Raw genomic sequence first — 142,434 nt, 5'->3', positions numbered from 1 at the left:
TCTAGCAAGGAACAACAACACATTTGACAGAGGTTGAAGAATTTTGAAGAGAGTAATGTGAAAATATTGTACAATCCAGATGTGCAAAGCTCTTAGAGACTTACCCAGTAAGACTTACAACTGTAACCGCTGCCAAAGGTGATTCTAACATGTGTTGACTCAGGCCTGTGAATACTTACACTATATATACAAAAGTAGGTAGACACCCCTTCAAATTAGTGGATTCAGCTATTTCAGCCACGTTTGTTTTTGACAGGTGTATAAAATCGAGCACACAGCCATGCAATATCCATAGACAAACACTGGTAGTGGAATGGCCATGGTGAGGGGCTCAGTCACTTTCAACGTGGCACCGTTGTAGGATGCCACCTTTCCAACAAGTCAGTTTGTAAAATTTCTGCCCTACTAGAGCTGCCCCTGTCAACTGCAAGTGCTGTTATTGTGAAGTGAAATGACTAGGAGCAACACCGGCTCAGCCGCAAAGTGGTAGGCCACACAAGCTCACAGAAAAGAACAGCCGAGTGCTGAAGCGTGTAGCGTATAAATCTGTAGTCGGCTGCAACACTCACTACTGAGTTCCAAGCTGCCTCTGGAAGCAACGTCAGGACAAGAACTGTTTGTCGGGAGCTTCATGAAATGAAGGCTAAGATCACCATGCGCAATGCCAAGCGTCGGCTGGAGTGGTGTAAAGCTCACAGCCAATTGGACTCTGGAGCTGTGGAAATGAATTCTCTGGAGTGATGAATCACGCTTCACCATCTGGCAGTCCGACGGACAAATCTGTGTTTGGCAGATGCCAGGACAACGCTACCTTTCCCAATGCATATTGCCAACTGTAGTTTGGTGGAGGAGGAATAATGGTCTGTGGCTGTTTTTCATGGTTCGGGCTAGGCCGCTTAGATCCAGTGAAGGGTAAACTAAACGCTTCAATATACAATGACATTCTAGACGATTCTGTGCTTCCAATTTTGTGGCAACAGTTTGGGGAAGGCTCCTTCCTGTTTCAGCATGACAATGCCCCAGTGCACAAAGCGATGTCTATACAGAAAAGGTTTGTCGAGATTGGTGTGGAAAAACTTGACTGGCTTGCACAGAGCTCTGACCCACTGAACACCTTTGGGATTAATTGGAATTCCGAATGCGAGCAAGGCCTAATTGTCCAACATCAGTGCCCGACCTCACAAATGTTGCTAAAAGGAAATAGGCCACCACAGCAATGTTCCAACATCTAGTGGAAAGCCTTCCCAGAAGAGTGGAGGCTGTTATAGCAGCAAAGGGGTGACCAACTGTGTTTGGATTGGATTGGATTGGATTGAGATGTTTGACGAGTTGGTGTCCACATACTTTTGATCATGTAGTGTATGTACTAAATTACATATTTTTGTATTTCATTTTCAATACATTTGCAAAAACATTTGAAAACAGGTTTTCACTTTGTCATAATGGGGTAATGTGTGTAGATGGGTAAGAAAAACATATATGTAATCCATTTTAAATTCATGCTGTAACACAACAAAATGTGGAATAAAGGAATTAGTATTTATGTCTCCCCACTTCTAAAACCAAAGTAATAAAAAACAAACCTGAATGACTTTGTATATAAGGTGAAATACTTGTTATTTCCGAATACCTCTGATTTAGCTAATAAGTACTTTGAGGGAAAATGGACTTGATATGATTGTACTATGTTGTTGTCTCACCTAGCTATCTTAAGATGAATGCACTAATTGTAAGTCGCTCTGGATAAGAGTTTCTGCTAAATAAATACAATTAACATCAACATCATCACAATATTACATCATTATAAGTATATAAATAATACTACATTCATTCATTTAAGGTTTGTAAAGATTTTCCATTTACCTTTTGGGAATGATTCTCTCAGTGCAGTTTGCGTAGCACTTTCTGCCCAGAGTGAAACATATTTTTGGACTTTATTGGGATGTACCATTATTTTATTCCTGAGTGTTGTTCAATTAATGCTACTAAAAAACAGTGAATGATTTTGCATGTATGTGTGATTAATACATTTTCAAAAGAAGAGAGAAAAACACATTTTGTAAAAAAAAAAAAAAATTACCTTTCAGGAAAAATTCTGTCTGTGTTGCTTTTTCCATATCAGTTTTCTTTACACCTTCTATCCAGAATGAAACAGATGATTAATAAAATGTATTTACTGGCAAACATAGTATTTATTTTATTTTTACTAGTCAGTTAAGAACAAATTCTTATTTTCAATGACAGCCTAGGAACAGTGGGTTAACTGCCTTGTTCGGGGGCAGAATGACAAATTTGTACCTTGTCAGCTCGGGGATTCGAACTTGCAACCTTTACGGTCACTAGCCCAACGCTCCAACCACGAGGCTACCCTGCTGCCCCCTTTCAAGGTTTAATATGAATGCATTTCAACTCTACTTACCTTCAAGAAGATTTTCCTCTTCTATTTAATGGTGACCGTCAAGACACAAAAAAAGGTTTGAAAGTTCTGTTATTATGATGTGTAGAAATACAACAAATAGACTTGTAGGGATAATGAATTCATACCTGCTGGCCTCTCATTAGACTCGGTTTCACCTGAAATCCAATGACACGCGAATATCAAGATATTGTACGTAATAAAACAGTGTTCTCATGTTTCCAGTGTTAGACATAACCATCATTACACGAATAGACAACACACAGTACCCTCTGCATTGTCATTTTTCTCTGATGTTGACAACCTGATGAACCCTGTGAGAAGGGCGAAAAAGGAGATACTGTCAAAGAAAACCAAAAGAATTGCAACAGAGATGGGTAGTGAATGCTTGATCCCTACAATAGTATTTGAAAGGTTCAAACGCAACACTTGTGGATGAAATTAGAATAAAAACTGACCGAAATATACATGTTAAAACATGTATGGTCATCCTGAGGGATTTCAGAAAGCAGTGGGTGCTCCGCTGTACATACAGTAGTTAACTCATCTTGGTGTATGATTCTGTATGTTTGGGGGACGTGTAAATACTATGATCAGGGAAATTAGTTGAGTATTTTCCTTGGACTCGGGAGCACCCTGAAAAGCAGAGCCTAAATGCCAAGCGCAAATACTGTCATTCACACCTTATGTTTTTGAGTTCTCCGATCACTAATTAGTATCACAGCTGGATTTTTCATGACTTGATTTAATTGAAACAAATCAGTTGTGCACACCGTTAAATATTGGGAGTACAAAATGTCTCCTTACATGTGTACTCGGAAATATGCCCAGGCCTAGTCCCTAATTTTGAAAATTGGAATTGGGGAAGCTCTGGATGATGTGAGATGGTTCATCAACCTGAAAATTGACTGTGTGTCTGGAGAAACTGTAATCCATAGTTCAGTTTTCGACAGCCACTACAAATTTCAGCTAACTTTATCCACCGCTAGCTAACAATCAATGGATGTGAAAGGGCAATTGTGAAATATATTTTAACCTGGCCAAATCAACTGAAATCAAACTATATTGTTTTGATGTTAATATAAGATCATTAGACTTAAAAAAAAAAAATACATTGCACTTGTTTGTTAGCTAGCGGTGGCTAAAGTTAGCTGAATTCTTTCAATTTCATGCCCAAATCAACCTGATGACAGAGATTGTGTAGCTCAATGGCATGGTTTTGAAGTTGAAGTCTGCCATGGAATGAAATAATACCATCTTGTTAATATACCTGTTTTTTTGTTCCAGACGAAGAGTCCAATTAGAGTGAAGATTACTAGTAGATTGATGAACAGTAATGTCATGAAGGCCCCAAGGCTCCAATGTCCTGTAGAAAGGATGGATAAATCCCTTCAACTTTAAGAGAACATTCAGCGCCTTGCATAAGTATTTACACCCTTACACTTTTTATTCAACATGGAATTACATTTGATTTAATTGTTAAAAAAAAATTATAATAATACAAATAAACATTTATAATTGTTACCATCTACAAAAAAAATATATCAGGGTATATCAGCTTTAATATTGTAAGTGTTCAAGTGGGAAGGATTACATTAGGAAGAAGTACAAAAAACAGACTATCTGAGCAGTATTTGTAATAATGACTTCAGAAACCCTATTGCAACGGTGTTATACCTGTCCTGACGAAGACCCTTGTCGAGTTGAAATGTTGTACTTCTTTCATTAAACACAGATTTTCATTGTTTAACCCTTGTCTGTCTTACCCTTTATCATTTCATACATTTTAATTTGCATACTGCCATGTTGGTACAAGTTCACCTGGAAAAGCGCCGACTCCGTCAGCCAGCCAAGGTAAAAGTACATTTGAACTTGAATTTACATAAGGTGCTACATTGAGTGAACCGACTGAAAGAGTTCAATATTGAGATATTAAATGTTAAGGTATTGATAACCTTTTCTGAGACATTCACCTTCCATTGGAGCTCTTGGCATGACTCTGCTCTCTCTCCTCTCCCCAGACAGAGCGACTGTACAGGAGAGCCAATCTGAGTCTGATGGAGAATACAGCAGCCAGCTACTGACACTCACCAAGCCCTGAGGATCTGAAACAGAAAGAGAGGCAGGTATACCCACAGCCATTTATTATATGGGAAAGATACACATGATCAGATACAGGCACCCACCCCCCCCCCAACACACACACACCCACACCCACACCCACACCCACACACACACACACACACACACACACACACACACACACACAGTTGTAGATAGCCTTCTTCAGATTGATTTGGCATGTGTAGTGATTCTACAAGTAATTACCAGAGGTGTTGAGTACTTGTTCATATCTGATCTCTGTCCCCTCTTTGTTTCTCCAGGTGAGTTTAGGTTGTGGTGACCAGCCCTCTGATGAACAGGTGACGTTCACCTGACCTCCTCCTCCTCTTGCTTCAGCAACAGAGAGAACTGGTTCACTACCTGTTACTAATGGACAGATAAAAGGGGAGGGTGAGGACAAGCTATGATCATAGATTATTGGAATAGACTACTGTATCTCATGCATCACATTTTACTGTGAATTATCATTTAAAAAAAAGATGCAAGATCATTTCTGCTACAATATTGTGAGTATTACGCAGGGTTGAGTGAATTGCATTGGCATTTCAGTCAATTCAGGAAGTACAGTGACATTCCTATTCTCTTCAATGATTTTCAAGTAGGAAAATTTGGAATTGGAATTTGGTTTACTTTCTGGAAATTAATTGGAATTGACCCAAACCCTGGTATTACAGTATTTTTGGGGACAGTTCACCTAAATTACAAAATTACACATTGGTTTCCTTACCCTGAAATCTGTCTATGGACAAGCTAAGACACCAATCAATGCTTTGGTTTTGTATACCTGGCCACTGTCACCAAATGCAAACTCTTTAGCAATTATGGCCTATTAACCAATGCAAGTGAAGGAAACCAATCTGTAATTTGGGTGAACTATCCATTAAGTAGGACTGTCCCCAATTACTTACCATTCACTGTGAGGAGTACAATGGCTTTTTCATACCACTGTTCACTGCTAACATAGCACACATACTCCCCCCTGTCTGCCAGTGTGACCCTCTCCAGTGTCAGGGACACATTCCCTCTCTCCAGCCCCCCAGTTAGAGACACCCTGCCCTTGTACCGGGGGTCCACAGGGGCTTCGTGGATCTTGTGATCTTTGTACAACAAGGCAGTTGAGTCAAAGTCTTTGGCCCTGTACCAGCGCACCTCCAATGGCTCCGCATTGAAGAGAGGTGAAAGTTCACAAGATAAAGAAACGGAGGAGTTCAACCAGGTCATGATTGGACCGTGTGGGACCGACAAGGTGAAGATTTCTGGGGTAAGAGAGAGAGAGTGTGAGCGAGAGAGAGAGAGAGAGAGACTAATTTTCTTACTCAAGGAAATTGAAGGATAATATTTTTCTATTTATGAAGTTGAGACAGTTATGTAGAAAAAAATAGGATATTTTGCAGAAAACTAATAGCATATGCTCACCAGGACTTTGGACTATGATGGGAACGGTGAGAGCTGCCAGTATCATCACCCTCAAAGACAAACCTGTGTTGAAGATCAGTGTGATGACATTATAATCATAACAGGGTATGCTGGAGTAAGGAGTGGAGTAAGAAATCATGTCCTCTCTATTCATGGAATTTCTATCTGCAATTTCTATCTGCTGGCCCAGACGGCATCCATAGCCGTGTCCTCAGAGCATGTGCAGACCAACTGGCTGGAGAGTTTACCGACATATTCAATCCCTCCCCATCCCAGTCTGCTGTCCACACTTGCTTCAAGATGTCCATAATTGTTCCTGTACCCAAGAAAGCAAAGGTAACTGAACTAAATGACTATTGCCCTTTAGCACTAACTTCTGTCATCATGAAGTGCTTTGAGAGGATAGTTAAGGATCATATCACCTCAACCTTACCAGACACCCTAGAACCACTTCAATTTGCTTACCGCCCCAATAGATCTACAGACGATTCAATTGCCATCGCACTGCACACTGCCCTATCCCATCTGGACAAGAGGAATACCTATGTAAGAATGATGTTCATTGACTATAGCTCAGAATTCAACACCACAGTACTCTCCAACCTCATCATTAAGCTCGGGGCCCTGGGTCTGAACCCCGCCCTGTGCAACTGCATCCTGGCTTTCCTGACGGGCCGCCCCCCAGGTGGTGAAGGTAGGAAACAAAACTTTGCTGATGCTCAACACAGGTGTCCCACAAGGGTGGGTGCTCAGCTCTCTCCTGTACTTTTTTTTTCACCCATGACTGCATGGCCATGCACGCCTCCAACTCAATCATCAAGTTTGCAGATGACACAACAGTAATAGGTCTGATTACCAACAATGATGAGACTACAGGGAGGAGGTGAGGGCCCTGGGAGAGTGGTGCCAGGAAAATAACCTCTCACTCAACGTCAACAAAACAGGGGCAAACTACCTGCCCATCAGGACACATACAGCACCAGATGTCACAAAAAGAGCAAAAAGATAAATCAAGGACATCAACCACCTGAGCCACGGCCTGTTCACCCCCCTATCATCCAGAAGGTGAGGTCAGGACAGGTGCATCAAAGCTGGGACAGAGAGTCTGAAAAACAGCTTCTATCTCAAAGCCATCAGACTGTTAAATAGCCATCACTAGCCGGCTACCATCCGGTTACTCAACCCTGCACCTTAGAGGCTGCTGCCCCATATACATAGACATGAAATCACTGGCCACTTTAATAATGGAAAACTAGTCACTTTAACAATGTTTAAATAATGTTTACATACTGCTTTACTCATCTCATATGTATATACTCTATTCTATTCTTCTGTATTTTAGTCAATGCCACATTGCTCGATTTATATTTTATATATTATTTTACTTTTATGTACAGTACCAGTCAAAAGTTTGGACACGCCTACTCATTCCAGGGTTTTTCTTTATTTTTACTATTTTCTACATTGTATCATAATAGTGAATACATAAAAACTATGAAATAACACATATTGAATCATGTAGTAACCAAAAAATGTGTTAAACAAATCAAAATATGTTTTTATAATATTTTTATATTCTTACAAGTAGCCAGCCTTTGCCTTGATGACAGCTTTGCACACTCAGAATCTTCTCAACCAGCTTCACCTGGAATGCTTTTCCAACAGCCTTGAAGGAGTTCCCACATATGTTGAGAACTTGTTTGCTGCTTTTCCTTCACTCTGCGGTCCAACTCATCCCAAACCATCTCAATTGGGTTGAGGTCGGGTGATTGTGGAGGCCAGGTCATCTGATGAAGCACTCATCACTCTCCTTCTTGGTAAAATAGCCCTTACACAGCATGGAGCTGTGTTAGGTCATTGTCCTGTTAAAAAACAAATAATAATCCCAGTAAGCGCAAACCAGGTTGGATGGTAAATCGCTGCAGAATGCTGTGGTAGCCATGCTGGTTAAGTGTGTCTTGAATTTGAAATAAATCACTGACAGTGTCACCAGCAAAGCTCCCCCACACCATCACACCTCCTCCTCCATGCACAGTGGGAACCAAACATGCAGAGTTCATCCATTCACTTACTCTGCATCTCACAAAGACACGGTGGTTGGAACCAGAAACCTCAAATTTGGACTCATCAGACCAAATGACAGATTTCCACCAGTCTAATGTCCATTGCTCGTGTTTCTTGGCCCAAGCATGTCTCTTCTTCTTATTGGTATACTTTAGTAGTGGTTTCTTTGGAGCAATTCGACCATGAAGGCCTGATTCACGCAGTCTCCTCTGAACAGTTGATGTTGAGATGTGTCTGTTACTTGAACTCTGAAGCATTTATTTGGGCTGCAATCTCTGAGGCTGGTAACTCTAATGAACTTAACCCCTGCCAGTTTCATCATAGTACTTGATAGTTTTTGTGACTGCACTTCAAAGTTCTTGAAATGTTCCATTGAAATGTTCCTGTTCTTTCCATAATATGGACTTGTTCTTTTACCAAATATGGCTATATTCTGTATATCACCCCTACCTTGTCACAACACAAATGATTGGCTCAAACACATTAAGAAGGAAATAAATTCCACAAATTAACTTTTAACAAGGCACACATGTTAATTTAAATGCATTCCAGGTGACTATCTCGTGAAGCTGGCTGAGAGAATGCCAAGATTGTGCAAAGCTGTCATCAAGGCAAAGGGAGGCTACTCTGAAGAATCTCAAATATATTTTGATTTGTATAACACTTTTTTGGTTACTACATGAATCCATATGTGTTATTTCATAGTTTTGATGTATTCGCTATTATTATACAATGTAGAAAATAGTTTTTTTCTAAGAGAAATCTGCCCAAACTTTTGACTGGTACCGTATATTGTTGTGAATTTTTAGATACTACTGCACTGTTGGAGCTAGGAACACAAGCATTTCACTACACCCGCAACGACATATGCTAAATATGTGTATGTGACCATTACAATTTGATTTGATTTGTTGCACCCTGAAAGTACGTGACTGGTAAATTGGGGATACATCCTTATCCACATTGTGTCTCAAAATGAAAACTGTTGGTTCAGCCAAAACATCATATTCATCCAGCCAATGTGCAGCAAAGACAACAATTAACATACCATTAATACTGTACAGTTGAAGTCGGAAGTTTACATTCACCTTAGTTAAATACATTTAAACTCAGTTTTTTTTACAATTCCTGACATTTAATCCTCGTATACATTTCCTGTTTTAGGTCAGTTAGGATCACCACCTTATTTTAAGAACGTGAAATGTCTGTCACACCCTGACCTTAGACATTTCTGTTTTCTCTATATTTTGGTTAGGTCAGGGTGTGACTAGGGTGGGTACTCTAGTTTTTTGTATGTCTAGGCTTTTTGTATGTCTAGGGGTTTTGTATGTCTATGTTGGCCTGATATGGTTCCCAATCAGAGACAGCTGTTTATCGTTGTCGATGATTGGGGATCATATTTAGGCAGGCCTTTTTCCCACTTTCTGGTGTGGTATCTTGTCTATGTTTAGTTGCCTGTCAGCACTATTTGTATAGTTTAATGGTTTATTCATAGATTTTTTTTGTTCAGTGTTCATTCATTAAAAGAGAATGTACGCATACCACGCTGCGCCTTGGTCCATTCCATACGATGATCGTGACAATGTCAGAATAATAGTAGAGAGAATGATTTATTTCAGCTTTTATTTCTTTCATCACATTCCCAGTGGGTCAGAAGTTTACAAACACTCAATTAGTATTTGGTAGCATTGCCTTTAAATTGTTTAACTTGGGTCAAACGTTTCAGGTAGCCTTCCACAAGCTTCCCACAATAAGTAGGATGAATTTCGGCCCATTCCTCCTGACAGAGCTGGTGTAACTGAGTCAGGTTTGTGGGCCTCCTTGCTCGCACACGCTTTTCCAGTTCTGCCAACAAATTATGTATAGGATTTGAGGTCAGGGCTTTCTGATGGCCACTCCAATACCTTGACTTTGTTGTCCTTAAGCCATTTTGCCACAACTTTGGAAGTATGCTTGGGGTCATTGTCCATTTGGAAGACCCATTTGCGACCAAGCTTTAACTTCCTGACTGATGTCTTCAATATATCCACCTAATTTTCCACCCTCATGATGCCATCTATTTTGTGAAGTGCACCAGTCCCTCCTGTAGCAAAGCACTCCCACAACATGATGCTGCCACCCCCGTGCTTCACGGTTGGGATGGTGTTCATCGGCTTGCAAGCCTCCCCCCTTTTTCCTCCAAACATAACGATAGTCATTATGGCCAAACAGTTCTATTTTTGTTTCATCAGACCAGAGGACATTTCTCCAAAAAGTACAATCTTTGTCCCCATGTGCAGTTGCAAACCGTAGTCTGGCTTTTTTATGACGGTTTTGGAGCAGTGGCTTCTTCCTTGCTGAGCGACCTTTCAAGTTATGTCGATATAGGACTTGTTTTACTGTGGATATAGATACTTTTGTACCTGTATCCTCCAGCATATTCACAAGGTCCTTTGCTGTTGTTCTGGGATTTAATTGCACTTTAAGCACCAAAGCACGATCATCTCTTGGAGACAGAACATGTCTCCTTCCAGAGTGGTATGATGGCTGCATGGTCCCATGGTGTTTATACTTGCATACTATTGTTTGTGCAGATGAACATGGCACCTTCAGGCATTTGGAAAATGCTCCCAAGGATGAACCAGACTTGTGGAGGTCTGCAATATTTTGTCTGAGGTCTTGGCTGATTTATTTTGATTTTCCATTGACGTCAAGCAAAGAGGCACTGAGTTTCAATGTAGGCCTTGAAATACATCCACAGGTACACGTCAAATGACGTCAATTAGCCTATCAAAAGCTTCTAAAGCCATGACATCATTTTCTGGAATTTTCCAAGCTGTTTAAAGGCACAGTCAACTTAGTGTATGTAAACTTCTGACCCACTGGAATTGTGATGCAGTGAATTATAAGTTAAATAATCTGTCTGTAAACAATTGTTGGAAAAAGACATGTGTCATGCACAGAGTAGATGTCCTAACCGACTTGCCAAAACTATAGTTTGTTAACAAGACATTTGTGGAGTGGTTGAAAAACTAGTTTTAATGACTCCAACCTAAGTGTATGTAAACGTCCGACTTCAACTGTAGATCACATGTGATGCTGAACTTTGCACCTTCAGTTCAGCACTTGTGACAGTGTCATTAAATTGTACTACTGCTACTTTACCTTGTGAAGGGACATTTAAAAAAGTACACAATGAAAGATATTGCAGAAAAATACATCTAGCCTTGACTGATCCTTCTTGGATGAATGCTCAAATAAATGCTGATTAAACCTCCATAAAAATTATTCTTATTCTACAGCCTCTTTTTTGTAAATATTCAAATAACTCACTAAATCAATCAATAGAATATCAAAACATGTCTTTGTAAATAACATTAAGCCAAGGGGAGGAGAGGAGGAAAAGGATGGTGAAGTACAGAAGATACAACATGCTTCAATCAAAGGCAGTTGCTATATGGTGAAATTCATTTCTACCTGAACGCATCATTCTTCTTCAATTTCAAGTCGTTGTAACATACATTTCCTGGTGTTGCGACGTCAAACCTCTGTGGCTTTGGAATGCACTGATATTCCTATAGGTTCATGACCAGCTAGCATATCACACCTTATTTCGTGTTCTGCTCTGTAGGAGAGAATGAAGATAGAACAGTTTATCCACTCCCATCTGTCTACTCCCTCTGTTTATTGTATTGTCTTAACATATAGTCATGTGACAGGGCAAAGGCTTTGAATTGATCGTAGAAACTCTATGGATGTTATGTTGTTTGTAAAAACAACAAGTAACACCTACTTCTTAGGTCATCCATTGAAGATCCTTTTTTTTGCTTGCAAGTAGAACCCTTTTATTTCCATGTAGAACCCTTTACACAGAGGGTTCTACATGAAACCCCAAAAAGTTCTACCTGGAACCAAACATGGGTCTACCTGGAGCAAGAAAATGTTTATGCCATGGGGACAAGTGAAGAACCTTTTTGGTCCTGTGGAGCTCAGTTGGTAGAGCATGGTGCTTGCAATGCCAGGGTTGTGGGTTTGATTCCCACGGGGGAACAGTATGATTTAAAAAAAAAAATATATATATTATGAAAATGTATGCACTCACTACTGTAAGTCACTGTGGATAATAGGGTCTGCTACGTGACTAAAAGTGGTTAGAGCGTTGGGCCAGTAACCGAAAGGTTGCTGGATCGAATCCCCGAGCTGACAAGGTAAAAATCTGCCATTCTGAGTGGGGTGATTAAGGAGGCCAAACCGATAGTTTGTGGGAAGGTTCTGATCTTTGCAAATACAAAATTCAGTAGGAGAAAGTCTTGAAATTTAACTCACTAAATGGGGGTTTGGTGAAATGTCACATTACCGGTGCCCTGTCTAAACTGAGAGGATGCCACTGGGATGCCATTGGAAATGACCATGAAAGAAGTTAAGGCTTCCCTGCAAGGAGGAAAAGTTATTGACGCAAAACGGATGAAAAGCAAAAAGAGTGGCAGTCCAGTGGACCCTACAACTGTATTGTTACAATTTGAAGGGAATCTGCTGCATAGGATGCATCTAGGATCACTCGGCCATCCAGTTAGAGAGTATGTGCCACTTCCATGTGCCAACGGATGGGGCATGTTGCTAATGTCTGCAGCGGTAAAATGAGACGTGCAAAGTGTGGTGGGGATCACGAGTATGGGAAATGTGGGCTTGATACTAAAGTTAAATGTTGTGACTGTGACGGAGAACACGGTGCAGCATATGGAGGATGTGAAATACAACAAAAAAGTAATGGAAGCGGAGAGGTACAAGATTACAAGCAATGTATCCTAACTGAGGCTGCTTGGAAAGTAATAAACTTAGCGTTGAAAATACTCCAGATACAACATATCGGCATAAGTAGCCGCTCCGAGAACGCCAGTGGAACCTCAGCCGGTTGTTAATGAGATATGCGAGCATAAATGCTCGATCACAGAGGAAGACTTCCTGGCCTTCGTGTGCAGGGCGATCAATTCGACTGCTCCACATAAGGGTACGAATAAAAGAAGTAGTGAAGGCAGCCAAAGACATTCTGGGGATTTCTGAAAGTTACCGTAGAAATGATACATCGGATGCTGAGCCAAAGTTCAAGTGATGATCCGGATAATACATAGTATTTTGGTGTTCCTTATTGTTCAATGGAACGATAGGAGTTTGATCGCCAACGGACAGGAATTGAAGAAGACTACGTTTGATTTAGATGTTTGACAGGACGTGGCGTGAGACATAAGCATGGTTTTAACCTCAATTGGATTATATTATTCCTTGTTTTATCTTTGTGGAAGTGATAGAATGGAGGGTTCACAAAGAGCGATTAAAGGTTTCAAATAACATAAATGTGTGGCAGTGGAGATTTGTAGAGAAGGAGGTGATATCACATTGTTTAATTACTATAATCCTTGTAAGCCCATCTCTGTATCTGTATTAGACATAGTTGTGAAACACAGTAAAGGTGACAAGGAGATATGGTGTGGGGATTTCAAAGCGCATAACAGCTTGTTCGGCAGCAATACCACAGATGCCAATGGTTTAGCGGAGGGGACTAGTTTGTATAAATGATGGTCATGGGACACGGGTAAATGCGACTAGAGGTACTGTACATCGTAATGTTTAGATCTTACTTTGGTGTCTTTCTCTATTGCTGGTATACAGTATGTGAGTGGGATGTGAAGACAGAATCCACAATAGGTAGTGATCATTTCCCAGTCATGTGCAACGTCGATCTTGACGCATGTTTTCCGAAACGGGAACTGGTTTTAAATTGGTGCTTTGACAAAACAAACTGGGAACTTTTTTTTACACTTTCTGTGAAAAGGAGAGTCAGAAATTATCAATGGAAGGGTCGGTAGAAGACTGTGCTGGATCTGTGAATTCAGTCAAATTGGATGCTGCTTCATTGGCTACTCCAATAGGAGGTGGGAATGAGGCCAACAATGATCGTGATAATGCTTTTAAAACTTTGAAGAACAATTTTACATTTTGATAGCATGATAGTCTTTCAGAGAAAGAAAGCGTTGGCTAGGAAAGTCATTAAGAACGCCAAGAAAGGTGCATGGCGGGATGTCTGTTCTTCTATAGGAAGGGAAACACGGGGGACGTGTGGAAAATGTTAGAGGATGATTAGGAAAGGAAAGACAGTACAGATACCCGTGTTAGCTGAGCAAGATATTATGGCTGTTTCAAACAGGAAGTGCGTTCGCTGCAGTGCATAAAGTTGACAATCTAAGTGATGAATGTAAAAGACGTAAGGAAGAAAAGCCAAGAAGATATAAGTAAAGCATGAAGATTTACTGTATTCCGTAAGAGGTTTGATTCTGGAGAATCACTGGAGGCTGAATTCACCAAGTTTGAAATAACGAGGTCTTTGGAGGGGTGTGGTTGCACTGCTCCAAGTGAGGATCCATTATGCTACATTATGTTTCAATATCTGCCTACGGAAGATTTGGGAAAGAGTTTGAGTTTGCTTAACAAAATATGGAGGACAAGAGTGCTATCATCAGGATGGAAACGTGATGTGGTTTTGCCTTTTGTGAAGCCTGGTGAAGATCCATCCAGTCCTGCTAGTTATAGACCTATTTCACATACATCAAATCTCTGTAAATGAATGTAAAAGTTGATCGTAGGTAGACTGATGTATTATTTGGAATATAGGGGTGTATTTAGTCCATACCAGAGTGGATTCAGAAAAGAAGGACTACCCTTGATGCATTAGTTAAAGTTACTACAGAGGTGACCAAAGCCTCGGCATTGAAGGAAGTTTGAGGGAAGCATATGGTACAATGTGGTGGGCAAGTGTACTGATTAAATTGAATGGAATGGGATTTAGTGGGAGAATGTATAACTGGATTTATTGTTTGACCGAACCTTCCACGTTAGGGAGGGATTCGAAAACATGAGGTGGAAAATGGAACTCTACGGGGTAGTGCTGTTAGTCCTATCTGATTCATGTTGACGATTGACGATATCTTATTGGACAGGGTATAGGGCTGCAGATGATGGTGCAATTTGGAAAAGGGGAAGGAATATTCCTTGTGTAATGGAGAAAATACGTGGTGCTGTTGTAGCAGTAGAGGAATGGTCCTTATCATGGTTTTCAAGTTATCTTTGCCTAAATCTTGCCATATTGTATGTTGTTCGCTAACAAAAAAGACTAAGGAAAATGTCAGTGTTCAATTATATGGAGAACTAATGGAAAGGGTAACATAATTAAACCATTTGTGGCTTTGGATTGATGAAAAGCTTACATGGAGACATGGTACATGTATTGAGACTAAATGTAAGTACAGTAAGTAGTACATCTTATGAAGACAATAGTTGGTCATGATTGAGGGGCAAATTTGACTGAATATTTATCGTAATTTGATGATATCGTCCATAGATTACGAGTATATGGTTCTGTGGCCTTTACCTCGTTATTGCAAGCGAGGGCACTCAGGATGTGCGATGGTGCATTTAAAACTACACCAGTTGAGGCTTTACAAGTAGATAATGGGGAAATGCCACTATCCCATAGAAGAGTTAAGCTAGCCATGGCATACTTGGCAAGACTGAAGGGTAGTACGGTAGATCGTCCTACACTGACAAGATTGTTGGGAATATGAACACTATCAAAACAGGAGTTTTGGCCCAGAGATTGGAAAAAAGGTTGATGAATATGGAGTCAGAGATATCGTTATAGGGCCATCTGTGGCAATAGGAAATGTTTTATAGTACCAGGAAATCTGTACAGGAGATAATGTAATGGGAACAGAAGGAATGAGGTTATGTTTTGTAAGATTAGGGCATACAGGATTGAAATCAATATTTTCTCTGATAGACATGATCTATCTGGCACCCTAACAAACAATAACCTCAAGTCAGAACCGTTACAAAAAAATGGCATACGGTTGCTGTACAGTGCACTAACCAGACCACTAGGTGAGGGTGTTGCACTGAAGGACAACATGATCTTAATCCATTTTCAGTGTAGGACCCTTCCTATGAATTGGCACCGTTTTTTCAGTTTGAGTCTCCCCAACCACTTAGATCTTAACCACTCCAGGGGGCTCATTTATCAAAGGTGCGTGTGCACAAAAAAATACCCTAAACCTTGGATGCGTCCAATATCCCACAAAGATTGGTAATTTTAAATGTTGAATTGATGGGAAAGTGTGCATGTTTCCACGCTAATCTCAGACCATGCGTACCTACACATTCTAGTGGTTAATCAACTGTATTGCAAGCAAATATTGTTATTTTATGCACAGGAATTATAATAATGGTTGGCTAATAAAAACATTTAAAATGCAGGCCTAATGATTAAACAGATGCATTTGCCATTGGTAAGATTGCTTAGCAGCATGTCGCCTAATATATTTACTTTATATTTTATTATATACTGTGTCTTCAGAAAGTATTCACACCCCTTGACTTTTCCACATTTTGTTGTTACAGCCTGAATTGAACATGTATTAAATTGAGATGTGTCACTGGCCTACAGACAATACTCCCATAATTTCAATGTGGAATGAATTTTTTTTTAAACTTTTTTTTACAAATTAATAAAAAAGGAACATTGAAATGTTTTGAGTCAATAAATATTCAACCCATTTGTTATGGCAGGCTTAAATCAGTTCAGGAGTAAACATTTGCGTAACAAATCACATAATAACTTGCATGGACTCACTCTGTGTGTAATAAGTGTTTAACATGATTTTTGAATGACTACTTCATCTCTGTACCCCACACATACAATTATCTGTAAGGTCCCTCAGTCGAGCAATACATTTCGAACACAGATTCAACCACAAAGACCAGAGAGGTTTTCCAATGCCTCACAAAGAAGGTAGAAAAAACGATGACATTGAATATTACTTTGAACATGGTGAAGTTATTAATTACACACATCAATACACCCAGTCACTACAATAGACACAGGCGTCTTTTCTCAGTTGCCGGAAAGGAAGGAAACCGCTCATGAGGCTAATGGTGACTTGAAAACAGTTACAGAGTTTAATGGCTGTAAAAGGAGAAAACTGAGGATGGATCAACAACATTGTAGTTACTCCACAATATTAAAGTAATTGACACAGTGAAAAGAAGGAAGCCTGTACAGAATTGCCAAATCCCGAACTATCCATTTAGTTATCTATTTATTGTTAGTTCACACACACACACACACACACACAGTATTTTCTTATGTGCAGTCAAAGGTCCAGAAGAGGTGATCTGCAGGTACCATAACGTCCCGAAGACCTCCAAAAAGGTCTGCACCATGTCTGGGGCCTTCCATAGCAACAATGTGGAGAGAGGCACCATCGCAGCCACAGCACTGATCTCCAGGCTACAAAAGGTGGACCAGAAAATCTACAGCATCCTGGTGTTCGACCCATCGATGTAAATGCTGCGTGCATTCGCGAAGCGTTGTGCTGGCCATGTAAAAACCAGAGAGTAAGAAGGGGATAGAGGATATGAAAGCAAGAGGTCACTTGCTCCCAATACTGATAAAGTATTAAATATCATCGATCATCTCGGCTATGTTGTTCTGATTCGAGACAGTCTTTAGAAGTGATTGTAGAAGTGAAGCTTTTTTATTTTTAAGCTTAAGCAAAAATGTCAGCTTTTTATTTAATTGTATAATATGTTGCTGTGCACTTCATTACACAGGTCTACATTCAGTGCACTTTAACTTTAGTCTAAACCCAGGGTTCTGTGTGTGTGTGGGAGATAATAAAACCAGCACTAAGGAAGGCTACTGAGTGAGCGAGTGGGGGCACAACAAATAGTACAGAGGCAAACTTGGTTAAAATTACCCATAGTATAATGCCTATTGCACATTTTAAAGGCATAAAGCTATGTCTGTAACATCTGCTTCCAACTCACACTTTCAAGCACACAGATCCCCTGAACGCAGCTCACTCTCCAGATCCCAGTCACCTGAATTCTGATCACCTGTTCACACACCTGCATGTCATTTACACACACTATTTTGGTCAGTTCTTTGCACCCAATCATTGTGAGGTATTGTTTGTTTTTGTACACATTCTATTCGGAGCTCTGTTTGTTTCCATATTAGCCCTCCCGTGTATCATAGTTTTTGGCCATCCTAACTATCAAAGGTTTTTTTTCTCCTATTCCCTACCTGTACGTTTGCCTATCAGATTTCCTGTCATCAACCTCTTGCCTGATCTTCCGGACTACGTTACTAGCCTTTCCCTGCCTGTACTGTTACCTTTTCGGATTCCCTGTGTATGACCTTCTGCCTGTCCCTGGACCCAGCTACCTGCCTCCTCCTGTGTATGACCTTCTGCCTGCCCCTGGACCCAGCTACCTGCCTCCTCCTGTGTATGACCTTCTGCCTGCCCCTGGACCCAGCTACCTGCCTCCTCCTGTGTATGACCTTCTACCTGCCCCTGAACCCAGCTACCTGCCTCCTCCTGTGGTCTTTTACTAAATAAACACCTGCGCTTTAAACCAGCTCTCTGCCGCCCATCATACTCATTACAATGTCAACTGCTAATATGCACTTTTCTATGTCTCTGCTCAGAAAAATAATAATTTTGTACACAATAAACATTCATTTACACAGGATATATTTACTCTGCCTCTGCTTCTTTCCACTAAAATGCAACTGTGGGGCCTCCCGGGTGGCGCAGTGGTTAAGGGCGCTGTACTGCAGCGCCCTCAGAGTCCCTGGGTTCATGCCCAGGCTCTGTCGTAACCGGCCGCGACCGGGAGGTCCGTGGGGCGACGCACAATTGGCCTAGCGTCGTCCGGGTTAGGGAGGGATTGGCCAGTAGGGATCTCCTTGTCTCATCGCGCACCAGCGACTCCTGTGGCGGGCCGGGCCGCTAGCCAAGGTTGCCAAGTGCACGGTGTAGCCTCCGACACATTGGTGCAGCTGGCTTCCGGGTTGGATGCACGCTGTGTTAAGAAGCAGTACGGCTGGTTGGGTTGTGTATCGTCTCTCCCGAGCCCGTACGGGAGTTGTAGCAATGAGACAAGATAGTAGCTACTACAACAATTGGATACCACGAAAAAGGGGTAAAAATGCACAAAAAAAATAATAAATTAAATGCCCTTCAGAATAAGGAACCTCATTTGGAGTAATAATGACTTATTATAACATTTATTACGGAGGAAAGTGTTTACACTTCTCTGCAGAACACTATGTCTGCAGAGAAGTGGTTTAGCCTATATGCATTGGAAACCTGTATTTGACTGTAGAGATGTTTTTGGAGCTATTTGGGCAGTGTTAAGGCTTACAGTTCACTGTTGAATTAAATAAAATGAAGACCAAGCACTTACAAGCACTTACAAGCACTTACAAGGTGGTATACTCATTCTTTGTGTACTCTGCCCCATCAGTCCCTTATTAAGACAGCAAATTACACATGCAGACACAACTATTGAAAAACCTTGATTGTGGCAAATAAGAATGTAACAAATTAAAAACTAGACCAGTGCCCACTAACCTGAGAGAAGCAGCTGTGCTGATTGCACGCTATCAGCTGAGTGTGCTCTATCCAATAATAGAAGCCAGAACCTCCAGACAGTGAGACAGAGATGTACCCATTACGCAGCGCCTCGGACATGTTTACATGAGACAACACTCTACAATGTTATGTTGAAATAACACTTCGCTATAAACCATTTATGGAGAGGCCACTTGCTGATGTGTTTGATAGTGATCACTGGAGTCTGCCACTTTTTTTGAGCAAAATGAAAATTGAGACAATCAGAGCGCACTTGTATCCCAACTGCAACTTGTCAATATTCCAAAACTCATTTTCCAGCATCTTGTGACCCCCGCGACCTGTTTTGTAACATGATTCACTATGGAAACACTGCCAGAGAGACGAACACTCCGGTAATAAATATAGTGAGAACGTTGTAAAAAACAAAATAACGGCACGGAAGCACACGTTGCCACTCGCCAGTGACTTGATAAGCTGATTGTGGCCTGGCTGCACAATGTGCCTGCTAGCTATTACTTTCTTGCTTCATTGACAAACAAAATTGAAACTTAGCTAGCAAGTGATTTTGGACCCTGAAAAACAGCATGTAGTTTGTGTTTTATTTACGATAATTTGACAGCCTGCAGATGATGAAGTTGTAGACATAATATGATATTGTTCTAAGAAATCAATCCTGAGCGTGCAGCCAGACTTTCCCGACTCAATAGACTGGTTAAGGAGGAGGAGTCTACTGTGTCCGGATGCAAATTTACCATTCATTTTCTGTATTTCAGAGTTCACTGAAACATTGTTTTAAAGTTTGTTTTACTATTGACAGTTAAAGCTGATTTCGGGAATTGTATATCGATTTGCTTTCCTTAAATATCAGTCATCTGATTTATTTGTTTCAGTCTCTGAATTGTTTAAGCAAACGTTTTGCTTCCATCCTAGCGGTGAAGAGCTTTGGACCAATAACCGAAAGTTTGCTGTTTCGAAACTCCCCAAGGTGGAAAAATCTGCCATTCTGGGTAAAATGGGCAGAATGGTCCCCAAACACAGATGACGTTGATTAAGGCAGCCCTCCCCCCGCACCTCTCTAACTCCGAGGGGTTGGGTTAAATGTGGAAGACACATTTCGGTTGAATGCATTCAGTTTTGCAACCGACTAGGTATCCCCTTTCCTTTACCATCTTATATCAGGGCATAAAAATTACAATCTGTCTCTTAAATGCATGTGCGCACTAGGCCCAAGCTCCTTTTCCCCGGTTTTCTCTGGCTAAACTAGCTGAACTATGCTAGTTTTTGTCCTCATTGCCAAACTTCATAAATAGTGCACCCTCAACTTCAAAACTCCTTGTCTAGTTATACAAAAATATAACAAAAAATATTAGCTGGTAAGAAATGTAAAAACTTTGTTTTGTTGAATAGTCATGACTGGTTCGAGATATCTGTCATAAGATGATGGTGGCAAAGGATATCATTGCTACTTAACCTGGATCCAAGTTCAGTTTTGAGATCAACCACCATCATTGGCGTAGGGTTAGCTGGAAGTTTGACAACACAGTTTGTTAGCTTTTAAATTATATCAAACTCAACCGTTTATCTTTTAAAGTGACGAAGACATGGATGTCTCATGGTAGGGTGGGGTTTGCAAAATGGGTCAACTTTGAGCACCTCTATCTCCTAAATGTTTTGTCATTCAGGTCCAAAAAGTTACTTCCTGACCACTTTTACGATGGGCAAATATGTATAGAAAGTTTTGTTCAAATCAAATTTGTTCAGGTCAAAAAGTGATTGGAATCAAATGGAACCACCCCATAGCGTGCATCATGGGTGAATGTATCAGGAGATCAATGTATGTAGATGTACCAGCGTTCAAAAGTCAGGTTAATAATACTTTCCTAAGACACAAGGACCAACAATCCACACTTTATTCAACATTCTGACTTGTAGAGGTTTTGAGAGGAAACTTTCCAAAAAAGTTATTACTTTGTTTCAAACTGTTTAACCAGCAAAGTATCATGTATTGGGCACGCCACAACCCGGCTGTTCCTAAAAAAAAACACTAACTTTGTGTGAACTCACCAACACTGTAGAATTTTATGTATTTAACTGTGGTTTTATATGTAAATATACAGTAAGTCTTATAATTCAGTTATAATTTGCTTATATAGACAGTGTACCTGTTTTATATTCAGTAAAAATTGTCCATTGTTGTAGCATGTTTTTTTTGTTTTGTTACGTAACTACCTAGCTAGCCTACTGATTTTGCTACACTCGCTAAGTCTAGGGGTACTAGGCCTAGCTAAAGAGTTTGTGACCTGATTTAATGTGTGCATTGTGAGGAGTAAGCATACAGTTTAATGTATGGACAGGGTGTTGAATGCGTGTGCCCCAGGAGAGGCAAGCTTACAGAGTTCAGGGCCAGCTGTCTTGACTCTTTGGTCAACCAGCTCAAGCAAGTTATTGATGTTCAAAATGGTGATCAACCAGTGGCGGTTTTGGCATATTAATCTTGGTGGGGCAAAACAAAAATAATGTTTTGATGCATGCTGTTGTAGCTTTAATGGGTTACAGAGTTATTGTTTACAGTTAATTCATTGAGCTGTATCTAAAGATATTTTCTTTACAGTTATTTACATATGTAATTGTATTAGAATTTGTGTGTTGGAGATCGAGAGAACCACATACATATTTTTGTTTTATTGGTTAGTATTGGATTACGCTTTTGACTGCAAGTTCCAGAATGCCTTGCGGCACGAAGTAGAGAGAGAACTCGCCAGTTATGTACAAGTGACTATCCTGACTTTCGCTAGCAACTTTCTTTTATTGTTTTGTAGAATCTAAAGTTGTTAAATGTAAGGTGAACAAGTAGTATTACTAAAATAAGCTTTCATTTCAAACCCGACATTCCGAGTCATTACTACTATATTTTGGTGCCGAGATCCAGGAAAAGTATGAGCTGCGATGAAGATCGTAGGGATGAAGCGGCTGAAATGGCTGAGGAGGAACGTCGGCATGAAGCAGAAAGAATGAGACGAAAGCGGGGTACCATTCGAGGTGCCACAACACAGATTTTGAATCAGATTGACGTGGAAATAACCCAGTCAAATTCGGATACCGATCACTTGAGTACATTGTTGGAATTGCTAACAGCTAAGGAGGACAGCTTGTTTGAACTTGATCGTGGAATTGAACAGTTAGCGCCATTGGACTGATTGGAGGCGGAGAATGCATGCACAGAGGATTACAAAGAGCGCATTATCATGCTGAAGAGCAGTGCACAACAAGTGATAAAGAAAAAACAGGACCTCAATCCACTACCAGCACTGGTGGGTGACTCTAACTCAAACAGATCACAGAGACAATCAGTAAGGCTACCAAAGTTGATTATTGAGAAATTCTATGTAGATGTCAATATGTGGTAGGAGTTTTGGAGCCAGTATGAGACCGCTATTCACAACAATGATTCACTGTGTAATAAAGAGAAGTTTACCTATCTGAAAACATATCTCACTGGACCAGCTGCAAAGGCAGTAGCAGGATTGATGTTAACAGACAGTAACTGTGATGATGCAATCGCTCTGCTCAAGAGCAGATTTGGAAGGAAAGATCTTGTGATTAGTGCTCACATGTCAAAGCTGCTGAATCTCACTCATATGAAGAAATCCTCTGACCTAAATGCATTGAGGCAGTTATATGATGAATGTGAAATTCAGATTAGGAGCTTGGAATCACTGGGTGTAGTGTCAGAAACCCATGGAAGCCTACTATGCCCAATCTTACTGCAGATGGTTCCAGAGCACATAGCTCTTGACTATAGTCGTTAGAGGGGAGTAGATGATGAATGGAAAGTGTCTGAGATCGTCAGTTTCTTACAGGAGGTTCAGAGCAGGGAAAGAGCACTACAAATGACACGATCATGCAACCAACTGAAATAGAGCAAACCATGGAACAAGTCATGCTCCTCCAATGAAATGAAAACAAAAATATCCAACATGCCATCTGCTGCGGCACTGCACACAGCCAGCCAGAAGGAACAAAACAGTCTATTCTGTGACAGTGCACACCACAAATCAGAAAACTGTCCTGACCACAATATTGCTGCACGCAAAGAGAAAAACCAAAGAAAATGGGAAGATGTTTTGTATGTTTAGGACAGAAACACAGCTAAATTCTGTAAAGTCAAAGATGTGTCATGTGGAAGCAGACATCACATTGCTGTGTGTACTGGTATGAGGAGTGAGGTGCAACCCCTACTGTTTCTGTAGATGCTGTTTCCTCAGTTTTTCCCCATTCATTGAAGATTAAACCAGATGGACAGAACACTGTGTTGCTACAAATGGCAAAGGCATGGGTAGAAGGCCCATCGGGCAGGAAGATAGCTCGTTGCTTACTAGATGGAGGCAGTCAGAGAAGCTTCGTACATGACAACCTTGTGAAGGGCTTGAAGCTACCAGTAATCAGACAAGAGGCACTCACTCTTCACACGTTTGGCTTCTCTGCTCCAGCAACGTCCCAACGCAACACAGTGAAAGTCATCTTGGAGAATGTCTGGGACAAACAGCAGAGAATAGAGATAGAGGCAATTGAAACCCCACAAGTGTGCACAGCTGTGATGAGAGTTCCTGGTGAACAGATTCAACATGAGCTCAACAGAAAGGGACTGCAGCTCGCAGACTTTCGAGGAGATGACAATTATCCTGAACACTCTGTCCTGATAGGAGCAGACTACTACTGGCAGATAGTATCAGTGTAACGGATATCGTCCTCTTCGTCTGAGGAGAAGTAAGTATCGGACCAAAGCACAGTGTGGTAAGTGTTCATGATGATTTTAATTAAAGAAAGCACTGAACACTGAATCAAAACAATAAACGAAGACGTGAATTTACAAAACCGAAACAGTACCGTGTGGCCCGAACACACACACGGAAACAAACACCTACAAACCAAAAGTGAAACCCAGGCTACCTAAGTATGATTCTCAATCAGAGACAACTAACGACACCTGCCTCTGATTGAGAACCATACTAGGCCGAACACAAAAACCAACATAGAAAAACAAACAGACTGCCCACCCCAACTCACGCCCTGACCACACTAAAACAACGAATAAAATAACAGAACTATGGTCAGAACGTGACAATCAGGCAGAGTGAAGTGACTGACGGAGACGGCGGATGCTTTAGAGAGCACCTTTGGATGTTCGGTGCAGGAACCAGTGTCCATGTCAAGTGTCGCCGAGGCAACATGCATGTTCATCCCACTTGATGAAGACACACGAGTCTCCAAACAACTGCATGCATTCTGGGAGCTTGAGTCTCTGGGTATTATAAGCAAGAAAACAGAACCCAGATGAAAACGAGGCTCTACAGAGGTTCGAGAAAACAACCACCTTCAACGATATCTCGTGAAGTTGTCATGGAAACGAGAAATGCCAGCACTCCAAGACAACTATAGAATCGTCAAGAAACGGTTTGAAGGTCTGAAGAAAAGACTGAAGAAGGATGTGACATTCACATGCAACGCCATGGGCCAGAAGTTACAGTATGATCTTGTCTCATCGCTAAATCTCCCCTGCGGAATCGGCGTAGGTCGAGAGCCAAGACACACTGGTTCTTGACATACTGCTCGCGTAACACGGAAGCCAGCCACACCAATGTGTCGGAGGAAACACAAGAGTATGATTAGACAAGGAAATCCCGGGCGGCCAAACCCTCCCCTAACCCGGATGACGCTGGGCCAATTTTGCGCCGTCCCATGTGTCTCCCAGTCACGGCCGGCTGTGACACAGCCTGGGATTGAGCCCAAAGCTGCAGTGGCACCTCAGCACTCTTTGTTAAATTTCCGATTTACAACTCTTTGTGTAATGTTTATGTCCAATGGCCAATGAGCACCGATACGTTTTCTCTATAATTTATCTTCATATGACAAGGTTTGAAAAGTATTTCCCAGTAGATTGTCGACTTGATTCATGAGGATGACCGCTTGTCTAGTTTGATCGCTAAGATTGTGAAAGTATGATGTTGATAAAATCAGTCCAATCATAGCTACGGTAGATATGTGATTTGGCCAATGACCTTGAGCCTTCTTGGATGGGCACTTCTAATGTAAGTCTATGGCAGTATCCAAGGGGCTTGAATTTTCAATTTCTCCCTGTAGATTTTGCGGTGATGTAGCATCCCCATGAGTGACAGAACACTGAGCCAATCACGGCGCAACTAGAGAACATTATCAACCCTTACGCTCCGTATTGTCCACCGGCTGCCCCACCACCACAGAAAGCACTGAGCTAGGCTGAAACATCTGCATTTTGGAGCTGCCTTACTCAAGAAAGCAATAAAGAGATTGTATGCATGTTTGTATGCAGCTTTATTAACTCATTGAAACTTTTTTTTACATTGTTTGTAAAATGCTCCACCTGCCCTGAATAAACGTGTCGCCACTGTGATCAACAAATAATTGTATATAGAAAAAGAACAGAAAAATGTCTTCCCAAAAACTGAAGATTTAAAACCAAACCGAAAGCCCACATGGCCACCAAACTACAACATCCTCACGGCGCTACAAGCTGCCACACCCCGATTGCCCACACCTGTTCAAGACTTCTTGGCAGAGGACAGCACCTGCCTCTGTTGCTGCTACCTGGGGATGAAATGTCGAAGTGGTAGTGTAGTGTATACTTGTGTTCCTAAGAACTAAACTACCTGGCCTATTCCATAACACTTTGTCATCCAGAGTCATTTAACTGTTAAGGGACAGGTGTCACGTAACCCAGGGCTGAATACAGCGAAGAATGTGTTAGATGACACAACGTTAAACAAACTGTAAAGATGTACCTTTGATTCAGCATCATAAAAGGAAATCATCTGTCTGTCACAATCTAAGAACACTCCCAGTGTTGTAAGAATGTCTGCTGACATGTCACTCAACACTGAAGGGCTTTCATTTCCAGATACTGGCATTTGAGGGTCATCAGAGACACAATACCCTTTTTCTTTGTTAAATGTAAAAACCCAGAAACCATTCTGTGGGGTTAAAGGTACAACACCAGTTGTCAGAGTGGCTGTGTCTGTGGCTACCCCGACGTACCATGACTGTTTCTCTCCAAGAAGTGAATCGAAAATTCCACCATTCCTCACCACCACTTCCCAGTATATCTGTCCGAAGCTGAATTTGTCCTCACTAAGGACATGAGGGGCTGTGGAAACATGAGGTTCTTTTGATGTCTTAGAGTAGACCTTCTTTCGATTTGTAGACACTTGTAGGTACGGATGACCAGGCTTTGGGTCCAGAGTGATGTCCACTAAGAAAAGGAAAACATATTTGGTGAATTTATTCAGTCACGTGGTTGCTGAGATGGATGTAGTAGGTACAGCCACGTAATAATATTATGTTTTATGTTTTTATGTCCTACCTTTGAATCTTTTTACTTCACCCCATTCTGCAAATGATTAACAAATCAAAATCAGAGACATTTTCTAACCACTAAGCTTATCAACAGAAAATAAATATTGGGTTGCACCACTTTTTTTTAATGGGTGTTGTTCAATGAATGTGAATAAACCTGGGAATGACTGTGTTTGTGGGTTAACTAAGTTCTAAAAACTTAGGAGAAAATGTTAAATAATAAAAACGTATGTCAATGTAAATGTACCTTTCGGGACACATTCCCTCTGTGTAGTTGTTTCCTTGGCAGTTTGCGTTCCACATTCTGCACAAATGAACATATTAGTATTGACAAAAAGTTGATTGTCGATGCATCAAATAATCAACCATATTTATCTGTTCAATGGATGATAAATGACTAGCTTGATGCTTGAATTTGATTTCCTTTACCCGTAAATTGACGCTTGTCAATTTCTGATTAAATGAGACACGTATTTCATAGCAAATGTAGATATATACATTAAATAATCAACAACACACATAAATACATAATATTCTATACAAAACACAAAATGCTCAGTAAAGTTGCTTTTGCAATGCTAAATGAAATGTTCAGATTTACCTCCTGCAAGAGCTGTTTCTTCTATTAAATGAAAACGGTTAAAAGTAAGATACCAAATATATAGAAAATCATATAATGTGTAGAAATTCACAAAGTAGTCTTGAAAAAAGATAGATGTAATACCTTCAGGCCTCTCAGTAGACTCTGTTTTATCTGAAATAGATTGACACTAATATCACTACAGGTCATACAATATTGTTGACATATAGGTTATTGACACCATATAATTAACCATATTAATCTATCTAGCTATACAGTATGTTCAACGCTTGACAAATTACTAATTTAGTTCATAGAAGAGTAACTCTATTTGACACTTGAATTTGATCTCCTTCATCTGGAGATGTGTTAGAAGTTGTGTGCCATACTAAAGAAACAACGTTTTGAAAATAGAAAATCAATCTTTCATTTGAACACCACCTTACTGAACACCTTACTGAGTTTTATTGAAAAATTGTTCTATTTCTAATCAAATAAGACATGTTTCTTAGATAATATAGATACACTCTCCTCTATTTAGTATAGCTACAATGTTTAATGTTAATGTTGTCTCTATATGCCAGCATTTTTGATTGGAGATCAAATATTAGATTTAATTTTCATAAGTATCTGTTTTACCGTTTAGATATTAAAGAACTTTGTATCTAGTCCCTCCATTTGAAGAATAATCTACGGTGTCATTTTGGAGTCACTTTTATTGTAAATAAGAATAGATGTTACTTTTACATTTAAAAAATATATATATATATATATTTTACACCCTTTTTCTCCCCAATTTCGTGATTACGATCTTGTCTCAACGCTGCAACTCCCCAACGAGCTCGGGAGAGGCGAAAGTCCGGCTCTCCGAAACATGACCTGCCAAACCGCGCTTCCTAACTGCCCCCTCAACCCGGAAGCCAGCTGCACCAATGTGTGTCGGAGGAAACACCGTTCAACACTTTAATACACTATAATTTAATTTGTCCAAATATTTATGACTTCTTCAGATGGGTGGACTAGATACATAAAGTATTTTCATTTCTAAACAGTACAACAGATATTTATGAAAATACCCTCAAATAAAAGGTGTCGCTCTATACTGTCACCTCATGTGAAATATTTGATCTCAAATTCAAAATCCTGTAGCATAGAGCCAAATTTAGCTTCACTGTCCAAATAAATACAGAGGGAGTGTATACACAAAATAAATATTCAATATAATGTTCACATAAAATAATCAACAAACACCTCATCTTCAGTACAAAACGCGTAAAATGCTCATTCAACCTTTGAAATGTTAAATAAAATATCAGTAAAAAAAATAAATAATGTACATCCGACAAAAGTGGCTTTCTCGATTAAATTAAAACATAAAAGTTAAGTCATCAAATATGTTTAAAAAAAATCATGTTATAACACAATATTGAAATACACAACATAGTCTTGAAAAACTATAGAAGTAAATTCTGGCCTCTCTGTAGACTGTTTTATCCGAAATGCAATGAGAGTAATATTAATATAGGTAGCTAGGTCATACAATATTACTTTTTTTTAAATGTATTGTATCAGTGAGGTTTTTCAATGTCATCATCAAACCTAATATTATATTAAGGTGCAATTCCTAACGCCTAACTTAATTTCGAATTGACGTCTATGCATGACCGTCCCGCAGGAGGCCTTTTTGCCTTTTGGTAGATCGTCATTGTAAATAAGAATTCTTTCTTAACTGATTTGCTTAGTTAAACAAAGGTCCCGACGCTCTTGGTTATTCCCAACACTCTTGTCTAAACGCTAATGCACCTCACTTGCGATAGGGTTTTGGAAATCTTTGGAACTGAACTTTTATATAAAACAAAATGATTAGACAATGCTTAATACCGTTTCCATTTGCCATTTTCTTCAATCTTGAGACTCTGACAAACCCTGCAGGAGGAAGAGAAGTAGATAATGTCAATGTAAAACCACATAACCCATTGTAAATGATAGGGATGGGTGTGAGTGATCAATCAATGCAGTAGTACTTGAAAATAATGTATGCAACAATGTGTTGAATGAAAGGCATACACTTTAAGCATTGACAACATTACATATAAACACAATGTAAATATGTACCGTATATATGTTTTTGGAGTAGAATAGTCTAGCCACACTATGAAGATCAGTTCTACTAATGATAGGTCACATGCTGTTCACATTTAAATTAATTTGCGTTAGCTTGTTGACATACCAGTTTTTTTGATCCAGATGAAGAGCCCAATAACAGTAGAGACAACTAGCAGTAAAATAATCAGAGTCGTGATGAAGGCTCCAAGACCCCAATGTCCTGTACAAAGAATTTATCAAACCACTTAAAATATTACTTTAAAAAAAAAAAGAGTCTTATTTCCCAGGTTTATGATGTTGTCTTTCGGTAGATACAGTAACTCAAGACAACATATCAGAGGACTTCACCGTTTCACCTGTACCCGAAAAGCTAGGTTGGACCTAATTGTCATGGGTCTTGGGTATTTGTAATTATAACCAATTTGCCCGTAAGGACCCGTACAGACCCGAATGCGACTGGTGCTGTGGAGAGAGAGTGAAAATTGTGCAATTTATGCTGCTGCTCTTGCTTTTCACCAAAGTGCTACAAAGTTACCGAAAGCTAAACCAACAACCACACAAACCAAAATTGGATACATTGTAAATGCAGGTCCAACGAGGGAAACAAATGTAGCTAGCTAGCACTAATTTGTTTTTGCAGAGACATATTTTTTTGGAGCATCTGATGACCTAACATGGTGAGTGATGACCATGAATTTCTCTGGTACTGGCTGCTGTTGCAGTCATGACGCAAGTGGTGCTATGATGTCAAATCCTCCGTCGTTGCTAGTTTGACCAGGTGTTTTCAGCAACTGATATTTTTTTATTTGGTTGTCATATTGGCAGGCTTGCTAGCAACAACCTATTTAGCTAGCTTCTAAACTAATGCTTGATGTGCAATGTGATCTCCTTGTAATGAACAGTGTCAAGTGTCCTGACAAGAAGGCAAACTTTTCTAGATATGCCAGGCAAAATAGGGCATTATCAGCTCATTGTTACGGATGTATCCAAATGAACGTTAATAGAAAACAGCTACTTTGCTTTTATTCTGTCTGCTGAGGTTGTAACTGTGTTAGCCGTAGCCGCTAGCTAGCTAGCAAGCAAGCGACTGGGTCTCATCCATAAATATCGAACTAATCGAACAAATGGCTGGGTTGTGTCTTTAGCAAATAAAAGATCAGAAAGTAGGAATGTTCTTATATAAATGAAAATATCAATACGAAAACTGTATTTCTACCTGTAAATGTGTGCTTATAGTATTGTTTTCTTTGGCAACTGTGAAAAGTTTGGCCGGGATAAACAGCTTAAACAAACGAGACAGAATACATTTTGCTGTTATTCTGGCTGCAGAGGTAGCAGTAAATAAGGTATAAGAACGTTGTCACTGAGTATTTAAAAATATATATATATATATATATTTCACCTTAATTTAACCAGGTAGGCCAGTTGAGAACAAGTTCTCATTTACAACTGCGACCTGGGCATGATAAAGCAAAGCAGTGCGACAAAAACAACAACAGAGAGTTACACATGGGATAAACAAACGTACAGTCAATAACACAATAGAAAATCTGTATACAGTGAGTGCAAATGAAGTAAGGAGGTAAGGCAATAAATAGGTCATAGTGGAGAAGTAATTACAATTTAGCAATTAACACTGGAGTGATGTGCAGATGAGGATGTGCAAGTAGAAATACTGGTGTGCAAAAGAGCAGAAAACAAACAAACATGGGGATGAGGTAGGTAGTTGGTTTGGATTGGCTATTCACAGATGGGCTGTGTACAGCTACAGCGATCGGTAAGCTGCTCTGACAGCTGATGCTTGAAGTTAGTGAGGGAGATATCAGTCTCCAACTTCAGTGATTTTTTTGCAATTTCATCCAGTCATTGGCAGCAGAGAACTGGAAGGAAAGGTGGCCAAAGGAGGTGTTGGCTTTGACCAGTGAAATATTCCTGCTGGCTACGGGTGGGTGTTGCTATGGTGACCGGTGAGCTGAGATAAGACAGAGCTTTACCAAGCAAATACCTATAGATGACCTAGAGCCAGTGGGTTTGGCGGCAAATATGTAGCGAGGACCAGCCAACGAGAGCATACAGGTCGCAATGATGGGTAGTATATGGGGCTTTGGTGACAAAACGGATGGCACTGTGATAGACTGCATCCAATTTGCTGAGTAGAGTGTTGGAGGCTATTGTAACGGTTGTCTTCCTCCTCCTCTGACGAGGAGCCCCGAGGCTGCCCAACCCTACCTGGCTGAATGCTCCCCGTAGCCAGGCCAGTGCGGCGAGGTGGAATAGCCTGCACTGGGCTGTGCTGGCGAACCGGCGACACCATGCGTAGGGCTGGTGCCATGTACCCCGGCCCGAGGAGACGCACTGGAGACCAGATGCGCTGAGCCAGCTTCATGGCATCTGGCTCGATGCCTACTCTAGCCCAGCCAATACGAGGCGCTGCTATGTACCGCACCGGGCTATGCCTGCGCACTGGGGACACCGTGCGCCTCACCGCATAACACGGTGCCTGTCCGGTCCCCCTCTCTCCACGGTAAGCACAGGGAGTTGGCTCAGGTCTCCTACCTAACTTAGCCACATTCCCGTGTTCCTCCCCATACTGCCTCTCGGGCTTCCAATCGCTCGCCATGCTGCCTCCTCATACCACTGCCTCTCGGCTTTCGCTGCATCCAGCTCTGCCTTGGGGCGGCGATACTCTCCCGGCTGTACCCAGGGTCCCTTGCCATCCAGGATCTCCTCCCATGTCCAGGAATCTGGAGATCGCTGCTGCTTCCCGTTACCAAGCTGTTTGGTCCTTTGGTGGTGGGTGATTCTGTAACGGTTATCTTCCTCCTGACGAGGAGGACTAATGATGAGGAGGAGTAGTAGGAAGGATCGGAGGACCAATGCACAGAGTGGTAAGTGTCCATATTGTTTAATAAGAATAATGAACAATGAACAAAACAATAAACGACAACGTGACATAACACAACCGAAAAACTTACACGAAAAAGAATCACCCACAACTCAAAAGTGAAACCAGGCTACCTAAGTATGGTTCTCAATCAGGGACAACGAATGACAGCTGTGATTGAGAACCATACCAGGTCAAACACAGAAATCCCAAATCATAGAAAAAGGAACATAGACAACCCACCCAACTCACGCCCTGACCACACTAAAACAAAGACATAACAAAAGAACTAAGGTCAGAACGTGACAGCTATTTTGTAAATTACATCGGCGAAGTCACGAATCGGAAGGACAGTCAGTTTTACGAGGGTATGTTTGGCAGCATGAGTGAAGGAGGCTTTGTTGCGAAATAGGAAGCCGATTCTAGATTTAATTTTGGATTGGAGATGCTTAATATGAGAGTTTACAGTCTAGCCAGGCACCTAGGTATTTATAGTTGTCCACATATTCTAAGTCAGAACCGTCCAGAGTAGTGATGCTAGGCGGGCGGGTACGGGCAGCGATTGGTTGAAGAGCATGCATTTAGTTTTACTAGCGTTTTACTAGCATGGCAATGGAACATAGAAGAACAAACTGGGTTGCGTCCCTAAATATCAAACTAATCGAACGAACGACTAGGTCGCGTCTCTACCAACCAAAAGATCAGAAAGTATGAATTTGCTTATAAAAAAAAAACAACAACAAAAAAGTATTTATACTGCTAAATGTTTGTTTTCATATGGTTTTCTCTGGCAAACTGTGGTATAAGCAGGATAAACGCCTCCTTCCATTATTTCCAAAGTAATGTACACAACAGAGGCGTTTATCCTTTACTTAACCACTTTTATTGTCACAAAAAACGACTTACCTTCAGATGAGTCCCGTGACACTTGTGGTTGTCGTACAAACTGAGAACATCATTGCGTTTGTGAGAGCCTCATCTTTCCATAGAGTGGTCATATTAGTTTGTAGCACAAACGGTTAGAACGCTATATGCAGAAGTCGGCACATTGATGGTACTGTCTTCAGACAAGTCCCGTGGGGCTTGTGGGAGTCGTTGAGCAAGACGGAGAACAACATCCTGTTCGTGAGAGTCTCATCTTTCCACGGAGTATTAGTTTGTAGGCCAAACCATTCAAACACTACAGACGTTTTCATGAGAAGCCGGAATTTCAGGGTGTTTCCTGGTCTGATAAACAATGCAGGAACTCTGCCACTTTCCACCATATATGTGGACGTGGGGGAGTGAGACGCTACCCATCCCAAAAAAAAACGGATCTCTCTAGCTTAAACAGACCGATTTTGAAGGGGATGTTTTATTAAGTTGCGTCAATCAACTCTAATTACCTCAGGAACCACACATGTGGAAGCAGCTGCTTTCAATATACTTTGTATCTCTCATTTACTCAAGAGTTTTCTTTATTTTGTCAGTTACCTGTGAATCAATGGAAGTTGGAATTAAAATGAAGGAATTCAAAGGTAAACGAGAAGGAAAGGTTACAGTTACCAAGATCTGTGGCAGCAAGAAGTTACTGTATTCTATCTTGTACGAGTCGGCTTTGTAGCTGTTTCTTTCTCACTCACTCACTCACTCACTCACTCACTCACTCACTCACTCACTCACTCACACACTGCACACACAGCACAGTCCCTCCACCTGCTAGAGCGGCTCCGTTTCTCTCTCCATCGCGCCTGAACAGCTCCAGTTAATAATTCATTTTTTTGCTGCTTTTTTTGCTGCTTCCCTCGGATTGAATCGGACCGGGTCTGGTTGTCCTTGGGTCTGGTGGTCCTTGGGTCTGGTGGTCCTTGGGTCTGGTTGTCCTTGGGTCTGGTGGTCCTTGGGTCTGGTGGTCCTTGGGTCTGGTTGTCCTTGGGTCTGGTGGTCCTTGGGTCTGGTGGTCCTTGGGTCTGTTCAGACCGGCACTTTATCTTTTAAGAACTAATTTATTCAGATAGGGGCCCGTTTAGGAAAGCCCAAGGTCCATTTCACAACAGGTCCAAGTTGTGTTGACTGGTTTGTGGGTATAATGAACTTATTGTTACTTTGACTCAAATATTAAATGATAAGATACCGTTTAAGATTTCTGAGATTCTCACCCTCCGTTGGAGCTCTGGGCAGGATTCTACTCTCCTTCTTCTCCTCCTCAGACAGAGAGACTGTACAGGAGAGCCAATCGGTGTCTGAGGGAGAAGACAGCATCCAACTACTGATTCTCACCAAGCCCTGAGGATCTGTTACAGAGAGGAAAATGGGATATACACACTTACTGACAGAAAGTCACACACAGCTGTACATAGTTGCAGTAATGTTCCAAAAAAGTGTATACAATAACCTGGAGTGTTCAGTACTTCTCGTCCATTTCTGATCTCTGTCCCCTCTTTGTTTCTCCAGGTGAGTGTAGGATATGGTGACCAGCCCTCTGATGAACAGGTAATGTTCACCCGACCTCCTCCTCCCCTTGCTTCAGCAACAGAGACCACCGGGGTACCACCTAGTACTAATAGACAGAGGTGGAGCAAAGTACAACCAAGAAGACAATGATTGTGAGAATGTATTTAATTGTAAACCTGCATAAAGAGTTGCCACTTTCTTTGTACATTTCAAAGGGAGAGTTCACCCAAATGACAAAATAGAATATTGGTTTCCTTACCCTGTGAGCAATGTTAGACCGCCACGTGTCCATATACTGCTTACAGAGTAAGGAAACCAATGTAATTTTTTAAACTATTCCTTTAAAATAAGTTACAATATCCAGAATATTTAATTAACCAGGCAAGCCATTTAAGAACAAATTCTTATTTACAATGACAGCCTAGGAACAGGGGTTTAACTAGCATCTCAGGGATTTGATCTAGCAACCTTTTGGTTACTGACCCAACGCTCTAACCACTAGGCTACCAATATTACAGTGTAATTGCAGTGCAACTGTTCTGTCTGTCCCTCACATACAGCTAAATACAGAGCCTTCAGAAAGCATTAACAGCCCTGGACTTTTTACACATTTAGTTGTTACAAAGTGCGATTTAAATCTATTTCATTGTCATTTTTTGTCAGCGATCTGCACAAAATTCTCTGTAATGTTAGTGGAAGAAAGATTCTTATATATTTTTCTTATGGAAAATAAAACACTAATATCTTGATTAGATAAGTATTCAATCCCCTGAGTCAATACATGCTAGAATCACCTTTGGCAGCAATTACAGCTGTGAGACTTTCTGGGTAAGCCTCCAAGAGCTTTGCACACCTGGATTGTACAATATTTGACAATTATTCTTTTAAAAAATTCTTCAAGCTCTGTCAAGTTGGTTGTTGATCATTGCTAGACAGCCATTTTCAAGTCTTGCAATAGATTTTCTAGCCGATTTAAGTCAAAACTACAACTAGACCACTCAAGAACATTCAAATTTACATTTGGCCTTGTGTTTTAGGTAATTGTCCTGCTGTAAGGTGGATTTGTCTCTCCCAGTCTGTTAGAAAGCAGACTAAACCAAGTATTGCTCTAGGACTTTGCCTGTGCTTAGCTCTATCCAAAAAATGACAAGCATAAACATAACATGACACAGCCACCACCATGCTTGAAAATATGAAGAGTGGTGCTCAGTGTTGTTGTATTTGCCCAAAATATAACACTTTATATTCAGGACAAAAAGTTAATTTCTTTACTTTAGTGCCTTATTGCAAACAGGATGCATGTTTTGGAATATTTGTATTATGTTCAGGCTTCCTTCTTTTCACTCTGTCATATTGTGGATCATCTACAATGTTGTTGGTCCATCCTCAGTTTTCTCTTTTAACAGCCATTAAACCCTGTAACTGTTTTAAAGTCACCATTAGCCTCATGAAATCCCTGAGCGGTTTCCTTCCTTTCCGGCAACTGAGTTAGAAAATACTTACAGGGATGGGGTGGTGGTTCAAAAATCAAGTTAATTATCGCACACAGAGTGAGTCCATGCAACTTATTATGTGACTTATTTAGCCAATGATTTACTCCTGAACTTATTTAGGCCATAACAAAAGGGTTGAATACTTATTGACTCAAGACATTTGAGCTTTTCATTTTTAATTCATTTGTAAACATTTCTAAAAACATAATTCCACTTTGACATTATGGGTTATTGTGTGTAGATCAGTGACACAAAATCTACATTTAAACCATTTAAAATTCAGACTGTTACACAACAAAATGTGCAAAAAGTCAACGGGTCTGAATACTGTCTGAAGGCACTGCAGCTACCCATTCCACATTGTCTACACAAGTGGAGTGCGGTCTTCAGTCCCTTACCCTTTACTGTGAGGAAGACACTGGCTTTTTCATACCACTGTGCGTTGCTGACATGGCACACATACTCCCCCCCGTCTGCCAGTGTGACCCTCTCCAGTGTCAGGGACACATTCCCTCTCTCCAGCCCCCCAGTTAGAGACACCCTGCCCCTGTACCGGGGGTCCACAGGGGCCTCCTGGATCTTGTGATCTCTGTACAACAAGGCAGGTTTGTCGAAGTCACCGGACCGGTACCAGCGCACCTCCAATGGCTCAGCATTGAAGAGAGGTGAGAGTTCACAAGGTAGAGAGACTGAGGAGTTCAATGCGGTCAAGATCAGACCATGATGAACCATCAAAGTGAAAACCTCTGGGAAAAGAGTGAGATGTAGAGTTCTTATAAGAGGGTGTTAGCCATTTATATAGGGCATTACAACATTTTGCTTCATAAGGAACTATACCGCCTGGTCTTAATCCTCTATGAATGTTGTTATAGATTTAGACGAGCAGTTGGAATGCATTAAGTATAGCTCATAAGGCTTACATGTGTTTATAATGTATTATGAAGAGGGCATTCATAAGTGTTAATTAAAAAAGCTAAGACAGTTATATGGAAGAAATCAATGTTTTTGCAACTAGCAGAAAGTTGACATGCTCACCAGGTCTTTGAGCTGCCATGAGAACTGTCAGAGCTGTCAGTGTCATCAACCTCAGCCACACACCTGTGTTTAAAGATAGAGGACATCCTATTGATGACAATATCACCATAACTGCAGTGACTATAAAAAGGTGAATCTATTGCATCAACAGTAGTAGGGTACAACACTGGTATGTTCAGATAAAAAAATATATTGAGTAAAACAGACATGCCTCTTGGTAGAGTATAGTGGAATTTCGTTCTGCAATGTTCAGTACGTTGCACCCTACTGAATATGACCCTGGCCATTTGAACAAATTTCACGTTCTGTCTCAAAGCTAAAACCATTAGGTCATACAGTCAATGTGCAGGAACCATTGAACAAATTGACTGTGTTATACTGAACGTTGGACCATGAGACTGTTAGGTTCTAAATATCAGAGTAAGAAATTGACGGACTCTATAAAAGATCCAACCAAGTTGATTCACCCAAAGGATCAAACAACTGAACAGACAAAAACATATTTCCAACAGTGGTAATATATATACCTCAATTTTGGTGGAGTCTCCTCCTCCTCTCTAAACATTACATCTTTATTGATGGGCAGGACCTTAAGTGATACGGGCAATAAACTGTACCTTCTCCCTTAATGTGCCCTGACCTGACCTCGGCCCCTTTCCTTACTAATCCACAACTCTCCATCCACTCTTATCAGTGCCTGCCAACATGTGATCGTTTTCCCTGCACTCAGCACATTCCAAGCGTAATTGCATCCACCATATATGTACATTCCTCCAACAGATAATCATTAACTTCTGGTGTAGACTCTAGACTATGGCACCCCTCATGTCTCTAGTATAACTGATGATTAACAATAATTCAAGTTTTGAAATCCGAACCCATCAAGACGTACGACAAGTTAAATTACAGTGCTTTCGGAAAGTATTCAGACCCCTTGACTTTTTCCACATTTTGTTATGTTACAGCCATACTAGAAAATGTATTAGATCGTTTTTTCCCCCTCATCAATCTACACACAATACCCCATAATAACAAATCAAAACAGTTTTTGCAAATGTATTTTTGCTAAAGTGGCTGGGCCACTCAAGGACATTCAAATACATTTCCAGAAGCCATCCCGGCATTGTCTTGGCTGTGTGGTTAGGGTCGTTGTCCTGTTGGAAGGTGTACCTTTGCCCCCAGTCTGAGGTCCCCAGTGCGCTGGAGCAGGTTTTCATCAATGATCTCTCTGTACTTTGCTCAATTCATCTTTCCCTCGATCCTGACTAGCCTCCCTGTCGCTGAAAACATCCCCACAGTGTAACGGATGTGAAACAGCTAGCTTAGTTAGCGGTGGTGCGCGCTAAATAGCGTTTCAATCGTCGACGTCACTTGCTCTGAGACCTTGAAGTAGTAGTTCCCCTTGCTCTGCAAGGGCCGCGGCTTTTGTGGAGCGATGGGTAACGATGCATCGTGGGTGACTGTTGTTGATGTGTGCAGAGGGTCCCTGGTTCGCGCCCGGGTATGGGCGAGGGGACGGTTTAAAGTTATACTGTTACAACAGCATGATGCTGCCACCACCATGCTTCACCGTAGGGATGGTGCCTGGTTTCTTCCAGACGTGACGCTTGGCATTCAGGCCAAAGAGTTCCATCTTGGTTTTGTCAAACCAAAGAATCTTGTTTCTCATGGTCTAAAAGTCCTTAAGGTGCCTTTTGGCAAACTTTTGTCTTTTGGCAAGCGGGCTGTCATTTGCCTTTTACTGAGGAGTGGCTTCCATCTGGCCACTCTACCATAAAGGCCTGATTGGTGGAGTGCTGCAGAGACTGTTGTCTTTCTGGAAGGTTTTCCCATCTCCACAGAGGAATTCTGGAGCTCTGTCAAAATGACCATCTCCCTGATCAAGCGAGCAGCCAGCTCTAGGAAGAATCTTGGTAGGTCCAAACTTCTTCCATTTAAGAATGATGGAGGCCACTGTGTTCTTGGGGACCTTCAATTTTGTTCTGGTAAAATTCCCCAGATCTGTGCCTCGACACAACCCTGTCTCTGAGCTCTAAGGACAGTCCCTTCGACCTCATGGCTTGGTTTTTGCGCTAACATGCATTGTCATCTGTGGGACCTTATATATGCATGTGTGTGCCTTTCCAAATCATGTCCAATTAATTGAATTTACCAATCCAATCAAGTTCTAAAAACATCTCAAGGATGATCAATGGAAACAGGATTCACCAGAGCTCAATTTCGATTATCATAGCAAAGGGTCTGAATACTCATATAAATATGGTATTTCTGTTATTTATGTTTAATACATTTGCAAAAATGTCAAAATACATGTTTTTGTTTCGCATTATGGGGTATTGTGTGTAGATTTATGTGAAAAAAAATATTAATCAGTTTTAGAATAAGGCTGTAACCTAACAAAATGTGGAAAAAGAGAATGGGGTTTGAATATGATCCAAATGCACTGTACTTAATGACTGCTGTCATAACTGCTATAAAAACATACACAATGGCAGCCATTGGTGAAATATATGTTTCCTCCATAGAAATTATTTTAATTATAACAGTCGGAAGTAAAAAAAATTGTATTAGTATTATTTTTTGGTAGATAATAATGTCAAAAAAATGTATTTGAACTAAGTCCTTTGGTAAAACTTAATTAAGGAGACAAGCAATAAAATATAACATTTTAATACATTTACATTTTAGTCATTTAGGAGACACTCTTAGCTAAAGCGACTTACAGTTAGTGCAATCATCTTAAAATAACTAGGTAAAACAACCACATAGTACGACCTTTCATCAATAAAGCAGCTATGTCTTATAAAGCATAATGCTTCAATGATCCAATAAGTAACTTGTCGGGCTCCCCGACCAAATTCACATAGAAATGTGTTTTTGGTCTGTCATTCTCATTGAAAGCAAGTCTAGGTTGTTTTTACACTTACATGCGACTTCTGCTATCAGAATATGAAGATTGTAGGCCAATGCTACAGCTATGACTCTGTACGTATTTTTTTTTTTTTAAAGGAGGTTCTGACCCCCTTTCATATTTCTTTATGGCTTTAGTCTGTACAGCGGGAAGGTAGAGATGGATTACAGATAGCAGGGGCATTAGCCTTTGCAGAGTTGCCAACAACTGGAAAATCCGGTTTTCAGAGGAGAAGAGAGAGCCTGTGACATGACTTCTGCTTTTGGACGTTAAAAGGGGAATTTCACTTAAAAACTATATTTTTTAATTAGTCCACTGTTGATACAGCCCCAACATGCTTTGCATGTCAGCAGTCAAGTTGTCAAGATATATGCCTTTTAAGAAGAAGAGTGTCTCCAGCCACATGAACATGACGATGCAACATTAAGCAAAGGAAAAATATACCAAAAGATAGTTTTTGAGTGATATTTCCCTTTAACAAGGAGACGCTCCGTCTTAATTCCTAACATCACGTTTACTGAAGAGAACCTCCCACGACAGTTTTTTAAAATTCTCATCAAGACCAGAATGTGGATGATCTAGTTTCAGGCATTTCTTTTCTACGTTAGGTTTGTAGGGGCACAGAGAAGTGGCTGAGACTGGTTTACAAAACCAAAAGTAAAAGAGGCAAAAAACTCATCTTAGGAATGAGACACATAGAAATAGCGCACATAGAACAGATCTAGGGTTTCTAGGTTGTGTCTAGACTTGACAGTTCATGCAGATTTAGTATTCTGATCATAGAGTTCTGTTCATGGAACTCCGAACGCGTCATGCATCTGTTGTGTAGTAAATATTTACATTTTTATTCTGATTTTAATTTGGTTTTTGTTTTTCCAGTGAAGCATGTTGCATTGCATTCCATGTCTGAAATGTGCTGTATAAATAAAGCTTGATCGTATTTTATTTGGACCTTGTGAAATGTGGAAGCCATACCATCCACTCACCAGGTGCAATGTAAGCGCCTATTACCTTCTAGCAGCTGGCGGCTCGCTAGGGCGATGGGGATGGTGGATGGGTATTTCAACTGCAGTCGAGCTTCGAGGCTTATGTGTTCAATCCCAGTGCTAGGCACTTGTTTTTGTGTGTGTGTTTTTTAAAGCCTTTCCCAAACCTAAATTGAACCATTTGGAATGAATGCCTTAACTTAAACTTTAGTTAAACTTTTGCCGCGTTTGACTAACAGCCAAGATACGGCACCACATGGCGTAATTATGTTACTGCAGTTAAGCCAGGGTTGGCGTTTTATTTGGAAATAGGGCTGTGCAGTTTTCAAAAACATAGCTCTGTCACATGACTATGCAGAAATAGGGATATGTAATGAGATAAGGAGAGGGAGTGGACATACACGGCCTAGAAACAGTAGATATCTTCTATGTGCGCTATTTCAAACAGCTGAAAATGCAATATTTTTGGTTATGGAAAAGATTATTCACAGCTTTTTAGATGGTACAATGATTATATACACTATAATTGCTTGTTTGCTACATAAATTGAAATTTGGCAAACTGTTAGAATTTTAGCAACCAGGAAATGGAGGAGTGATTTCTTCATAGTGCATCTTTAAACCAATAACGCAGCATCTCTTTCTAAGTACAACTAAACAAGGGGAGGAGATGAGAGAAAGTGAAGGGAGATACAACGTTCTTCAAACAACGGCAGCAGTTTATCTAGTGAAATTAATTTCTACCTGAATGCATGATCCCTCCTTCAATTTCCAGCTGTTGTAACATCAATGTTATCTTCGGCTATGGAATCCTCAGATGACAATGTGACATATCCACAGTATATTTTAATTCTACTTTGTAATCAAAAATGAAGATGGAGCAGCTTCTCCTCTCTCCTGTATGTCCACTCCCTCTCCTTATCTCATTATATTCCCCTATAAAAAAAAACTGTTGTGGGAGGTTCTCTTCAGGAAATGCGTAGGAGGAGTTAAGATGGAGTGTCTCCTTGTTAAAGGGAAATATCACTCAAAAACTCTCTTGGTATTTTTTTTCATTAGTCCACTTGTCACGTTCTGACCTTAGTTCCTTTATTATGTCTTTGTGTTAGTTTGGTCAGGGCGTGAGTTGGGGTGGGTAGTCTATGTTCTTTTTTCTATGTAATATTTATGTGTTTGGCCTGGTATGTTTCTCAATCAGAGGCAGGTGTCGTTCGTTGTCTCTGATTGAGAATCATACTTAGGTAGCCTGTTTTCCCCATTTTGGTTGTGGGTGTTTAATGTTCTGTTTAGTGTTTTCTGCACCTTACAGGACTGTTTCATTTTTTTTGTTTATTCACGTTGTTGTTTTGTATTTCAGTGTTCAGTTAATAAAATCATGAACATGTACCACGCTGCGCTTTGGTCCACACCTTCTTCCATTTATGAAAACCTTTACAGAAACACCCACCAACCAAGGACCAAGCAGCGTGGTTTCGAGCAGCAGCGTTCTCTGGACTCATGGACATGGGAGGAGATTTTAGACGGTAAGGGACCTTGGGCACAGGCTGGGGAATATCGCCGCACCAAGGAAGAACTGGAGGCAGCGAGAGCTGAGCAGCGACGCGACAGGCACGAGAGGCAGACCCCCCACCCAAAATAAATTTGGGGGGCACACGGGGAGTGTGGCAGAGTCAGGTTGGAGACCTGAGCCCACTCCTCGTGCTTACCGGAAGAAGCGCAGTACTGGTCAGGCACCGTGTTATGCAGTCAAGCGCACGGTGTCGCCAGTACGCGCTCATAGCCCGGTGGGCTATAGGCAAGCCCCCCGCAAGTGCCAAGCGAGAGTGGGCATCCAGCCAGGGCGTGTTGTGCCAGCCCAGCGTGTTTGGTCTCCGGTACGCCGTTTCAGCCCAGGGTATCCTGTGCCGGCTCTGCGTGCTGTGTCTCCGAGGCGCTGGGAGGGTGCAGTGCTTCCTATGCCTGCGTTCCGCCCGTGCTTGCGAATGTGGGAATTGAGCCTAAGGGAGAGGTGCGAGTGGTATGCACCAGATCTCCAGTGCTCACCCACAGCCCGGTTCAACCTGTGCCTGCACTCTGGATGGTACGGGCTAAAATGGTGATCCAGCCGGAAGGAGTGGTGCCAAGGCTGTGCACCAGGGCTCCAGTGCTCCCCCACAGCCCGGTCCATCAGGTGCCTCCTCCAAGCACCAGGCCTCCTGTAGGTCTCCCCAGCCTGGTGAGTCCAGTGGCAGCCCCACGCACCAGGCTGTCTCTCTGTCTCCTCCCTCCAGGTCCGCCCGTCTGTCCTGAGCTGCCAGAGCCGCCCGTCTGTCCTGAGCTGCCAGAGCCGCCCGTCTGTCCTGAGCTGCCAGAGCCGCCCGTCAGTCAGGAGTTGCCAGAGCCGCCCATCAGTCAGGAGGCTGCCAGAGCCGCCCGTCAGTCAGGAGGCTGCCAGAGCCGCCCGTCAGTCAGGAGCTGCCAGAGCCGCCCGTCAGTCAGGAGCTGCCAGAGCCGCCCTTCACTCCGGCGCTGCCGGAGTCTCCCATCTATTCGGGGCCCGCTGCAAGGGTCCCCAGTCCGAGGTCGGCGGCGAGGGTTGCCGCTCTAAAGGCGCCACTGAAGCGGGCAAAGAAGCAGCCAAAGACTAAGGTGGAGTGGGGTCCACGTCCCGCGCCAGAGCCGCCACCGCGGACAGACGCCCACCCAGACCCTCCCCTATAGGTTCAGGTTTTGCGGCCGGAGTTTTTCTATGTAGTATTTATGTGTTTGGCCTGGTATGGTTCTCAATCAGAGGCAGGTGTCGTTCGTTGTCTCTGATTGAGAATCATACTTAGGTAGCCTGTTTTCCCCATTTTGGTTGTGGGTGTTTAATTTTCTGTTTAGTGTTTTCTGCACCTATTTCGTTTTTTTCGTTTATTCACGTTGTTGTTTTGTATTTCAGTGTTCAGTTAATAAAATCATGAACACGTACCATGCTGTGCTTTGATCCACACCTTCTTCCATCTACGAAAACCGTTACACCACTGTTGATACAAAATGTTGCATCGTCATGTTCATGTGGCTGGAGACACTCTTCTTCTTAAAAGTCCAATATCTTGACAACTTGACTGCTGACATGCAAACTATGTTGGGACTGTATCAACAGTGGACAAAGGAAAAAATAAAGTTTTTGAGTGAAATTCCCCTTTAACGTCCAAAAGCAGAAGTCATGTGACAGGCTCTCTCTTTTCCCCTGAAAAACAGAATTTCCGGTTTTTGGCAACTCTGCAAAAGCTCATGCCCATCTCTACCTTCCCGCTGTACAGACTAAAGCCATACACAAACATGAAAAGGGGTCAAACCTCCTTTAAAAAATATATACATACAGAGTCATAGCTGTAGTATTGGCCTAATTTAAAATACATGTGTAATTACAGTATGTCTCATTTGACAGGTTTTCACCGTCATCTCCTAGGACTCAATCAACATATTCTTTTTTTCCTTGAGTCACGTTGTCCAGAACTGAACACAGGAAGAAAGAGTGATGCTTTCACATCAGTAAAAGTGTAGTAAAATTATAAATAGACAGAGTGCGTCTGGTCCAGTCTAGAAACACTCCTACTGTAAATAAATAAAATCACGTGATTAGCAGATGTTATTGCGGGTGTAGCAAAATGCTTGTCCTTCTAGCTCCGACAGTGCAGTAATATCTAACAAGTAATATCTAACAAAGTGCGCAACATACACTCAATACACACAAATCTAAGAGGGAATGAATTAAGACCATACACATATGGGCGAGCGATGTCAGAGCGGGACAGACTAAGATACAGTAGAATAGTATAGAATACAGTATATACATATTAGATGAGTAATGCCAGATATGTAAACATTATGAAAGTGACTATTGTTCCATTCCTTAATTCCTTAAAGTGATTTCTAGGCTATGCCTATAGGCATCAGCCTCGAATGTGCTAGTGATGGCTGTTTATCAGTCTGATGGCCTTGAGATAGAAGCTGTTTTTCAGTCTCTCGGTCCCAGCTTTGATGCACCTGTACTGACCTCGCCTTCTGGATGGTAACGGGATGAACAGGCAGTGGCTCGGGTGGTTGTTGTCCTTGATGATCTTATAGCTCTTCTCTTACAGTTAGTGGTGGTGAAGGGTCAGTAAGGACATGGAAACCTTGTATTTTATCGTAAACATTAACGTGGACTTAGAACATGCAACATGCAAGTTATATTGAAAGGAAATACAGTGCACTAATTTCTCGTGTCCACTAAGGACCTGGGTAAGCGTTGCATGGGAGAGAAGAGAAGTATGTAGCTCGCAACATTTAAAAAAAAAGTAGCTCTCATGGAGACCCCTGCCATACAGTTGAAAAATCTAGCCAAGCGGCCTCCCGGGTGGCGCAGTGGTTAAGGGCGCTGTACTGCAGCGCCAGCTGTGCCATCAGAGTCCCTGGGTTTGCGCCCAGGCTCTGTCGTAACCGGCCGCGACCGGGAGGTCCGTGGGGCGACGCACAATTGGCCTAGCGTCGTCCGGGTTAGGGAGGGATTGGTCGGTAGGGATCTCCTTGTCTCATCGCGCACCAGCGACTCCTGTGGCGGGCCGGGCGCAGTGCGCGCTAGCCAAGGTTGCCGGGGGCACGTGTAGCCTCCGACACATTGGTGCGGCTGGCTTCCGGGTTGGATGCGCGCTGTGTTAAGAAGCAGTACGGCTGGTTGGGTTGTGTATCGGAGCATGACATTCAGCCTTCGTCTCTCCCGAGCCCGTACGGGAGTTGTAGCAATGAGACAAGATAGTAGCTACTACAACAATTGGATACCATGAAATTGGGGAGAATTTTTTTTTTTTTTTTAATAAAAAAAATCTAGCCAATACAATTTCATTTGAATAACATTGTTTGTGAACTTCAGAGCTGTAATGCTTTGACACTTTAGCGTTGGTCGATGTCCATGCTATCGCAAAAATCAAATTAGCATAATAATTTTAAAAAGCCCCTTAAATCTGTCAGTTTAAGCTAGAGATATGTTTTTTAGCATTGGATATGTCTCAGTCCACCGCATCCGGCCTATGTCGCACTTCTGCATCTGCAGCGAAAGGTGACAGAGCTAGAGTGGTGTTTGTCAGACCATGACGCATCCTGAAAATCTATCTTTTCACAAAATTGTCTGTAGCGCCCGAACGGTTTGTCCTATGGTTTGACTCTCACAAACACGGTGGTTATTATGGATGTATCCAAATAAATGTCACTAGAAAACAGCTTAAACAGATGAAAGTGTGTCTACTTTGCTGTCATTCGAACGACTGGGTCAATGTCTCTAGCAACCGAATGACCAGCCGGCTTGGGTATCAACCCTAGATTTGTGTCGGGACTATATATTGTGGAAGGATGAAATACTATGAAAAAAATTCATCAAAATAATATGTTGGTAACCCGTTGTATAAAAGTGATAATGCCCTCGAAATCGGTGTTTGGAGAATATAGTGGCACGGTTCGCCAGCACTCGACTTCGAACTCCCGTGTCAATGTATTCTCCAAACACCAGCTTCTCGGGCATTATCACTTAAATGGAATGCAATGAGTTTGATAGCCATTGGACAAGAATTACATGATTATACATGAGTTAGATGTTTTACCGGACGTGATGGTATACTAGATAGTATACAACATGGTTTAAACCTCAATTGGATTATATTATTCCTAGTTTCATCTCTGTGACAAGTGATAGAATAGAGGGTGCGGGTGTTGGGTGTGCTATATTTATCAAAGAAGGTGTAGTACAGTGCGTTCGGAAAGTATTTAGACCCCTTTACCTTTTCCACATTTTGTTACGTTTCAGCCTTATTCTAAAAAATGATGACAGAATGACAAAGAAAATTCCGTTTTATTTGTTAAATTTTTGCTAATTTATGAAAAACACCCTGAAATATTACATTGTATTACAGTATTCAGACCCTTTACTCAAAACTGATTACAGCATCTAGTCTTCTTGGGTATGACTCTACAAGCTTGGCACACCTGTATTTGGGGAGTTTCTTCCATTCTTCTCTGCAGATCCTCTCAAGCTCTGTCAGGTTCGATCGGGTTCGGGCTCTCGTTGGGCCACTCAAGGACATTCAGAGACTTGTCCCGAAGCCACTCCTGCATTGTCTCGGCTGCGTGCTAAGGATCACTGTCCTGTTGGAAGGTCTGAGGTCCTGAGCACTCTGGAGCAGGTTTTCATCATGGATCTCTCTATACTGTGATCCGTTCATCTTTCCCTCAATCTTGACTAGTCTTCTAGTCCCTGCCGCTGAAAAACATACCCACAGCATGATGCTGACACCACCATGCTTCACTGTAGGGATGGTGCCAGGATTCCTCTAGACATGACGCTTGCCATTCAGGCCAAAGAGTTCAATCTTGGTTTCATCAGACCAGAGAATCTTGTTACTCATGATCTGAGAGTCCTTTAGGTGCCTTTTGGCAAACTCCAAGTGGGCTGTCATGTGCTATTTATTGAGGAGTGGCTTCCTTCTGGCCACTCTACAATAAAGGCCTGATTGGTGGAGTGCTCCAGAGATGTTTGTCCTTCTGGAAAGATCTCCCATCTCCACAGAGGAACGCTGGAGCCCTGTCAGAGTGACCATCGGTTTCTAGGTCACCTCCCTGACCAAGGCCTTTCTCCACCGATTGCTCAGCTCTAGGAAGAGTCTTGGTGGTTCCAAACTTCTTCCATTTAAGAATGATGGAGGCCACTGTGTTCTTGGGGACCTTCGATGCAGCAGACATTTTTTGCTACGCCTCCCCAGATCTGTGCCTCGACACAATGCTGTCTCGGGGCTCTTCGGACATTTCCTTCGACCTCATGGCTTGGTTTTTTCTCTGACATGCCCTGTCAACTGTGGGACCTTATATAGACAGGTATGTGCCTTTCCAAATCCTGCCTGATCAATTGAATTTACCACACGTGGACTCCAATCGAGTTGTAGAAACATCTCATGGATGATCAATGGAAACAGAATGCACTTGAGCTCAATTTCGAGTCTCATAGCAAATGGTCTGAATACTTATGTAAATAAGGTATTTCTGTTGTTTTTTTCCATACATTTTCAAAAATATCAACCTGTTTTTGCTTTGTCATTCTGGGTTATTCTGTGTAGATTGCTGAGATTTGTTGTTCATTTAATCTGTTTTAGAATAAGGCTGTAACGTAATACAATTTGGAAAAAGTGAAGGGGTCTGAATACTTTCCAAGCCAGGACTTGAACATGATCGAACATCTCTGGAGAGACATGAAAATAGCTGTGCAGTGACGCTCCCCATCCAACCTGACAGAGAGGATCTGCAGAGATGAATGAGAGAAACTCCCCACACAGAGGTGTAGCAAGCTTTTCTATTTATTTAACCTTTATTTAACTAGGCAAATCAGTTAATTAAGAACAAATTCTTATTTACAATGACAGCCTACCCCGGCAAAACCCGGACGATGCTGGGCCAATTGTGCGCCGCCCTATGGGACTCCCAATCCCAGCCGGATGTGTTGCAACCTCTTGCACTGGGAGCCCAAGCTTGTAGCGTCATACCCAAGAAGACTCTAATCGCTGCCAAAGGTGCTTCAACAAAGTACTGAGTAAAGGGTCTGAATACTAAATGTAAAAGTGATATTTTTGTTTTAAAAAATTGTTTTGATGCTAAAATGTCCAAAAACCTGTTTTTGCTTCGTCATTATGGGGCATTGTCTGTACATTGATGAGGGAGGGAAACAATTTAATCAATTTTAGAATAAGGCTGTAACGTAGCAAAATATGAAAAAAGCCAAGTGGTCTGAGTACTTTCCGAATGCATCGTATGTGTGTGTTGAACTGAGCATCCCTGAATAACATTTCAGTCAAAATGATACCCTAGTCATGGTTTTTCTACATCTGCCTCATGTTAAACATACCGTAACTGTAGTGTTGGCCTAATTTAAAACACATTGTGTACAGCATGCCTCATTTGACGTGTTTTAACCTTCATCTCTTGGTATTTATTCAACATAACACGTGTATCACTTTTTCCAGGGCTGAACACAGGGAGAAAGTCATTTGATACCACATCAGTAAACGTGTAGAGATGTGACTGTGTCTCAACATGATAAAAAGACCAGAGTCTGTCTGTCACCGTCTAGAAACACTCCTACTATGGAAAGATATTCTGCCACAGCTACTTGTTTTGGAGGGTTAGTTTAGTTAAAGGAATGACAGAATGTTCTCTCAGCATTTTCTCTGGCCACACCGATATACCATGACATCGTTTCTGTAAAATGACCCCCCCCCCACCTTCACTTCCCAGTAGTGCTGTCCAGAGTCAAAGCGCTCTTTACCCAACACATGGGGATGCCTGTTTGAGTAATCTTTATCTTCCCCTGTGCTGTACTGAGCCTTTTTTTCCCCCTTTTTCACTTACTCTAAAAGCAAGGGAAGGAGTCTGGACATCCATGGTGACGTTCTCTGAGGGAATATGGTTTCATGAACTCAGACACAATGTTCACATGGGATAGTCTCGCAATTTAGGCTAATACAATAATAATGATCATCTAATAAACATCTGGTAAAAAAAAATCCTACCTTTGAATCCTTTCACCTGGAGCCAGTCTGTCACGTTCTGACCTCTATTTCCTTTGTTTTTGTATTTATTTAGTATGGTCAGGGCGTGAGTTGGGTGGGCAGTCTGTTTGTTTTTCTATGTTTTGGGGCAGTTCTATGTTTTGGCCTAGTATGGTTCTCAATCAGAGGCAGGTGTCATTAGTTGTCTCTGATTGAGAATCATACTTAGGTAGCCTGGGTTTCACTGTGTGTTTGTGGGTGATTGTTCCTGTCTTTGTGTAGTGTTCACCAGATAGGCTGTATTAGGTTTTGAGTTCTCACGTTTCTTGTTTTTTCGTTAGTTTGTTCATGTATAGTGTCGTAAATAAATACAATGAACAACCACCACGCTGCGCTTTGGTCCGCCTCTACTTCACAAGAAGAGAATCGTTACAGAATCACCCACCACAACAGGACCAAGCGGTGTGGTAATGGGCAACGGAAAAAGCAGCAGCAGGAGCAGCGCGAGGAGGTATGGACATGGGAGGACGAATTAGACGGTAAAGGACCTTGGGCTCAGCCAGGAGAATATCGCCGCCCCAAGGAAGAACGGGAGGCGGCGAAAGCGGAGAGGCGCTGGTATGAGGAGGCAGCGCGGCGTCGTGGATGGAAGCCCGGGAGTCAGCCCCAAAAATTTCTTGGGGGGGGGCTAACAGGGAGTATGGCTACGCCAGGTAGGAGACCTGAGCCAACTTCCTGTGGTTACCGGGAGGCTAGAGAGACCGGGCAGGCACCGTGTTATGCTGTGGAGCGCACGGTGTCCCCAGTGCGGGTGCACAGCCCGGTGCGGTACATTCCAGCTCCGCGTATCGGCCGGGCTAGAGTGGGCATCGAGCCAAGTGCCATGAAGCCGGCTCTACGCATCTGGTCTCCAGTGCGTCTCCTTGGGCCGGCTTACATGGCACCAGCCTTGCGCACGGTGTCCCCGGTTCGCCTGCATAGCCCAGTGCGGGCTATTCCACCTCGCCGCACTGGCAGGGCGACCGGGACCATTCAACCGGGTAAGGTTGGGCAGGCTTGGTGCTCAAGAGCTCCAGTGCGCCTGCACGGCCCGGTCTATCCGTCACCACCTCCACACCCCAGCCCTCCGGTGGCAGCTTCCCGTACCAGGCTGTCTCTCCGGCCCATCCGTCCAGAGCCTTCCTCCTCTCCAGCGCTGCCGGAGTCTCCCGCCTGTCCGGCGCCTCTGCCGGGGTCTCCCGTCTGTCCGGCGCCTCTGCCGGGGCCTCCCGCCTGTCCGGCGCCTCTGCCGGAGCCTCCCGCCTGTCCGGCGCCATCGGAGCTTCCCATCTGCCCAGCGCCATCTGAGCTTCCCGTCTGCCCAGCGCCAGCGCCGCCCGTCTGCCCAGCGCCGCCAGTGCCGCCCGTCTGCCCAACGCCGCCAGCGCCGCCCGTCTGCCCAGCGCAGCCAGCGCCGCCCGTCTGCCCAGCGCCGCCAGTGCCGCCCGTCTGCCCAGCGCCGCCAGTGCCGCCCGTCTGCCCGGCGCCGCCAGTGCTGCCCGTCTGCCCGGCCAGTGCCGCCCGTCTGCCCGGCGCCGCCAGTGCCGCCCGTCTGCCCGGCGCCGCCAGTGCCGCCCGTCTGCCAGGGGCCGCCAGTGCCGCCCGTCAGCCAGGGGCCGCCAGTGCCGCCCGTCAGCCAGGGGCCGCCAGTGCCGCCAGTCAGCCAGGGGCCGCCAGTCAGCCAGGGGCCGCCAGTGCCGCCAGTCAGCCAGGGGCCGCCAGTGCCGCCCGTCAGCCAGGGGCCGCCAGTGCCGCCAGTCAGCCAGGGGCCGCCAGAGCCGCCAGTCAGCCAGGGGCCGCTAGAGCCCCTCCGCCCGGAGCAGCTGCCCCTCTGTCCCGAGCAGCTGCCCCTCTGTCCCGAGCTGCTGCCGCCCTTCTGTCCCGAGCTGCTGCCGCCCCTCGGTCCCGAGCAGCTGCCGCCCCTCTGTCCCGAGCTGCTGCCGCCCCTCTGTCCCGAGCAGCTGTCCCTCTGTCCCGAGAAGCTGCCCCTCTGTCCCAAGCAGCCCCTCTGTCCAGTGGGGTCATTGAGAGGGGTGGGCATGGTGAGTAAGCCACGGAGGCGGACAATAAGGCGGACTGAGACAATGGCGAAGTGGGGTCCGCGTCCCGCGCCAGAGCCGCCACCGCGGACAGACGCCCACCCAGACCCTCCCCTATAGGTCAAGGTTTTGCGGCCGGAGTCCGCACCTTTGGGGGGGGGGTACTGTCACGTTCTGACCTCTATTTCCTTTGTTTTTGTATTTATTTAGTATGGTCAGGGCGTGAGTTGGGTGGGCAGTCTGTTTGTTTTTCTATGTTTTGGGGCAGTTCTATGTTTTGGCCTAGTATGGTTCTCAATCAGAGGCAGGTGTCATTAGTTGTCTCTGATTGAGAATCATACTTAGGTAGCCTGGGTTTCACTGTGTGTTTGTGGGTGATTGTTCCTGTCTTTGTGTAGTGTTCACCAGATAGGCTGTATTAGGTTTTGAGTTCTCACGTTTCTTGTTTTTTCGTTAGTTTGTTCATGTATAGTGTCGTAAATAAATACAATGAACAACCACCACGCTGCGCTTTGGTCCGCCTCTACTTCACAAGAAGAGAATCGTTACACAGTCTGCATAAAAGCAAATACGAAGTCAATGGAAAACACTGAGATGATACAATTTAGATTCACATTGTTAGGAACATTAGATTCAAGTAAACTTTACTTAACTTTCGACTATTCACTTTTTCAACAGGTTGTTTCTCATCGACGTGTCCTGCCTCTACAAGCACAAATACCATGAACACACTTAGGTAATTCTACTGAAACGTATAAGAATATTAGTGACTCAAGGCAGACTTTTGGATATGAAGCGTGGTTATCAAACATAGGAATGTTATACATCCTAATCATGGCCATTCATTGATTACCTTCAAATTAGGTGCCTTGTATCTGTTGAATGGAGAAGGTGGAAGGCAGTATAAAACGGTGATATTTACTTGCGATGTGTGTGTATTTGCACAAACATTTGACTTAGTCACATGAACGGTATCTGTTATATCAACCAAATGCAATGGATTAAGAATGACAACGTCACCTGGACTCTGCTCAAGCTCAACTTCTGCTGAAATGCAGAGAAAACCCACACATCCTATTTGATGACACAACATATCTGATACCTCATTAGATACACATCATATTTCTATTTATTGAATGTCACGCAGATCACATAACAATGTACATTACCTGGGCTGCCTTTTTTTGTGATGACAGCCATGCCAGAGACTCTAAAATAAACATAATGACCGTTGAATATGCTTGATAAATATTGCTAGTAACAATTTACAGTATATACTTCTTTGTTTGCCCAGCATGATGAACACAGATGCGAGAGCAGAGAGGAGGAGCAGAGACAGGACCAAATATGCAATAAATGCTTCTCTCCAGGCTTCTGCACACAGGAAAATCAAATGCACAAGCGCTCATAAGGCGGAAAGATAGACACATCTTCAGTATATTCATAGTCCTCTTACAGCAGATCATTTCTGGGATGGGAAGTAAGTGGGATCTGAATGTGTGAATGCTGTTTGTAGGACACTCATTCACCAGGCTGGCATATCTGTGGCAGGATTCTGCTCTCTCTCTCCTCCTCAGACAGGGAGATTGGCTCTCAGATTGGCTCTCCTGTACAATCGGAGTCTGAGGGAGAATACAGCTGGAGCAATAGTAGTTTGATTCTGAACTAGATCCCCACCAAAAGCACAGTATCTCTCCCTAAATAAGTTTACATCACGTGTTATGTTTGTTTACAGGTTCATTGATTGCAGAAACATAGTCCTCTGCTCCTTACCAATCAGTGTGAGGGACACACTGGCCTTTTCATACCACTGTTTGCTGCTGACACGGCACACATACTCCCCCCTGTCTTCCAGTGTGACCCTATCCAGTGTCAGGGACACGTTCCCTCTCTCCAGCCCCCCAGTTAGAGACACCCTGCTCCTGTAACAGGGGTCCATAGATGCCTGGATGCTGTGGCCCTTGTATAACAAGGCAGGTCGGTTGAAGTTACCAGGCCGGTACCAGCGCACCTCCAACGGCTCTGCACCGAAGAGAGGTGAGAGTTCACAAGGTAGGGAGAGGGAGGTCGTTTATCCGGGTCAAGATCGGACCATGAGGGACCACCAAAGTGAAGACCTCTGGAGTAATGGGTAACAGAAAGAAGAATGTACAGTGAAGAATGATCATATTCTTTGCCCTGTTTATGTACTCAGTGTTGTTACATTGGACAAGAAAGAGTAGTTATTACTCAAAAATGCTTTGTAAACATTCTTACCAGGGTTTTGAGGTGGGATAGGATCAGTGACAACTGACAGTATCAGCACCGTCATAAATACCACTGTGTTGAAAAGACAGGACAACACTGTTACATTACCCAGCTACATGTACAAATCAATCAAACGATCATGTGAACACAGTTTCATGTGTGTTGGGAAAATATCTCTAAAAAAAACAGGGCATTTACATTATGCACTTTGGAATTTCAGACAAAGGGACAGTGTGTCTGACAGTGTTATGTATTTATTGCCATTCACATGCCAACTTCAACCCACATAAAAGGCAATGAAATGACTACCGGACAATGTTGCAACGATCATGTGACTTTCACTGATCACAGTAGAGATTGAAACGGACTAAAAGTCTTGAACAAAACCTAAAATGCTGTACAAACGTAATCCTTATTTTGTTAAATTGGTTAACAAACTACTAATTTAAACACCATCTCTACGCACATGATCTTTGATCAGAAACTAACCTGGAACTGGGAAACAATCAAAACAATCATAATGACAAGATTGAAACAAGGAAAGAGGGGAGTAGGACACCATTCTTTCATGATACTGTAACGGTTCTCGTCCTCCTCTTCTGAGGAGGAGTAAGAAGGACCGGACCAATATGCAGCATGGTAAGTGTCCGTCATAATTTATTGACTGAACGCACAAAAATAAAATAACAAAGTGAAATGGAAGAAACGAAACAGTTCTGCAAGGTGACATACACTAAACAGAAAATAACCACCCACAAACAAGAGTGGGAAAACAGGCTACCTAAGTATGGTTCTCAATCAGAGGCAGGTGTCGTTCATTGTCTCGGATTGAGAATCATACTTAGGTAGCCTGTTTTCCCCATTTTGGTTGTGGGTGTTTAATTTACTGTTTAGTGTCTGTTCGCCTGGTAGAATTGTTTCATTTTCTCTTCGTTATTATTTTGTGTAGTGTTCAGTTTGTTCAATTAAAACATGACGAACACTTTACCACGCTGCATTTTGGTCCTCCTCTCCTTCCACCAACGAGAAGCGTTACAGATACGTGAACTCTCAATTCTAGAGAACCATCATATTACTATATATTTTATATAGGAAGGCTGCAACTCATACAGTGTAATGGGTTCCTCTCCCTTGATTTCCTGTTATTGCAAAACCAAAACGCCTGGGATTTTCTGGTAATCCTGTAGATTCAAGACAATCCAAATATCACAATGTATTTGAATGATACTTTGAGTTCCACTTCGTAAATGATAGAATAGACACGTAGGTTTTGCCTCTACAGCCTGTCAACTTGCATGACATCATCTGTGCGTTCACTTTCACCACCAAGGATAACTGATTTACAAGTTAGCTGCCTACAGTTTCTACTAAGCATGAAGGGGACCCATTGTGGAGACCCATTGCCTTGACTGACCCTGCTTATTTGATACCATCCATACAGTGTATAACAAACAGTACAACGTTTGTTTTATGAATAAATCATACATCAAATTACCAGCTCTATGACTTGATCAAAACCCCAGCGGTAATAAGGAGACAATCCAGAAAAATATGCATTTGTAAAAAAAAAAGAAAAAAAGACAGACACAAGGTGAGGAGAGAAAAAAGGAAAGTGAGAATCCCATTCTTTAAAGAGGGCAGAGTTGTTAATCATAGAGTGAAGTTTGTATGTACCTGAGTGCATGGTCCCTCTCCTTCACTTTTCCAGCTGTCGTGACATCAAAACCTTCTGTAGGTAATTGGAATGCTGTGGCAAAACGTATGACCACGGTGTATTAAAGCCCAAAATTATAATAGAAAAGTCCCTGAGCTGGCTGACAAAAAAAGGTTTCTCACGTCTCTGCCTGCTGTAGGTACTGCAAGTTGGTTCTAACCTTACAAGTAACAACAAAGAATGTAATCAGGCCTGTTAGGAAATGCCTTTGTCACACCATCTGGATAAGGGCATTTCTGTGCTGCTCCAGAAATACTCTTAATGGGGAGATGGGAAACTCCTTTTAATTTGTACTATTAAATTCCTCTTTCATTTACAAATTCATCATTAGGCACACCTGGAGTCCATTACCTCACTCATTACCTCTCCTTTATCTGGTACTCCCTTGGGTGTTTTCCCCAGGCAGTATTGTTTCTGTTGTCTAGACTCTACTCCTACGTTGCATTGGTACATGTTATATTAAACTTACCACCTGCTTCAAGACTCCCAGCGTCTACGTTACATTAAATTGTTTGAATTAACAATTGAGGTGTTATGTTATCTAACTCAACGCTTAACTAAATCAAATGTATTTATACATCCCTTTTTACATCAGCAGGTGTCACAAAGTGCTTACAGAAACAAAGCCTAAAACCCCAAACAGCAAGCAATGCAGATGCAGAAGCACAGTGGCTAGTAAAAACTCCCTAGAAAGGCAGAAACCTAGAGAGGAACCAGGCTCTGAGTGGCCAGTCGTCTTCTGGCTGTGCTGGGTGGAGATTATAAGAGTACATGGCCAATAAGGCCAGATTGTTCTTCAACACATTAAAACGCTCATAGTTGACCAGCAGGGTCAACAGTGGTTGTAGAGGATGCAACAGGTCAGGAGTAAATGTCAGTTGGCTTTCATAGCTGAGCATTCAGAGGTTGAGACAAAAGGTGTGGTAGAGAGAAAGTCGAAAACAGCAGGTCGAGGGACAAGGTAGCACGTCAGGGTTCCATAGCCGCAGGCAGAACAGTTGAAATAGAGCAGCAACACGACCAGGTGGACTCTGGACAGCCAGGAGTCATCAGGCCAGGAAGTCCTGAGGCATTGTCCTAAGGCTCAGGTCCTCCAAGAGGGAGAGAGGGAGAGAGAGAGAATTAGAGGGAGCATACTTAAATTCATACAGGACATCATATAAGACAGGAGAATTACACCAGAAATAACAGACTGACCCTAGCCCCCCGGCATATAGACTATTGCAATAGACTATTGCACTATTGCTGAGCTAAGGGGGGTTCAGGGGACACTGTGGCCATGTCCTACGATACCCCCGTACAGGGCCAACCAGGCAGGGTATAACTCCACCCACTTTGCCAAAGGACAGTCCCCACACAACTAGAGGGATATCAACAGACCACCAACTTACTACCCTGAGACAAGGCTGAGTATAACCCGTGAAGATCTCCTCCACCGCAAGAGCCCGAGGGGGTGCTCCGGTGCCTTGCCATTCACCTTCGCACCCTTGGGCCAGACTACACTCAATCATAGGACCTACTGAAGAGATGAGTCTTCGGTATACTCAAAGGTCGAGGCCGAATCTGAGTCTCTCACATGGATAGAAAGATCATTCCATAAAAAATGAGCTTTCTAGGAGAAAGCCCTGCCTCCAGCTGATTGCTTAGAGATTTTAGGGACAATAAGGAGGCCTGCATCTTGTGATCGTAGTGTACATGTAGGTATGTATGGCAGGACCAAATCGAAGAGAAATAGGTAGGAGCAAATCCATGTAATGCTTGTACAATGCAAGGTCCCACAGTTCACAGTGCATGTGAGTAAAAAACAAACGAAGAGGTCAAAGGAATAGTACATAGAGCTCCGAGACAGGATTGTGTTGAGGTCTGAGGAAGGGTACCAAAACAACCGCAACATTGAAGGTCCACAAGAACACAGTGGTGTCACGACTTCCGCCGAAGTCGTCTCCTCTCCTTGTTGGGCGTCGTTCGGCAGTTTTTAGCCATCGCCAATCCCTTTTTTCATTGTTCCATTTGTTTTGTCTTTTTCCCTGCACACCTGGTTTACATTCCCTAATCACACTGCATGTATTTCCTCTGTTCCCCCCCATGTCTTTGTGTGAAATTATTTTTGTCGTGTTATGCGCCAGGCTGGGTTTCCCCCTGTATTTCCGTGGTATTTCATGAAGGATGTTAAAATTGTTAAACATCTGCTTATTTTTTTTGACTATTTCACGCCTTGCACTTTTTACCTTTGACTGGAGGTTTTGACGCAGTGGCGTCTGTCTGTTTTATTGCCTCTGCCTAAATAAAGTGTGCACCTGTTCACAACTCTCTGCTCTCCTGCACCTGACTCACCTGACTCAGCACTCAACCAATTAAGCCTTTCTGGTAGAGTGGCCAGACAAATCAAAATGTATTAGTCAAATGCTCAAAATACCATAGTGAAATGATTACTTATGAACCCCTAACCAACAGTGCAGTTTCAAAAAATGTATGAATAAGATTAAGAGATAAATGTAACAAGTAATTAAAGAGCAGCAGTAAAAAAATAACACAAAAAATAGGGGGTTGCCGGTAAGAGTCAATGTGTGGGGGCACCGGTTAGTTGAGGTAGTATGTACATGCAGGTAGAGTTATTAACGTGATGACAGCAGATGACCTTGGTCTAGGTCCAAGAGGCTTCTAAACAGCTTCTACCCCCAAGCCATAAGACTACTGAACATCTAGTCAAATGGCTACCCAGACTATTTGCATTGACCCCCCCCCCCCCCCCCCCTGGGCATCTGCTTCATCTGACCACTTTTTTTATTGATCTTTTCACTGGTGCTTCCTGCTTTAATTTTTGCTTGTAAGCAGGAGGATGGAATTATGGTCAGATTTGCCAAACGGAGCATGATGGAGAGCTTTGTATGCATCTCTGTGTGTGGAATATAGGTGTTACAGAGTTATTTTCCATCTGGTTGCACATTTAACATGCTGATACAAATTTGGTAAAACTGATTTAAGTTTCCCTGCATTAATGTCCCCGTCTACTAGGAGCGCCGCCTCTGGGTGACCGTTTTCTTGTTTGCTTATGGCAGAATACAGCTCATTCAATGCTATCTTAGTGCCAACCTCTGGCTGAGGTGGTATGTAAACAGCTACGAAGAATACAGATGAGAACTCTCTTGGTAGGTAGTGTGGTCTACAGCTTATCATGAGATACTCTACCTCAGGCGAGCAATAGCTTGAGACTTCCTTAGATATAGTGCACCAGCTGTTATTTACAAAAATATATAGTCTGCCGCCCCTTGTCTTACCAGACGCTGCTGTTCTATGCTGCCGGTACATCGTGAAACCAGCCAGCTGTATGTTGATATTGTCGTCGTTCAGCCACAACTCCGTGAATCATAAGATGTTACCGTTTTTAATGTCCCATTGGTAGTTTAATCTTCCCCATAACTCGTCAATTTTATTGTCCAAATATTGCATGTTTGCTAGCAGAATTGAGGGAAATATTCAATCGCCTCGTACTTCTCAGAAGGCATCCCGCTCTCCAGCCTCTCTTTCTCCGCCTCCTCTTCACGCAAATCAGGGGGGGGTCAGGGCCTGTTCCAGAGGGAGCCCTATATCCTCCACATCGGGCTCATCTGTCACGAGATACTAGGAGTGGTGGGTGGAATCAGGCGCAGAGAGCAGGGTTCAGTAGAGTGTCAATTTATTCTCCGGCGCACAAAACGGTCACACCAACACACAGGGCGCATACAATCAACCAGCCCAAAACACAGGACCAAAATAGTCTGGAGAATACATACATGAAAAAACCACCAGACAACAGAGTAACAAAAACAATCCCGCACAAAACAAGGGCGGGACAACCTACTATATATAAGGACGCTAATTAAACTAAAATACGCACAGGTGAAACTAATAAGACAAAACCAACAGACAAACGAAAAAGGGATCGGTAGCGGCTAGTAGGACGGTGACGGCGGTGACGGCGGAAGTCGTGACATCATCAGAGTCGTGAAAGAAGAAAAAGGATTATGCTAGTCCGTACTGAGTAATCACAGTCCTGATGTCTAGAAGTTATTTTCGGTCATAAGAGAGTGTAGCGGAAACATTATGTACAAAATGAGTAAAAAAATAATAACAAACAATGCAGATAAACGAACAAAAAAACACAATCGATTGGGGGCACGTAAAATGTTTGCCTTCTGCGCCGGCGCCTTCTTACCAGAAGCCACTCCTCAATTAAAGGCACATGACAGCCCACTTGGAGTTTGCCAAAAGGCACGTAAACGACTCTCAGACCATGAGAAACAACATTCTCTGGTCTGATGAAACCAAGATTGAACTCTAAATGTCAAGAGTCACGTCGGGAGGAAAAGCATGGTGGTGGCAGCAGGGTGCTCAGGACCTCAGACTGGAGCGAAGGTTCACCTTCCAACAGGACAACAACCCTAAGCACACAGACAATGCAGGAGTGGCTTCGGGACACGTCTCTGAATGTCCTTGAGTGGCACAGCCAGAGCTCAGACTTGAAACCGATTGAATATCTCTGGAGAGACCTAAAAATAGCTGTGCAGTGACGATCCTAATACAATCTGACAGAGCTTGCCAGGATCTGCAGAGAAGAATGGGAGAAACTTCCCAAATGCAGGCATGCAAAGCTTGTAGCGTCATACCCAAGAAGACTCAAGGCTGTAATCGCTGCCAAAGGTGCTTCAACAAAGTACTGAGTAAAGGGTCTGAACACTGAATACTTTTGTAAATGTGATATTTCCGTTTTTTACCTGATTTTAGTTTGTCAATATTGGGTATTGTGTATGGAATTACGACCAATGTTCCCTCTATGCTGTGCGAAGAACAAATATCAGCACGCGCAGAGAAGCACAAGATTGAGCTTCACTCAACTTTCTAGTTTTCACTTTCAATGTAACACACCGAAACAAAAAAAACTATGAAAGAGATTTTCTTGTAGGCCGAGTGCATTGACTAGGATTTTCTATTAACCTCTACGGGATTGGTGTCCCTAAACCGGGATGGTTGTTGCTAACGTGCACTAATGTGATTAGAATGATGTAAGTTACAGCCAACTTTCCAGGACATATATATGCCCATTATATGGGCAAAAAGCTTAAATTCTTGTTAATCTAACTCGTGTCAAATTTACAATAGCTATTACAGTGATACAAATACCATGCTATTGTTTGAAGAGAGTGCACAACAACAAAACACTTTTCACTGCAACTGGTTTGATACATTCACCTCTGAAGGTAAATAATGTACTAACATTCAGTAATCTTGCTCTGATTTGTCATCCTGAGGGACGCTGAGATAAAATGTAGCATAGTTTTGTTTGATAAAATCTATTTTTATATTCAAATGTAGGAACTGGGTTCTACAGTTTGAACCCCTGCTGTCTCCCTCTCCTGTAAACTCCCTCTCTTAGGTTTTTATCACCAACATCAATCAATTGTCAGCTTCAAGCTATCTCAAGTAAAACCCATGTCCTCAACACCCAGAAGAGCGACAGGGTACTAGAGTGGAGACCATAAAACACAGCATTAGACAGATATCTTACTGTTTGTTAAGTAAATAATTGTTATATATCAACAAATAAGGTGAATACATCATTTTTCTATCACAATTGTAAGGGTGTGTCAGTCTGTTTCATTCGTGGCATCCTGGTCCAGTCTGTTCAATGCACTGAAAAGACCACTGAGTGGAGGTGTTGCACAGGAGTTTTTCAAATTACTAATATATTAATTAAATATCAGGTTATGTCAATACTCAATACAGAAATCAACAGTGTTGATATTCAAAACATTTATTACAGATTTATATCAATGATCTTGCTAAAAGTAATAAATATACATTTAAAGTATGTGTCGACGCAGTTTAATTTCAGTTAGTGTCTCATAGTGTTACAATGGTATTTGATTTAATATGTATTTCCACCTTTGTCATCCAGAGTCATTTAACTGTTAAGGGACAGGTGTCACGTAACCCAGGGCTGAATACAGCGAAGAATGTGTTAGATGACACAACGTTAAACAAACTGTAAAGATGTACCTTTGATTCAGCATCATAAAAGGAAAGCATCTGTCTGTCACAATCTAAGAACACTTCAAGTGTTGTAAGAAATGCTTTTCCAGATTCTTGTTGGCTTAGAAATATATAAAGAGCTTTCATTTCCCAATTCTGGTATTTGAGGGTCATCAGGGACATAATAACCTTTTCCTATTTCATATGTAAAAACCCAGAAACCATTAATAGGGGTTAAGAGCCCTTGTCAGAGTGGCTATGTCTGTGGCTACAATAACATACCATGACTGTTTCTCTTTGCTAAAAATGGAATCTTCCCTCACCTTCACTTCCCAGTTTAACTGTCCGGAGCTGAATCTGTCCTCACTAAAGACATTAAGAGCTGTGGGAACATCAGTTACATTTGTGTCCCTACAATAAACCTTTCTACCTTCACACACGTCTAGGTTAGGGTGAGCAGACGTTGGGTCTAGAGTGATGTCCACAAAAAAAGAGGGAACAAGTTTTGGTGAATTCATTCACTCACATGGTTTGCTGATACGGACGTAACTTGAAGGTACAGCCGTGTAATGATACTATGTTAGTTCTTTGTTAATGTGTCCTACCTTTGAATCGCTTCACTTCAGCCCGTGCAGCAAATGAACAAATCAAATAAGAGAAACATTTAACCACTAATCTTGTCAACAGACAATAGATTTTGGGTTGTATCACCTGTTCTTCTTATGGGTGTTCTTCAGTAAATGCTAATAACCCTGAATGACTGTGCTTGTGGGGTGAATAAGATCTAAGAACCTAGATTTTAAAAAAACATTAAATAATGAAAAGGTATGTCAATATAAATGTACCCTTAGGGACACATTTCTTCTGTGTAGTTGTATCCTTGGCAGTTTGCATACCACATTCTGCATGAGTAAAACATGTGATTGACATATTATGTATTAATAATAAATCAACCATATTGATCTCTCTATGTTCAATGCATGATAAATTACTAATTGAGTAATTCTTAGCTGCTACATCAACTTTTTACATATAAATTAATGATATACAGCACATTCGGAAAGTATTCAGATCCCTTCCCTTTTTTCACATTTAGTTACGTTACAGACTTATCCTAAAAATGTATTAAATTATTTTTTCCCCTAATTCTTCACACAATACCCCATAATGATAAAGCAAAAACAGGTTTTCTGAAATTTTGGCAAATGTATTAAAAATAAAAAACGAACTTACTTCCGTAAGTTTTCAGACCCTTTGCTATGAGACTCGAAATTGAGCTCAGGTGCATCATGTTTCCATTGATCATCCTTGAGATGTTTCTACAACTTGATTGAACTCCACCTGTCATAAATTCAATTGATTGGACATGATTTGAACTGTCTATATGAGGTTCCACAGTTGACAGTGCATGTCCGAGCAAAAAGCAAGCCATGAGGTAGAAGGAATTGTCCATAGAGCTCCTAGACAGGATTGTTTCAAGGCACAGATCTGGGGAAGGGTCCCAAAGAACACAGTGGCCTCCATCATTCTTAAATGGAAGAAGTTTGGAACCACCAAGACTCTTCCTGGAGCTGGCCGGTCAGCAAAACTGAGCAATCGGGGGATAAGGCTTTGTTGAGGGAGGTGACCGAGATCCCGATGGTCCCGCTGACAGAGCTCCAGAGTTCCTCTGTAGAGATAGGAGAACCTTCCAGAAGGACAACCATCTCTGCAGCACTCCACCAATCAGGCCTTTATGGTAGAGTGGCCAGACAGAAGCCACACCTCAGTAAAAGGCACTTAACAGCCTGCTTGAAGTTTGCCAAAAGACTCTCAGACCATGAGAAATAGTGCTCCGACTGTCTGCAATAGGCTGAGAGAGGCTGGACTGAGGGCTTGTAGGCCTGTTGGAAGGCAAGTCCTCAGCAGACATCACCGGTAACAATGTCGTCTATGGGCACAAATCCACCGTCGCTTTACCAGACAGGACTGACAAAAAGTGCTCTTCACTAACGAGTCACGGATTTGTCTCACCAGCGGTGAAGGTTGAATTCGCGTTTATCGTTGAAGGAATGAGCGTTACACCGAGGCCTGTACTCTGGAGCGGTATTAATTTGGAGGTGGAGGGTCCGTAATGTTCTGGGGTGGTGTGTCACAGCATCATCGGACTGAGCTTATAGTCATTGCAGGCGATCTCAACGCTGTGCGTTACAGGAAAGACATCCTCCTCCCTCATGTGGTACCCTTCCTGCAGGCTCATCCTGACATGACCCTCCAGCATGACAATGTCACCAGCCATACTGCTCATTCTGTGCATGATTTCCTGCAAGGCAGGAATGTCAGTGTTCTGCCATGGCTAGCGAGGAGCCCGGATCTCAATCCCATTGAGCATGTCTGGGACCTGTTGGATCAGAGGGTGAGGGCTAGGGCCATTCCCCCCAGAAATGGGAACTTGCAGGTGCCTTGGTGGAAGAGTGGGGTAACATTTCACAGCAAGAACTGGAAAATCTGGTGCAGTCCATGAGAAGGAGAAACTGCAGTACTTAGTACAGCTGGTGGCCACACCAGATACTGACTGTTACTTTTGACCCCACCCCCCTATTCATACAAATATTTACACGTTAAGTTTGCTGAAAATAAACGCAGATGATAGTGTGAGGACATTTATTTTTTTGCTGAGTTTACAGTAAGGCAGGTCAGTTGAAGTCACCGGACCAGTACCAGTGCACCTCCAATCTCTCAGCATTACAGAGAGGATAGAGATAGAGGAGTTCCACTGCGTCAAGACCGGAACATGAGGGAGCCACAAGGTGAAGATGGCTGGGGTAGGAGGGAGAAGTATTGCTTGTAAGAGGAAGTGCAAATCAATTCATTAGGGCATTATAACACATTGCTTCACAAGGCTTTATAAAGCCTGATCTGAATCCTCTATGACTATTGTTATAGATGTTGATGAGCAGTTACTACCTGTGTGGTGCATTGTAATTCATTATGTATAGTTCATAAGGCATACATGTGCATGAAGAGGATAAGTGTTACTAAACAATATGTGTATGGAAGAAATAGGAGCTTTTGCAACTAGCAAACAGTTGATATGCTCACCAGGACTTTGAGCTGCCATGAGGACTGTGAGAGCTGCCAGTATCAAACTCAGCCACACTCCTGTCGTAAAGATCAGAACATCACTGTGATGACGATATCATAATTGCAGGTATTAGAAGAAGTTTAATCAATTGCGCCATTAAACACAGGGTGTGATTTTCACTATGTTACACATCCCTAAATGTGACCCTGGTCATTTCATTCAATTCCACCTTCTGTCTCAAAGCTAAAACCAGTAGGTCATACAACCAATGTGTAGGAACCCTTGAACAAATAGACTGTGTTATACTGAACTTTGAACTTTCAGCTGTTGGATAAGTTTTATCTTATAACTGCTATTATTACTGCTATAAAAACATACACAATGGGAGCCATTGTGGAAATATACAGTCGATAGTGAAAGTCTACACACCCCTTGCACAGTGTCGTGTCTTTGGCTATGCTGGATTAAGTAGTAGGACATGCTATTCTATAAAATAATTAGTCCGTAATTAATATTTCCTGATTGAGCTAATCATGTAAATGTAATTAACTAGAGAGTCCGGGACCACAAAATATTATTTATAGAGATGTTATCTTCCGAATAAACTCTTAAAGACCTAGTAATATTTTATATCAATAGCAGTCAATAATAATCGTCACCTTAATTCAGTCTCATCTGAAATGTGTAAATTCTTCATGAACCCTGGCTATCGTAAATACAGTGTTTTCTGCATTCTAAATTACCGCCCATTTGGAAAAAGAAAATGCAATACATATTTACTCCGAGCTGCGCTTCGGTAGGTTGGTGGTAGATGGAAGGCCGTGTTGCCAAACCGAGTCCTTTTCCCTATGAAGAATGTCTCTGGTGGTCAATTGGATACGTTGTAGTAACGTCGTTGTGTGATAGATGGGATACTTTGTCTGTTCCTTCCTGACCCTCGTCTGCAGCTGCTGTTGCTAACTCAACGGCTAAGAGGTATCACTTCTGTAGTGAATAAGAGTTCAAAGTTCATACCATTCGCAACCGAACCTCATGCTGATGTTGGCTTTTATCTGAACCATTCTGACATCGGACCGTTGTCCTCACATCCTCGGAACAGGTTACATTTTCGTCAAGGCTTTATATAGTGGAGCGAGAAGGGTGTGTCTGAAAAGTTTTATAACCCATGACTCTTCACAGGGGCGGGTCACTGATTGAGCAGAGCCCTAACCTTATGAAAACCCAATTCTCACATATTAGAAGCTAAAATCACATTTCATCCCATCGCGAATAATTTCATATTCAAACCTTTAAATTGAACAACAATTCCAGGTGAATCCGATAACTCTGATGTGTAGACTTTCCACTGTAGAGTTTGTCATCTTATCATTGATGAGAATGTCTCAGATGACGACCAAACTGACATTATATTCATTAAGTACCAACCATATGTTCATTTGGTCGGATTACCAGAATATAGTTAATTTCCCCCCACCTTCTGATGTTCCCAGAATCTCTATGTTAACCAAGGGGTTTGCAAATGTAACATCAGTAGGGTAGAGAGAGGAAAAAGGGGGGAAGAGGTATTTATGACTGTCATAAACCTATCCCCAGGCCTACGTCATGACAAGTCTTCACATTTTTCTGCCTTAAAATTCTACGTACAAAGTGATTGAATTAGATGTTTTCCTACCCATCTACACAACCTACTCCACATTTTTAAAGTGAAGAAAAGTTATAGAAAATGTTCCGAATAAATGAAAAATGAAAATGTATTGACACCCAGAGTTAATCCTTGGTGGAAGGACTTTAGGCTGCCATTACAGCTGTGAATCATTTTGAATAAGAAGTTACTAACCTTGCAAAACTCTTAGGGCAAAATACAGTATATCCATTGTTTTTATCAAAATTGGTCGTTGGGCCAGTAACCCGAAAGGTTGCTGGTTCGAATCCTAAGCCGACAAGGTAAAACATCTATCGATATGCCCTCCCTAGGAGAGGGGGTGACCTTGATAATTTATAGTTAAAACAAGAGGCTGTCTGGATCTTTAACTTGAAGACCCTTGCTCCCTTCGGTCTCAACGTAGACTTTGATCTGAAGCCATTATTGTGACTTTGCCATTGTAATTGTTTGTAAGCTTGTGTAGTCTAAAATGAATTTATGATTGTATGCTATCCATTTGTTGTTTGTATGCTGTTCTTTATAGGCCATTTTAATATTTGAGAATTAACCAATGATATTAGGCCATTCTTGGCCATGATTACAGACACCTGTGTCTTTTGACACTATATAAACGAGTCATCCCGCAGTGTTTGTGATTATACCCTGACTTGGCTGTCGAAACATTGGTAATTACATTTTTGCATCTGAGCTCCTACAGTGTGCGGCTCTTTTATTTTCTAGTCTCAGTCCTGACATAAATTTGCTTAAAAATCCACTTTTAAATATTGCTGTTCATCAATGACTCCCAACCAAATTTACTGAGCTTGAGCAATTTTGACTAAAACGAAGGATATATGTTTCCCTGAGTTATGCTGAGTAAATTGTATTCTAAATGATTCACTGCTGTGATGGCTGTCAATGGTGCTTCCACCAAGTATTTATGAAGACATACACAATCAAGACATGTTATTGGTTTGAGTTTTTTTTATTCATTTAGAAACGTTTATGTAATTTTCTTTCACGAGGGTGGTATGAGAGCCCGACGTCCACAGGTGGGGGTTGTGCTTACAGCCCAACACCGTGCAGGACGCTTGGCATTTGCCAGAGAACACCAAGATTGGCAAATTCGCCACTGGCGCCCTGTGCTCTTCACAGATGAAAGCAGGTTCACACTGAGCACATGTGACCGACGTGACAGAGTCTGGAGACGCCGTGGAGAACGTTCTGCTGCCTGCAACATCCTCCAGCATGACCGGTTTGGCAGTGGGTCAGTCATGGTGTGGGGTGGCATTTCTTTGGGGGGCCGCACAGCCCTCCATGTGCTCGCCAGAGGTAGCCTGACTGCCATTAGGAACCGAGATGAGATCCTCAGACCTCTTGTGAGACCATATGCTGGTGCGGTTGGCCCTGGGTTCCTCCTAATGCAAGACAATGCTAGACCTCATGTGGCTGGAGTGTGTCAGCAGTTCCTGCAAGAGGAAGGCATTGATGCTATGGACTGCCCCAGTTCCCCAACCCTGAATCCAATTGAGCACATCTGGGACATCATGTCTCGCTCCATCCACCAACGCCACGTTGCACCACAGACTGTCCAGGAGTTGGCAGATGCTTTAGTCCAGGTCTGGGAGGAGATCCCTCAGGAGACCATCCGCCACCTCATCAGGAGCATGCCCAGGCGTTGTAGGGAGGTCATACAGGCACGTGGAGGCCACACACACTACTGAGCCTAATTTTGACTTGTTTTAAGGACATTACATCAAAGTTGGATCAGCCTGTAGTGTGGTTTTCCACTTTTAATTTTGAGTGTGACTCCAAATCCAGACCTCCATGGGTTGAATTTGATTTCCATTGATAATTTGTGTGATTTTGTTGTCAGCACATTCAACTATGTAAAGAAAAAAGTATTTAATAAGAATATTTCATTCATTCAGATCTAGAATGTGTTATTTTAGTGTTCCGCTTATTTTTTTGAGCAGTGTATTTCAATTGACTAATTTCCTTATATGAACTGTAACTAAGTACAATCTTTAAAATTGTTGCATTTTATATTTTTGCTCAGTACATTCAAATGTTCAACAAAAAAAATGTTAAACTTTATCAACAGATTTATTTTATTTATATTGCTAACTTGTACTAAGAGTAGCTTCACAGTATACATTCATAATCTAGCTACAGGTAGAAAAAAGTCAAAGATATTTGGTTGATTTTATAAAACTGCAATTTTTAGTCGTAAAAGATTTGTTTGAGTAAGCTTTGGTTCATTCAGCCATTCTTAGGGGGAAAGAATAGGGTTTTTGGGAAAAATGCAAAATAGCATCTGAGGTTAACACAGGCTTAGGGGATGTAATACATTTTGATCTGAGATAATATCCAACAGTTAATAGGAACGTTATGAATGTAGCCTTTTGTGTTTTTTCTAATTACATAAATGCTTTCAAAAAAATCAAAGTGACGTTAGCTGATGACGATTAGCTCCTAAGCCTGTGTTTACCACAGACCCTATTTTCAACGTTTATCCCAAAACATATCAAAACTCCATTCATTTTCCAATTGGGTTTGTTCAACGAACCATGGGAAAAAAATACACACATTTACAACTGAGAATCACTGAACACAAAATGTGTATAATGCATGTCTCATTTGACATGAATTTCACCTCCATCTCAGACCCTTTTCACACTATCGTGCTGACCCAACCGACACTGTGCTGCCCCTGATATTTTCATTTCACATTGTCCTTTCCAGCACGGCCACCGCAACCACACTGGATGCTTAACCAGGCCAGCGCAGTACAGCTCAACTTGACTCAGTGGTGAGAAAAGGGTTTTGGTATGCTTTCAAATGATTCTTATTGTGTATTTGTCACGTTGTCCCGGGCTGAGCAGAGGAAAGTAGTTGGATGTCTTCACATCAGTAAAAGTGTAAAGAAGTGACTCTGTATCAACATGATAAAAAGACAGAGTGTGTCTGTAACAGTCTAGAAACACTCCCACAATAGTGAGCTCTGCCACAGTTATTGGTGGTTGAGGGTCGGTACTGACATGGAAACCTTTTTCTTTATCATAAGAAAGAATCCAAAATCCATTCTGTGGAGTTAAAGGAACAGTAGGTCTTCTCTCAACATTTTCTCTGGCCACACCAACATACCATGACAGTTTTTCTGTTGATGAATCCTTTACCTTCACTTCCCAATAGTGTTGTCCTGAACTGAAACTCTCTTTAGAAAACACATGGAGATGCGTTCTAGAGGATTTCTCTGTATCTTTTTCTTTAACGTATTGAGCCCGCTGCTTTCCTTGAGTGACTCTAATAGCAGGGTGCGCAGTCTTTTCATCCAGAATGATGTTCTCTGGGGGAAACAGAAAGACTAGATTTATTTCATTCACACAATATGATGGGCTGGATTGGTAAGGATTTCAGATAATGTGGACCTATAGGTAACTGCCAAAATAAAGGAAACACTTGAGTAAATTATGTTTCAGGTGTCTCTGTTATGGTGTGGGGTGCTTTTTCCTGGCATGGTTTAGGTCCACTCAACCCCTTTGAGGGCCAGGTATATGCCAATAACTACACATCCATTCTGAGTGATCACCTTCAACCTATGCTGAAGCATTTCTATCCTGATGGGAGGGGTCTCTTACAGAATGGCACTTCCCCCATAGGGCACGAGTGGTCACAATGGTTTGATGATCATGAAAACGATGTAAACCATATGCCATGGCCATCTCAGTCACCAGATCTCAACTCAATTGAACACCTATGGGTGATTCTGGAGCGGTGCCTGAGACAGCGTTTTCAACCATCAACAAGAGAGCTCCAGACACTTGTAGAATCTATGCCAATGCGTAATGAAGCTGTCCTGGTAGCTGGTGGAGGCCCAACACCCTATTAAGACACTTTGATGGTTTCCTTTATTTAGGTTGTTACCTGTATAAAGTAATAATCTAATGAACACACAATTTTCCTGTCCTACTGTGATTTTATTTACCTTTGAATCTTTTCACCTGGTGCCAATCTGCATTTAAAAAAGTAAAGTGTGAGTGTCCAGTATTTCAACTGTTCCAAAAATTATATAAATTATAAATTGTATTACGCACTCCAACATGTCAGCAGACTTAGTTTTATGAACAATGTAAACACTCAATTATACAATATAGAGGGTAAAGCATTTTTCTCCCCCAGTATAACTTTACCTTCCAGATTAACATCTTTTCCAGCTGCTCTCTGTTCAGTAGGTGTCTGCACTGTGTTTTCTGCCCCTAACAGAGCACATTTAGGTAATATTGGTATTTATCAGGTTACTACATTTTTAAAGTTATATTATATCACATACAGTACATCATAAGTGAACATTACCTTCAATTAGGTTTTCTGTCTCTGTTGAATGGAAAAGGTGAACGATATTGTAAAAAGGTGAATTGTGGAACAGGGAGAGTCAATCTCTATTGAGATATGTGCATATTATGCTTGGTGTCATTGGAATGTTTCCTCAAAAATAAGTTAGTATCAAGTATTAGCATGTATTAGCATTTCACAGAGAGATCCGAATAAAACAGTTACCTGCCGGCCCCTGTCCTAGCTCAGTTTGATTTGAAATATAGAAACACAATCTTGTCAACATAAAATCCATCATGGTTTATGTTGTCATAACTCATCTCACACTTAGTTCATTTATCACACAGATCAGATGAGATACTGTTTCTGCACTTTAAGCATGACACATTTTAGAGTAAAGACATGTTTTCCCCTATTACTTAATACCTTCCAGATTAATTTCTATACCAGCTGCTATCAATAGTTGGTATCTGTTTGTTGCTTTCTGCCCCTAGCAGAGCAGATTTAGGTCATTATCCTGCAATTCATTAATCATAAATATTTAATTAATACAAAACTAGGCTACTAAATGATTATCAAAGTTATAAAATTATATTATCATGATTATGAAGAACCTGCAATAGTTTTATTTTGCTCTGTTGAATGGAAAAGGTGAAAGTTATTGTAAAAAGGTAAATTGTGGAACAAGTAGAGTCAAATCCTATTGAGATATGTGCATATCAGGCTTCGTTTCAATGGAAAGGTTTTCTCAAAAATAAGTTAGTTGCATGTATTTTATGATAGCCTTCACCCAGAGATCAAAATGAAACAATTACCTGCCGGCCTCTGTCCCAGCTCAGTTTGATCTGAAATATAGAGACACAATTGTCTAAATAAAATAAACTCATTGTTTATGTTATGTCATAACTCATATTTCATTCTTTGTTTATTTATCAGATGAAATACACTACCTGAACGGTTTCTGGACTTTTGGGATGAAGACCACATGGACCCTAAAAGAGAAAAAAATATATATATATATTATTGTTTCAATATTTTATGGACAAAATAATTTCGGACACATTTCTCTATAGGGTCATTATTTCCTGTTATATCTTGCTTTTATAATTAAATCACAAACACTAATATGACTGAATTCCAGATACCTCTTCGTTTCCACAGGATAACAGAGCACAGAGCACAGATGATGACCAGAGACAGGACCAACAGAATTAGAGTCACAATGAAGGCCTCTTTGGAGACTCCTGCACACAGAGACTCAACATGGATCAAATGACTCTAAAGCTCTCAAGACATGATATCATCGGAACATTGCACACAACAAATGAATTAGCTAAATAAATCTGTAGACACCTCTTCATCATGCTCATCCTCCTCCTCTAAACTAGTGTCTGTGGGATGGGGAGAGAGGGTTCTGATCGTGGGTAGGATGTTTGTGTAGGAGACTAACTCACCAGGTACAGCTGTAGGAGCTGTGTATATATGTGGCAGAATTCTGCCCTCTCTCTTCACCTCCTCAGACAGAGAGACTGTACAGGCGAGCCAATTGGAGTATGAGGAAGCATACAGCAGCCAATTACTGACACTCACCAAGCCATGGGAATCTGATACAGAAAGATGGGGAGGGGAAATCTGAATATTCTCATTGACTTTGTTAGGTTCTAAATATCAGAGTAAGAAATTGACGGACTCTATAAAAGCTCCAACCAAGTATATTCACCCCAAAGGATAGAACAGCCGAACAGACAAAAACATATTTCCACCAGTGGTAATATATATACCTCAATTTGGGTGGAATCTCTTCCTTCTCTTTAAACGTGAATTTTTATTGCTAGGCAGGAAGTTAAGGGATACGGGCAATAAACTGTTCCTTCTCCCATAATGTGACCTGACCTCGACCCCATTCCTCACTAATCCACAGCTCTCCACCCTGTGATCATCTTCCCTGCACTTAGTACATTCCAAGCTTAACAATATCCACCATTTTGGGGCGGCAGGTAGCCTAGGGGTTAGAGCGTTGGGCCAGTAACCAAAAGGTTGCAAGATAAAATCCCTGAGCTGACAAGGTAAAAATCTGTCGTTCTGCCCCTGAACAAGGCACTGTTCCTAGGCCGTCATTGTAAATATGAATTTGTTCTTAACTGACTTGCATTCCTCCTACAGATAACCATTAACTTCTGGTGTAGACCCTAGACTACCGCACCCCTCATTTCTCTTGCATGATTATAAATATTCAAAGTTTAGAAATCTGAACCCATCAACTTACACAAAGTAGTGTAACTGAATGTACACCACAACCCAGGTCAGATTTTTAACCCAAACCACAGGTACTAGAACATTTGTGTCAGCAGAGCAAAGACAGTGTGAGGAAGTACCAAAATGTAATAACCAGAAGTGTTGAGTACTCCTTGTCCATTTCTGATCTCTGCCCCATCTTTGTTTCTCCAGGTGAGTTTAGGTTGTGGTGACCAGCCCTCTGATGAACAGGTGACGTTCACCTGACCCCCTCCTCCTCTTGCTTCAGCTACAGAGAGAACTGGTTCACTACCTGTTACTAATGGACAGAGAAGGAGGTACAAAACTATTAGGACACAGATAGAGTGACAGAATCATTTGGAAGAATGCAAGATAAACTAAGCAAAAAAAGAAACGTCCTCTCACTGTCAACTGTGTTTATTTTCAGCAATCTTAACATGTGTAAATATTTGTATGAACATACCAAGATTCAACAACTGAGATAAACTGAACAAGTTCCACAGGCATGTGACTAACAGAATGGAATAATGTGTCCCTGAACAAAGGGGGGTCAAAATCAAAAGTATCTGCTGTGGCCACCAGCTGCATTATGTACTGCAGTGCATCTCCTACTCATGGACTGCACCAGATTTGCCAGTTCTTGCTGTGAGATGTAACCCCACTCTTCCACCAAGGCACCTGCAAGTTCCCGGACATTTCTGGGGAGAATGGCCCTAGCCCTCACCCTCTGATCCAACAGGTTCCAGACGTGCTCAATGGGATTGAAATCCGGGCTCTTTGCTGGCCATGGCAGAACACTGACATTCCTGTCTTGCAGTAAATCATGCACAGAACGAAAGGTGTGGCTGATGGCATTGTCATGCTGGAGGGTCATGTCAGGATGAGCCTGCAGGAAGGGTACCACATGAGGGAGGAGGATGTCTTCCCTGTAACGCACAGCGTTGAGATTGCCTGCAATGACAACAAGCTCAGTCCGATGATGCTGTGACACACCGCCCCAAACCATGATGGACACTCCACCTCCAAATCGATCACGCTCCAGAGTACAGGCCTCGGTGTAATGCTCATTCCTACGACGATAAATGCAAATCCGACCATCACCGCTGGTGAGACAAAACCGCGACTAGTCAGTGAAGAGCACATTTTGCCAGTCCTGTCTGGTCCAGTGACGGTGGGTTTGTGCCCATAGGCGGCGTTGTTGCCGGTGATGTCTGGTCAGGACCTGCCTTACAACAGGCCTACAAGCCCTCAGTCCAGCCTCTCTCAGCCTATTGCGAACAGTCTGGGCTCTGAAGGAGGGATTGTGCGTTCCTGGTGTAACTCGGGCAGTTGTTGTTGCCATCCTGTAATTGTCCCACAGGTGTGCTGTTCGGATGTACCAATCCTGTGCAGGTGTTCTTACACGTGGTCTGCCACTGTAAGGACGATCAGCTGTCCGTCCTGTCTCCCTGTAGCTCTGTCTTAGGCGTCTCACAGCACGGACATTGCAATTTATTGCCCACGCCACATCTGCAGTCCTCATGCCTCCTTGCAGCATGCCTAAGGCACGTTCACGTAGATGAGCAGGGACCCTGGGCATCTTTCTTTTGGTGTTTTTCAGAGTCAGTAGAAATGCCTCTTTAGCGTCCTAAGTTTTCATAACTATGACCTTAATTGCCTACCGTCTGTAAGCTGTTAGTGTCTTAACGATCGTTCCACAGGTGCATGTTCTTTAGTTGTTTATGGTTCATTGAACACGCATGGGAAACAGTGTTTAAACCCTTTACAATGAAGATCTGTGAAGTTATTTGGATTTTTACAAATTATCTCTGAAAGACAGGGTCCTGAAAAAGGGATTTCTTTTTTTGCTGAGTTAATGTATTTTACAATTTAATGTTAGATGGTTCCTCACTCTGAAAGTAGTCTATGGGCCAGGAGAAACGGTATTCCATGGTTTGGTTTTCTTTTAAACGATCATGACAAACTTCACCTAACTTTAGCCACCGCTAGCTAACATTCAATAGGAATGATAGGGGAAAATGTCATGGCCAAACAACTCAAATCAACTTTAAATTATTTATTTGAAGTTACTTAAAGGTGGTTTGCCCATTTTCTTTTTTACATTACATGGATGCCCTATCGCATCTATAGATTTTTTTAAGGAGCTGTATAAGGCTAAAGACAGCTGAAGTTTGTAGTGGCTGTACCCCTAATGCAATTGTAAACTGGTGGGTATAATTTGTGGAATGTTCCAACAGGAATCTGTTCCAAACACTGTAAATAACAAGGTTGCCAACAAACAATGCATACAAAGTTGTATAACTGCAGAATAAGATACCGGGTAGGGAGTGGGCAATTTTGTTACGTTTTTCACTCACCACGTTTATTCTGAAAAATGTCTGTCTTTTAGATTACATGGATGCCCCTATAGCTTCTATAGATATTTTAAGGGTCTGTATAAGGCTAAAGACAGCTGAAGTTTGTAGTGGCTGTACCCCTAATGCAATTGTAAACTGGTGGGTATAATTTGTGGAACGTTCCAACAGGAATCTGTTCCAAAAACTGTAAATAACAAAGTTGTATAACTGCAGAATAAGATACCGGGTAGGGAGTGGGCAATTTTGTTACGTTTTTCACTCACCATGTTTATTTCTGAAAAATGTCTGTCCTCACTCTGGTAGCCTATGGACAAACATTAAGGATAAGCTACGTGGTGAGTTGATGCCTATTCTGCAGCTGGTTAGCTAGGTGAATTGATCATGCTACTTTGTATGCGTTTGTTGGCATCCTTGTTATTGCTACGTTTTTGGAACAGATTCTTGTTGGAACGTTCCACAAATTAAACCCAGCTATTGTAAACTGAGAGGTGGCAAATATAACTGCCATATTTTTTTTACTCTGTGGTACCAAAGACTCCAGGGCCTGTATTCATAATGTGTTCCATAGTAGGAGTTCTGATCTAGGAGACACCACAATACACCGTTTCACCATCAATTTGAGAGATAACCCTTACCATTCACTGTGAGGAAGACACTGGCCTTTTCATACCACTGTTTACTGATGACTTGGCACACATACTCCCCCCTGTCTTCCAGTGTGACCCTCTCCAGTGTCAGGGAAACGATCCCTCTCTCCATCCCCCCAGTTAGAGACACCCTGCCCCTGTACTGAGGGTCCATCGGGGCCTCCTGGATCTTGTGATCTTTGTACAACAAGGCAGGACTGTGGGAGTTACTGGAACGGTACCAGCGCACCTCCATTGGCTCCACATTGAAGATAGGTGAGAGTTCACAGAGTAGAGAGACAGAGGAGCCAGACAGGGTTGAAGTTGGACCATCAGGGACAGTTAAGGTGAATGTCTCCTGGGCTGGAGAAGGAGAGACACGGGGGGGGGGGGGGAGAAAGAGAGGGTGACTTATTTGTGCCAGACTCCCACGGACAGTTTCCTGGACACAGATTCAGCTTGGCCTAACCTGGATCTCCATTAAAATGACTTTAATCCCAGACTAAGATTAATCTGTGTCCCGGAAACCATTTATTTGAGTTACTGATGAAATTAACAGTGTAAACATTCTCACCAGGTTGAGCTGCTCTGATGGGAACTGTGAGAGTAGCCAGTATCAGCACCCTCAGACACAACCCTGCATAAAAGATAAAGGACATCAAAATGACATTATCACGATTTAGGTGTGCGGTAGCCTGAGAGAGAGAAACATTGTAGGTACATACAAAGTATCAAAATACTTTACCAATAAAGTTACAAAAATTGTCATAATGATTATGCCCATGTTGACTCCAATGCTTCCCACAGTTGTGTCAAGTTAGCTGTATGTCCTTCGGGTGGTGGACCATTCTTCATACATACAGGAAACGGTTGAGCGTGAAAAAAACAGCAGCGTTGCAGTTCTTGACACACTTAAACCGGTGCGCCTGGCACCGACTACCATACCCCGTTCAAAGGCACCTAAAATATTTTGTGTTGCCCATTCACCCTCTGAATAGCACACATACACAATCCATGTCTCAAGGTGTAAAAATCCACCTAATTTACTTCATCTATACTGACATCAATAAAATATCATAACTTTCACCTGGATTCACTTGGTCAGTCAATCATGAAAAGAGCAGATGTTCCTAATGTTTTGTACACTCATGGTCAAATCAGATCCCGCCTTTTGTCTCAGAAGTGAAGCTATTGGGTTCATTAGCAACCAGGTGAAGGTGAATGATCAGATGGAGCCTGTGAGGCTGAACTTTGGACTTTCAGACATTGGTTTTTATCTTTTTACTACTGCTACAGTATATTGGTTAAATAGCCACACTAGCACTAGCAGCCATTTTAGGAAAGTACACGCACAGTAGTCATTTTAACGAAGTTGAATGTAATAATACAGAATCGATTCCTAATAGTAATTACTAGAAATAATGCATAGAGAATAAATCGAACAAATTGTCCTATCACTTGTGAAAGGAAAACAACAAATGCAACAAATCCAAGGGGCATTTATGTTACATAAATAACATTTCTTAATAGACAAAAGCCAGTGAAGAGTTGTGAGAAGGGGGAATAGAAGAAGCATAACTTTTTTCAATTAAGAGGTAACTGATAACCTTTCATTTAAATGTTAACTAATCTTTTACTAGAGAAGTCATAGAAAATGGATTTGTACCTAAGTGCATGGTGCCTCGATTTCCAACGGTCGTAAACATCAAATGTATCCTCACTTTAGGGATCCTCCGATGATCCTATAGATTCATGACCATCCAACATACATCCCGTGCATTTAAATTCTACCGTAAAATGAGAAAGCAAATAGAATAGTTAGTCAGCACGAAAGTCATTTTTCTTGCCCACTCCCTATATATTTCATTGTGCTTTCACTTTCCCGTTTCTTGCAGTAACATGGGTTAATGGTTGACAAAAGGTGACTTTGACACTACGCATCTCAGAAGATTGCTATACCATATTGATGTGATTCCGGAAATGTTAAACCCTTATCCAGGTGTTGTGAGATCTGATAATATGTGTAAGGTGACTGTGAAAAGACGACCTGGAAAGCCATCAAATCGACATGTCCACAAATCATGTAACCACAGGGGAAATAAATCATTGGGGTGTGCCCCATTACATAATCCCCATCCCTGATTTTTTCTTTACACTCAAACTCTGAATACCAAAGAGATTATGATAAAATACACACCAATGTAGAAACCTCTAAATAAATAGAAGGGAAAGTGCTGATAAGTAGACAGTTCTACTCACCTGCCTTTGATTTTTTTTCAGCCTCATTCAGCCAATGACAACGCGCCACCTTATGAATATTCAATTCATCTTTGCATCAACAGCCACGCCCCTTTCAGCAGGAGAAAGGAAGCTGCTTTTTCGACCTGGCTGAAAATCTTCCCCTAGAAAGGTACATTTCGAAAGCCGTTCCCCTTTAGTTTTGTTTTCTATTACATTTTGAATGGCAACTTAGATACTTAAAACTATGGAACGCAAATTCATTCGGTAACTAGAACGTTATAACTATGTACCTTGTTGTGCACCTAGCTAGATAATGTTAGCTAGCAAGCCTGTTTCATACCGAATGCGAACCTGTCAGCAAACAGCTAGTTAATGTAACTAGCTAGCTTCCTTGCTAAGTAACTAGCTATGACATGCGCAGGGGTGAACAAAGTCATTTCAATTACAAGTTAGATCACCCCATAACCAGTTTTGTTTCTATTCATTTAACTTCATCTGAAGCAAGATGTCATCTCTACGACCTTTGGTCCGGTAACTTGTTAGCGAGCTACAGTTAGCTTGGCTACCTAGCTAACGTTAGTTAGTGCAATAGGCTACGACCAGATGAGGTACTGACTTGCTGTGAAAAGTTGCCCGCTAAGCTGATGTAGCGAGAGGAAACAGGCACTGTTGTGTCTAATGTTTGAAACCAGTTGGGGTTGTTGGATTACTCGCTAGCTAGGTAACCTAAGGTCTGGGTCTGTTTGCAAACGTCAATAATCCACTGACAAGGTCATGACAGCCTGGTCCAAATCTGTATGAATTAAACAGCATTGCTCAATCATTGTCATGCCGTACAGAACATTCAACAATACTTGCATAGCACACAGTTTATTCTGGACCAGGCTAGACTGACAGTATAGTTAATGAATGTCATACATGAACATAAGACCACGACTTTCTCTTCCTAGCTCCCAGGGGCCCAGCCCACCAGTAAAGCTGTATCAGCACCGGGTCGACGGGACAGACGGAAGCGGCGCGTCGTCGTACGGGGAGGTCCGTAGTGACATCACGATGAGCTACAAACCCATCGCCCCTGCCCCGTCCGGCTCCAACCACACCCCGCCAGGTTTCTGCCGACTTTCAATCTGTTATTTTGTATCCACTATCATTTCTATAGATGCACCCTCTACACTACCCATCTTTGGTTTGGTCTCCACCCATCTCACTGAATTCTCTACCCTTCCACAGTGCAGTGGTTTCCATTCAATAGATAAGACTAGCAGTCCTATACCCGCACTTGCCCAGGGAGCACACTGCACGTCAACGGCAAACCTGAGTGTCATATAAACTCAGTAAAAAAAGAAATGTCCCTTTTTCAGGACCCTGTCTTTCAAAGATAACTCGTGAACTTCACAGATCTTCATTGTAAACATTTTAAACACTGTTTCCCATGCTTGTTCAATGAACCATAAACAATTAATGAACATTCACCTGTGGAACGGTCGTTAAGACACTAACAGCAATTAAGGTCACAGTTATGAAAACTTAGGACACTAAAGAGGCCTTTCTGCTGACTCTGGAAAAACACCAAAAGAAAGATGCCCAGGGTCCCTGCTCATCTGCGTGAACGTGCCTTAGGCATGATGCAAGGAGACATGAGAACTGCAGATGTGGCCAGGACAATACATTTCAATGTCCGTACTGTGAGACACCTAAGACAGCGCTACAGGACGGACAGCTGATCGTCCTCGCAGTGGCAGACCACGTGTAACAACACCTGCATAGGATTGGTACATCCGAACATCACATCTGCGGGACAGGTACAGGATGGCAATAACAACTGCCCGAGTTACACCAGGAACGCACAATCCCTCAATCAGTGCTCAGACTGTCCGCAATAGGCTGAGGGAGGCTGAACTGAGGGCTTGTAGTTCTGTTATAAAGCAGGTCCTCACCAGACATCACTGGCAACAACATCGCCTGTGGGCACAAACCCACTGTCGCTGGACCAGACAGGACTGGCAAAAAGTTGACAAGTTGTGGTTTTGTCTCACCAGCGGTGATGGTTGGAGTCGCGTTTATCGTCAAAGGAATGAGCGTTACACCGAGGCCTGTACTCTGGAGCGAGATTGAGGTGGAGGGTCCATCATGGTCTGGGATGGTGTGTCTCAGCATCATCGGACTGAGCTTGTTGTCATTGCATGCAATCTCAACGCTGTGCTTTACAGGGAAGACATCCTCCTCCCTCATGTGGTACCCTTCCTGCAGGCTCATTTTGACATGACCCTCCAGCATGACAATGCCACCAGCGATACTGCTCGTCCTGTGCGTGATTTCCTGCAAGACAGGAATGTCAGTGTTTTTCAATGGCCAGTGAAGAGCCCGGATCTCAATCCCATTGAGCACGTCTGGGACCCGTTGGATCGGAGGGTGAAGGCTAGGGCCATTCCACCCTGAAATGTCCAGGATCTTGCAGGTGCCTTCGTGGAAGAGTGTGCTAACATCTCAAAGCAAGAACTGGCAAATCGGGTGCAGTCCAGGAGGAGGAGATGCACTGCAGTGCATAATGCAGCTTGTGGCCACACCAGATACTGATTGTTACTTTTGATTTTGACCCCCCCCCCTTTGTTCAGGGACACATTATTCAATTTCTGTTAGTCACATGTCTGTGGACCTTGTTCAGTTTCTCAGTTGTTGAAACTTATGTTCATACAAATATTTACACGTTAAATTTGCTGAAAATAAACGCAGTTGTCAGTGAGTGGACGTTTCTTTTTTTGCTGAGTTTACTACCAACCATAATGTAACAATCCCTCTCACCTGAGAATGAATACACCACGATGCCACGCAGCCTTTCTGCCCCTGCCTCCCATTTTAAAGATGTTAACCAGTCATAGGGCGCTTCAGTGCGTCTGAATTCTCTCTTTCCTCTGCCTAGGCTCCAGTGTGCCTTCCCCCTCACTCCCCTCCTCCTCCAACTTCAGACCGGCGTTCAGTGATTTCGGCCCGCCGTCGATGGGCTTTGTTCAGGTAGGACTGAACAGCCTGATCCTCATCTCCAACTCCTTTAACTAGTGCCTATGCTATTTTAGAAAGTCATGTTAAATATCATGTGTTATTCAGGGTATTATATCAATAGGGTCCATGTATCACTAACAACAAATACAAGCAGATGGTCATTACTGGTCAATTTAATTGTATGTTTATTTGCATTTCTGTCAATTTGTCATGGTAATTATCCCCGTATCTCTACTCTGTATAAAATGATTATATCTTGTTCAGGGTCAATTCGGAGTTCTAGTTGTTTTCGCTCTCTACCAGCATATGACCTTTGTCTCGTATCCCCCTCCCTCCTCTCTCTCATACACAGCCAGTGAAAGTGTCTCAGGGCTCAACCTACAGCGAGCTGCTGTCAGTCATCGAGGAGATGAGTCGCGAGATCCGCCCCACCTACGCCGGGAGCAAGAGCGCCATGGAGAGGCTAAAGAGAGGTACTGCAGCCTGCCTGGCTAAACGCCTAGGCCACAAATATCCTCCCGAAGCTTGGAGCAAAGGTTGTGGTTGTATTGACATAGGGTGTTTATCAGTACTCCATAGAGGTTACTTTCCTTTTCCCTAACCACAGTGCACAAGCAGACAGTAAGCACATTAATATTATTGGCATAAACACAGCCATAAGAAATTAACATAAGGCAGTGGGTGAAAGCAATCAGCAGCATTGCATGGCAGCAGCAGCACACCTAAATCATTGAAATAAGCCAAATAGTATGTTCCAAGGCTTCCTGCATTCAATAAAACCAACAGGCTCAGTCATCCAGTCAATCAATCATCAGTTTAAATCCACCAAGTTCAATTAGCAAAATAATAGCCAGTCCAATCTGACATTGTCCTTTAAATCCAAAGATGCCTAAATTATGTTCAATTCATGAAACGCAAATGTTATGCACAAAATCAAAATGGGAAATTCCATGGTAACGGAATTACGCTGCGACTAGGATTCACTTTAACATAGATACCAAACAAAAACCATTGTTTTGTAAGGTTTGTTAAACTTTGAAATCAATACTTTTCAATTAAACAAACATTTCACCCATGCTTCTCACACGACGGCCATTTTGTTCTCTACTCACATGGTTATCTGGGCTCCTTGGGACGTCCCAACCCTAAACCCTAACCATAACACATTTCAACTTCAATGAGGTGACAGTTAATACCAATACTTTGTCCATATGTGTTTACCTGGAAATACCTGCATTTCAATTCACATTCAGGTTAAATGTGGAAGTCTCCACACATGAAGTAAAAGTTATAAATCCCAACTTGTGATGTTGTTGATCTGTCTTCTAGGTATCATTCACGCGAGGGCGCTGGTCAGGGAGTGTCTGGCAGAGACGGAGAGGAGCGCTCGCACATAACCCTTTGCAGAATCCCCCCGTCCCTCGTCTCTGTACAAGCCTCATCTATGTGTCACGTCTTTGTTATCCTGACTGAACTTGTAACCTTCCCTTGTTCCATTCCCTCTTCCATGTAGTCTCACATCACCTACGGGGTGTGTTCAGAGTGTATAACACATTTTGCAGTTGTAGGGACAGTTTGCTCTCAGAACATTCTGTAACTTATCAGTTTCATAGGCACCACAAGGACCTGGTAAATATTGTCTGATCCTGGTTGTCCAGTTCAGTGATGGTGATGTAAAATATTTCTGATAGATTATTGAAAACTACACCATAATGAAATGTTTATCTGATGAGTTTGATACTCAATCTTTCTCTTAGCTGCTATACTGACACCACTCAACAACCAAAGTTTCAATTACACATTGTTTTACAGTAAGCAACACTTAAGCCTTGTTCACACTGCAGGCCTTAATGCTCAAATCAGTTTTGTTTTTCAAATCCGTTTTGCAATACTGTCCAAACAGCAAGTTAAGTGACCAAATCAGATGTGTGTGTGTGTTCAGAAAGCAGTCATTTACTGACATGGCTATGCTAGTTGTCATAGTAACGAGAGGGGGGGGGGGCATTGGTGTTCGTGCTTGTTATCACTCAGAAGTCATGTAGCAAGCAAAGGTGACAATGCCTGCAATGGACATTTCCCAGTTGCTTTGAATGTTCAAAATCATAGTTTAAGAACACTTTAAAAGCTTCAGGATAAGATACTCCAACTTTCAAAACAAGTGTTTGGCTAGACACAGCAGTCAACTAACTAGGTAGCTGTTTCTTTCTAGCACATTCACTCTTATTTGTAAACGATTAATAAGCTAGTTAGTTGGCACATTCTTGTCGAACTGTCAAGTGTAGCTAGCAAGCAACAAGATATGCCAAATAAGTTTTTTTAAACACTTGACGGCAAATCAATCAGATTTGACCATTCAGACAAGTTGCATGGCCAGGAATCAGATTTGTATCTGACTTCAAACCACCTTAAAATATCCTATTCCATGTACTATTTGACTGTTCAGGCTGCAGGAAAAGTAAGTTTTGAATCGGATATGCAAAAAAAAAATGGATTTGATGTGAACAAGGCTTGACAGCATCTTGAAATACCCAGTGCTCTGTTCCACATGCTACCACCCTACACAGTACACACATCAAATCAAACTTTGTCACATGCGCTGAATACAACAAGTGTAGACCTTACCGTGAAATGCTTACATTTTCTACTGTCATTTCTGCTCCATCCTCCTCCCAATGAACTATTACCTCACTACACACCTGAAATCAGTTTTGTTAGTATGGCAATTTTGTAAACCCAATTTTTGCAGTTCTGTACTTCAAAAATTGAATAAAATAAAGTTTTCCAACTAAAAAACGAGTTTCATTTGTATGTAGTGCACCAGGAGGTTGGTAATGTCTGGAGTGCAATGCGTGGGATGGTAAACACATGATTAACATGTTTGATGCTTGCTCTGTTCCAGCCATTATTATGACCCGTCCTCCCCTCAGCAGTCTCCTGTGATGTAGTGCCTGTAGAAAGTCTACACGCCCTTGAACTTTTCACATTTTGTTGACAGTGCCTCAGTTTCATGCATTTAAAATAAGGATTTTCCCCACATATCCACACCCCATATTCCACACATTTTAAGGAAGAATTTTGTGTTTCGAAAAATATAATTGGATAAGTCGCCACCCCTGAGTTAATTTGGTGGAAGCACCTTTGGAAGCAATTACAGCTGTGAGTCAGTTGGGATAGTTCTCTACCAACTTTGCAAACCTAAATTTGACAATGTCTGACCATTCTTTACAAAACTGTACAAGCTCTGTCAAGTTCTCTGGGGAGCGTTGGACAGAACTCTTAGTCATGCCACAAATTTTTGATTGGATTTAGGTCTGGGCTCTGACTGAGCCACTTAAGGACTTGACCTTTTTATTCTTCGGTCCCAGTTTAAGCTTTCTGGCAGAGGGCAGCAGGTTTTCCTCAATGACTTTTCTGTGCTTTTATTTTCTGTTCTGTCCCGATAGGTCCCTGACGATGAGAAACATCCCCATAACATGATGCTGCCACCACCATATGTGTTTGGTCTGCGACAAATGTAACACTGCATTTAGGCCTAAAAGTTACATTTTAGTCAGACCACAAAAACCTTTGCCACAGCTACAATCTCCAAAGTGTTTTTTTTTGGCATACTTCAAACCTGATTCAAGGTGGGCTTCTTTGAGTAATGGCTTCCTTCTTGCCACCATACATGACATATTTGTGGGGTGCTTGGGATATTGTCACATGCACACTGACCAGTCTTGGCCATAAAAGCCTGTTGCTCTTTCAAAGTTTCCATCGGACTCTAGGTAGCCTCGCTGATCAGTCTCCTATTTATTTTTACCTTTATTTAACTAGGCAAGTCAGTTAAGAACAAATTCTTATTTTCAATGACGGCCTAGTGAGTTAACTGCCTTGTTCAGGGGCAGAACAACAGATTTGTACCTTGTCAGCTCGGGGATTCGATCTTGCAACCTTTCGGTTACTAGTCCAACGCTCTAACCACTAGGCTACGCTGCCATCCAGATTGGAGGGCAGCCTGATCTAGGCAGGGTCTTGGTGGTGCCATACACCTTTCACTTATTAATAATCGTCTTGACCGTGCTCCAAGGGATATTCAAGGCCTTTGAAATATTGTTATACCCATCCTCTGTTCTGTCCAGGAGTTAATTTGAAAGCTCACGGTTGGGTGTTTGCTTTGCAATTCACCACCCATCAGAGGGAGCCTACAGGAACGGCAAAATGCATCCTGAAATCATGTGAATCACTACAATTTAACACAGGTGGAGGCCAATTAATTTGGTGTGTGATTTTGAAGGTGATTTAGGATCGCTAGTACAAGGGAGGTGGACACTTGTCCAACCAAGCCAACAGTTCACAATTTCCACTTGGAAGTTGTGGGGAAGGATGTGAAGATAAGTGGATAAAAAAAATATCATTTTAATTCCATTTAATTCTATAAAGCAACAAAAGGTGAACATTTTAAAAGGGGATGTAGACTTTCTATAGGAACTATGTGTGTGTGTGGAGAGCGTGCTCACACGCAAGCATGGGGTCCATGGGTGGGTACCACTACAAACACACTAGTAAGAGTTGCACCTCTTTATTTGGCTTCTCAGTCATAACATAACAGCAAAAGACGGCTGCAAAAAGCACTCCTGGCTGTCCCGGCGTAGACATTATATAGAAGGCATGATAAGTAGCCTGGTTAAATCAGATTGAACACTGCTCACCAATGAAAACAATGTTGAGTGTAGCATTTACTCTGCTTTAACCAGGCTAGATAAGAACACCCATTTCATACAACTGACACTTGAGTCAAGTCATGGTGACCCTTAGATACAATTTTCACAAATACAAGGGACAAATTGGTTAAATGCTGGTATGACGAGCTGTGTCATTCGTTTGATGTGCAAGCCTATGAAAATGGGCCCTACAGAAGAGGCTCTCGACCTTCTAGTTGATGCTTGCCAGTGAGACATCGCCCCGGTTTCATTACCATCTCTAACCCTTCAGTGACTATTGGAGGCCTGGAAGGAGTAGTCTAAATCAAGCCTCCGCCTTCCCCTATCTATATTGCCTTCCCCTATCCAGTCGTTTCAGTTCGTTGAACACAGGAATGAGCTAGGGGCCAAAATGATGGCCACTATCCCAACTACACTCACTGAAGCCAATGACTTGGCAAATCATTAGCTCTGTTCGACTGACCAAAAGGCAAGTGGCGTTGGGGTGATGGTTGAGTTGAGGGCAATACAGTCCCTTACAAAATGTCCTAGCTTAAAATATACAGGACTCCAAAGACACAGATTAGCAAATGAAATGTAATACAGTAATAATAACATAACAATAATAGATACAAGTGAAGATAAGAGTAAATAACTTGGATAGTCATATATAGAACATTAATAGGGGTAAATGAGAAAGGGGTGAACAAGAGGGATATGGTGGAGACTGCTCTAGTGTCCATACATATCATATATCTTATGATTGTCTCCGAAGTTGATGTCCCAGTCATACTGCCAGAAGTGGAGGATCTCCTGCGTATTCCTGTGCTTTCGCAGCGTGTGTGATGTAAATGGCTGTTTGCAGTAGGGGGAAAGCTGAACATTGAAAGTCTGTTGGTGTGGAGGGTACATTTGTGTGGGTGTTTAATGTCATTCTACAAATGATAAGTGAATCTAGATGGAGAATATGTGCCATGCGAGTGGCGTGTGGGTTTTGTGAGGGCATCCCGAAAGTGATGTTTCATGGGGAAACTGAATATGGCTTTGATGTGTGGATAAAACTAAACGTGTCAGCAATGTGTCCACAAATGCTCCTCCTCTCTTCTTTATAACAAAAATAAACATCTTCTTAATTCAACCCTAAAAGAGGGCATAACAGTTTTAGACATTCAAAAAGTACAACATTACATAATTAGTAATTCAACACTAATAAGGGATGAAATAATGCCAATTTAAAAATACATAAATTAGTGTAAAGACATATGGATTGTTAATTTCACTAGTAAAAGAAAGGGTAGATATTTTCCTCACACCGGGTAATCTGATTATAGATCTGGGAAAAGCACTCAAATAGCATTCATGTATGACTGCTGATATAGATTAGTTTGGCCTTTTAGATTATAATCAATATAGATTATATGGACGGGGGGAGGGCCTGATCCTACATAAGCACTCCTACTCTAAGATGCTGTTTTAATATGGGCCCAGATTCTAAGAGAAACTTCTAGAAGGTACTCGGCTACTCACCGTGGTAGCGGTGGCCGGGGCGTTGCTGTCGTAGCTGAACAGACTCTTGTAGCGGCCCTTCTCCTCCTTCTCCTTGGAGCGGATCCTCTCCTCCATGGCCCTCAGCTCCTTAGCCACCGAGGGCCCCAGCGACGGGTCCAGCTCCACCACCTTGGCAAAATCGGCCCGCGCCTCCGTCTCGTTCCACACCGCCGCGTGGGCCTTGGCCCGCTTGAAGTAGGCCTTCACGTTGTCTGTGGGGGTGGGAGGCAAGAGTGTGTCAATGGGAAAGAGACTGGTGTGTTCAAATGTTAAGTTTACACACATTTAAGTTGAGCAGCTGGTATTAAGCAATAACAGATCAAAAGGACTTGTCATTCACTAGCAACAAGCCTGCTGTAGACCGATAAAACAGAACAGCAAAAGTAACAAATGTTTATTTTTAAAGGGATTGCCTTAAGAAATGACAGTGCGGCAACAAATTACACATTCGCTTTCAGAGCATAGCTTATTGTTATGTGAATTCAGCATATTCACTTGATCCTAGGGCAGGGCTACACCTTGAATGTATTCATAAGTTTGTGACTCACCCTCATATTTGGAGAGGATGGAGGAGCAGTGGTCCAGCACCTCGTAGTACTGACCCAGGATCAGCTGACACTGGCAGTAGTTCAGCATCAGGGGCGTGATCATGAGGTCCAGCTTGATCCACCCCTCATCGCCTGGACGCTCCTGATTGGAGGGGCCAAGGATTGGGAGGAGTTAGACTAGCCACTTATTTAGTGGGGTTAAGATAGGGAATGTTCTATAGACAGGGAATGCATAGATCTGCTTGTCATGTCAAATGAGAATGGCTAGTTATCTCAACTAAATGAAAAGTATTTGTCTGAAGTGCTCTAAATGTTACCCTATTAAATAAAAATACCCCCAAAAAGCATGGGGACCAGGTTTGAAGTCAGAAAGGTTTACCTTCATCTGCAGGTTCTTCAGACAGGCGATGGCGTTGTGGTACTTCTCGGCCGCCTCCTTCACGTCGCCCTTCTTGTACAGGGCGTTACCCTCCACGTGGATCTGAGGCACCACCTCCAGCTTCTCGTCGTCCGTCATCGCCCAGATGTCCAGTCTGAACGAGCCGGGCGTCAAAACCTGGGAGAGAGGCGTCAATCAACATGTATTTATGCAGTGAACTGACAGAGGCATGAGTGCTGCTTGGGTGATAAAAGGGTTAGAAAACATTTTGATGTAGTGCTTTTAACAAAAACTGTTGTCACAAAATGCTTTTACAGTAACCAGGCTTTGAGCCCCAAAGAGCAAGCAGTAGCACAGTGGCAAAGGAAAAACTCTCAAGGACATAAACGTTGAAAGGAAGGGTGCCATCCTCCTCGATGTCGTGGTCGAAGGTCAGAGTTCATTTAACCATCTAGGTGAGACAGATGTCCATTTACTTAATGCCCCAAGCAAGGATGATGCTTTGCTCTAAGAAATACACAGTAGCACCGTGGCAAGGAAAATTCCCTGGATGGAAATATAGAAACCTTGAGAGGAACCAGACTCAGCACATGGAGAAGAAATAAGCCCCCCCCCTCACCTCCATGAGCTCCAGGGTGAAGACCAGGGGCTGAGGGTTGGCCTGGAGCTTGTCGAGGTCACAGTGGCCCAGGGAGTGGTGTGAGTGGATCTGAGCAATGCCACAGCAGTGTCTCTGGCCCTCCAGGGGGTCCTTCCCTGCACTGATGTTCCTCAGGGACTGCGACACCAGCGGGTATAGGGCTGTGTGCTGCAGGGAGAGAAAGAGAAGGAAAGAGGATGGTTACATTACATTCACTGGGACAAATTGAGGGACTGGTGGTTATGAAAGTACAATTAAGGCAGTTCTCTGAAACAATGAACAAAACATATTGACAAACCCTGTCAAATTCCATAACGGTCAATGTTTTGCCACGAATTGTATGTGTGGGTGTACAGATGTAACGGTCTCTAATCCATCCAAGTCAACCATATTAAGTTGGGCGACCCACCTTGACGTCACATGTGAAATCTGCCACCTCTCCCTCCCTCATGGTGGCAATGACTCGCTCCCACACGGCCAGCTTGAACTTCTTCCCCAAGATGAGTTCCATGGGCTTGCTCCGGCCCCCCATGGTCCTGGAGTCATCCAGCACTGTGCCATCACACAAGCTGGAGCGGTAGTGAAATATCACCTGTTAGAAAATTGAGGGGATAGAATGGAGAAAGGGTATTACACAAGTGGATAAATCATGTAATACACTGAACAAAAATGCAACATGTAAAGTGTCCCATGTTTCATGAGCTGAAATAAAAGATCCCAGAAATTGTCCATATGCACAAAACGTGTTTTTCTCTAAAAAGTTAAGTACAAATGTGTTTACATCCCTGTTAGTGAGCATTTCTCCTTTGTCAAGATAATCCACCCCCCTGAGAGGTGTGGCATATCAAGGAGCTGATTAAACAGCATGATCATTATACAGGTGCACCTTGTGCTGGGGACAATACAAGGACACTAAAATGTGCAGTTTTGTCACACAACACAATGCCAAAGATGTCAAGTTCTGAGAGTGAGCATGATATTGGCATGCTGACTGCAGGAATATCCTCTGGAGCTGTTGCCAGAGAGTTGAATGTTAATTTCTCTACCATAAGCCATGCCAACGTTGTTTTAGAGAATTTGGCAGTACTTCCAACCGGCCTCAACTGCAGACCACGTGTAACCACGCCAGCCAAGGACCACCACATCTGGCTTCTTCACCTGCGGGATCGTCCGAGACCCGCCATCCGGACAGCTGATGAAACTGTGGGTTTGCACAACCGATGAATTTCTGCACAAATGTCAGAAACCGTCTCAGGGAAGTGGATCTACATGCTTGTGGTCCTCACCAAGGTCTTGACCGGACTGCAGTTCAGCTTCGGAACCGACTTCAGTGGGCAAGTGCTCACCTTCGATGTCCACTGGCACGCTAGAGAAGCGAGCTCTTCGCGGCTGAATCCCAGTTTCAACTGTAGCGTGCAGATGGCAGACAGCGTGTATGACGTCGTGTGGGCGAGCGGATTGCTGATGTCAACGATGTGAACACAGGGGCCCATAGTGGTGGTGGGGTTATGGTATGGGGCAGGCATAAGCTACAGACATTGAATACAATTGCATTTTATTGATGGCAATTTGAATACACAGAGATACAGTGACAAGATCCTGATGCCCATTGTCGTGCCATTCATCCACCGCCATCACCTCATGTTTCAGCATGATAATGTACAGGCCCATGTGCCAAGGATCTGTACACAATTCCTGGAAGTTGAAAATCAAATCAAACTTTATTTGTCACATGTGCCGAATACATCAGATGCAAATAGTCCGGGTGGCCATTTTATTAATTGCTCAGCAGTCGTATGGCTTGGGGGTAGAAGCTGTTAAGGAGCCTCTTGGTCCTAGACGCTTGCGGAGAGAACAGTGTATGACTTGGGTGACTGGAGTTTGACAATATTGTTTTTTTTCTTCTCTGACACGCCTAGTATATAGGTCCTGGATGGTAGGAAGCGTGGCTCCAGTGATGTACTGGGCCGTACGCACTACCCTCTGTAGTGCCTTACAGTCAGATGCCGAGCAGTTGCCATACCAGGCGGTGATGCAACCGGTCAGGATGTTCTCGACGGTGCAGCTGTAGAAATTGAGGATCTGGGGACCCATGCCAAATCTTTTCAGTCTCCTGAGGAAAAGGTGTTGTCGTGCCCTCTTCACGACTGTCTTGGTGTGTTTGGACCATGATAGTTTGTTGGTGATGTGGACACGAAGGAATTTGAAACTCGTGACCCGCTCCACTACAGCCCCGTCAATGTTAATGGGGGCCTGTTCGGCCTGCCTTTTCCCGTAGTCCACGATGTCCCAGTTCTTCCATGGCCTGCATACTCACCAGACATTTCACTCATTGAGCATGTTTTGGATGCTCTGGATTGATGTGTACGACAGCGTTTTCCAGTTCCCACCAATATCCAGCAACTTCGCACAGCCATTGAAGAGTGGGTCAACATTCCACAGGCCACAATCAACAGCCTATATGCAAAGGAGATGTGTCGTGCTGCATGAGGCAAATGGTGGTCACACCAAATACTAAATGGTTTTTCTAAAAAAAAAAGTAATGTTATCAGTGCCCAACATACGCATATCTATATTCCCAGTCATGTGAAATCCATAGATTCGGGCCAAATTCATGTATTTCAATTGACTGGATTTCCTTATATGAACATGACATTTTTTGTTCAGTGTACATGACATGCATTGTATTGATGAAAGGGTTTTTTCTGTTTTGTAACAGTAAAATGTGTAGTCTCTACATAATCACTTCCCAGCAGGCCGAACATTATTATATACAAACGTTGGACAATAAATGCTGATAAGAGTGAGCTGGTGAAAGGTTTATAATGCATGTCTTTCACAGATTAAAAAACTCCACATAAAAAAAAAATCGAGATTTTATCAACAGGAAAAGAGGCAGAAATTCACACTGATTATCCAACAATACTGTCGATCATGCCGAATATCCAATTAAAACGTATAACTAATGTTTACCGACCAATAAGAGACGAACATCAATGAAAATGTGTCCATCCTGTAAAAGCCCCGCCCTCTTACAGTTTCACCAAGACAATTATCGTTTTTGCTCCAACAATTACTTGTTAGCTGATAATTTCTGTAAATAACAAACTATAACTCTGTCTACCAGAATTAACTAAAAATAAGGTAATGCATGCGTCACCTCTGAACATGTAAAACCTCAATAATTACGCTCCATGCTAACGTTAGCAGCTAGCTAATAATGCTAACCAATTTAGCCAGCCATACGCATACAAAGCTACTCTTTGAACGTGGATTAAATGCAGTATTTTATAACTCACCTTGGTCCCATCAGGAAACGTTGACAGATCTCCTTTGCCAGGACTGATCACTTTCTTCTGAATGCCTTCTGCGAGTAGCTTGGTAGCCAGTTCCTCCATCCTTGTTTCCCCGAGTGTCAAAAAGCAGCCGATTGCCTATCTTCGGGAGCTCGAGAGAAACCAACACATAAATTGACGTCACTGCTGACGGCTAGGGACTTCAAGCAGTTTTGTGATTAGATTACCTTCTACCAGTTGAATGTGATTGTCCATTGATTATTTTTCACCACTCTTCTCCAACATTGATGTTGTTAAATGTGTCCTACATACCAACATAATGCTTTTCAAAAGCTTAGTGTAGCCAAAAATCTGATTACTGGATACTCTTGCACTCAGATTTGATGAGCTACACACAAGCGCAAATACTCATCCCATTCATTAAAATATGGGATATGCGGCCCCACCAACTACATCAGAAAAATACCTAATACTTGATCGATAAGTTTGGCACCAAGAGCATAACAGCCATCCTAAAATGCCCATACTGTTCGCATTGCATTACTGCAACACCAGCGCTACTAACAAACACTGACTCATGGAGACCTTCTAAAAGTAATATACAACAAAAAAAAAGTTTATTGTAGTTTCACAGTCATTATTTACTCACGAGACATGACAAACAGGGCAAATCAGACTCCCTTCTCTTCCATACAGGATGTGCAGGAAGCTTATTGAGGCACAAAGTGGTTGAGTCCGTAGTAGTGGTCAGTATAAAGACAGGGTAAAAAGGTTTTACAAAATAAGAAAAAACATCCATGGAACAATATCTTTCTGTTACATAATTGAAAAAAGTATGATTCTGGAAATTGGACAAAAAAAAGGTGTAGTGCAATAGGTCATTTTTCAAAATAGGGCAAGTAGAAGAACTTGAAGCCTCTTCTTCCCCGAACCGCACAGCTGATGTAAATCACATGGTACACTGAGGGAGAAGGAGAGAAAACAATAACCACACTGTTTTAATAATTTCTGTAGTAAATATATGAAGGTATAGTAGGACGTCATTGTAAAATAATAATGTGTTCTTAGCTGACATGCCTAGTTAAATAAAGGTCAAATGAAAATAGTAATGCACATGTTGCCTGTACGTTATTTAATCTGCAGATTACTTGTATCAACATACAAGTATGTGACAGTGGGGACTCCTACAGACCATTACAGGAATGTTTAAGTTAACATTCCTCCCAAATGCACAGTCTAGACATTATGATTAAAAACACAGGAGAAAAGCATGAAAGACGTGTGAAACATAAAATACATTGGACAACACAACCAAGTCAAGGTAAAGTAGCTATATACCCCCAGGAATGAAGAGAAGAAATCCAGGGACGAAGAAAATGGCACTTGAGACCCCTGTGGAAAAGGTCAAAGATCAAGTTGTCAAAGCCAACAGGAAAAGCAACAGACATCTTCACTGATTTGTGACAACACACCCCACATTAACTGAGTCTCTTACCTGCATCCGGATTCAATTGTATTACGACACCAGTGAAAATGAGAGCTGAGAGAAAGAAAACATGGAAATTGAATGAAAAGGCAATATCTCATGATAACTAACAACAGATATGAGAAGACAATGAGGAATTAATCTGAGGAAAAATTCAGGGCCAATGAATACATTACAATGGCTGACAATCGGTGGTAAAAAAAACAAGACATATCTATAAAATATAAAGCGCCGTACACAAACTAAATGTTCGACTGCAGCGTTCCCCAACCCATTCCTGGGCTCCGCGCATTTTTGTTGTTGTAGCCTAGTAATAACACACACAATTCAATGTATCAGCAAACCTTTGGTTAGTTGAATAAAGTGTGTTAGTGCTGGGCTGATACAAAAGTGTGCACACCTTGCGCATTCCCCAAGGAATGGATTGGTGAAAAACACTGTTGCAGGAGAATCATGGGAGGTGTCATTTCTTTCAGCAGAGGTGGTGTGACTTACCGACTCCAGTGACGAGGAGAAGGAATGAAGCGAGGACCACTCTTCTGTTCTTCTTAACCAGAGGATGAGACGTCCATCTGAGGAAAACGTCAGGGTTTTTGTCAGTCGTTGTGGGTGATTGAGAGTGTTGGTGTGTGAGTACATCCTTGATCTTATACATTATTGTGGGCATGGTTCAGTGTAAATGCCTTCTTGTGAATTACTGTTTGTGTGCGTAGTTAAATACCCGCAACACTGTGCAGAGAGCTGGGTGACAGAACTCAAGGTGCTGAACGACCACTGGGAGCTGCAGTAAGACAGAGTAGCAGGATCACTGAGGGGGAAAAAAATGGAATGTTGTACATCTTTATTGATAACATAGAAAACAAGGAACACACATTTACATTTGAGTATGCCATTCTCATCTAGGTAATACCAGATGCAATCACAACAAGCCAATGAAGACACACCTGATTTTGAATAAGTTATTGAAAGAGGAATTGCCATTGCTGCCTAAGACTTCTTCATTTTCCAGATTCTGTGCGAGCAGAGAGAGTAAAATGTTAGGTCACCACCACACATTACACCCTGGTATCACTTTGTGTGTGTGTGTGTATGATGGGGCATCACCTGGTACTTCAGACTGCTGCTGTGGTCGGGGGAGCCAACCACAGTGGAGGCCGGGTGAGTCTGGGGTTTGGCAAAGGACAGGGTACCGAACGTCATCTCTCCCCCCTCTCGGTCTTTCTCTCGGCCCTTCCATCCTTCTTTCTCTCCATCGGACACCCCTTCGTCCTCTCCCTCCAGCACAAACGCGTCATCGATACTGAACTGCGTTGCCATAGCTGGCGGTTGCCAGTACTCACACCTTGCTGCTGCTTTGGTTGATATACACTGTGGGTTGAGGGGAAATTCAGCAAACAATCAAAATGTACAAAAGCAGATTTTCTACCCAAAGGGCCATATATGTGGACGTCAACATAGGGCTCTGATCTATAGGCTAAACTAAAGTTATGGGTTAAGTGGATTCGTCTTGTGTTAGCTGTTCGACATGTGTGAAATAGACATCATACAGACTTTGGATTAATGATTAGCCACATTGAAGTTTAGGCTGCATGTCGTTTTCAACATAGAAAATTCTGCGATATTTGATTTTTTTTCTTCCATTCGTATGTGTAACGTTCATCTGAACTAAACAGGTCTTGCGTAAATCTTTGATAAACCAAATTGTTTACAACTCCATTCACTGTACCCTCCAACCCTGCGTTACTAGTAACGGTATCCGTTTGAAAAACGTTATAAGTGGTAGAAATAACATAAACAAAAAACGTTGCTGACGAATAATCACAAATGCGTTTGTCGTTAACGTACATTATCTGAAGCTCTGATATAAATTATTGGAAACATTTAAAAGCAACTTTTAATAGCTACTTTAGCACTGTTGCTTTGTCTACATTGTTTGGTTGCACTGCTCCGCTAACGGCTAGCAAAAACTTACTCTTTTTCAGGCGATTTAACATTGACTTTCCGTTTTCAAATAATTACATTATTTACTGTAAGCTTTTGTTTGCAATATGTCATACAATCACAGCATAGGACAGCAAAAACTTCCCAAAACTTTAGGCTTCGTATTTGCATCCGGTTCCGGATTGAACATGACTGAGTGAAAAGTTTTGGGATTCTAATACGCCCAAATGAAAAGACTCTACTAATCGATCACTGACTTGCAATGTCGATATGTCATGTACTTGGGGTAAAAAGGTATTATCCACAAAATAACACATGCATGTGTATTTTAATTCGTTCATGTTATGTTTATAGCATAACAATAAGCGTCACACGGAAATATTAGATTGATTCATATTTGTAAAAATAAAAATAATAAAAACCTGTATCAGTGCTAGTCAAGATGAATATACATAACTATACAAAAAAATACGAAGATAAACTTTAAATCATAAACAGTAATAATACTGGAAAAATATACTGAACAAAAAAAATACATGCAACATGAAACAATTTCACAAATTTTACAGAGTTACAGTTCACATAAAGAAATCAGTAAATTGAAATAAATTCATTTTGACTTAATCTATGGATTTCACATGACTGGGAATACAGATATGAATCTGATGGTCATAGATACCTTCAAAAAAGGTAGGGGCGTGGATCAGTATTTGGTGTGACAACCACTTGCCTCAGGCATCTCCTTTGCATAGAGTTGATCAGGCTGTTGATTGTGGCCTGTGGAATGTTGGCGGGAATACACTGTCGTACGTGTTGGTCCAGAGCACCCCAAACATGGTCAATGGGTGACATGTCTGTTGAGTATGCAGGCCATGGAATAACTAGTAAGTTACTCTAGAAATGACATTTTCAGCTTTAAGGAATTCTGTACAGATCCATGCTACATGGGGCCGTGCATTATCATGCTGAAACATGAGGTGATGGCGGCGGAAGAACGACAATGGGCCTCTCATCTCTGTGCCTTAAAGTTACCCACATGACGCCACATACAGTTGAAGTCGGAAGTTTACATACACCTTAGCCAAATACAAGGCTAGGGGGCACTATTTTCACGTCAAGATGAAAAGTGTGCCCAAAGTAAACTGCCTGCTACTCAGGCCCAGAAGCTAGGATATGCATATAATTGGTAAATTTGGATAGAAAACACTCTAAAGTTTCTAAAACTGTTACAAATATGTCTGTGAGTCAAACAGAACTTATTTGCCAGGCGAAACCCCGAGGACAAACCATCCAGGATTTTTTTTTTTTTTGAGGTCACTCTCTTTTCAATGGGTTTTCTCTGTGGATCTAGATTTCTATCTAGAAGGCACTTGCTTGCAGTTCCTATCGCTTCCACTGGATGTCAACAATCTTTTAAAATCGGTTGATGTTTTTCTTTTGAGTAATGAAGAAGTAGCCCTGTTCAGAACGAGGGTCACGTTTAGTGTACTGTTGTGGTGCGCAACCTGAAAGCTCGCTCCACTTTGTTTTCGTCCTGTATTGAACACATATTATCTCGTCTTAAATTTGATTGATTATTTCCATTTAAAAATACCTAAAGTTGGATTAGGAAAGTTGTTTGAAATGTTTGGATCAAGTTCACAGGTAACTAACTATATTAGATACTTTGTAGTTATGTTGTGCGAGTTGGAACCGGTGTATTTTCTGATTCAAACGTGCCAATTAAATGGACATTTTGGAGATATAACGACGGAATTTATCAAACAAAAGGACCATTTGTGATGTTTAATGGACATATTGGAGTGCCAACATTAGAAGATCTTTAAAGGTAAGGCATGAATTATATCTTTATTTCTGACTGTGGCTGGATTAATTAACAAGAAGTTAATCTTTAAACCGATGTATAACACTTGTATGATTCATGAATTATTATTATGAGTATTTCTGTTTTTGAATTTGGCGCTCTGCTATTTCACTGGGCGAAGGGATCACTAAGAAGTTAAAACTCAGTTTTTCACAATTCCTGACATTTAATCCAAGTAAAAAAATCCCTGTTTAAGGTCAGTTTGGATCACCACTTTATTTTAATAATGTGAAATGTCCGAATAAAAGTAGAGAGAATGATTTATTTAAGCTTTTGTTTATTTCTTCACATTCCCAGTGGGTCAGAAGTTTACATACACTCAATTAGTATTTGGTAGCATTGCCTTTAAACCGTTTAACTTGGGTCAAACATTTTGGATTGCCTTCCACAAGCTTCCCACAATAAATTGGATGAATTTTGGCCCTTTCCTCCTGACAGAGCTGGTGTAACTGAGTCAGGTTTGTTGGCCTCCTTGCTCGCACATGCTTTTTCAGTTCTGCCCACAAATGTTCTACAGGATTTGAGGTCAGGGCTTTGTGATGGCCACTCCATTACCTTGGCTTTGTTGTCCTTAAGACATTTTGCCACAACTTTGGAAGTATGCTTGGGGTCATTGTCCATTTGGAAGACCCATTTGCGACCAAGCTTTAACTTCCTGACTGATGTCTTGAGATGTTGCTTCAATATATTCACATCATTTTCATGCCTCATGATGCCATCTATTTTGTGAAGTGCACCAGTCCCGCCTGCAGCAAAGCACCCCCAAAACATGATGCTGCCAACCCCGTGCTTCACTGTTGGGATGGTGTTCTTCGGCCTTTGTCCTCCAAACATAACGATGGTCATTATGGCCAAACAGTTCTATTTTTGTTTCATCAGAGCAGAGGACATTTCTCCAAAAAGTATGATCTTTGTCCCCATGTGCAGTTGCAAAGCATAATATGTCATTTTTTACGGCGGTTTTGGAGCAGTGCTGTCTTCCTTGCTGAGCGGCCTTTCAGGTTGTGTGTCGATATAGGTCTTGTTTTACTGTGGATATAGATACTTTGTACCTGTTTCGTCCAGAATCTTCCCAAGGTCCTTTGCTGTTATTCTGGGATTGAATTGCACTTTTCTCACAAAAGCACGTTAATCTCTAGGAGACAGAACGCCTCTCCTTACAGGGTGGTATGACGGCTGCGTGGTCCCATGGTGTTTATACTTGCGAATTATTGTTTGTACAGATGAAAGTGGTACCTTCAGGTGTTGGGAAATTGCTCCCAAGGATGAACCAGATTCGAGGAGGTCTGCAATATTTTATCTGAAGTCTTGGCTAATTTCTTTTGATTTTCCAATGATGTCAAGCAAAGAGGCACTTAGTTTGAAGGTAGGCCTAGAAATACATCCACAGGAACACCTCCAATTGACTCATATGTTGTCAAATAGCCTATCAGAAGCTTCTAAAGCCATGACATCATTTTCTGGACTTTTCCAAGCTGTTTAAAGGCACAGTCAACTGAGTGTATGTAAACTTCTGACCCATTGGAATTGTGATGCAGTGAATTATAACTGACATAATATGTCAGTAATCAATTTTTGGAAAAATTACTTGTGTCATGCCCAAAGTAGATGTCCTAACTGACTTGCCAAAACTTTAGTTTGTTAACAAGAAATGTGTGGAGTGGTTGAAAAACGAGTTTTAATGACTCCAACCTAAGTGTTTGTAAATTTCCGACTTCAACTGTACGTGGTCTGCGGTTGAGGCCGGTTGGATGTACTGCCAAAATCTTTTAAATAATATTGGAGGTGGCTTATGGAAGAGCAATGCAAATAACATTATGGCAACAGCTCTGGTGGACATCAATACTTGACATCTGTGGCATTGTGTTGTGTGACAAAACTGCACATTTTAGAGTGTCCTTTTATTATCCCCAGCACAAGGTGCACCTGTGTAAAGATCATGCTGTTTAATCAGCTTCTTGATATGCCACATCTGTCAGGTGGATGGATTATCTTGGCAAAGGAGAAATGTTCACTAACAGGGATGTAAACAAATTTCTAGAAAACATTTAAGAGAAATAAGCCTCTGCGTATGGAACATTTCATTTTATTTTATTTCAGCTCGTGAAAGATGCGTTTATATTTTTGTTCAGTGTGTATGGGAGCTTTTGCCAAATAACCATGTGATTTTCGGTACATCAACCCGTACAAAGTGCAAACACACAAGACCACTAATCAAACAATAAACAGATAAGTCATTCGTTTTGGAGAGAGCAGGGAAGGGAATGACACACACATGCTGAATAGAAGCAGTAGATGAACCCACGCATTAGGACGTGAACCCTTTTTTTCCCCCAGTAGAGAAAATATATCGTCCTCCTTAGCCTATTTCTGATGCTGTAATATTTGCAAGTGACCTGCAGTGTGAGTACACTTTTTTAGATGCCTTTCTAAAGATCTACCGATGACTCAATCATGATAGGCCTACTGTTATAAGGATATCATGGTTAGTTACTCTAGAAATAATATTTCTGATATTGTTTGTCTATGTTGTTATAACTGCAAATGCTATGTCTAATACTTTGCTTGTTGCACTGAGAAATAAGGCATGGGTGAATGGCCCACCGGATTAGGAAAGAATGTGTGAATATGTGCCAAACGAAGCTTGCTTTTGTGTTCTATTGATTTTTTCCATTTCCACTGCCCCTTTGCCCGCTATGTCCCGCCATCCCTTCCTACCTCTTCTCTCCCCCTCTATCTTTCTTCATCTTCCCTAGATGAAGATTTCAGTCCTGTCGTGCGTCTCCCTCCTGCTCGTCTTTGAGGTAAACACAAAGAGCCAGTTTCCTGGAGAATGATTAAACACACTCTTTGTCTGAAAAGCATGCTAAATGGAGAATATCTGTTGAAAAGGCTTTTTACTCCCGGGTCCGGGTTACAAAGAGTAGGATTTCTGTTTTACATCATAATGCATATGCTATGATAATATGGACAGGGCAGACCTGTCGCTAGATCAGCAGTTCTACTCTAAGACACTTTTTGAATTCGGTCCCAGGAGTGTAGGCGTAAATCTGGTTCTGGGAAAACTGGCCCATTTTGAATTGTAATATTAATCCCTGTTCTTTTAGGACAAATGCTAATGTAGCACAGACACCTCATGTACCTTACAGCCTCCACCTTCTTGTTTGGTTGTCCTTCTCTGTCTCTCGATCCAGCTTTTCTCTTCCTCCGTTGGGGTCCTGCATGGTGTACCTGGCTCCACCCTGGTCATCCCATGTCTCCCTGGCCAAAAACAACAAAGCTTTGCTGGGGCTAAGATCACCTGGAAATACAATGACTCCCTGGTTCCAGACTACCCAGAATCCTCAGAGCAACTCAAGCTCTCCCCGGATGGCTTCTTTCTGGAAATCTCTCCTGTCAGTGTAGCCAACGAGGGGGAATATGAATGTGTGATCAAGCAGAATGATATGGAGTGGCAAAAAGTGCACATAGTCCAGGTTGATGGTGAGGACACATACTGCCACCTATTTTCATCACAACTGCCTGTGACGTGATGTAGGCCTTTCTTGAAATAGACACTCGGCTTGTGGTTTTTACACCCAACTTTATTTAAAAAAATAATGTTACAAGTAAAACTCAATCACCGGTTCACTTTGCATTATTTGTGTAAAAAGTACATTTTTATACTTAGGAATGAATCTTTGAGTCCATGTTGAGGAGAGAAACAGGACGACAACTTGAGCAGAGGGTTTAGATCACAATGAGTAAGGCATTTAGTCCATTTAAACATACAGCCCCAGAATTGTACTCTATTCAAAGATTGCAATTGTTAAAAACTGGTGAAATATGGGGCAATCGTTTTTGTTGCAGTTGAGCAAACTTTTCAGGTCAGCAAACATTGCATTCATTTTGAGGTTGGCTCCAGAAATCAACTCCACTGTTGTGCTGTCTTTCATCTTGGTGTCTATCCCTCCAGTGTCCAGCAGCTACATTCTCAAGGTAAACGAAGGGTCCACTGTGAATTTACCTTGTGAACGCCCACCATCCAGCAAAGACCAAGTCCATTGGTACAGATATGATAAAGTAATGATGAACTGCACACGGAAGCAGTTGAATCCTGCAGAGACTGGAGAAATGGTGGATGGTGACAGACTAGAATGGCTTTTTGGCCCCTTTGAAAATGATGTGACAATAACACTTTATGGGGTCAAAATGGAGGATGCTGGCATGTACTACTGTGAGACAGCTGAGGAGGGCAGAGACAGCAGCAACTTGAATACAATTGAGCTAATTGTGGAAGGTACGTTTAGCTAACCTTCTATTAAGCGCTCAAAATTTTCCTATATATACACACACACACACACGTTTGTTAAATTGGTGTAATTCACAAATGTAACATCAATTGGTTACGAATAGCCATAAATTATAATATTAGTTTGACATTTCTTTTAGCCGTGCCCACCGTTCTTCCTTACTCCTGCTTTGGGTTCATGACCCCCTGGGAATCGTGTCAAGACGAGACCAGCAGGTCGTGGGAGGCCATGCTAAAAGAATCCCTCAATGAGTTCTCCATGAAGCTTTATGCTCATCTTAGCCAATCGCAGCCCATGAAAAACCTGCTCTTCTCTCCAATCAGTATCAGCGGGGTGTTAACCCACCTGTTACTAGGTAAGAAAGAGAGGGAGGGGTTTCTTTAAAAGGGAACATGGGGAGGGGTTGTCCAAGTGCACTCATACTCTTTATTTATTTTTTAAATAAAGCAACATTCTTGATATAAACTCTTACTGTGTGAATAATAGACTCATATGGAGCCTAGTAAAATACATACTGTATCATTCTCTCTCTCTCTCCCTCTCTCTCTCTCTCATTAGGTGCTCGTGGCAAGACAAGGAGAGACATGGAGACAGCTCTCTGTCTGTCTCACGACTTCTTCTGCGTTCATTCCGAGATGAAGAAACTGAAGCTGAAACTTCGGGACACACTGAAGATGGCCTCTCAGATCTATTACAACCCCAGTACTACCAGAGCACAATTAGTACTCATGATAATTATAACTTATTCTCCAGCTATAACTCCGAATTCTCATCGTATATTGTCAATTTAACCATGAGTCGCCGACACCCCTTAACTCACTCTCCCACATTCCCTCTCTCTCCCACCTCAGACATGAAGTTGAGTGAGTCCTTTACCAACCAATCCAAGCAGTTCTACGGTGCGGATCCAGTCAAATTGACCAATATTAGTGAGGTAAACGTGGAAATGATCAACAGTTGGGTGGCGAAGCAGACAAATAATAAAATAAAAGAGCTGGTCGACTCTGTTCCTGCCCACACCGAACTGGTACTCCTCAATGCTGTGTATTTCAATGGTCAGTATTGTGTGTGTGTGTGTGTGTGTGTGTGTGTGTGTGTGTGTGTGTGTGTGTGTGTGTGTGTGTGTGTGTGTGTGTGTGTGTGTGTGTGTGTGTGTGTGTGTGTGTGTGTGTGTGTGTGTGTGGTGTGTGATCAAAGTAAGCTCTTGGTAAGCACCGATGCTCTATCTATCTGATAGACTTCATCCTATTTTAGCGGATATGGAGTTTGTGGATTGAAAACATATCTGTTTTAGGTCAATGGAAGATGAAATTTGATGAAAACTCCAAGAAGTCTCCATTTGTGAAACTGAATGGTGATACTGTGAAGGTGCCTGTCCTCTACAGTGCCAAATACAAATTGGCTATGCAATACGTCCCAGCACTGATGGCACAGGTAACCATTTTGATTACACACACCCACACCTACTTGCATAGATACACTATAGGCAGTCACACACACAATCTACATAACGTTCTGACCTTGTCGTCACCCATAGGTGGCGATGTTCCCTCTCTCTGGTGAAAGTAGCCTGTTCATTCTGCTCCCGCCCACTGCCAAGCTCTCTGACCTGCAATTGGTGGAGGGGAAGATGACGGACAGGGCAGTGAGCCAGATGGTGGAGCAGATGAATCAGGTGTCTCCCCAGGCCACCGAGGTCACTCTGCCCAAAATCAAACTGGACGTCCGGACCGAGATGAACACCCTGCTAAGGAAAATAGGTCTGTCTGTATGGATGTCATGTCTGGGTCTATCTGTCTGTCTTTTAGCTTACCTGCTGCCTGACTGCAACACTTTTGTTGCCTTTTGTTGTAGCCACCTGATTCAATTCATCACCAAGCCCTTGATTGGTTGAACTAGGTGTTTGTGCTTGGCTACGACAAACATGTGCACGACCAGATGCAGGAATAGATTTCCCCAGTTCGTTCAAGTCAACCTAAACCAACAAAACAAATTGAAATCATTTATATAACTCTGGTTTTTCTTGATTTGCCTCTCTCACTTCTCTCCCTCCCTTTCTTCGATCTCCCTCTATCCTTCCCCTTTCCCCTTCTGGCCCTCTTCACTCTCCTTCTCCATGTCCCCCTCCCCTTAATCCCCCACCTCGTTCTTCCCTTAGGTTTGTCAGAGCTTTTCGACAGCGCCAACCTGTGTGGCCTCTACCCCGACAACGAGTTGCTCCTGACGGACGCCCGCCACCGGGCCTTCCTCTCCCTGACGGAGCAAGGTGTGGAGGCTGGTGCGGCCACTTCCCTCTCTTTCTCCCGCTCCTTCTCTTCCTTCTCAGCCCTCAGGCCCTTCCTGATGATACTGTGGAGCGACCAGGCCAAGGCCCCACTGTTCGTGGGCCGAGTGACCGAGCCGTGAGAGGAGGAGGAAGAGAAAGGGAGCGAGAGTAGCATGCATATAGAAAAAGCCATGTTTGCAAAGGAAAGGACATTTGCAATAACATTAGCAGTATGATTTAATTGAGAGATTGTGCTTTTTGACGATACTGTACGGTTAATCATCAGTACGTTTCATCATGTAATATAAATCGATACAGACTCTATAATGACATGTTCATTGTAACTTCGTAGAATGACTATCAAAGTGTTTTAATATAAATGCTCGCGAGGGCCCGCTGTAGGTTGTCACAAAATGCATGACTTATCAAAGAATAAAAGGTGACATCTCTCCACATGTGGTATGGAAATCTTTTTGTTGGACAAATGTGCCATTTAAATCACTCTTCTGTCCAACAACGTACACAGTAAGCCACTCAAACGGGTTCAGTTTATTTTGAGAAGTAGTTCCACAAATTCACCACAGAATGGCAATCACACCGTATGTTCCACATAGAGATTGACAGTACAGGATGTCAGTGAGTACACAGGGATGCTGTAACAATAGTCCTTTCCCTCCACCCTGTCTCCCCATTCCATGTCATTAAAGGAAGACAATGTCAATATCTATGACAATAAAGGTTTTAAAGCAACGGCAGAACCGAGAAAAGCATAAAATTGAGCAAGTTACCCTGAATAATCCCTTATTTCTTTCTTACAAACAGTAAATTACCAACCAACGAGTACACAGCAGCGATGATAGCTGTAACAGATTTGATTGATGATACCATGTCAATGATATCAACCAGAAAGAAATTGCCATTGATTAATGTTAGTTACAATGTTAGTTACATATGCATATACAGTGGGGAGAACAAGTATTTGATACACTGCCGATTTTGCAGGTTTTCCTACTTACAAAGCATGTAGAGGTCTGTACATCAATGATCATGAGGAAGGTGAGGGATCAGCCCAGATCTACACAGAAGGACCTGGTCAATGACCTGAAGAGAGCTGGGACCACTGTCTCAAAGTAAATCATTAGTAACACACTACGCCACGATGGATTAAAATCCTGCAGCGCACGCAATGTCCCCCTGCTCAAGCCAGGGCATGTCCAGGCCCGTCTGAAGCTTGCCAATGGCCATCTGGACGATCCAGAGGAGGAATGGGAGAAGGCCATGTGGTCTGATGAGACAAAAATAGAGTTTTTTGGTCTAAACTCCACTCGCCGTGTTTGGAGGAAGAAGAAGGATGAGTACAACCCCAAGTACACCATCCCAACCGTGAAGCATGGAGGTGGAAACAACATTCTTTGGGGATGCTTTTCTAAAAAGGGGACAGGACGACTGCACCGTATTGAGGGGAGGATGGATGGGGCCATGTATCGCGAGATCTTGGCCAACAACCTCCTTCCCTCAGTAAGAGCATTGAAGATGGGTCGTGGCTGGGTCTTCCAGCATGACAACGACCCGAAACACACAGCCAGGGCAACTAAGGAGTGGCTCCATAAGAAGCATCTCAAGGTCCTGGAGTGTCCTAGCCAGTCTCCAGACCTGAACCCAATAGAAAATCTTTGGAGGGAGCTGAAGTCCGTTTTGCCCAGCGACAGCCCCGAAACCTGAAGGATCTGGAGAAGGTCTTTATGGAGGAGTGGGCAAAAATCCCTGCTGCAGTGTGTGCAAACCTGGTCAAGAACTACAGGAAATGTTTGATCTCTGTAATTGCAAAAAAGGTTTCTGTACCAAATATTAAGTTCTGCTTTTCTGATGTATCAAATACTTATGTCATGCAATAAAATGCAAATAAATTATTTAAAAATCATAAAATATGATTTTCTGGATTTTTGTTTTAGATTCCGTCTCTCACCGTTGAAGTGTACCTATGATAAAAATTACAGACCTCTACATGCTTTGTAAGTAGGAAAACCTGCAAAATCTGCAGTGTATCAAATACTTGTTCTCCCCACTGTATATGACAATCTTTACACATGCAATTTATATTAGAATGTTAAGATGCATACGTTTTTTTGTTGTCACATGATGAACAAAGTCAAGTTCGCTAGACCGACAACATATCAAAATAAAAGGTAGAGATAGAGAGAATCTGAGTGAAAATAAACCACCAGATCACCTGAACAAGAGAAGAAACATCTCCCATTGTTACATCAGAACTTCAAGCCTGGCTTCCCATGATGAGGAATATCCCGGAGAGGGAAGTACATACATACTAAGTAACTTGTAGAATAGACACCGGCTTGAATGCGGTTTTAACCAATCATCTTTCAGGATTAGACCCACCCGTTGTATACATATGCAGTATTACATACATAAAAAACCTTGAATGCATCTTTGACAACATATCACATAGTGACATCGGCGATGTTTATCATTTTATGATTCATTTCACTGTTGTTGCTGCGCGTGGAGAGGCTTCCTGTGTCGTCATTGGTGTGCATAGAGAAGAACAGATTCCGCGCTCTCCACTCCACCGCCATCTTTTTCAAGGTCAATCAACGTGTGTTCTTGGTGACCGTGAAAGACTTAGACGAGGTCAACTTCTCACTCGTCGTTTCAGAGTTCAGTCCCTAGCTTTGACGATCCATGATCCATGTCACAGTCCCTCTAGTCACGGGATTGTCACCGTCTTAGTGGTTCTTCCTGGATAGCTCCTCTCTCTCGGTGGCCATCTTCCAGAGATAGTTTTCCCCTCCCCTCTCTGCTGGTTCCATTCTCTCTCTTATAGAGAGTATGTCATTAGTACCGTCAGCTGTGCTTAATTGCCTCTGGTTACCTTGTCCGCCATGCCTTGTTGGGCTACTATCCGTGAGCCCAGTCTGCCCTCTGATGGTCCTTCCACATACCTTCCCCCCCAGGAATGAACAGGAGGGTCGGGCACCAGACGCACCATCTTGGTCGCGTCGGGACAACGCGTCTGCATTCCCGTTCCTCGATCCGTTCTTGTGGATGACATGGGAAGAGAACGGTTGTAAAGACAAAAACCATCTGGCTTTTCTGTTGTTATTGTTTCTCTTACCAGCCATCCACGTGAGGGGCGCATGGTCAGTAACTAATGCAAACCTCCGACCCAGTAGGTAGTACCGGAGATAATCGAGGGCCCACTTGATGGCTACGGCCTCTTTCTCTACGGTAGCATACCTCTGTTCCCGATCGCTGAGCTTCCTACTTATGAAGAGAATCGGCTTCTCTGCTTCACCTTTACCCTGAGCTAGTACGGCCCCGAGCCCTGTATCCGAGGCGTCGACCTGCACAATGAACTCTTGTGAGAAGTCCGGAGCCTGTAGAACGGGATCAGAACACAGGCCATCTTTTAGTAATTGAAAGGCCTCTTCCGTCTCGTCTTTCCACTCTACCTGGTTTGGCAGGTTTTTCCTGATGAGGTTTGTGAGGGGGTTGGCAATGGTTGCATACCCCGGGATAAAACAGCGATAATATCCTGTTATCCCTAAGAAGGCCCGAACGTCTCGCTTGGTCCGGGGTCGAGGCCAGTCACGAATTGCCCTGGTCTTCTCTGCCTGTGGGCGTATTTTCCCATTCCCCACGGTGTACCCCAGGTATTCCCGCTTCGGACAGGCCTAGGCAGCATTTATTTGGATTGGCTGTCAACCCTGTGGCTTCCAAACTCACGAGCACCGCCCGTAATCGCAGGAGGTGACTATCCCAGTCCTCGCTGTGGATGACCACATTGTCTATGTACGCCGCTGCATACTCTTGATGGGGCCGTAGAATGGCATCCATGAGGCGTTGGAAAGTTGGAGCGGCACCATGCAGTCCGAAGGGCATCCTCACATACTGGAAAAGCCCCTCTGGGGTGGCGAAGGCAGTCTTTGGGCGATCCTCCGGAGCCACCGGCACTTGCCAATATCCCTTTGTCAAATCCAGGGTAGAGATGAACTTGGCCTTTCCTAAGCGCTCCAAGAGTTCATCCACGCGGGGCATGGGATACGCATCGAATGTAGAGATGGCATTCACGCCCCTAAAGTCGTTGCAGAGTATCATACTACCATCGGATTTGGGGACCAGGACTATGGGACTGGACCACTCACTCGTCGATGGCTCGATCACGCCCATCCTCAACATCTCCCTTAACTTTTTCTTAGCGATGACTCGGCGAGCCTCAAGAATACTGTAAGGGCGGATATGCACCTTCTTGCCGGGTTCAGTGTGCATATGGTGGAACAGGACATCTGTTTGTCCTGGGAATGGAGAGAATATTCGACCGAAGTTCATAATCAGCTTGTCTAGCTGTCTTGACTGCTCCGGTAGGAGAGTTTGGCCACGGCACACCTGTGGTAGAGCCTCCTCTTTTCCTTTGCCCTCCAGGGCCATCAAAGCCACCTCCTCCTCTCGTCCATGGTACGTCTTCAGCAGGTTTATGTGATAGAGTTGGACCTTCTTCCTCCTGTCAGGTTGCTTGATGAGGTAATTGACCGGTGAGACCCTTTTCATTACCTCGTAGGGCCCCCTCCACTGCGCCAGTAAGCGATGTTCGGCCGTGGGCACAAGCACCATCACTTTCTCTCCCACGGTGAACTCACGGGGGGTCGCGGACTTATCATAGGCCCGGCCTTGGGTCCTTTGTGCCTTCTCCATATGCTCCTTGACTATGGGCCACACTGCTGACAGGCGGTCTCTCATCAGGGTAACGTGTTCTATTGTGGATCGAAAGGGGCATGGTTGGGTCTCCCAGGTCTCCTTGGCTAAGTCAAGGATTCTTCGACAGGGTCTACCATAGCGCAATTCAAACTGAGAGAATCCAGTGGATGCCTGGGGTACTTCTCGCAGGGCAAACATTAAGTGTGGGAGAAGCATGTCCCAGTTTTATCCCGTCTCGGGACACCACTCTTCTCAACATACTTTTAATCGTTTTGTTCAAGCGTTCACACCCGTCTGTTTGAGGGTGGAATATGCTTGTACGTATCTGTTGAACCTGATAAAACCGACACAAGTCCTTCATCAACCGGGACATGAACGGGGTTCCCTGATCGGTTAAGATCGTCTTGGGGAGGCCCACACGAGAGAACATCAGGAATAACTCCTTGGCAATTCCCTTTGACGATGTTACGCAGGGGTATGGCCTCCGGGAACTTGGTAGCGTAATCTATAACCACTAGGATGTACTCGTGACCTCTGGCGGATTTTGGGAGGGGTCCTACGAGGTCCATAGCTATGCGTTCAAAGGGAGTCTCTATGATGGGGAGAGGAATCAAAGGGTTACGTAGGTGTGGCCGTGGAGCTGTACGTTGACATTGATCACACGTCCTACAATACCTGGCCACATCCCGGGTGACCCGGGGCCAATAGAATCTCTGCATGATTCTGTCAATAGTCTTGTCTCGTGCCAGGTGTCCTCCTAGGACGTGGGAATGGGCTAACTGTAGAACTGTATCCCTGTATGGTCTAGGCACCATAAGTAATTCCTGGTTTTTCCCCCTTCGTCGTACGACCCAGTATAAGAGACCCCGCCTGATTGCATAGTAAGGAAGAGGGGGCTCATCTGATCTGTCGACGTTCCTCCCGTCGATCACCTTCACCTTCCTCATGGCCTCCCTTAGGTCTGGGTCTCTATGCTGTGAGGTGCCAAACTGTCCCTTTAATTCCTGGGGCAGGTCGACCTCGGTAGAGGGATGTGGAGTTTGTTCCCCATCCCCATCAGGGGTGACCGAGGAGAATCCCTTCCAGGTTCCCTCCTCGGATGGAGCTTCAAATATATCCCTTAGCACCTGGTTGCTCCTTCCATCCTGCGTTGTGTATAACCCTTGTGTCTTCATCGGTGGTTTCCTGTAATATCTGTCGTAAAGCGTTGGGTCGCTATTTCTTCCTCTGCTGCAGAGGACGAGGACGCGGCTACGTCTCCTTGTAGGACTACTACCTTGGGCTTGGATTCTCTCTTCTTTCCCGTCCCCCTTCTTCCCGTGCATAACGTCATCTGCCAAAGCTCCTTATATAGGGGACAGTCTCTCCCGATCAATAATGGCACCTTCAGCTGGGGCACTTTCCCTGTACACCTTCCTTTTGGAGTGAGAATAGCAGATTCACAGTGGGGTAATAGTGGGTGTCTCCATGGATAAAGGATACGGCTACTTTGTCTGGTAGCAGTGTTGCGGAGGTCACCATCCGCTACTCTACTAACGTAACCATACTTCCCGAGTCGAGAATTGCTACCACATCTTGTCCTTCGACTCGAACCAGAATCTCTGGGGCTGGGGCTATCTCTGCTAACCAACAGTGTTGATCCTGCCCCCTCAAAACGGGATGTGTGGGAGTAGGCAGTGATGACTTCGTGACCATGGGCTCATCCTTGCTAGGACATTGTGGGGCATAATGGTCGGGAGACTGACATTTATAACACAGACCCTGCTGTGTGGTGGCTGACTTCTCCCATGCCTTGGGGGGGGGGGGGGGGGGGGGGCTTGGACGTTTCGTGATACGGTATTGGAAGAGTCCTTCTGTTCCTCCATGTCACTTTTTAACAACTCCCCTGTAGACCGATATGTTTCCACCGCCTGGGCTATGTCCTCGGCTGACAACGGGTTGGCTTGCCCCTGTCACTGGGTAATTCTCTCAATATCTTGTCCACTACGAGTGTCTCTATCACATGTCCTACTCCCTTTCCAGGTTCTAGCCACTGTTTCGTCAGTCGTATTAATGCGAAGATCTGGGCACGGACGGGTTGATCAGCTGTATAGGTCCATTGATGGAACTTTACAGCCCTGTCTCTGGCAGTCAGCTGGTACAGGGACAGGATCTCGGTTTTTAGTCGCCCATAGTCCGCAGCTTCGCGGGAATCCAGGTCAAAATAGGCTTCCTGAGCCACCCCGGTCAAAAGAGGGACTAATGCGCTTGCCCTTTCTGTGGGCGGCCACTCTTCCAAGGTGGCCGTCCTTTCGAAGGTCATGAGGAAGGCCTCAATATCATCCTCCTTGGAGAGACAAGGTAAGATGGCGTGAGCAGCCGCTCTTGGATTAACTCTAGGTTCTTCTCGTCGGCCCAGCTGTTGTTGCAGGAGTTCTATGGTTGTCTGCTGTGCCGTGATCAATTGTTGTAGTAGGGCGTTATCCATCGTTCTTGAATGGTTCCTCCGGGTCTACTGGAAGAATCTTGATTTACTCACTTATCCTTGTGTCACTCGTCCACCTAATGCCCGCATTCTCCACCAATGTGAGCGAAACAAGTAATTGGGCATCACTCTAAAGCGGGAAGGTGGAATAAACGAGTCAGGAGTAGGTTTTCTTGATTGAACACAGTTCCCTATTGAGGGCATTTGGTCAACACAAACACTCCAACATAATCAATGAAAATCTTCCAAGGAAAAACATACGTCTTCTTCTCCAGATGAAACAGGAACACAAAAGGATTATCTTTAAACTACAACAAAAGTCACGGGATTGTCACTGTCTTAGTGGTTCTTCCTGGATAGCTCCTCTCTCTCGGTGGCCATCTTCCAGAGATAGTTTTCCCCTCCACTCTCTGCTGGTTCCATTCTCTCTCTTATATGGGAAGGAGAGTATGTCATTAGTACTGTCAGCTGTGCTTAATTGCCTCTGGTTACCTTGTCTCCCATGCCTTGTTGGGCTACTATCCTTGAGCCCAGCCTGCCCTCTGGTGGTCCTTCCACATACAGAATAACGAACACAGAGATCCCAGACAACGATTAGAAAGTAAGAAAAAGTCCAGGAGACTGTTGACTGACTGAGATGTCTAATTCACACTACAGTGCCGACCCAAACCATACTGTGCTGGCCAGGATATTTTATTTTCACATTGTCCTTTTTTCATTCCAGCAACTACAGTAGATGAGTAACCAGGCCAGTGTGACACAGCTTGGCTTGACTTGGCTGTGTTTGTCTCAGTAGTGTGAAAAGGGTAATAGTGTGCTTTAGTGGGCCAACGTTGGAACTATAAGGTGTCCAAACTGTAGCCAGGGGCCACAGGGTTGGGCCTCTGTTCTTACTGTGGTTAACCCCTCGAGGTCTGTCTCTGGTAAAGGAATCCATGGTGAGAAGTCACTGTCTACTTTATGCCAGTGTTTTTTGTTGTTGTGAGGGATGGTAGGGGAGTGAGGTGTCCATGAGTGTGTTTAGATTCAATGCATGAACACACACACACACAGAAATGTACACAATGCACACACGCTTGCAAGCATGCACACACACACACACGTCTTGTCAGTATCCTTTGATCCTGCATGCAGAACAGTCCATGATTGTCCACACAGTCCAGTGGTAGAGCTTCAGGGAGGAATTGTTGCCATGCTGAGTATAATTCATCACAGCCAATCTCTCTTTCCTCCAGGGAAATCTCTGCTGTCCATCCCTAAAAGTCTGGCATCCCATGGTAGTCTTTTAAGCTCTATGGGCAGTTCCCTGTCATAAAAACAGCCTGGGTAGTCTTTCTCTCAAAGTTCCCTAAACAGACCCTAACTCCTAGACCTAGACACTGCTTGATATGCTCGACTTAGACATGAATAGATGAGTAAATTGATAAAATCTCAAATTAACCTATTCCTTTTGCTACAATTTGAGTTTTTGCCATATTTCTCACACAAGTTTTTTCATCTCCTTGATGGAACATTTGAATGTTATGAAATTAAATGTAATGAATTTGAAAAAATTAAATCTTAGTGTAAGGGCACCCCGAAAAGGAGGAAACTCTCTACGTCCTCGAGAGCTACTGGGATGTGCATGCCTTTGTTCCAGCATGAACAAGCCCGATGACACTTATTGTCGTCCAGACTGCATTAGGCTGGAGCTGGAGCAAAAGCCTGCACACCCAGTAGTTGGTATTTGATAACCCCTGATAACCCCTCTTTAGAGTAGGGGCTATAGTTTGTTTGAGAAAGTCAAAGGTCAAAGGGCACAGAGCAGGGTTTAGAAAATAATCCAGACGGATGGTTATCTTGTGTGACTGTCACCAAGGAAAAGTGACTCACTGGACTGCCAGCCATACTGTTGCACATGTGACAGGACATCAGTTTGCTAGACCAGGGAGACATCCAGGGAACATAGGAGTGAGTGTCGTACTGTAGGAGTGAGTCTTGTCTCTTTTTTTCAGTCTTTCTCCACAGCTGCATGCTTTGGGGTTATCTGGTGCAAACACAGAGACAGGAACAATCACCCACAAAACCCAACACCAAACAGGCTACCTAAACATGGTTCCCAATCAGAGACAATGACTAACACCTGCCTCTGATTGAGAACCATATCAGGCCAAACATAGAAATAGACAAACTAGACATGTAACATAGAATGCCCACTCAGATCACACCCTGACCAAACAAAACATAGAAACATACAAAGCAAACTATGGTCAGGGTGTGACAGTACCCCCCCCCCCCAAGGTGCGGACTCCGGCCGCAAAACCTGAACCTATTGGGGAGGGTCTGGGTGGGCATCTATCCGCGGTGGCGGCTCTGGTGCTGGACGTGGCCCCCACTTCACCATAGTCTTAGTCCGCCCCATTGTCCGCTTCCGTGGCCTCCTAACCACGGTGACCCTACTAAATGACTCCACTAGACAGAGGGGCAGCTTTTGACAGAGGGGCGACAGCTCGGGACAGAGGGGCTCTGGCGCCTCTGGGCTGACTGGCGGCCCCTGGCTGACTGGTGGCCCCTGACTGACTGGCGGCACTGGCGGACCCTGGCTGACTGGCGGCACTGGCGGCCCCTGGCTGACTGGCGGCACTGGCGGCCCCTGGCTGACTGGCGGCACTGGCGGCCCCTGGCAGACTGGCGGCACTGGAGCTCTGGCAGCGCCGAACAGGCGGGAGACTCCGGCTGCGCCGGAGAGGAGGAAGGCTCTAGCAGCGCTGGAGAGGCGGGAGACTCTGGCAGCGCTGGAGAGGAGGAAGGCTCCGGCAGCACTGGACAGGCGGGAGCACCTGTAGGGATGAGACGGAGAGACAGCCTGGTGCGGGGGGCTGCCACCGGAGGGCTGGTGCGTGGAGGTGGCACCGGATAGACCGGACCGTGCAGGCGCACTGGAGCTCTTGAGCACCGAGCCTGCCCAACCTTACCCGGTTGAATGCTCCCGGTCGCCCTGCCAGTGCGCACTGGGCTATGCAGGCGAACCGGGGACACCGTGCGCAAGGCTGGTGCCATGTAAGCCGGCCCAAGGAGACGCACTGGGGACCAGATGCGTAAAGCCGGCTCAATGGCACTTGGCTCGATGTTCACTCTAGCCCAGCCGATACGCGGAGCTGGTATGTACGGGACCCCGTGCACTCCACTGCATAACACGGTGCCTGCCCGGTCTCTCTCGCCCCCCTTTAAGCACAGGAAGTTGGCTCAGGTCTCCTACCTGGCTTCGCCATAGTTCCTGTGTGCCTCCTTCCCAATACATTTTTGGGGCTGCCTCTCGGGCTTCCTTGCCAGCCGTGTTCCCTCATCTGTCAGTCACTGTGGGGGGCCTCCGGAGGGGCTCCTTGCTGCGTGAGGGTGTGCCAGTACTCAAACTTCTTGCCGATGTGTTTGAGACACTCAAACCAATGTTTCAGCCTCACTCCCTTGGCATTTATGCCCAGTTCAACTCCGCCTGTGAGAGAGGAAGGGAGAAGGTGGAAGGGAGAGAGAGACAGACAGAGAGAGAGAGATATAAAGAGAAACAGAGGGAGAGGAAGAAGGAGAGAAGAGAAAGGAAATCTTTAACCTTTAGTCAGGTAGGTGAGTCATCAAGAAAAACATATATTTTACATGAACAACTAGGCGACAGACAGACGTTCAGACAGACCCGAAGAGAATCACACAGAAAGACACAGGAGACACACAGGGAGAGAGAACAGCAAGAAAAATGGGAGAGAGAAATAGAGAGTCATCACTGGGGGGGGGGGGGGGGGGGGGTCATCAGACAGATAGAGGTTTTCCTGGCTGTGATTGCATAGTTGATGGAGTGTGAAGTTTTTAACACAGTATTTAACAGACGCCAGCTTTCACAACGCCTCAAACACGCTCAATAGCTCATGTGTGGCCCCACTAAGCCTTGGTATTAACTCAGATACAGTGAGAGGTATGGGGCAGGTTAATACTGTTCTCTTACATAACTCACACTCCCGCGGAACCAGACATACACACATCAACACACAGTCCTCACAAGTACAGTAACACAAACACACACAGATCCCACTTGGCACAGACGTTAATTCAACATCTATTCCACGTTGCTTCAACGTAATTTCATTGAAATAATGTGGAAACAACGTGTGCCCAGCAGGATGTGTGTAATTGTATGTGCGCAAACACACCTCGCGCCCAAGTTTCCGAGAGCAAGTGTGTTTGGATAGTCGTCTCACGTACCTTCCTAATGACCCCTTCTCATTCTTGCCACCAACAAACACAGACCCACACACAGTGGTACACACATTTGACCTGTTTTCCTAGGCCACTCACGTACCGCCTAATGACCTTCCAATCCCCCCTCTCCCTTTGCTGACCCCCCCCCCCCCCCCCCCCTCCACACACACACACACACACACACAAACAAACAGATCGATACCATGTTCCCCGAGCCCGGAGGGGTGTGGGTGACAAATGGCGGGCGATTGTGTGACCCGGCGTGATGGATGAGGGAGGCCGTCCCACTCCCTTTCTCTTTTCCTCCTCTTCTATTCCTCCCCTTCTCCTCCTTCCTCCACACCTCTGTCTTTGTGCAAAATGAGAGGTCCAGTCCACCCATCAATTGCTCTTACAAATCAGGGGGGACACTGCTACTCTCTCTCCGTCTCTCCTCCTCTCTCTCTGCCTTCCATAATTACTCTATTTCTTTTTCATTTTTCTGTCCCTGGCTTCTCAACTTCTACCTCCATCATTCTTCCTGGCCTTTACAGAGAGTATTTGACAGCACATTTGCTTCTCCCTCTGCTCTATCCATCTTTTTCCTCTCGGTCACTCCCCCCTTTCTCTTCCCCATCTTCCTCCCGTCTCACTCTGTCTCTCCCAGTATCACAGTCATTTTCCGCAGTGCTAACAGATCTAGGCCATCGTGTATGTTGGCCATTACACTATAACGATAACAGTCATGGGAGAGGTTAGCCAGAGCAGCGTGTTAGAGCGATGGCCTTTTTCCCCTTCTCTTCTGGGTGTGGGTAATAACTCACAAACGTTATGTCCCCAGCTTGAGAGAAAGAGAGATGGAGAGAGAGAAAGAGAGAGAGAGAGAGAGAGAGAGAAAGAGAGAGAGAGAGAGAGAGAGAGAGAGAAAGATTGAAGGAGAGTAAGTGGGTGTCTGTGTGAAAGAGAGAGTGGGCTTGAGATAAATAAAAGGGTGAGTTGGAGAAAGAGAGAGAGAGAGCAAGGGAGAGAGAGCGAGGGCACTAGGGAGACAGTCTGGGAGAGAGAGCGAGGGCACTCGGGAGACAGTCGGAAAGAGAGAGAGAGACTTAGCCTGTTACAGGGAACCTCCAGATGGGAGTAAAACACATTGATCTCAAGGCCTTCCAGCTCCCTGGGAGACAATCCATTCTGCCCCAGCTGCCTCCCCACCGGTTCTCCCTGTGATATACGTTACACGTCGGGCCGTGTCAGAGCTGTTTAGTGCCTCACAAAGCAGTGTGAATCTCACGTGTCACCCCGTTGAGGGATTGAGGACAACTTTCTGTCGCTCTCGTTTTCATTTCCCAATGCTCTTGCTTCTTCACATACGGCCCCCGCAGTCCTTTCCTTCTTTTCTGCTCATTTTCATTTCATCCCCCTTTTCAGTTCTTCCATCCTTTCACTATTTATTCTCCTCCTTTCACTCCCTCCCTCTCTTTTACCTATGACGTCATCGCTCCCTCCCTCTAGTTTACCTATGACGTCATCGCTCCCTCCCTCTCTTTTCCCTATGACGTCTTCGCTCCCTCCCTCTCTTTTCCCTATGACGTCTTCGCTCCCTCCCTCTCTTTTACCTATGATGTCATCGCTCCCTCCCTCTCTTTTAGCTATGACGTCATGTCTCTCTCCCTCTCTTTTACCTATGACGTCATCGCTCCCTCCCTCTCTTTTACCTATGCCGTCGTTGCTCATTACACTGCGGCCCGCGTTGCTTTCCTCCTCACACCCACAAATTCTATTACATTATTTTCTGTAGCTATATTTCTCTCTCGCTAACTCTCCTCCTTTCCTCACTTCCCCTTGAGACTTACCTATGAAGTCGTTGCTCATCCCCAGATCGTAGTCCCATACAGAGATCTCCAGGGTTTTCTTCACCAGCTGGTCGTGCGGAACTTCATACACAAACTCCTGTAATGAACAGAGGTAGAGAGAGAGAAAGGTATTCATGTACTCACACTTAGCGGAATTTTATTCAGATTATGTTTAACATTGAATGTGAAACATGCATTGACTTAAATTCACGTTGATGGTATGGTAGGTAGTTATGCAGTATTGAAGGAGATGGAAAATGTATTCAAATTATGTACTGGAATCAAATTATGGATTTAAATGCATGGGACAATATTCTAACACAAATGCATGAGAATGGGTAAACTATAGCTCTCCATCACTTCCAAGGGCATAGAATTCAACTTCAACAAACAACATTAATATGATATATTATATATCTTGCACATCTGGTTGCCAAATGTGAGTCAGAGAAATGGGTTGCCAGGTACAGATGTAGGATCTACATTTGATCACCATTTTGTTGCTGAGGATTTTCCTACAAACTTGTAGTGTATTTGAGTTTAAAAAATGCTTCTAACGTTTGTGATTTCCACTTTGCTCGGAGTGGGTGGAAGTACCTCATTAAACTCGGTATTGAGAATTTTCTTCTTCATTGTGGTTTTGAACTTGTACTTTTTCCCCATATAAGACTGCAGCACAGAGAGAGAGGGGGAGAAAAGAGCGAGGGAGATATAGAGAGAAAGGGAAGGAGGGGATGAGAGTGTGAAAGAGAATGAGGTAAGAGAGTTAGAGGGCAAGGGAGAGCACAGAGGAGAAAGAGAGCAAGCAAAAGCGAGATCGAGAGGAAGAGAGAGATATGAAGGGAGAGCAGGAGAATGAGAAAAATATGGAATCTTAATTAGCCTGTTGACACAGCATGACGACTGAAAATGCCGCTTTTCAAGGCCTCCTGGGTGGCCCAGTGGTCTAAGGCAGTGCTAGCTGTGCCACCAGAGATTCTGGGTTCGAGCCCAGGCTCTGTCTCAGCCGATTGGTAGGCCAAAGGGGCCACACAATTGGCCCAGCGTCGTCCGGGTTAGGGAGGGTTTGGCCGTTAGGGAGGGTTACACACTAGCAAGTCCTGTGGCGGGCCGGGCTCAGTGCACGCTGACTAAGTCGCCAGGTTTTCTGTGTTTCCTCCGACACATTGGTGCGGCTGGCTTCCGGGTTGGATATGCATTGTGTCTATTAACAGTGCGGTTGTGTTTTGGAGGACGCGTGGCTCTCGACCATTGCCTCTTGCAGCGATGAAACAAGACAATTGGGAAGAAAAAAAGGATAAAATAAAATAAATATATTAAATAAAAAATAAAAGTGGTAACAAACAAATAACGTTGCTAACTAATAAACACAAATTAGTTTTATTATCTGAAGCTCTGAGATAACCCGGAAACAATAAAAAGCAACTTTAAATAGCTACTTTAGCACTATTATGTCTACATTTTTTAGTTGCACTGCTCCGCTAACTAACGTCTAGCAAATTATATAAGTAATAAACTTGCTGAGGTAAACACAAAGAGCCAGTTTCCTGGAGAATGATTAAACACACTCTTGGTCTGAAAAGCATGCTAAATGGAGAATCTCTGTTAAATGCTTTTTTAGTCCTGGGTCCGTTGCCTCTACAAAGAGTAGGATTGCTGTTCGGCTTTAGCTTTTAGATCATAGTGAATATGATAATATGGACAGGGCAGACCTGTCGCTAGATCAGCAGTTCTACTCTAAGACACTTTTTGAATTCGGTCCCAGGAGTGTAGGCGTAAATCTGGTTCTGGGAAAACTGGCCCATTTTGAATTGTAATATTAATCCCTGTTCTTTTAGGACAAATGCTAATGTAGCACAGACACCTCATGTACCTTACAGCCTCCACCTTCTTGTTTGGTTGTCCTTCTCTGTCTCTCGATCCAGCTTTTCTCTTCCTCTGTTGGGGTCCTGCATGGTGTACCTGGCTCCACCCTGGTCATCCCATGTCTCCCTGGCCAAAAACAACAAAGCTTTGCTGGGGCTAAGATCACCTGGAAATACAATGACTCCCTGGTTCCAGACTACCCAGAATCCTCAGAGCAACTCAAGCTCTCCCCGGATGGCTTCTTTCTGGAAATCTCTCCTGTCAGTGTAGCCAACGAGGGGGAATATGAATGTGTGATCAAGCAGAATGATATGGAGTGGCAAAAAGTGCACATAGTCCAGGTTGATGGTGAGGACACATACTGCCTCCTCCTATTTTCATCACAACTGCCTGTGACGTGATGTAGACCTTTCTTGAAATAGACACTCTCGGCTACACCCGACTTTAAAAATAAATGTACAAGTTAAAACTCAATCACCGTGTAAAGTGTGCCTACATTTTCATACTTAGGAATGAATCTTTGAGTCCATGTTGAGGAGAGAAACAGGACGACAACTTGAGCAGAGGGTTTAGATCACAATGAGTAAGGCATTTAGTAGATTTAAACATACGGCCCCAGAATTTCACTCTGTTCATAGATTGTAATTGTTCAAACTGGTGAAATATAGGGCCATTTTTTGTTGCAGTTTAGCAAACTGCAGGTCAGCAAACATTGCATTCATTTTGAGGTTGGCTCCAGAAATCAACTCCACTGTTGTGCTGTCTTTCATCTTGGTGTCTATCCCTCCAGTGTCCAGCAGCTACATTCTCAAGGTAAACGAAGGGTCCACTGTGAATTTACCTTGTGAACGCCCACCATCCAGCAAAGACCAAGTCCATTGGTACAGATATGATAAAGTGATGAGGAACGGCACACGGAAGCAGTTGAATCCTGCAGAGACTGGAGAAATGGTGGATGGTGACAGACTAGAATGGCTTTTTGGCTCCTTTGAAAAAGATGTGACAATAACACTTAATGGTGTCAAAATGGAGGATGCCGGCATGTACTACTGTGAGACAGCTGAGGAGGGCAGAGACAGCAGCAACTTTAATACAACTGAGCTAATTTTTCGAAGGTACGTTTAGCTAACCTTCTAATACGCTCTCAAACTTTTGCCTATACAGATGAAGTAGGAAGTTTACATACACCTTAGCTAAATACATTTAAACTCAGTTTTTCACAATTCCTGACATTTAAGCCTAGTAAGAATTCCCTGTCTTAGGTCAGTTAGGATCATCACTTTATTTTAGGAATGTGAAATGTCAGAATAATAGTAGAGAGAATGATTAATTTCAGCTTTTATTTATTTCATCACATTCCGAGTGGGTAGGAAGTTTACATATACTCAATTAGTATTTTGTCACGTTCTGACCTTAGTTCCTTTGTTTTGTCTTTGTTTTAGTATAGTCGGGGCGTGAGTTGGCGTGGGCAGTCCGTTTGTTTTTCTATGTTGGTTTTTTGAGTTTGGCCTGGTATGGTTCTCAATCAGAGGCAGGTGTCGTTAGTTGTCTCTGATTGAGAATAGAGAAGCCATAGAGAAACGAATCTGGTTGATATCCCTTTAAATGGAGGGAAGGCATGCAATGGATCAGGGAGGTTTCAAAATAAGAGGCACTTCCTAGTTGGATTTTACTCAGGTTTTCGCCTGCAATATCAGTTCTGTTATAGTCACAGACAATATTTTGACAGTTTAGGAAACTTTGGAGTGTTTTCTATTCTAATCTGGCAATTATATGCATATTCTAGCTTCTGGGCCTGAGAGATAGGCAGTTTCATTTGGGTACGTTTTTCATCCAAACATCAAAATACTACCCCCTACACCCTACACTGTTAAAAACATATCTGTTTGAGGTCAATGGAAGATGAAATTTGATGCAAAATCCAAGAAGTTTCCATTTGTGAAACTGAATGGTGATACTGTGTTGGTGCCTGTCCTCTACAGTGCCAAATACAAATTGGCTATGCAATACGTCCCAGCACTGATGGCACAGGTAACCATTTTGATTACCCACACCCACACCTACATGCATAGATACACTATAGGCAGTCACACACAATCTACATAACGTTCTGACCTTGTCGTCAGCCATAGGTGGCGATGTTCCCTCTCTCTGGTGAAAGTAGCCTGTTCATCCTGCTCCCGCCCTCTGCCAAGCTCTCTGACCTGCAATTGGTGGAGGGGAAGATGGCGGACAAGGCAGTGAGCCAGATGGTGGAGCAGATGAATCAGGTGTCTCCCCAGGCCACCGAGGTCACTTTGCCCAATCATTTAATCCAATAATTTATATAACTCTGGCTTTTCTTGATTTGCCTCTCCCACTTCTCTCCCTCCCTTTCTTCGATCTCCCTCTATCCTTCCCTTTTCCCTTCTGGCCCTCTTCACTCTCCTTCTCCATGTACCCCTCCTCTTAATCCCCCACCTCTTTCTTCTCTTAGGTTTGTCGGAGCTTTTCGACAGCACCAACCTGTGTGGCCTCTACCCCCGACAACGAGTTGCTCCTGACGGACGCCCGCCACCGGGCCTTCCTCTCCCTGACGGAGCAAGGTGTGGAGGCTGGTGGGGCCACTTCCCTCTCTTTCTCTTCCTTCCCAGCCCTCAGGCCCTTCCTGATGATACTGTGGAGCGACCAGGCCAAGTCCCCACTGTTCGTGGGCCGAGTGACCGAGCCGTGAGAGGAGGAGGAAGAGAAAGGGAGTGAGAGTAGTATGCATATAGAGAAAGCCATGTTTGCAAAGGAAAGGACATTTGCAATAATATTAAAATCAAATCAAATTTTATCTGTCACATACACATGGTTAGCAGATGTTAATGCGAGCGTGGCGAAATGCTTGTGCTTCTAGTTCCGACCATGCAGTAAAATCTAACAAGTAATCTAACAATTTCACAACAACTACCTCATACAAACAAGTGTAAAGAATAGATAATTAAATGTACATAAAAATACATGGATGAGCGATGGCCGAACGGCATAGGCAAGATGCAGTAGATGGTATAGAGTACAGTATATACATATGAGATGAGTAATGTAGGGTATGTAAACATTATATAAAGTGGCATTGTTTAAAGTGGCTAGTGATACATTTATTACATCCAATTTTTCAATATTAAAGTGGCTAGAGATTTGAGTCTAGTTGTTGGCAGTAGCCACTCAATGTTAGTGATGGCTGTTTAACAGTCTGATGGCCTTGAGATAGAAGCTGTTTTTCAGTCTCTCGGTCCCTGCTTTGATGCACCTGTACTGACCTCGCCTTCTGGATAATTGCGGGGTGAACAGGCAGTGGCTCGGGTGGTTGTTGTCCTTGAGGGTCTTTTTGGCCTTCCTGTGACATCGGGTGGTGTAGGTGTCATGGAGGTCAGGTAGTTTGCCCCCGTTGACGCGTTGTGCAGACCTCACTACCCTCTGGAGATCCTTACGGTTGTGGGCGGAGCAGTTGCCGTACCAGGCGGTGATACAGCCCGACAGGATGCTCTTGATTGTGCATCTGTAAAAGTTTGAGTGTTTTTGATGACAAGCCGAATTTCTTCAGCCTCCTGAGGTTGAAGAGGTGCTGTTGCGCCGCCTTCACCACGCTGTCTTTGTGGGTGGACCATTTCAGTTTGTCCGTGATGTGTATGCCGAGGATCTTAACACTTTCCACCTTCTCCACTACTGTCCCCGTCGATGTGGATAGGGGGCTGCTCCCTCTGCTGTTTCCTGAAGTCCACGATCATCTCCTTTGTTTTGTTGACGTTGAGTGTGAGGTTATTTTTTTGACACCACACTCCGAGGGCCCTCACCTCCTCCCCGTAGGCCGTCTCTCCGTTGTTGGTAATCAAGCCTACCACTGTAGTGTTGTCTGCAAACTTAATGATTGAGTTGGAGGCGTGCATGGCCACGCAGTCATGGGTGAACAGGGAGTACAGGCGAGGGCTGAGAACGCACCCTTGTGGGGCCCTAGTGTTGAGTATCAGCGGGGTGGAGATGTTGTTTCCTACCCTCACCACCTGGGGGCGGCCTGTCAGGAAGTCCAGGACCCAGTTGCAAAGGGCGGGGTTCAGACCCACGGTCTCGAGCTTAATGACGAGTTTGGAGGGTACTATGGTGTTAAATCCTGAACTGTAGTCGGTGAACAGCATTCTTACATAGGTATTCCTCTTGTCCAGATGGGTTAGGGCAGTGTGCAATGTGGTTGCGATTGTGTCGTCTGTGGACCTATTGGGGTGGTAAGCAAATTGGAGTCGGTCTAGGGTGACATGTAGGGTGGAGGTGATATGATCCTTGACAAGTCTCTCAAAGCACTTCATGATGATGGAGGTGAGTGCTACGGGGCGATAGTCATTTAGCTCAGTTACCTTAGCTTTCTTGGGGACAGAAACAATGGTGGCCCTCTAGAAGCATGTGGGAACAGCAGACTGGAATAAGGATTGATTGAAATTGTCCGTAAACACACCCACCAGCTGGTATGCGCATGCTCTGAGGACGGGGCTAGGGATATCGTCTGGGCCGGCAGCCTTGCGAGGGTTAACACGTTTAAATGTTTTACTCACGTTGGCTGCGGTGAAGGAGAGCCCGCAGGTTTTGGTAGCGGGCTGTGTCAGTGGCACTGTATTGTCCTCAAAGCGAGCAAAAAAGTTGTCTAGTTTGTCTGGGAGCAAGACATCGTGGTCCGTGACGGGGCTGGTTTTCTTTGTGTAGTCCGTGATTGACTGTAGACCCTGACACATACCTCTCGTGCCTGAGCTGTTGAATTGCGACTCTACTTTGTCTCTATAATGACGCTTAGCTTGTTTGATTGCCTTGCGGAGGGAATAGCTACACTGTTTGTCTTCGGTCGTGTTTCCGATCTCCTTGCCCTGATTAAAAGCAGTGGTTCGCATTTTCAGTTTTGCACGAATGCTGCCATCAATCCACTGTTTCTGGTTGGGGAAGATTTTGATAGTCGCTGTGGGTACAACATCACCGATGCACTTGCATATAAACACGCTCACCGAATCAGCAATTTCATCAATGTTGTTGTACGACGCTATGTGGAACATATTCCATTGTACAAGATCGAAGCAATCTTGAAGCGTGGAATCGGATTGGTCGGACCAGCGTTGAACAGACCTGAGCACAGGCGGTTCCTGTTTTAGTGTCAGTCTATAGGCTAGGAGCAACAAAATGGAGTCGTGGTCAGATTTTCCGAAAGGAGGGCGGGGGAGGGCGTTATATGCATCGCTGAAGTTAGAATAACAATGATCCAGGGTTTTGACAGCCTGGGTCGCGCATTTGATATGCTGATAAAATTTTGTGAGCCTTGTTTTCAGATTAGCTTTGCTAAAATCCCCAGCTACAATAAATGCAGCCTCAGGATATGTGGTTTCCAGTTTACATAGAGTCCAATGAAGTTATTTTAGGGCCGCCGATGTGTCTGCTTGGGGGGATATACACGACTGTGATTATAATCGAAGAGAATTCTATTGGTAGATAATGCGGTCGGCATTTGATTGTAAGGAATTCTAGGTCAGGTGAACAAAAGGACTTGAGTTCCTGTATGTTGTTATGATCACACCAAGTCTTGTTAATCATAAGGCATGCAGTATGACTTAATTGAGAGATTGTGCTTTTTGACGATACTGTACGGTTAATCATCAGTACGTTTCATCATGTAATATAAATCGATATAGACTCTATAATGACATGTTCATTGTAACTTCGTAGAATGACTATCAAAGTGTTTTAATATAAATGCTCGCGAGGGCTCGCTGTAGGTTGTCACAAAATGCATGACTTATCAAAGAATAAAAGGTAACATCTCTCCACGTGGTATGGAAATCTTTTTTGGACAAATGTGCCATTTAAATCACTCTTCTGTCCAAAAATGTACACAGTAAGCCACTCAAACGGGTTCAGTTTATTTTGAGAAGTAGTTCCACAAATTCACCACAGAATGGCAATCACACCGTATGTTCCACATAGAGATAGACAGTACAGGATGTCAGTGAGTACACAGGGATGCTGTAACAATAGTCCTTCCCCTCCACCCTGTCTCCCCATTCCATGTCATTAAAGGAAGACAATGTCAATATCTATGACGATAAAGGTTTTAAAGCAACGGCAGAACCGAGAAAAGCATCAAATTGAGCAAGTTACCCTGAATAATCCCTTATTTCTTTCTTACAAACAGTAAATTACCAACCAACGAGTACACAGCAGCGATGATAGCTGTAACAGATTTGATTGATGATACCATGTCAATGATATCAACCAGAAAGAAATTGGCATTGATCAATGTTAGTTACAATGTTAGTTACATATGCATATATATGACAATCGTTACACATGCATTTCTTTATTAAAATGTTAAGATGCATACGTTTTTTTTGTTGTCACATGATGAACAAAGTCAAGTTCGCTAGACCGACAACATATCAAAATAAAAGGTAGAGATAGAGAGAATCTGAGTGAAAATAAACCACCAGATCACCTGAACAAGAGAAGAAACATCTCCCATTGTTACATCAGAACTTCAAGCCTGGCTTCCCATGATGAGGAATATCCCGGAGAGGGAAGTACATACATACTAAGTAACTTGTGGAATAGACACCGGCTGGAATGCGGTTTTAACCAATCATCTTTCAGGATTAGACCCACCCGTTGTATACATATGCAGTATTACATACATAAAAAACCTTGAATGCATCTTTGACAACATATCACATAGTGACATCGGAGATGTTTATCATTTGATGATTCATTTCACTGTTGTTGCTGCGCGTGGAGAGGCTTCCTGTGTCGTCATTGGTGTGCATAGAGAAGAACAGATTCCTCCCTCTCCACTCCACCGCCATCTTTGTCGAGGTCAATCAACGTACGATCTTGGTGACCGTGAAAGACTTAGACGAGCTCAACTTCTCACTCGTCGTTTCAGAGTTCAGTCCCTAGCTTTGACGATCCATGATCCATGTCACAGTCCCTCTAGATTTGACCCCTAGCCATGCTGAATCATCGTTGTTTTTTTGTTATCCATGGTGACGCCTTCATTCAAACCTTTGTCCAAGTACAGAATAACGAACACAGAGATCCCAGACAACGATTAGAAAGTAAGAAAAAGTCCAGGAGACTGTTGACTGACTGAGATGTCTAATTCACACTACAGGGCCGACCCAAACCATACTGTGCTGGCCAGGATATTTTATTTTCACATTGTCCTTTTTTCATTCCAGCAAATACAGTAGATGAGTAACCAGGCCAGTGTGACACAGCTTGGCTTGACTTGGCTGTGTTTGTCTCAGTAGTGTGAAAAGGGTAATAGTGTGCTTTAGTGGGCCAACGTTGGAACTATAAGGTGTCCAAACTGTAGCCAGGGGCCACAGGGTTGGGCCTCTGTCCTTAATGTGGTTAACCCCTCGAGGTCTGTCTCTGGTAAAGGAATCCATGGTGAGAAGTCACTGTCTACTTTATGCCAGTGTTTTTTGTTGTTGCGAGGGATGGTGGGGGAGTGAGGTGTCCATGAGTGTGTTTAGATTCAATGCATGAACACACACACACACACACACAGAAATGTACACAATGCACACACGCTTGCAAGCATGCACACACACACACGTCTTGTCAGTATCCTTTGATCCTGCATGCAGAACAGTCCATGATTGTCCACACAGTCCAGTGGTAGAGCTTCAGGGAGGGATTGTTGCCATGCTGAGTATAATTTATCACAGCCAATCTCTCTTTCCTCCAGGGAAATCTCTGCTGTCCATCCCTGCAAGTCTGGCAGCCCATGGTAGTCTTTTAAGCTCTATGGGCAGTTCTCTGTCATGAAAACAGCCTGGGTAGTCTCTCTCTCAAAGTTCCCTAAACAAACCCTAACTCCTAGACCTAAACACTGCTTCATATGCTCGACTTAGACATGAATAGATGAGTAAATTGATAAAATCTCAGTTTTTTTCCATATTTCTCCCACTAATAGTTTTTTTAATCTCCATGATGGAACATTTGAATGTTATGAAATGAAATTGAAAAAATTCTGGCATTTATAAATAAAATCTTAGTGTTAAGGGCACCCCGAAAAGAAGGAGGAAACTCTACGTCCTCGAGAGCTACTGGGATGTGAATGCCTTTGTTCCAGCACGAACACGCTCGATGACACTTATTGTCGTCCAGACTGCATTAGGCTGGAGCTGGAGCAAAAGCCTGCACAACCAGTAGTTGGTATTTGATAACCCCTGATAACCCCTCTTTAGAGTAGGGGCTATAGTTTGTTTGAGACTGTGCCGCGGAAATCTCTCTGTGTAGCTTTCAAGTCACTCAAAGTCAAAGGTCAAAGGGCACAGAGCAGGGTTTAGAAAATAATCCAGACGGATGGTAATCTTGTGTGACTGTCACCAAGGAAAAGTGACTCACTGGACTGCCAGCCATACTGTTGCACATGTGACAGGACATCAGTTTGCTAGACCAGGGAGACATCCAGGGAACATAGGAGTGAGTGTCGTACTCTAGGAGTGAGTCTTGTCTCTTTTTTTCAGTCTTTCTTCACAGCTCCATGCTTTGGGGTTCATGGATGGAGACATTTGGAGGCACGCTTACAGACAAACACACAAAAACACACGTGCACACACATATTTGTATGCAAAATGTATGCACACACAAACACTCGCTCACACACAAAGACACATACACACAGGAGGATAAGGGGAGATACAGACACCCACTGTCATCACCTACAGACATCGGACACAGAGACAGACCGTCAGATGGATCCTTTTGTGCTTTAACGTCATGGTGTGCCAGTTTGCATCAGAGCGACATCCACCATAATAAAAATCTATAGCAGGTGACTTACCCAACTTGTCCTCATCATTTGGGTACTTTGTATAGTAAATCAGGGATGCAGAGGAGGGTAAACACATGCTAACGCTGTTAACGCACTTTGGTGAATACTGTTTTCACACCTATTACGCTAAATTAGCGCTGTTAACACTATTAGGGCTGTTAGTACTGTTAGCGCTGTTGGTACTGGTACCATTGTTAGTACTGTTAGCACTATTCGGGCTGTTAGTACTGTTAGCGCTGTTGGTACTGGTACCATTGTTAGTACTGTTAGCACTATTAGGGCTGTTAGTACTGTTAGCGCTGTTGGGCGTGGTACCATTGTTAGTACTGTTAGCACTGGTACCATTGTTAGTACTGTTAGCATTATTAGCGAAGTTTGTTTTGTTAGCTTAGTTAATGCTCGAACTGAGTCGTGGGTAACTGCATATGTGGAGTGTGTCTGAAAGTGGACGTGGCAAAAGAAGTGAGTTGATCAACACAAGTGGGTATATGGAAAGCGAATCATTAAATTGGGCAGATTTGTTGGTGCTAAAGACCGTTTTGCGTGGCTGACTGGGCTGCACGAGGAGTGTATAAGCCAGTGCAAATGACTAATGTGCCGTTGTTGTTGTATCAAAGTGTCTGCCAACCTGAGGTGCTTCCCACTGGGCAGCCGTGTTGCTAGCAGTAGCTAAAGTGGCCATTTTTTGCCCTCCCATTATTTTATTTCAAGTGGGATAGCAACCTACACAATAAGTAACTAATATTGATAACTATCTAGATGTCACCTTGATACAACCTACTCAATAGGGACGGCATGAACGGCAACAACACCGGGTCTGTCGCTTCCGCTTGCTAAGCACTTTTGTCCCGCAACGGCGTGGGAAGTAGCTAGTGTAGCCAGCATCAGGGTGACAGTCACATCATTAGTACTTTTAATAAAAAATTCAAAGTTGTCAGTTTTATTCACTGAAAATATACAATTATTTGTAGCAGTGAAATACAATTTCCGCTCATCTTCTGGCTTCAAAACTGAAGTCCAAACACTTGCGGTATGGTAGTTGCATGGTAAGAAACTAAAAACAACACCGCTCAATCAAAACCGTCTAACCAATAAGAGAGAGCTGATGTTACACCCATCGCTGTTGATCCACCCACTTTATTCGCCGCAGCCACTTTCAGAGACACACCAAGTATGCAGTTTCCCATACTTCCTAGAACTGTTATAGCAGTTAGCATTAGCGTTGCTAGACGCCAGTCATCTCAACCGGACGCACCTTTTCAACTGCATCCGAGTAGAATCGACCTGGTGACTACAACGTTCATAACAAGACCTTGTTTGGCAAAGGGCCCAAAGGTGCTTACAGACTGTTCCAGTATTGTAGTTACAGTGCAGGTAAGAGATTCTACACTATTAATGTGTACATCTGAATGACTGAAATGCAAGTGACTTCACAATATTGAGGGCTAAGGTCAAATTTGTTCGCACCTTCACATTAAACATTTCAACGAGGGACATTTTCACAAATGTACTTACTTAGAAAAAAGCTACATTGGGATAATTACCTACTATTGTGATTTTGTATTATTATTAATATTATTATTATATCATCATTATCCGTATCATTATTGCATGTTTTATCACTTATTACTTTATTACATTATTATTGATTTATTTCTTCACCATTCATTGATTATCATTTAATAATTGCGATAAAGTGTGTGTGTATGTCAGTCACTGCGGGGGGGCCTCCGGAGGGGCTCCTTGCTGCGTGAGGGTGTGCCAGTACTCAACTTTCTTGCCGATGTGTTTGAGACACTCAAACCAATGTTTCAGCCTCACTCCCTTGGCATTTATGCCCAGTTCAACTCCGCCTGTGAGAGAGGGAGGGAGAAGGTGGAAGGGAGAGAGAGACAGACAGAGAGAGAGAGATAAAAAGAGAAACAAAGGGAGAGGAAGAAGGAGAGAAGAGAAAGGAAATCTTTAATCTTTAGTCAGGTAGGTGAGTCATCAAGAAAAACATATATTTTACATGAACAACCTAGCGACAGACAGACATTCAGACAGACCCAAAGAGAATCACACAGAGAGACACGGGAGACACACAGGGAGAGAGAACAGCAAGAAAAAGGAGAGAGAGAAAGAGGGTGGGGGGGGGGGGGGGTCATCAGACAGAGGTTTTCCTGGCTGTGATTGCATAGTTGATGGAGTGTGAAGTTTTTAACACAGTATTTAACAGACGCTGGATTTCACAACGCCTAAAACACGCTCAATAGCTCATGTGTGGCCCCACTAAGCCTTGGTATTAAACTCAGATACAGTGAGAGGTATGGGGAGGTTAATACTGTTCTCTTACATAACTCACACTCCCTCGGAACCAGACATACACACATCAACACACAGTTCTCACAAGTACAGTAACACAAACACACACAGATCCCACTGGGCACAGACGTTAATTCAACATCTATTCCACGTTGGTTCAACGTAATATCATTGAAATAATGTGAAAACGACGTTGATTCAACCAGCGTGTGCCCAGCAGGATGTGTGTAATTGTATGTGCGCAAACACACCTCGCGCCCAAGTTTCAGAGAGCAAGTGTGTTTGGATAGTCGTCTCACGTACCTTCCTAATGACCCCTTCTCATTCTTGCCACCAACGAACACAGACACACACACACAGTGGTACACACACCTGACCTGTTTGCCCAGTTTGTCTAGGCCCCCCTAATGACCTTCTATACCATACTTCATGAGCCCGGAGGGGTGTGGGTAACAAATGGCGGGCGATTGTGTGACCCGGCGTGATGGATGAGGGAGGCCGTTCGACTCCCTTTCTCTTTTCCTCCTCTTCTATTCCTCCCCTTCTCCTCCTTCCTCCACACCTCTGTCTTTGTGCAAAATGAAAGGTCCAGTCCGCCCATCAATTGCTCTTACAAATCAGGGGGGACACTGCTACTCTCTCTCCGTCTCTCCTCCTCTCTCTCTGCCTTCCATAATTACTCTATTTCTTTGACATTTTTCTGTCCCTGGCTTCTCAACTTCTACCTCCATCATTCTTCCTGGCCTTTACAGAGAGTATTTGACAGCACATTTGCTTCTCCCTCTGCTCTATCTGCCTTTTTTCCTCTCGGTCACTCCCCCCTTTCTCTTCCCCATCTTCCTCCCGTCTCACTCTGTCTCTCCCAGTATCACAGTCATTTTCCACAGTGCTAACAAATCTAGGCCATCGTGTATGTTGGCCATTACACCATAACGATAACAGTCATGGGAGAGGTTAGCCAGAGCAGTGTGTTAGAGCGATGGCCTTTTACCCCTTCTCTTCTGGGTGTGGGTAATAACTCACCAACGTTATGTCCCCAGCTTGAGAGAGAGAAAGAGAGGGAGAGAGCAAGGGAGAGAGATTGAGGGCACTAGGGAGACAGTCAGAAAGAGAGAGAGAGACTTAGCCTGCTACAGGGAACCTCCAGATGGGAGTAAAACACATTGATCTCAAGGCCTTCCAGCTCCCTGGGAGACGATCCATTCTGCCCCAGCTGCCTCCCCACCGGTTCTCCCTGTGATATACGTTACACGTCGGGCCGTGTCAGAGCTGTTTAGTGCCTCACAAAGCAGTGTGAATCTCACGTGTCACCCCGTTGAGGGATTGAGGACAACTTTCTGTCGCTCTCGTTTTCATTTCCCAATGCTCTTGCTTCTTCACATACGGCCCCCGCAGTCCTTTCCCTCTTTTCTGCTCATTTTCATTTCATCCCCCTTTTCAGTTCTTCCATCCTTTCACTATTTATTCTCCTCCTTTCACTCCCTCCCTCTCTTTTACCTATGACGTCATCGCACCCTCCCTCTCTTTTACCTGTGACGTCATCACTCCCTCCCTCTAGTTTACCTATGACGTCATCGCTCCCTCCCTGTCTTTTACCTATGACGTCCTTGCTCCCTCCCTCTCTTTTACCTATGACGTCTTCGCTCCCTCCCTCTCTTTTACCTATGACGTCATCGCTCCCTCCCTCTCTTTTACCTATGACGCCATCGCTCCCTCCCTCTCTTTTAACTATGACGTCATCGCTCCCTTCCTCTCTTTTACCTATGACGTCTTCGCTCCCTTCCTCTCTTTTACCTATGACGCCTTCGCTCCCTCCCTCTCTTTTACCTATGACGTCTTCGCTCCCTCCCTCTCTTTTACCTATGACGTCTTCGCTCCCTCCCTCTCATTTACCTATGACGTTATCGCTCCCTCCCTCTCTTTTACCTATGACGTCATCGCTCCCTCCCTCTCTTTTACCTATGACGTCTTCGCTCCCTCCCTCTCTTTTACCTATGACGTCCTTGCTCCCTCCCTCTCTTTTACCTATGACGTCTTCGCTCCCTCCCTCTCTTTTACCTATGACGTTATCGCTCCCTCCCTCTCTTTTACCTATGACGTCTTCGCTCCCTCCCTCTCTTTTACCTATGACGTTATCGCTCCCTCCCTCTCTTTTACCTATGACGTCTTCGCTCCCTCCCTCTCATTTACCTATGACGTCATCGCTCCCTCCCTCTCTTTTACCTATGACGTCTTCGCTCCCTCCCTCTCTTTTACCTATGATGTCATTGCTCATCACACTGCGGCCCGCGTTGCTTTCCTCCTCGCACCCACAAATTCTATTACATTATTTTCTGTAGCTATATTTCTCTCTCGCTTACTCTCCTCCTTTCCCTTACTTCCCCTTTCTCTTACCTATGAAGTCGTTGCTCATCCCCAGATCGTAGTCCCATACGGAGATTTCCAGGGTTTTCTTCGCCAGCTGGTCGTGCGGAACTTCATACACAAACTCCTGTAATGAACAGAGGTAGAGAGAGAGAAAGGTATTCATGTACTCACACTTAGCAGAATTTTATTCAGATTATGTTTAACATTGAATGTGAAACATGCATTGACTTAAATTCACATTGATGGTATGGTAGGTAGTTATGCAGTATTGAAGGAGATGGAAAATGTATTCAAATGATGGTACTGGAATCAAATTATGGATTTAAATGCATGGGACAATATTCTAACACAAATGCTTGAGAATGGGTAAGCTATAGCTCTCCATCACTTCCAAGGGCATAGAATTCAACTTCAACAAACAACATTAATATGATATATTATATATCTTGCTCATCTGGTTGCTAAATGTGAGTCAGAGAAATGGGTTGCCAGGTACAGATGTAGGATCTTAATTTGATCACACTTTTGTTTGCTGAGGATTTTCCTGCAAACTTGTAGTGTATTTGAGTTTTAAAAATGTTTCTAAAGTTTGTGATTTCCACTTTTGAAACGTCACAATTGATTTGCCCTAACGAACAATGTATCAACCCATACAAAAATGTTCATGAATTATAATCCACCAAATAATTCACGTTTATTGTTGCTAAGGATTATTTTCCTGCAGTAGCAAACATCTCAAATTAAGAACCTACATCTTTATGTGTTTATGGGAAGAATGATAGATATTGCTTCACTGGAAGTTTGCCAGGTATTGGTTTATGTATTAGGGAGAGTGATTTGTAGTGCTCGGAGCGGGTGGAAGTACCTCATTAAACTCGGGATTGAGCGTTTTCTTCTTCACTGTGGTTTTGTACTTGGACTTTTTCCCCATATCAGGCTGCAGCACACTGGGAGAGAGAGGGGGAGAAAAGAGCGAGGGAGATATAGAGAGAAAGGGAAGGAGGGGATGAGAGTGTGAAAGAGAAGGAGGCATAGCGAGAGAGTTAGAGGGCAAGGGAGAGCACAGAGGAGAAAGAGAGCAAGCAAAGGCGAGATTGAGAGGGAGAGGGAGAGAGAGATATGAAGGGAGAGCAGGAGGATGAGGAAAATATGGAATCTTAATTAGACAGTTGACACAGCATGACGACTGAAAATGCAGCTTGTCCCCTATATTTCTGACACAGGTCTTTTATTGTTTCTGAAACATCAAAGCAAATTATCTTCCATTTAGTCTTCCGCCCCAGCATGACATTAAACCCCACCGGAACGAGGGAGGAAAATAGAACAAAGAGAGACAGTGAGAGAAAGAAAAGAGAAAAAAATTCAGAGCTTAAAACTTTTATTTCCTTTTTTGGGGAGAGGGCGAGAGAAATCGGTGATGAGAGAGTCAGAGACTCAAAAGCTCAAGCCAAGAGGGGGACAGACGGCTTCCCAGAAGGCCATTGTTTTTTATTGGAGAAGTCATCAGCATAAATTCAAGCAGCGAAGTCATGATGTTCTAGCGGGGGAGAGATATCTCACTCTCCAACGCCACCCACCTTCAGCCCAACGTCAATAACACGTACTCAATGACAAGCCAGCAGATGTGCTGCTAGGGTTGGGGTTTGTTCACATCAACAAGACAGGCGGGAGGGAGAGAGGGATGAGAGAGAGAAATAGGTCGTAGGAGAGAGTTCTCAACCAACCCAGTGAAAGAAATAAACTAATTGGATTTGTTGGAAAAGAGGGAGAGAGGGTGGTTTATTGAAAGAAAGATAGAGAAAGATGGAAGAGGACTGGCCACCCCCCGGAGCCTGGTTCCTCTCTAGGTTTCCTCCTCTAGGTTCCTGCTTTTTGTGGTGAGTTTTTCCTAGCCACTGTGCTTCTACATCTGCATTGCTTGCTCTTTGGGTTTGTCGGCTGAGTATCTGTACAAGCACTTTGTGACAACTTTTGATGTAAAAAGGACTTCATAAAACAAATTGGAATTTGATTGATTGAGATAGAGAAAGAGAGTCCTCAACCAACGCAGTGAAAGAGAGAAAGAAATTGGGTTCGAGAAAATACAAGCTAGGAGAAAAATGAAGGCAGAGAGGGATGGAGGGAGAGAGACAGAAGAGTGAAAAAACGAGAAAAACAGCCGATTTCACACAGAGACAGAGGATAGAAAAACAGAGTGACAGGTGGAAAGCGGGGAGAGGGGAGAGCGAGGAGAGAAAGGAGCAAAACAAACCGCCCCGTTTCGAGACTCACACATCCACACAGCACAGGCCGAGATGACAGTTTGCTCACTCAGCACCAGAGGGACGGGCGGCATCCCAAATAGCACCCTATTCCCTACATAGTGTACTACCTTTGAACAGAACCCTATGGGCCATGGTGCACTATACAGGGAATAGGCTGCCATTTGGGATGTAGAGAAACTGAAACCCTCGTTTCCAATATATAATGTCTCTTCATGGTCTCTGGTTTGAAGCGATTACTAAACGCTCTAATATCTTAGTTCATCTGTATTAACGGAGAAAGGGAAATAGAGGAAAGGCAAGTAGGCAACACACCAGCACTACTGAAGAGGTTCATATTGGTCTTTAAAATGTTGATGGAACGTTGCTCTAACATTTCTGTTTATCTGTATCCGAGAAGAGAGGGAAATAGAGGAAAGGGAGGAAACCCACCTAGAGCAACTGACCCAGAGGTCAATATTGATCTTCAAGGCAGTGATGGAATAGCCTCTTGGTCGCTCGAAACAGGGTTGGAGGGGGTTGTGCGGGTGATTGTGATTTTGATACATGCTTAAGTGAATTGTAAAGGCCAGTAGTAGGCGGCTCAAACCATAGGAGCCAATCGTATGTCGGAAAGATAGGAAAAGGCCCCCTGGACATTTGTAATGAGAAGTTAATCAGCACAGAATTAAGTGCAACATAATATACATATGTATCTCTGTGGTGATTATAAGAGTGCCGGAGTCAGGAACCTCCTAGTCCAAGATCTCCAGCCATCAAATCTTGGATGAGCTACTGGGTGTGCAGGCTTTTGTTCCGGATCAGCATGATCAATGATGATCATACTCTTGTTAAAATAACGTGTGTAGTTGCTAATGCTACTGACAGTGTTGACATTATTGACATGCTTGATTGACATGACGAGTGGGACCCTACCCTGCGAGGGTATATAGGCGCCTACCACATTGTTCCTACTTAAGGCTCTGACAAAGGCGAATCATGCCGAAACGTAAGACTATTGGTTGTTTCTCTCATCAATAAATCTATTCAATTTACCCAGCAACAGAGTGTCATGGTTCCTCCTGGCACCAGAGGGCGGCATAGACCGCCCTAGAGACTTTTATCGGACTCGGGTATGTCTTGTTATTTCATGATTGTGTCCCTGTTAAAAGAGGTGTATTGTCTGTGGTCCTTCGTGTGTTTGTTTCCAGAGTGAGTTTGAGACTTAGCGTTTGTTGCTTTTCAAGTGTACTGTGATCCTGCGACTACCTATTCTCAGTAAAGTATTTTTTTATCCTTAAACCACTGATTCCTTGCCTGGTCTCTTCTCTGCACCTGGGTCCAACCTTACCACGTCACACATAGTGCTCCCTTTTCTTTATTCTCCCGGATAGTCAACAGTTGAAGTATCCTGGGGTAAGGAATGTTTTTTTTGGAGTCAAAGTTGATTTGTTTGAAACTGACATCCTTGTTTCACAAAGCTCTGCTTCGTCTTTTTTGGGGGGCTCTGGTTGAAGGCCCCTGGACATTTTGTAATGAGAAGGTTATTAAGAGTCTTACTCCGAGAAGCCATTTGTCTTGCTCTTGCCTCCAGCTTTAGACTCGCTCAGTGATGATTAGCATATTATTTTTTGTCTCCCCTATCCCCCCTTAACAATGTTTTTGCTCTGAAATAGTGTCATGCATTGATAATGTTGACAATGCTGTCTCTTGTTCTCTTTCCTCGTTGTAGATGTGTTAGTGCTGGGTTGGAGCAAAAGCTTGCACACCCAATAGCTTTCCAGGACCAGAGTTGGAGACTCGCAGCCCCCCCCCCCCCCCCCACACACACACACACACATTCTGAAAATACATTATTGCCCCCCCCCAGTTTCATCATTGGGATGTGATACAAATCTAGGCAATGGTGTGCTTTGGGACCTTGATGACGCCTCCGAGCGGTCAGGTAGCCTGTTTGGAGTGTAAGACTAGATTAAAAAAAACAATAAAGCAAATGATGCCCCTCCACTACTTCTAAAACCAAAGTTGTGCCCCTGAAATACGGAATAGTGCCATTTGGGGTGGAGCAATGGAAAAGTTCATAGGACCCCAAACTTGAACCCTGCTTAATCTCTTGCAGAAAATGTGTTATGTGAAACTGCAGCCAGCACACAAATCAACTTCCAGCTTAGTGTAATATAACTTCTTAATTGTAAAGGGTTTAAACACTGTTTCCCATGCTTGTTCAATGAACCATAAATAATTCATGAACATGCACCTGTGGAACATTCGTTAAGACATTAACAGCTTACAGATGGTAGGCAATTAAGGTCACAGTTACGAACATTTAGGACACTAAAGAGGCCTTTCTACTGACTCAAAACACCAAAAGAAAGATGCCCACAGTCCCTGCTCATCTGCATGAACGTGCCTTAGGCATGCTGCAATGATGCAAGAGAACTGCAGATGTGGCAATAAATTGCAATGTCCGCACTGTGAGACGCCTAAGACAGCGATACAGGGAGACAGGACGGACAGCTGATCGTCCTCGCAGTGGCAGACCACGTGTAACAACACGTACACAGGATCGATACATCTGGACATCACACCTGCGGGACAGGTACAGGATGACAACAACAACTGCCCGAGTTACACCAGGAACACACAATATCTCTATCAGTGCACAGACTGTTCGCAATAGGCTGAGACAGGCTGGACTGAGGGCTTGTAGGCCTGTTGTAAGACAGGTCCTCACCAGACATCACCGGCAACAACGTCGCCTATGGGCACAAACCCACCATCGCTGGACCAGATAGGACTGGCAAAAAGTGCTCTTCACTGACGAGTCGCGGTCTTGTCTCACCAGGGGTGAAGGTCAGATTCGCGATTATCGTCAAAGGAATGAGCGTTACACCGAGGCCTGTACTCTGGAGCGAGATCGATTTGGAGTTGGAGGGTCCGTCATGGTCTGGGGTGGTGTGTCACAGCATCATCGGACTGAGCTTGTTGTCATTGCAGGCAATCGCAACGTTGTGCGTTACAAGGAAGACATCCTCCTCCCTCATGTGGTACCCTTCCGGCTCATCCTGACATGACCCTCCAGCATGACAATGCCACCAGCCATAATGCTCATTCTGTGCGAGATTTCCTGCAAGACAGGAATGTCAGTGTTCTGCCATGGCCAGTGAAGAGCCCGGATCTCAATCCCATTGAGCAAGTCTGGGACCTGTTGGATCGGTGGGTGAGGGCTAGGGCCATCCCATTCAGTTAATGGCTGAGTTGTTGAATCTTGTTATGTTCATACAAATGTTTACACATGTTAAGTTTGCTGAAAATAAACCCAGTTGACAGTGAGGACGTTTCTTTTTTTGCTGAGTTTACATACACACATGCTAAGTCCCTGACCTGGACTCCATCCTAGCTGGAGGGGTGCTTTCATCTTATCTATGAACATATGCAGGGCTCTAACTCCTCTTGCTCCACACTGAGATAGGGTGCAGGCTGTTGGCCAGCCGACCAGCTTAGTGGAGTCTGCCACTAGCACAGTCAGTGTAGTCAGCTCAGCTATCCCCATTAGACCGAGTCCGTGCCTCGATCTAGGTTGGGCAAAACTAAACATGGCTGTGTTCGTCCTCCATCCCTGTCATTATTGAAAGATTGTGATCTCTAACATCTCAAAATAGGGCTACTTAATGTTAGATCCCTCACTTTCTAGGCAGTTATAGTCAATTAAGTAATCGCGGTTCATAATCTTGATGTGATTGGCCTGACTGAAACATGGCTTAAGACTGATTAATTGACTTTGTTAATAAATCCTTATTAAATAGTTCACTTTTTTCTTTGTATTATCTTTTACCAGATCTAATGTGTTATATTATCCTATATTCCTTTTACATTTCCACAAACTTCAAAGTGTTTCCTTTCAAATGGTAGCAAGCACATGCATATCCTTGCTACATGCTGTTAGACTGAGGTATGTCATTTTAGGCAAATATTGAAGAAAAAAAAGGGGTCCGATCTTGGCGCACCGATCCCTTTAGCCGGATCATTTTCGTCAACATCCGCTGAATTGCAGAGCGCCAAATTCAAATTCAAATTTTGAGAGCAGCAACTCACTACCTTCCTGAAGACAATGTATACATCTTGTGACCGTAGCGTACGTGTAGGTATGTACGGCAATGTATACAAAACGCTTCAGTCAGGATTTAGACCCCATCATAGCGCTGAGACTGCACTTGTGAAGGTGGCAAATTACCTTTTAATGGCGTCAGACCAAGGCTCTGCATCTGTCCTTTGTGCTCCTAGACCTTAGTGCTGCTTTTGACACCATCGATCACCACATTGTTTTGGAGAGATTGGAAACCTAAACTGGTCTACATGGACAAGTTGTGGTCTGGTTTAGATCTTATCTGTTGAAAATATATCAGATTGTCTCTGTGGATGGTTTGTCCTCTGACAAATCAACTGTGAGTTTCAGTGTTCCTCAAGATTCCGTTTTAGGACCATTATTGTTTTCACTCTTGGTGATGTCATTCAGGAAACATAATGTTAACTTTCACTGCTATGCAAACGATACAAAGCTGTACATTTCGATGCAACATGGTGAAGCCCCAAAATTGCCCTCCCTGAAGCCTGTTTCAGACATAAGGAAGTGGATGGCGGCAAATGTTATGCTTTTAAACTCGGACATAACAGAGATGCTAGTTCTAGGTCCCAAGAAACAAAGATCTTCTGTTGGATCTGACAATTTAATATTGATGGTTGTACAGTCGTCCCAAATAAAACTGTGAAGGACCTCGGCGTTACTCTGGACCCTGATCTCTCTTTTGACGAACATATCAAGACAGTTTCAAGGACAGCTGTTTTCCATCGTAGAAACATTGCAAAATCAGGAACTTTTTGTCCAAAAATGGTGCAGAAAAGTTAATCCATGCTTTTGTCACTTCTAGATTAGACTACTGCATTGCTCTACTTTCCGGCTACCCGGATAAAGCACTAAATAAACTTCAGTTAGTGCTAAACACGACTGCTAAAATCTTGACTCCAAACAATTGGATCACATTAGTCCAGTGCTAGCCTCTCTACACTGGCTTCCTGTTAAGGCTAGGGCTGATTTCAAGGTTTTACTGCAAACCTACAAAGCGTTATATGGGCTTGCTCCAACCGATCTCTCTGATTTGGTCCTGCCGTACATACCTACACATACGCTACGGTCACAAGACGCAGGCCTCCTTACTCTCTCTAGAATTTCTAAGCAAACAGCTGGAGGCAGGGTTTTCTGCTATACAGCTCCATTTTTATGGAATGGTCTGCCAATCCATGTGAGAGACGCAGACTCGGTCTCAACCTTTAAGTCTTCATTGAAGAATAATTTCTCCAGTAGGTCCTATGATTGAGTGTAGTCTGGCCCAGGGGTGTGAAGGTCAATGGAAAGGCACCTGAGCGACGAACCGCCTTTGCTGTCTCTGCCTGGCCAGTTCCCCTCTCTCCACTGGGATTCTCTGCCTCTAACCCTATTACGGTGGCTGAGTCACTGGCTTACTGGTGCTCTTCCATGCTGTCCCCAGGAGGGGTGTGTCACTTGTGCGGGTTGAGTCACTGACGTGATCTTCCTGTATGGGTTGACACCCCTCTCGGGTTTGTGTCATGGGGGAGATCTTCGGGGGCTATACTCAGCCTTGTCTCAGGGTAGTTGGTGGTTTGAAGATATCCCTCGAGTGGTGTGGGGGCTGTGCCTTGGCAAAGTGGGTGGGGTTGTATACTGCCTGGTTGGCCCTGTCCGGGGATATCGTCGGACGGGGCCATAGAGTCTCCCGACCCCTCCTGTCTCAGCCTCCAGTATTTATGCTGCAATAGTTTGTCGGGGGACGAGGGTCAGTCTGTTATATCTGGAGTATTTCTCCTGTCTTACCCTGTATCCTGTGTGAATTTAAGTATGCTCCCTTTAATTCTCTCTCCCTCCCCTCCCGGAGGACCTGAGCCCTGGGACCATGCCTCAAGACTACCTGGCCAGATGACTCCTTTCTGTTCCCAGTCCACCTGCTCGTGCTGCTGCTCCAGTTTCAATTGTTCTGCCTGTGGCTATGGAACACTGACCTGTTCACCGGACATGCTACCATGTCCCGGACCTGCTGTCTCGAACTTTGAACGCTCGGCTATGAAAAGCCAACTGACATTCACTCCTGAGGTGCTGACCTGTTGCGTCCTCTACAACCACTGTGATTATTATTGTTTGACCATGCTGGTCTTCTATGAATGTTTGAACATCTTGGCCATGTACTGTTATTAAAGGGCTCCCAAGTGGTGCAGTGGTCTAAGGCACTGCATCTCAGTGCTAGAGGCATCACTGCAGGCACCCTGGTTTGAATCCAGGCTGTATCACAACCGGCCATGATTGGGAGTCCCATAGGGCATCGCGCACAATTGGCCCAGCGTCGTCCGGTTTTGGCCGATATAGGCCTTCATTGTAAATAAGAATTTGTTCTTAACTGACTATTCTAGTTAAATAAAGATACATTATTTTAATCTCCACCCAGCACAGCCAGAAGAGGACTGGCCACCCCTCGGAGCCTGCTTCCTCTAGGTTTCTTCCTAGGTTCCTACCTTTTCTAGGGAGTTTCCCCTAGCCACCGTGCTTCTACATCTGCATTGCTTGCTGTTTGGGTTTTAGGCTGGGTTTCTCTGTAGACTTTTCTGACATCGGCTGATGTAAAAAGGGCTTTATAAGTACATTTAATTGATACACTCCAGACAACTACTGCTGTGCAGGTGTGTCATACTGACCGAAGAAATGCATTCTGGGATGTTGGGGGCATAAGCGGATCTTAACTTCATAGCTTCCATAAAAGTAGGTTCAGTGACACACACACTGACAAAGAGGCATCCATGCTCACCGCAGTCACTCTCCTACAGACAGCGAGAATACGTCTGACAGGTGAGATTCACCCAGGCCGCATCCCAAATAGCATTCTATTCCCTAAAGCACTACTTTTGTCCCGAGCCATATGGGCCCCGGTGAAAAGTAGTGCACTGTTTAGGGAATAGGGTGCCATTTGGGATGCACCTCTTGGTTGTTTCAGAGCATCAATTCTGCTCAGTTGCTGATCACTGACTCCCAGAGCAGACTGACTGATCTACAAATCACTTTTGCCTCCTAAATAACTACTGTAATTCGTAAATCAGTCATATCTAGATTGATGCCCTCAAACATAGCCAACTAGTCAGGGTCACAGTTTGCAAGTGCAGGGGCAGCACTTCTAACTAAAAGTTACACATTGCCATGAG

At 43.4% G+C, this 142,434-nt stretch overlaps 9 protein-coding genes and 1 pseudogene across 11 annotated transcripts in view; 3 read left to right on the top strand and 7 right to left on the bottom strand.

The window, feature by feature from the left end:
- Positions 1–11,489, bottom strand: part of LOC139419679 (butyrophilin subfamily 3 member A1-like) — a 13,157-nt gene extending 1,668 nt beyond the window's left edge. Inside the window, exons 1-11 of the mRNA XM_071169665.1 lie at positions 11,477–11,489; positions 5,957–6,019; positions 5,449–5,796; positions 4,745–4,906; positions 4,390–4,521; positions 3,687–3,782; positions 2,686–2,730; positions 2,545–2,574; positions 2,420–2,440; positions 2,081–2,137; positions 1,864–1,905 (exon numbers count right to left, since the gene is read on the bottom strand). Of these exons, the coding sequence (XP_071025766.1) occupies positions 1,864–1,905; positions 2,081–2,137; positions 2,420–2,440; positions 2,545–2,574; positions 2,686–2,730; positions 3,687–3,782; positions 4,390–4,521; positions 4,745–4,906; positions 5,449–5,796; positions 5,957–6,019; positions 11,477–11,489 (1,009 nt within the window). The remainder of the gene's footprint in view (positions 1–1,863; positions 1,906–2,080; positions 2,138–2,419; positions 2,441–2,544; positions 2,575–2,685; positions 2,731–3,686; positions 3,783–4,389; positions 4,522–4,744; positions 4,907–5,448; positions 5,797–5,956; positions 6,020–11,476) is intronic.
- A 14,315-nt stretch (positions 11,490–25,804) lies between these two features.
- LOC139419678 (butyrophilin subfamily 3 member A1-like) lies at positions 25,805–42,214 on the bottom strand. Its single transcript, XM_071169664.1, has 12 exons — positions 42,031–42,214; positions 37,391–37,453; positions 36,754–37,101; positions 34,804–34,968; positions 34,568–34,702; positions 29,670–29,765; positions 29,321–29,365; positions 27,584–27,613; positions 27,461–27,481; positions 27,107–27,163; positions 26,867–26,893; positions 25,805–26,755 (listed from the first exon to the last, which is right to left on the bottom strand). The coding sequence occupies exons 1-12, from the start codon at positions 42,071–42,073 to the stop codon at positions 26,190–26,192; spliced, it is 1,596 nt and encodes a 531-aa protein (XP_071025765.1). The 5' UTR covers positions 42,074–42,214; the 3' UTR covers positions 25,805–26,189.
- A 1,695-nt stretch (positions 42,215–43,909) lies between these two features.
- LOC139419282 (E3 ubiquitin-protein ligase TRIM11-like) lies at positions 43,910–54,206 on the bottom strand (annotated as a pseudogene).
- Positions 54,207–67,540: 13,334 nt separating this feature from the next.
- Positions 67,541–78,046, bottom strand: LOC139418823 (butyrophilin subfamily 3 member A1-like). Its single transcript, XM_071168552.1, has 12 exons — positions 77,812–78,046; positions 76,720–76,782; positions 76,155–76,508; positions 73,296–73,460; positions 72,361–72,510; positions 72,052–72,150; positions 71,857–71,898; positions 71,722–71,751; positions 70,928–70,948; positions 70,765–70,830; positions 70,560–70,586; positions 67,541–69,920 (listed from the first exon to the last, which is right to left on the bottom strand). The coding sequence occupies exons 1-12, from the start codon at positions 77,849–77,851 to the stop codon at positions 69,409–69,411; spliced, it is 1,569 nt and encodes a 522-aa protein (XP_071024653.1). The 5' UTR covers positions 77,852–78,046; the 3' UTR covers positions 67,541–69,408.
- Positions 78,047–78,527: 481 nt separating this feature from the next.
- Positions 78,528–84,179, top strand: LOC139418822 (cyclin-dependent kinase 2-associated protein 2-like). Its single transcript, XM_071168551.1, has 5 exons — positions 78,528–78,650; positions 79,337–79,494; positions 81,307–81,398; positions 81,739–81,859; positions 82,716–84,179. Exons 1-5 carry the CDS (start codon positions 78,631–78,633, stop codon positions 82,781–82,783), a joined length of 459 nt encoding a protein of 152 aa, XP_071024652.1. The 5' UTR covers positions 78,528–78,630; the 3' UTR covers positions 82,784–84,179.
- A 1,752-nt stretch (positions 84,180–85,931) lies between these two features.
- LOC139418820 (AH receptor-interacting protein-like) lies at positions 85,932–92,630 on the bottom strand. The gene is made up of 7 exons (XM_071168547.1): positions 92,483–92,630; positions 89,593–89,775; positions 89,163–89,351; positions 88,544–88,720; positions 88,165–88,306; positions 87,596–87,828; positions 85,932–87,208 (listed from the first exon to the last, which is right to left on the bottom strand). Exons 1-7 carry the CDS (start codon positions 92,579–92,581, stop codon positions 87,203–87,205), a joined length of 1,029 nt encoding a protein of 342 aa, XP_071024648.1. The 5' UTR covers positions 92,582–92,630; the 3' UTR covers positions 85,932–87,202.
- A 444-nt stretch (positions 92,631–93,074) lies between these two features.
- On the bottom strand, positions 93,075–96,114 carry LOC139418821 (transmembrane protein 134-like). Of its 3 annotated transcripts, none has more exons than XM_071168548.1 (8): positions 95,938–96,114; positions 95,070–95,333; positions 94,910–94,977; positions 94,687–94,773; positions 94,461–94,537; positions 93,975–94,019; positions 93,818–93,871; positions 93,075–93,440 (listed from the first exon to the last, which is right to left on the bottom strand). In XM_071168548.1, the coding sequence occupies exons 2-8, from the start codon at positions 95,280–95,282 to the stop codon at positions 93,358–93,360; spliced, it is 627 nt and encodes a 208-aa protein (XP_071024649.1). In that variant the 5' UTR covers positions 95,283–95,333; positions 95,938–96,114; the 3' UTR covers positions 93,075–93,357. The 3 variants fall into 3 exon arrangements, with proteins under 3 accessions (XP_071024649.1, XP_071024651.1, XP_071024650.1); XM_071168550.1 differs by having other exon boundaries at positions 94,687–94,746; XM_071168549.1 differs by having other exon boundaries at positions 96,023–96,044.
- A 3,859-nt stretch (positions 96,115–99,973) lies between these two features.
- On the top strand, positions 99,974–104,781 carry LOC139418819 (plasma protease C1 inhibitor-like). Its single transcript, XM_071168546.1, has 10 exons — positions 99,974–100,173; positions 100,527–100,574; positions 100,965–101,253; positions 101,726–102,049; positions 102,202–102,417; positions 102,621–102,764; positions 102,914–103,117; positions 103,357–103,496; positions 103,600–103,822; positions 104,221–104,781. Exons 2-10 carry the CDS (start codon positions 100,527–100,529, stop codon positions 104,466–104,468), a joined length of 1,836 nt encoding a protein of 611 aa, XP_071024647.1. The 5' UTR covers positions 99,974–100,173; the 3' UTR covers positions 104,469–104,781.
- A 13,689-nt stretch (positions 104,782–118,470) lies between these two features.
- Positions 118,471–120,885, top strand: LOC139419281 (uncharacterized). The gene is made up of 4 exons (XM_071169234.1): positions 118,471–118,574; positions 119,417–119,775; positions 120,218–120,542; positions 120,870–120,885. Exons 1-4 carry the CDS (start codon positions 118,471–118,473, stop codon positions 120,883–120,885), a joined length of 804 nt encoding a protein of 267 aa, XP_071025335.1.
- A 4,436-nt stretch (positions 120,886–125,321) lies between these two features.
- The window catches only part of LOC139418818 (double C2-like domain-containing protein beta), a 49,370-nt gene continuing 32,257 nt past the window's right edge, over positions 125,322–142,434 (bottom strand). Inside the window, exons 9-11 of the mRNA XM_071168545.1 lie at positions 133,797–133,878; positions 132,959–133,055; positions 125,322–130,113 (exon numbers count right to left, since the gene is read on the bottom strand). Of these exons, the coding sequence (XP_071024646.1) occupies positions 129,974–130,113; positions 132,959–133,055; positions 133,797–133,878 (319 nt within the window). The 3' untranslated portion in view covers positions 125,322–129,973. The remainder of the gene's footprint in view (positions 130,114–132,958; positions 133,056–133,796; positions 133,879–142,434) is intronic.

The sequence above is a fragment of the Oncorhynchus clarkii genome, chromosome 10 (assembly GCF_045791955.1).
Source record: "Oncorhynchus clarkii lewisi isolate Uvic-CL-2024 chromosome 10, UVic_Ocla_1.0, whole genome shotgun sequence".
In the NCBI taxonomy this organism is placed as follows: domain Eukaryota; kingdom Metazoa; phylum Chordata; class Actinopteri; order Salmoniformes; family Salmonidae; genus Oncorhynchus; species Oncorhynchus clarkii.
Note: the sequence above shows the minus strand (reverse complement) of the source record. Positions and strands in the feature narration are given on the sequence as shown.

What these genes read in the sequence shown, in the direction of transcription:
- LOC139419281 (XM_071169234.1), top strand. Translation starts at nt 118,471, where the DNA reads ATGCCGCTTTTCAAGGCCTCCTGGGTGGCCCAGTGGTCTAAGGCAGTG. An exon ending in GGCTCTGTCTCAGCCGATTG is followed by an intron (nt 118,575 to 119,416) that starts GTAGGCCAAAGG and finishes ATGCTAATGTAG; the next exon opens with CACAGACACCTCATGTACCT. An exon ending in GCACATAGTCCAGGTTGATG is followed by an intron (nt 119,776 to 120,217) that starts GTGAGGACACAT and finishes CTATCCCTCCAG; the next exon opens with TGTCCAGCAGCTACATTCTC.
- LOC139418822 (XM_071168551.1), top strand. Translation starts at nt 78,631, where the DNA reads ATGGAACGCAAATTCATTCG. An exon ending in ATGGAACGCAAATTCATTCG is followed by an intron (nt 78,651 to 79,336) that starts GTAACTAGAACG and finishes TTCTCTTCCTAG; the next exon opens with CTCCCAGGGGCCCAGCCCAC. An exon ending in CATGGAGAGGCTAAAGAGAG is followed by an intron (nt 81,860 to 82,715) that starts GTACTGCAGCCT and finishes TCTGTCTTCTAG; the next exon opens with GTATCATTCACGCGAGGGCG.
- LOC139418820 (XM_071168547.1), bottom strand. Translation starts at nt 92,581, where the DNA reads ATGGAGGAACTGGCTACCAAGCTACTCGCAGAAGGCATTCAGAAGAAA. An exon ending in ATTTCACATGTGACGTCAAG is followed by an intron (nt 89,352 to 89,592) that starts GTGGGTCGCCCA and finishes CTCTCCCTGCAG; the next exon opens with CACACAGCCCTATACCCGCT. An exon ending in TCACCCTGGAGCTCATGGAG is followed by an intron (nt 88,721 to 89,162) that starts GTGAGGGGGGGG and finishes CCTCTCTCCCAG; the next exon opens with GTTTTGACGCCCGGCTCGTT.
- LOC139418823 (XM_071168552.1), bottom strand. Translation starts at nt 77,851, where the DNA reads ATGTTTACGACCGTTGGAAATCGAGGCACCATGCACTTAG. An exon ending in AAAAGATGTTAATCTGGAAG is followed by an intron (nt 70,587 to 70,764) that starts GTAAAGTTATAC and finishes TTTTAAATGCAG; the next exon opens with ATTGGCACCAGGTGAAAAGA. An exon ending in CCAGGTGAAAAGATTCAAAG is followed by an intron (nt 69,921 to 70,559) that starts GTAAATAAAATC and finishes TGTTTCCCCCAG; the next exon opens with AGAACATCATTCTGGATGAA.
- LOC139418821 (XM_071168548.1), bottom strand. Translation starts at nt 95,282, where the DNA reads ATGGCAACGCAGTTCAGTATCGATGACGCGTTTGTGCTGGAGGGAGAG. An exon ending in AATAACTTATTCAAAATCAG is followed by an intron (nt 94,774 to 94,909) that starts GTGTGTCTTCAT and finishes TTTCCCCCTCAG; the next exon opens with TGATCCTGCTACTCTGTCTT. An exon ending in CTCTCTGCACAGTGTTGCGG is followed by an intron (nt 94,538 to 94,686) that starts GTATTTAACTAC and finishes CGTTTTCCTCAG; the next exon opens with ATGGACGTCTCATCCTCTGG.
- LOC139419678 (XM_071169664.1), bottom strand. Translation starts at nt 42,073, where the DNA reads ATGTTACAACAGCTGGAAATTGAAGGAGGGATCATGCATTCAG. An exon ending in AGGAGGGATCATGCATTCAG is followed by an intron (nt 37,454 to 42,030) that starts GTAGAAATTAAT and finishes CTTTAAACACAG; the next exon opens with GTGTGTGGCTGAGGTTGATG. An exon ending in GAAAATGGCAAATGGAAACG is followed by an intron (nt 27,614 to 29,320) that starts GTATTAAGCATT and finishes AATCTATTTCAG; the next exon opens with ATAAAACAGAGTCTACTGAG.
- LOC139418819 (XM_071168546.1), top strand. Translation starts at nt 100,527, where the DNA reads ATGAAGATTTCAGTCCTGTCGTGCGTCTCCCTCCTGCTCGTCTTTGAG. An exon ending in GTTAACCCACCTGTTACTAG is followed by an intron (nt 102,418 to 102,620) that starts GTAAGAAAGAGA and finishes CTCTCTCATTAG; the next exon opens with GTGCTCGTGGCAAGACAAGG. An exon ending in TCCCAGCACTGATGGCACAG is followed by an intron (nt 103,497 to 103,599) that starts GTAACCATTTTG and finishes CGTCACCCATAG; the next exon opens with GTGGCGATGTTCCCTCTCTC.